The sequence below is a fragment of the Cryptomeria japonica genome, chromosome 4 (genome assembly GCF_030272615.1).
Source record: "Cryptomeria japonica chromosome 4, Sugi_1.0, whole genome shotgun sequence".
Lineage (NCBI taxonomy): Eukaryota > Viridiplantae > Streptophyta > Pinopsida > Cupressales > Cupressaceae > Cryptomeria > Cryptomeria japonica.
In genome coordinates this window covers 759331782-759475960 of record NC_081408.1, presented here as the reverse complement: position 1 = coordinate 759475960, position 144179 = coordinate 759331782, and the positions used below count along the sequence as shown (strand labels likewise).

General features: G+C 36.9%; 1 pseudogene; it reads left to right on the top strand.

Annotated features, from left to right (window-relative positions):
• The first annotated feature begins 29351 nt into the window (after positions 1-29351).
• On the top strand, positions 29352-133405 carry LOC131875369 (U-box domain-containing protein 33-like; annotated as a pseudogene).
• The last annotated feature ends 10774 nt before the right edge of the window (positions 133406-144179 follow it).

Sequence of the window (144179 nt, the reverse complement as noted above, 5' to 3'; positions counted from 1 at the left end):
TACCAATTGATAGTCCTAATACTTAATGTAAAGAGATGATGCCAATAGCTAACAAGATGAGAGGGGGGGGGGGGGGTGAATCATACAAACTTATACTTCCATAAAATCAACAGATTCAACCTTGGTAATATATACTTCAGCAATATAACCAAAAACTGCTAAACATGCAAACTCATAACACCGGATATAACATGGAAACCCAAATAGGGAAAAACCACTATGGGATTTTGGGCCCACTAAGAAATATACTCTTCTAGAGTATGCTCAGTTAAAAGAAAATCCTGTTAAATATTACAAACACATTGCTAGATGTGACCCGGTTAAGGGATTTCCCTCAGACCTGTTAGGATCTTCACTTTGTTAGAAGTGACCTTGTGAAAGGATTTCAAACACTCATTTATAATATTACCTTGCTAGAGGGTTTACAGATAAGACTGTTAAGTCCACTCGGTTAAGAGATTTCTCTATTATTCAGAATAAACAACAATAGTAAATATATATGCAACTTCACATCTAAAATGCTAAAGCAGATTCTTATTTGCTCAAAACAATCTTGTCATAAGACTTATCTAGTCTTCTGCTAGGCTCTTTACTCTATTTTTTCAAAACAGGTCTTCAAGCTTCTGTGCTCAGTATTCACTATGTAGCATCCCTGTGCTTACACTTGCTCGCATACATTATTTACCAAGAATTTATTATTTATAAATGATTCTCACCCCTTAATCTCTTCGATCACATTTCCCATGATCAATCTTAGCCATCAGATCTTCAAGCTTGACTAGGTTCAATGCATCTTTCAATCTGAAAATGTTTTACCTTGCCTTGGGACTTGCAGTCCTTTGTTGGAACTTGCACAAGGTTATTGCAATTCAATCTACACTGTAGATCTTCCTGCCAATCTTTTATTGCCATAGATCCTTTAACAAACTTCATGTATGGCATTCCAATCATTTATACATCTCCAGCTCATCAGTGTCCTTGATTAAATAATGCTTGTATTCATTCAATGCGCTCTGTCATAACTCGGTTGCAACTCGGTAGACATTCTACCTTCAATAACCGACATCGATAACCTTAGGGTTTGCCAACTAGGTTCCTTAGGGTTTACCGATTAGGTTCTTTGCTCGGTGACATAGTATAGTATTAACCTTACAATTAACAACATATGTAGGATATCAAAACAATCTAAACATCATGATCTCATCATTGTCTAACTCGGTAATAGTTTCCCATTGAATAACTTATTTCTCCCCTTCCTTATCACATTCTTTCTGTGTCTTTTACCGACCACTTAATTCTTTTGAAATCAATCTCCTCAAGATATGGCAACATCATACTGAATCAGAAAATCAATTTCTTGACATCAATGATAAAATAATGTTATGAAGATAGTTATCATCCTTTTTCAGTTATATCAAATAGTCTTCAACAACCTTCTCAATATCCTTAATGAATATCAACAATCTGTCTTTCTACTGAAAATTCCAACAGGAACCTTATCCGATAACTAAGGTTTTTTTGCCTTAGGGAGAATTTTCACACAAAACATCCAAAACCCCCTTCCTGAGATTTGTAACCATTTTGGGAAGGTTACAAAATATCTATGTTTGATGTGCAGTTGATATCCAAAATATTTCTTTGTGATCTCAGATTCTAGTGGAAAAGTTCATGAAAATAAAGGTATCCGAAAAGCTTTTAGGGATAATTGTTTATTACAAATGAAAGTTAGGTTCTAGAAGGATAAAAAGGCATTCTACTATTCATTTTTTACATTGCAAACAAAGAGAGAGAGAGAGAGAGAGAGAGAGAGAGAGAGAGAGAGAGAGAGAGAGAGAGAGAGAGAGAGAGAAGATAAGCAAAACGAAAGTGACCCATCAGTGAAATATGAGTTTAAGAGCGATCTGACAATGATTCCTTGCATCTGGTTTGATTGAAAAGATATTTACCCATGTTCATAACAATCTGTTTATACCCTAATTTTCAAATAGAATCATTATTTGGCATTGCAAGTCCTCTTGTTGTTGAGATTACTGAAAGGTCAAAGACCATGTTCAAGAAACATCTATTGCAATCAGTTGAAGATGGTCCAAATGGTGCATTTTGTTCTCTACCATATGGATTTTTACATAACAAAGACATTAGGGCTTACATAAATTGCAATATTGAAGAATTGGGTAATCTAGACATATTATCTATGTATAATGAGCAAATGGTTGATGACTTAGGGAACTTGAAATCAGATTTCAAGGTATTGGAAGATAAGGGTTTTATTAAGGTTGCACGCTTCCTAGTATTTGATGAGCCCTAATGGGTGAGACATGTATTAAGAAGAATTCATGATGAACTTATATGGATGGATAGACCTCACAAGATCACAAAGCCAGCAATTCAAGCAATAACCTGTTTGAATGCAATTAGTGTGGTACCTAGACTCTGACATGTGAAGACCACCACTATTATGGAGGTAACTAGTTCTAAGCATGACAATCAGTCTATGAATATCAGTGATATTGTTGAATTTGATGTAAGATTTTCTTGTATGCTCATTGGTAAAAAAAATTATCCGCTGAGCATGCAGAACTCAATATCTTGTACTGCTATCTATGCAACCTATCTGATGTTGAAAGAAGACAAGAAGTATGATCTATGTGAAGTGCTTCTCAGTGAGTTGATGATCAACATAAATAAAATCAAACAAGATAAGAAGCCTATGTTTAAATTTGGTTCTTTGATTGTCTATTTGGCACTTCATATTCTGAATGAGATTCCTAGTGTTGGAAAGGTTTAATGGGCTTATGATAAACCGGTGGCAACTCGAATCAAGGAAGGTTTTCAAGGTTTGGGTGATACAGTTGCTTAGAAATATACCTTATGGGGTTATTTCAAGAAATTTCAGGAAATGATGCCATGCAGAGAAAGAATTACCAAGGCTATTGTGAAAAAATATGAAGATACAATATGCTTTATAGTAGACAAGGATCAATGTCCCATGGAAGTAGTTGAACTGAGGATAGTTTGGATACTGCCTATGGGATATGAGGTGGATGAAATCACACTTGATGCATATTATCAACACCTCCACAGTAAACTAGTAGATGAAAAGGAGGAAAGGTTTGGCACTTATACATAAAAGACTATGGACTTGCATACAAAATTCACTGAGCCCAGTAGAAAGAGAAAGATTATAAAAGAAGTTGAATAGCTTGCAGCCAATAGATGGGTATAACCAGAGAAGTTGTGGAGGACTAGGGAGAAAAACATATTGAAGGAGAAAGACATGGTGAATCCTAAGCAGATTAAACCGATTTCCACTCCTTTGAAGTAGACGAAGCCCAGATAGAGCATGTCTACACCTACCTCTTGTGTGAAAAAGCCTATCTTTCCACCTAAGCCCCACTCATCATCAATCGGTGGATCACAAAATAGGAAGAAGCAGAAGCCCCAAAGAGAATATGTTGTAGCCACTGCAGAGGAGGAAATTGAATCAGATGAGGTAGTGTGCAAGGTGAGGAAGACTAGTACCTATGCCAAGGTAGTCAAGAATCCCCCATCCAGTGAAGCTCATCTTGCAAAGAAGGATAAAATAGAAGGTGAGCCATCTGATAGATCTAAATCAAGTAGTAATCATAAATATGAACTTGATGAAGCTCTTAAATTGTGAAGGTTAAAGGTACTTACACTATCATGCCCTTGAAATCATTGAGTGAGATAATTGATGAAGTTGTAAAGGAAGGAAATCTTAGGAAATTTTTGTATCCTATGAACATTTTGATGATAAACATACGATGAAAATTTTAATGATAAGGATCAAAGAGAAATTGAGGAAGTTGTTGTACAATATATGAATATTTATAGCAAAGCTTTATTAGAGTTGTCATCCATGATTCCAAATGAATTATATGATATTTTGGATGCTAGGAGAAACACAGCTAGACAAAAGGATGAGAAAATAAAGAAATATATGTATTAGTTAATGTATGTTATGTCATCTCTAAGGAGGAAATTAATAGATTGTGTAAGTTGGTCAAGGACAAATTCTAGAGTAAAAAGAAAGTCAACAAGATTATGCTCAGTAAAATGGATGAAGTTGCAAAAGAAACTGAAGCAATTTTGAAAGAATTTTTGATAGAGAAAAGATATGAAGTCAATCAAGAAAAGGATGCCACCCAACCAGAAAGAAAACACTCGAAGATACTTCCATTCTAGAAGTACCAATAGAAGTTTCTGGTGGGAAGAGGGCTTAGTCATCTGTGCAGATTGATCCGATTGAGCAAGTAGTTGCAGATGATACCACTGTTAACCAAGCAGTTGGAGACTCCAGTGAAGTTGTGCAAGATCCTTCGGTATTAGAAGTTAATTCTAAGATTGTAGTAGAGGAGATTGGAGATGCAAGTGTTGAGATGGAGAAAGGAGAAGAGAAGATTGATGAGGCTTTGGTAACCATGGAAAGAGACACTATGACTGATAAAGGGAAGCACATTGCCATAGATGAAGATGACTTCTCTCATGGGCCGATTGATTTGAGCTCTCTGTCTCTCATCCAAGCACTAAATTTAGCTACCCTTGCACAAACCAAAGCAAGTGAGGAGTTACTCAAGTCCCACTCAAAAGACAAGGATCTTATATCTCTAGCAACTGGTATTTTGAAGAAACATTTGCTCACCTTTAAGCAGAGATTCCAGTGATACACCCTCTGGTAAGCTAAACTGTATGCTACATGCAGTTGAATCTTATTTTGAGTCCTTAGAAAAAGCAACTAATGTAGAAGTTGTGAAAAGATTCAATGAAATGAGATTGCAATCAATTTTGAAAGTAGCTGAGGATTATAGGGTTGTTTTGAAAACTACGGTGAAGAGTGTTGAGGATGCATTAGATGTAGGTGGTCAAATTTACAAGCCATGTCTTATTTTGAAAAAGTTCATCATAGACATTGACAAGAAGATTAAGGATCATGAAGGACAGTTGGCTAGTATTTCACAATATTTTACCCCTCATTTTGTTTTTCCTAGTACTCTTGAATCTTAGATTATGGATTTGATTGATAAAATCAAGATCTTGAAAAAATCGAAGGAGCGGATAATAACAAGAGTGGATGAATTGAGGACTCTTATGACTCCCCGGTTAGACACTTTGCTCAGTAGCTATCAGGATGTAGTAATTGCTCTAGGTAAGGTTGTACCCTCAGATCTTAAAGGAGTAAAAATTCATGGTTACATGTTTAGTGCCTTGATTAATGTTTTGGAATATTTTCTGAGAGGATGGAATGATTATTTGAAGTCCGTGAAGGTAACCTATGTTGACATTTTCAAATTTATGTAAATTGTTGTATATGCTTTCTTTTGTACATAAGTTTTGGCAGATTCCTACCTTTTCCATTGATATCAAAGGGGGAGAGACCAGTTAAAAAAGATGCACATCCTTAGGGGGAGGTAGTTGAGTGTACAAATTTTAGGATTGATTGTATTTTTTGAGTATTGGTCACACTTGTCATTTTTCACAGTGTTGCCATCAATGCAAAGGGGAAGATTGTTGGCAAGAGACACTCTACCAATGGAGATTAATGTATAGAGATTTATTAGGGGTTTTCATTGATGGAAACTCAACCTAGTATATGTAAATTAGAGTTACCAGAAGACTTAAGGATTTTTGGTTATTCATTTATGCTTAAGTCTAGACGATGGACCATAGTGTGAAAATTCATTGAGCATAACTCACTTCTGGGTGTATACTTTTGGTTGCAGTGATTGGAGTAGTTGATTCATGTTTAGAGGCAGATCACTTTGAATTCTTATCTTCTAGTATAGATTCATGAGCAAGACTAAAGGTCTATTATCTAGTGATTCCAGATTAACAAAGCTAATGTATTGATCGGTTGGGTAACTGTGATCCGGAATACTTGAGTTGATTTTGGTGGTTAGTATTGAGTTCAAGTTAATTGTGCCATTGTGTGTGAATATTTTCATCATCTATTTTGGGTCCACATACATATTTATAGACGGGTTGAGTCAACATGTCAGTACACGTTTCATACTTTACAGCTTTGTGAAGCCAACCTGTTTGAGATCTATTTTGTTATTGAGGATATATAATGTTGATCCAGATGACCATTTTGATGTATGTATGGATGTGTGTGTATGTGAATGTTGATGTGTGAAGTGTGAATGAGTATCAGAATGTGGATTTGATTCTCTAGTAGATGACTGTGTAGGAGAACAAAGTAGAAAGATAGAGCAATATAAGACAGCCAGATTGTGCTTAACCAGAACTGATCTTTGGCATTTGTAGATGCTATATTCTAGTTCAAACATTGTAATCATTCTTGTAGTTCATTTATACGATAGTGAGTCCTCTAGGGTTGTTGACCTCTTATGTAATTGAGCAGTGAGATCTAGGCAGTGTGTTTGAATGCAAGTGCATTACCAATTTGTAATATTATCATACTCCTGATTAAATAATAATAATATTGTGGGTACTCAATCCCATCATGGTTTTTCCCTTTCTGGGTTTGCATGTAAAAATTCTGGTCTTATGGTTTTGTGGTTGATTGGTTTATGTTTTTTTACTTTTGTTTTAATTACTCTCATCTTGTGGTCTAAGAATCAGTTTAATAAGTTTGTTAATTGAAGAACACTGATTCACCCCCCCTCTCAGTGTTCATTGATTCCAACACACGACTCTTAGAATCGTATAAAAAATAAGTTTGTTAATTGAAGAACACTAATTCACCCCCCCCTCTCAGTGTTCATTGATTCCAACACACGACTCTTAGAATCGTATAAAAATGGCATCATGATGATGTTAGAATATAAGCTTAGCCACACAACCCTAATATATAATGACATTAATATTAATTAATATGATGTTATCATTAGAGTTTATTGTAAGTCACTATTGAAAAGAAAAGTCCAAAAATTATGAAAATAAATAGTAATTAAGGAAAATAATTTAGACTCCAAAGTTTTATAAAGTAAAGAGAATGGCATTATAGTTAAGAGATTATTAAAACTCAAGCACCAAAAGAATCATAACTTTTTTAATTATAAATAAATATCAAGAGCTTAAGGTTTGTATCATAGGTATGGTATTTCCAATAAGTTTAATAGGCCAAGAAATCTAATACCTAGATAAATTTGATAATGTTTGAGAGTAGACCATCAATATTAGGTGGAATGGTATGAGACAATAATAATATTTGACAAACCAACAAATTCACTAATTAGATTTTATTTTGGAACTCTTTAGTGAGACTAAAGTATCACGAACACATAAGGGGCCTTATATAACAAGTTTGAGAAAAATAATATCAACAAGAAATTTTAGTTATACTTTGTCACATTTTGTATAAATAGCATATTTACACAAAGTAATTGTAGTTGATGGCATAAATAGTCAATTTTATAAAGGTTCTACATACACATGCTTGTGTTCTCACAAAAACCATTTTTTTATAATAATTCAAGAGATCTCAAGTTTGAATCCTAAGAATGTCTATATGTCATTATTGAACCCTCCAAGTTGTATAAAATATTTTTCAACTTTAAAGAAACATGTCGTTCACAATCTAACTTCCCATATTGCAAAAAATACCTTATCCTTTTCCTTATAAATGGTAAGAATTCGTGATGAAATATTTTGCAAAATAGTAGTATGCACTATTAAATATACAAATAACTAGCAATAATAAGCCATTTTGAGAAGACCACCAATTATAGTCTTAAATTAGAATAGAATACATAATGCAATAGTAATATACTAATTATTTTTTTTCATAGTTATGTTGTTGATACCACCTAGGATGACCTAACTAGCTATATGAAACTATATAAATGATCATAAAACCTAATCAAATATTATTCTTGTAGTCACATAAATCTGTCCACTTAATTAAATGAATACTTAGTATTTATTTGATTATTAAACCATCAATTAATAATTAATTAAATTAATATTTAATTAATTCATCTTAACCCTATTCTCCTATTAATTAAATAAATTATTCAATTTATTTGATTTAATTCACTTAACCAAATTCAGACCATTAATTAAATAAATAAATCATATTTATTTAATTAAATCTTCTCTCACATTTAAATAAATTAATATTTATTTAAAACCCCCAAAATCCCACCTCTCACATTTAAATAAATAAATCATTTATTTAAAATCACCTTTATCCTCCACCCACTTGCATTTTCCTACAAAAGCAAGTTGCACAATTATTTTAAATAAATAATTTATTTAAATCACCTTTATCCTCCACCCACTTGTATTTTCCTACAAAAGCAAGTTGCACAACTATTTTAAATAAATTATTTATTTAAAATCCTATTTATCCTCACCCACTTGAAACCTTTAATGGTTTCCCTTAAAGTAGTCAAACTTGATGGCTTTAAAGTCTTCAAACTTGATGGCTTCCTTCTATAGTCTTCTTAAGACTTTAATGGTTTTCTTTAAAGTCTTCAAGCCTTTAATGGTTTCCCTCAAAGTCTTCAAGCATTTTAATGCTTTATCTTCATTTTTCTCATTTAAATAAATTAATATTTATTTGAATATTTATCCAAATGCAAATTACACCATTTAATTGAAATAAATGATTTTATTTTAATTGAAAATACCAAAATTTCTCCCACTTGCATTTTCCTACAAAATCCACTTGTATGCCTAAACCCCTTCTAGATTCTTCTAAACCCTTCCTAATTAGCCTAATCCATCCCCTAAATATTGTCACATTCCTAAGCAAATTGGAGTCACTTCTCAAAGACTCCAAAGTCTTTGAAAAGCAATTAATGCTTTGTGTGTTCAACAAATTAACCCTCAAAGTCTTGGATAACCTTTGAAAGCTTCCAACCTTCAACCACTAAATGGCTCAAAGTCTTTGATAACCATTGAAGGCTTTCAACCTTCAACCACTTAATCCCCAAAGTCTCCAATAACCATTAATGGTTAATTCAACCCTCCCACATGGTTAAAACATTTGTTTTGACTCAACCTCTACCCAACCCAAAGGTCTCATCAGGCCATTAATGCTTTGACCATGATTATCTCTTAAACATTTGCACAAAGGTTTATCCTTGGATTAACTCTTAATCCAGTGGGTAATCTTAATTTAGACTTGACCCTTACCTTCTAGATAACCATGAGGTCTTCTCAGGCCTTTAATGCCTCCAACCTCTTCTCTCAACCCAATCCTATGTTGAAACTTGTCACCATTTTATTGGTGCCAATTGTGCACATGGATCCCCAACTTTCAATCCTAACCCTTGTTAAGATTGCTCAATCTTAACCCTTCATTTCCCTATTTCTTCTATAAATAGAACCCTTCTCCTCAAGCAAAAGAGAAGCATTTTAGAGTATTGTTGTTATACTGGCATTAGCATAGAGCTTTTTCATAGCATCACTATCTACTCTTGCATAGTATTTGCTTATCATATTCAACCATCTTGAATCTCCATATGGCATCCATGGCTAGTGCTAAAAGCTGAGAGCTACACTCATTTGGGACTTGGAGAGGAGAGGAACAAGGGAGGAGCAACTATGAGCATCTTGATTAGCTATTTCATTCTATGTTTATATGCTTTCTATTTCATGCTTAATATCTCTCTTGATATGCCTGTTTAGGATAATCTTTTGTTGCTAACACTAACGTTTGTTTCTTGTGCTCTTGTGTGTGTTGCCATCAAACAGATTTTCTAATCCTTTTTGCAGAGCATCATTTGGTGAACCCGACGTGAATCCAAACACCAAAAGGATCATTTTTTTTTTTAACCAATAACATGTTTGAATGTTGAAAATGTCACACAGGTTGCGATTTTGACACTGTTTTGGTGCGTTTGGCATTATTTTGGCGCTATTCCCCCTGTTTCAGTGTTTTTCCCTTCTCTGTCTTTCCCTTTCTTTTAATACGTTTGTGTTAAATAGTGCCTCTGTTCAAACGCAGACTAGCGATATTGTAACAAAACGTTGTACAAATCACCTTGTAACCAAAAAAAAAAAAAAAATTAGGCTTGTAGAAGCCCACCAAATAGGCGGATTTTACTAACTATTTTTCTGTTTTGTGCAGATTTAAATTAGATTAAAAAGTAGATTTATATTTTTTACTAACTTGTTTTTTGAAGTTGGTTTTAAAAATGAATTCACTTTTTATTTTGGTTTAAAATTAACTTCACATTTCAAATTTGGGCTTTTAAAAAAGAATCACACATTTGTTTGGGGCTCTTAAAAAGAATTTCATTGTTCAAAGGTAAAAAGAACCACAAACTTATACAAAAACAACTTTATTTTTTTTGCAAGTTAGGAAACAAACTTCGTTTTGGTGCTTAAAATCAACAAGGCAAATTTTATTTCTTGCATCAAGATAAAACTCACAATCCACACTTCCATTTTTGGTGCAAATAAAATTCACAATCAACTTGTCTCATTTTCAAAGCAATTTTCCTTCAAAGCAAAACGTGTTTTTCATTAAGTTGACCAGGATTTTCAAAAATCTAGATTGCAAAACACATTGCCTTTGAAGTTAAAAAGAACACCATGACTGTTGGAGCAACATCTCCAAATAGTTAGATCATATTGCCATGATGGATTAAAAAGAACAAGTGAATTTCATGTTTGGCACGCTTGTGCACAAAAGTCAGTCGAGTGGACCTACTTCTAAAACACACTATCCTCTCCCTTGGCTCTCGTGGTCCTAGGTGCAAGAGAAAAGTGTTAGTAACACTCAAAATTTTATTTTTTTAAGAGAGGCCTGCCAAGGGATCGATACTCTTGGGAACGACCTCGAGCGGTAAATCCTTCGAGCCGCTATAGAAATCAGGTGTGAGCGAAAGCTGTAGCCTTGGGTATAGCTGTTCCTACAGTGTAACTGGCCGAAAGGACAAATGGGCCCCACCACCAGTTACAAGGCTCTTAAGTGAGTCACTGCAGAATGAACTTATGTCCAAAAACATCGAACATGACTAAACACCTTTAAGTAGTAGCCCACCCGTTCTATTGATTGAGGATATTTGAGGTATAATTTAGTGCAAGAGCATAGATGGTTTTGCTCCCAAGATACTCACCATACATATTTCCTTGAGTAGAAACATAGCTTTTTGAAAGGTCACTTGTGGCTTGATAAAAGTGGTGACTCCCCCATCATAGGGATCATCTATTTGTTATGCTCGTGCAAGACTTAGTATATCACATCCTTACCTGCCACGGCGGGATTGATAAGGTATGTAGTACCAAAGTCGAAGAAATATCAAGATGTGGGCTAAATTTATCACAACTGGCCATTTGACCTTAGGGATAAAAAGTGTTTGAAGTGTGTTCGTTTTACAGACCTAGTGCAAATTGAGCCGACTTCAGGCTTTGGAATTACACCTTAAAATAAATCTAAAGGAAGGGTCAAAAACAAGTCCAAGGATTGGGTTGATCTAGACCCATACTCATTTGTGCCTTTTGAGGCAACATTCTTGTGTTTGTGTGCTTGCTTTGTTTTCTTGTCAAAGAAAAATCAGAAAATCAATCCCAAAAACAAAGTATTCATCCAACATCTGTCAACACAACCAAAAACATCAAAAACAAGGTACAAACAAACAAAGAATCAAAAATTTATGACCATTCTTCACATCTTGCGAAAGAAGAAGTGTCATCAGAATATCACCTTGAAAAGGAGACCACTAAGCTCAAAGGCTTTGATCAAAAGGAGGAAATTCTTCTATATCAATCGACAAATCTTTGTCTCCCATAGAGTCTTTCTACATCGCATGCGTCTATACCTTCAAGGTAAAACAAACGAGTTTGATTCAGAATCATTGAACCGCAGAGCTTTTATGCAATATAGAGCTCTGAGTTATCACAAAAATCAAGGAGGAAAGATTAATCCCAATTTCTTCCCAAACATCTGTATCACCTACAACACAACTCGAGAAATGCCACCAACGCCTGAAAGGGAAGAAGTAGAGTTTGTTCCATTTGTAACACAAAGTTTTTATTAAAGTTGAAAACAAAACATCCATCATCTCATTCATACATCATTTTTCCATCATCAATTCATCCCAAAACTCTCAAAACATTAAGAGGTTCTTGTCCCAAGATTCCTTTTTTAGATATTGCTTAAAATCAAACACATCACATCACTTTTTAGATTGTTTCTACATCTAGGATAAGCTCATCCTAAGAGACACATCTACGCAGGTTAAAACTAGTTCATGAGTGAATCCTCTCATTGCTAGGTAGTCAAAATCTGTAACACATCTCAGATTTCTCTACACCTTATCACATCCAAACTCATCAAAACAAACAAGCAATTCAAAGAAAGAATTCTGGTTACATTTACCTTTAGAGTGCTAGAGATCTACAATCCACTAATCATCCATCTTTCATCGAACAACTCATCATCATCTTCAATCAACTTCAACACAAACTTGCAAACAAAATGGCTCAAACCCGATCGCGATCAAGGCAACGAGAAATAGAAATTGAGGAAGAAGAGGACAACCTCAATGAATTTCAAGAAGCACTTGGAGGAAATGTAAATGATGAAAACCCAAGTAGTCCCACTCCTGCAACAATAGAGAGGGCCCAACATAACCCTCACTTTAACAGATTATTTGATGAAATTCTCAGGAGCAATGCGGATGCTCACTTCTTAAGACTTGCTCAAGAAGGAGCCAAACTCCCCTCAGACTTTGATCTTGCCCAATTAAGACAAGCATCAGAAAGACAAAGTCGCCATGAGGAGGAAAGAGGTAGAGATCACATCAGATATAACATTCCTCGAGGTAACCCACCACCTCCTCCTCCAAATGAAATGGAGATGTTGCGGCAACAAGTCGAGAATCTCGCCCAACAACTTCATAGTGGTGTTAAGACCAATCAATTCTCACTTAACGACATCTGTCCCTATCCGTTTGATAGGAATCTTTATATGCCACCCTTTCCACGCGGGTTCGAAACACCAAAATTCGAAAAATATAGAGGAAAGGGAGATCCCCGTGATCATGTCCGAGAATTTCATTCCGCTTGTCTCGAAGTCGCTTATGAGGACACATACCTAATGCGCCTTTTTCCCCAAAGCTTGGGAGGAACAACCACATCATGGTTTTCCCGACTTCCAGGTGGCATTAGAACATTTGAGGAACTCATCCAGAAGTTCCTATCTCATTACTCTTATAATATTGAACGCGACATCACCATGGCTGATCTATGCAACACCAAACAAAAACCAGGTGAATTATTCTCAGTATTCCTGCAACGATGGCGCCAAATGTCTAGCAGACGTTCTCTTCAGTTACCTGAACGAGAACTAGTGGAAATTTTCATTTCCAACTTAAACGAAGAAATGGAATTTCACCTGGATGTCAAAGACACAGACTCTTTTAACGATATGATCACCAAGGGTATAAAATGTGAACGGGCACTCATCAAAAAAGGACTCATCAAAATCTTTAATGAACCCAAAGATGGTCCTCGCCCGCGCTTCAATAGCGATAAACCGAACTTCTGGAACAAGAACAAAAATATCGTCAATGATGGGGTTGTGGATGCTCGAACTATCCAAAATGCACAACCTGTGGTTCGATTTGCAAGACAAAATCCTCCACCTCAAAATAACACAAATGTTCCTCTTAATCAAGGTCGCATCACATCTCATGATGAACCAAGACCTCGTCCACAAAAACAAAAACGCACATACACTCCCTTAGGGGAACCCATTGAAACAGTGTTACGACAACTCATTTCTCAGAATTTGATCACTTTACCTAAGTTATCAAATTATGAGCCTCAAGTCAAACCGGCATGGTGGAGAGATACTGAACATTGTGAGTTCCATCAAGGAAGAGGACATAAGACAAGTAATTGTCATCGATTGAAAGATCTCATTCAGGATCTTATTGATCGAGGAGAAATTGAAATTGAAGGACATGACCCAAAAACAACCAATAATGATCATCAGATGTTCAAGAATCCACTTCCATCACAAGATCAAAGGAGTCCTTCCACTTCCAGACGAGGTCCTGATACCACTGATTATACGCAGGCTGCGTATAATTACACTGTCAATCACCTGTATGATGCCAGTGAACAAATTGCAACTATCACCTTCAAAAATCCCACCTCAAATTGCAATGTTGTTACGCGTCGCGGCAAAGTTACCATCAAGGCAGCTCCACAAGGCACCACCTCCATCCCAAAGCAATACAATCTTGTGGAACAATTAGACAAAACGCCTGCGCTTATATCCATTTTAGAGCTATTGCGTCTGTCACCCTCTCATAAAACAATCTTGGATCAAGCACTCCAAGAGGCGTCAGTCCCTGCAAACCTGAACACGGACCAATTTCAAGCCATGGTTGGAAGTCTAAAGTCATCACCTTGTCTCACTTTTTCTGAAAGCGACAACTCTTCTTTCCAACAACCTCATAACGCCTCACTCCACATTGAAGGCTTTGTCAACCAACACAAGATCAAGCGAGTCTTGATCGATAATGGAGCAGGCCTAAACATTTGCACACTTCAGTTGGTCACAGCATTGGGATATGCAATAGAATCAGTGGATCCTCGTAAGAAGATCACCATCAAGGCCTATGATGATGCAGAGCGTTCATCCAAAGGAGCGGTGGTGCTACCAATCCGAGTGGGCCCTGTGGTAAAACACATAATTTGTCAGGTTCTGGACCTTCCTCTGCCATATAATCTATTATTAGGAAGACCTTGGATACATGCCATGCAAGCCGTTCCATCTACCTACCATCAATGTATCAAGTTCCCACATAATGGTGCAGAGATCACAATCCTGGGCGATGCAAATCCCTTTGCATTTTGCCATAATATCAGCCATCAACCAGAAATTACTGTTCCTAATAATAGGGAAGCCATTTCCTCCACATCATATGTAAATCCCGCCTCTCTTGCTAGTTCAAACACCCCTATACCCAAGCAAGAAAAGCTTAAGATGAAAATCGCAGAGGAAGGTCCCGGGGAATATAACTTAAGTCAACTCTTTTGTGTGGGACAAATGCCCACTTCTCCTAGAACACATGGTAAACCACAGCAGTTGCTCCAGCAACCACTAATCACGCCAGCATGTGCCTTAACGCCTTTCATCCTTGGAAAGAGTCAAGAGGAAGAAACACAAGATGAGGACCTAGCGGACTGGATCTATAAAGATCCCATCACCACTGACAAACCGCAAGTTACACTTCCTACGGAACAATATGGCAAAGGCCTCCTCATTATGCAAAGAATGGGATATGATGGTCAGAGTGCTTTGGGATACTGCAAACAAGGACGACACGAACCTCTACTACCAGAATTCAAGCCCAAAGGTAATACAGGCCTTGGCTTTGAAAAAGAGATCCTTCCTAAACTCAGATTCAAAGGAAAACCCAGCAAACCATTTTGCCCACCTACTGCAAAGAGGATACCTTTCATAATCAAAGCACCATCAAGCACTATCCCCACTGCCCCCTCAAGGCTCACAACTCCACCATCACCAATGTCACTCATCCCATCAAACGAACCAGTAATCCTATCAGCAACACCATTTGTAGCAGCAACTATATTGGAACCCGCAGCAACATCTATGGCACCAGTAGTTCCAGCAGAAGCCACTGAGTCACCATTACCGATACTTCCAGTGACAAATCCATTAAACCCCATCACAATTCCTGCAGCACCGATCACTACAAGGATACATAAACCAATCACACCTGCCGTGTTTAACTCCAAAGACATCCCAGTATGGTATAGCAATCGGATGCTGGAGAGTGATTTAGAGACCGACTCACATGAGTGGGAATTCGATTCAGTGCAACTTAACACTTCAGATGAGGAAGACACGTCACCACCTCCACCAGGCAAAGACATCCCTGTTTACGTAGAAGCACAGATAAAGACCACTTGGGTACCTGAGCTGGAAACATCTTCCACAGACCCTACGTCTCATCCTACGCCTGATTCTGACAGGGAGAGTACCATCAACGACCTTCACCACACTGTCTTAACCCTCACTGATACATCTCCCGCACTTAACTTAATCGATGAAGTAATGCCCATTATCCAACCTGAACTCATTGAATGGAACCAACCAAATCCCCCATGTCTTGACCTCTTCCAGAACGATGAGGCTATCATTGACTTTTTGGAATTAAGGGATAATCTACCAAGCGGGGATCACAAAGCTGGATTCACCATTGAACTTAATAGCGCAGCATACTTCGGGGCGGATGCCAAACCCTTCAGCTGCAAAAATATAACAATAAAACATGGATCTTCTAGTGAAAACCACACTGTGGCACTATTTGATCCGACAAAAGTAAAAAGAAAGAGCGTATCCAATGGTGAAAACCTCTCTGAGGCGCCTGAGGATGAAGGGTTTGACATCCTCCCTGCTAGTACACAACAGGAACGATCAATGATTCTCATTGAGGAAACCAAAGAATACAATGTGGGGACTCCTGAAAATCCTCATATCATACATCTGGCATCCCTTCTCACTCCAGAGGAACAGCCTAAATTTATAGAGTTCTTCCAGAAGCGTCAGATCAACTTTGCATGGTCATATGCAGACATGCCTGGGCTTGATCCTGATTTAGTCATGCATCATCTCACAGTAGCAAAAGGAGCCAAACCTGTCAAGCAGAAGCTTCGTAAGATGCATCCTCAGATTGCCATGCTAGTCAAAACAGAACTCAAGAAACTCCTGGATGTTGGTTTCATTAGACCAATTGATTATGCAGAATGGATCTCCAACATTGTACCAGTTGGCAAACCAAAAGGGGGCATCCGCATTTGTACTGACTTCAGAGATCTAAATAAGGCATGTCCTAAGGATGATTTCCCTCTACCAAATATCGACATCATAGTGGATCTAACAGCAGGACATGCCATGCTTTCACTCATGGATGGCTTTTCAGGATACAATCAAATAAAGATCGCACCAGAGGACCAACATAAGACAGCCTTCACATGTCCATGGGGCACATACTGCTGGAATGTAATGCCTTTTGGTCTAAAGAATGTAGGAGCAACCTATCAAAGAGCAATGACCACCATCTTCCATGACATGATGCATACCATGATGGAAGATTATGTGGATGACTTACTAGCAAAATCACTTACTAGAGATGGACATCTCCACATCTTAGATAAAATCTTTGATAGACTGGAACAATATCATGTTCGACTCAACCCAAAGAAATGTGTCTTCGGAGTGACCTCCGGGAAGCTTCTAGGATACATTGTCTCAAGCAAAGGTATTGAGGTCGATCCAGCAAAGGTTAAAGCAATCATGGACATGCCACCTCCAAAGAATATCAGTCAGCTAAGAACACTACAAGGACGGCTTCAATCTATCCGCAGATTCATTGCACAATTGGCTGATAAGTGTCACCCATTCACACACCTGCTACACAAGAACATCCGCTTTCAGTGGGATGACAGATGCCAGCAAGCATTTCAGGCGCTTAAAGACTATCTCATGAATCCACCATTGCTGATGCCACCAGATCCAAGTAGACCATTATTGCTCTATATCTCAGCAACAAGTACAGCATTGGGTGTACTACTAGCACAACATAATGCAGAAGGAAAAGAGTGTGCTATTTACTACATCTCTCGTACACTGGTTGGCTATGAACTCAATTATACACCTATTGAGCGAGCTTGCCTAGCAATAATCCTGGCAGCCACTAAACTGAGGCACTATCTGTTAACACACAAGGTGCAACTCATTGCAAAGATTGATCCACTCAAGTATTTACTCAGCAAAGCAGCATTGACAGGCCGCTTGGCCAAATGGGTGATGATTCTAAGTGAATTTGACATCGAGTATGTGGACCGTAAAGCTATCAAAGGTCAAGTTATTGCAGATCAATTGGCCGATGCACCACTCATAGGCGATCATCCTCTCATTTCCAATTTTCCAGACGAAGAGATATTCATGATCACAGAAGTACAACCATGGAAACTATATTTTGATGGTTCATACACTAGGCACGGCTCGGGGGCAGGCATTCTGTTTATCACACCTCAAGGTGATAGCATCCCGAAGTCTTACAGGCTCACATTTCCATGCACAAACAACATAGCAGAGTATGAGGCCTTGATCACAGGACTTAGACTAGCCATACAATGGAAATTAAAAGAACTACAAGTATATGGCGACTCACAACTAGTCATTCGACAAGCAATAGATGAATATCAGACCAAAGATGATAAACTCATGCCATATAAGAAAATGGTGGACACTCTAAAGACATCATTTACTACTATCACTTTTGAGCAGATACCAAGAGATCAGAATCGAGCTGCTGACGCTATGGCTACCATCGCATCTCTACTAGATCTTCCACAGAATTCAACACGCTACGAGTTCTTGGTAGAACAACTTTGGATCCCCGCTTATGATATCCCCGAATCCGAAATGATATGTCGCCTTGTCGGTTCTGAATCCCCATGGTATGGTGAGTTCTACACCTATCTCCGTGATCACACCCTTCCTCCCAACCAATCAAATAACCAACGTAAAACCTTCATTCGCCAAACTGCTCGATATACCATTATTGCCGAAACCCTATACCGACGCAGTCTTGATGGTACTCTCCTTCGATGTCTAGAACAAGGTGAGATAACAAAGGCTTTGGAAGAGGTACATGAAGGAATTTGCGGGACTCACTCAAGTGGTCCATCACTAGCCAAGAAACTCTTGCGAGCTAGATACTATTGGCCATCTATGGAAAAGGATTCCTACTACTTTGTCAAGAAATGCAAGAAATGTCAAGTTCACGGCGACCTGATACATGCACCGGCCCAGGAACTACAACCAATCACGACACCATGGCCTTTCTGTCAATGGGGCCTTGACCTTGTGGGTAAAATCCATCCATCTTCATCCAATGGCCATAAATTCATTATTACCGCCACCGAATATTTCACCAAGTGGATCGAAGCTGTTCCACTTACCCAAGTCACCGGCAAGCAGATTGCCTCATTCATCCTCAATTACATCATCTGCCGGTATGGTGTGCCCATGTCCATTGTCACAGATAACGGTCTTCCTTTCAAAAATCAGGATGTTCGTGAGCTTTGTGAGAAATTTCATATCCAACACCGCTTTTCCACTCCCTATTACCCACAAGGCAATGGTCAGGCCGAAGCATCCAATAAAAACATATTGAGGATCCTAAAGAAGACAGTCAATGATGCCGGTCGTGATTGGCATGTTCAATTGAATCCAGCGCTATGGGCATATCGAACTAGCATTCGAACCCCTACAGGTGCAACTCCTTATTCATTGGTCTATGGTGCAGAAGCTATCTTGCCTATTGAGGTCGAGATACCATCATTAAGGGTTTCCTTGCACAATCTCATTGATGATGACGCATACAGAGTCTCACGCCTTCAGGACTTGGAGCTACTTGATGAGAAGCGACAAGCTGCATACAATCACCTCAAAGCCTATCAGCAGCGCATGAGTAGAAGCTACAATCACCGAGTTAGATCTCGTACATTTGAGGTAGGTGATCTTGTTCTACGAGAGAATCCTCACAACCAACCAAATAGAGAACATCAAGGCAAGTTTGAATCAAACTGGTTGGGCCCATATGTTGTCACTGCTGTATTTGGGTCCGGGGCATATCAGTTGGCTACATCAGACGGAGAACCGCTCGTAGATCCAATCAACAGCATGCACCTCAAACGGTTTTACACATAAGCTGTACAGAGCATCAGGCTCCCCTGCCTATCAGAAAATACCAAAAAACATTCAGAAAAATGTCCTGAAGAAAATATAAAAACATTCAAAAAAGTAAAGAAAAATCATGCATCCAAACGGTGAACAACCACTCCGGTGGCACCTTGGGTAAGAACGATGGTGAAAACCTGGCAAACAGGTGCCACTCGTAAAGGCTATGGCTCCATTATCTTTCAGACTTGTGGTGATCACATCTACTTCATACATACATCCATCCATCCATCAACCATGGCTTGTTATTCCTCTGCAATTATGATAGTACTCCATACATCTTGCATCCCGCTTTTTCATAGTCATGTCTAAAACTGGGGGCAATGCCCTTAACCTATTGATGGAAGTGGATTCTACATTGTCTTATGTGTCATTACGCTCTTCATTCAGGCAATCATCAAAAATATCAAAAACATTCAAAAATGTCCCAAAAAATCCAAAAACATTCAAAAATATCTCGCAAAAATACCAAAAACATTCAAAACAATTCAAAATCCAAAAACATCGACAAAACCATTGAAAAATCACACAAAAACATGGCAACACCTTGTACATACTCATCCATGTAGATACCAAAACAAACATTGCGACAAACTACTCACACAATGACCATTTACCAAACAACCACACAATCCACATCAACAATCCAAAACTGTCTTTAAAACAAGGATGCATCCTTCCTTACCAAAACAAAGACAAGATGATGTTTTCTTTGACAAGAAAATTCTGTTAGGCTGTCAAATACTTGGTTGATTTGTGAGTAATTCATTTGTTTATCTGTATCGGGATCTTTCAGCATTGTTTTGTATCGTTTGCGCATTATTTCCGATGAAGTTCTGGGGCATGTACTAATGGTGTCTACGTGGGAAGTTCACTAAGCTATGTGATCATAGGCAAAAATATAGTCATAGATCACTACGGCTTGCTGACTACAGCGTATACCTCGACCATATGAGCATGAACCATTACCAAGGATCCTTATTCTTTATTCTTTATGTATATACTATTTGTTTGCAGGTACAATGCTCTTCCTTTGGTTCCTCCTACCTCGTCCAAACTGGATAAAGGTTTTATTTCTTTGTACGGTATGCACTTGTCTCAGGATATGATCAGCCTAAGATCAAGGAGGACGATCCAAGTCATGCATGAACGGAGATAATCCTTGTCTGTTCCGCAAGCAATACTCAGGTCAACTTGATCCATTATATCAAGTTGCTTGTATTAACTTGCTATATCAAATCCATGTAAGAAATACTCTGGTCATCTTGAATCTTTATGTCAAGTTGCTTGTATTTTCTTACAACATTTAAAAGCTCAATGATGAAAAATAAAGCACTATGGATCGTCATTTCATCTCATCTGTATATATTGCATTTCGTTGCATTCCACCCATCCATACATTCATAATAGCTGCATATCATGCATACGTAGTCATAATAATGCATACTCTATTTTACTCATCTTCTTCCATAGGACTCGGTCCTAGTCCTCCATATCTTCTATCTAACATTGAACCCCCCCCACCCTCCCCATCTCGATAATCACCATCACATACCCTACATCATGTCCCAATCAACCTAATCAAGCCACGTTCATCACCATACATCTCTAATAGGAGGGATTGTGTTTCCCATCCTCATTCATCCACACAATCAAGCCAGTTACTCTGTCTACACAGATACATCGACTCCCACACACCTAGACTATCAACAGATTCTCTGATCAAGTATCTTCGGGTCTCAACAGGTAATCGATTATGGTAATCCTAGACTACATCAGGCATTTATCATAATGACCTAGTCTCAACGGGGCTGCCATGATTCCCCACAGCCATCCATCACATGCACACACTATCAATTGATCAACCAATCAAACACAATCCAACGGACAATTACATCAATTGTCTACGTCTCAACGAGTATTTTGCTTCATATACCTTGACTTCATCGGGCAATTACATCAATTGTCTAAGTCACCATCAGGTCACTTTGATTCACTTACTCAGACTTTATCATGTCCAAGCGACCAACTGACATCAACTGTCACGCTTTGACTTGACCGGGGCAATTCAACCGATTGCACCAGATTGTCCAACCAATTTTGATCAATTGTATAGCATCAATCAAAACCCCACACTACATCTGCTATGTATCTCTTGGATGACCTCAGGGTACTCGCTGGCTTGTTGTTTCTTCATATTCACTCCATTTTCTCCCATTCTTTCATCATTAGTTCTAATTTCTTCTATTCTACCTCCCCTCCGCTTTTCATTCTTTTTCGAGAGATCGCCCGATTTTTCAAAAAAATTCGGCCCATCCCTCGAGGGGGCATACCACCCATTAAATTTACATTTTATGGGGCATTTCTTCACACCTATTTTTCTTTCTTTGAAACGACGCGATAAACCGCACCGTCTCAAAGAGGGGCAAATGTAGTCACATAAATCTGTCCACTTAATTAAATGAATACTTAGTATTTATTTGATTATTAAACCATCAATTAATAATTAATTAAATTAATATTTAATTAATTCATCTTAACCCTATTCTCCTATTAATTAAATAAATTATTCAATTTATTTGATTTAATTCACTTAACCAAATTCAGACCATTAATTAAATAAATAAATCATATTTATTTAATTAAATCTTCTCTCACATTTAAATAAATTAATATTTATTTAAAACCCCCAAAATCCCACCTCTCACATTTAAATAAATAAATCATTTATTTAAAATCACCTTTATCCTCCACCCACTTGCATTTTCCTACAAAAGCAAGTTGCACAATTATTTTAAATAAATAATTTATTTAAATCACCTTTATCCTCCACCCACTTGTATTTTCCTACAAAAGCAAGTTGCACAACTATTTTAAATAAATTATTTATTTAAAATCCTATTTATCCTCACCCACTTGAAACCTTTAATGGTTTCCCTTAAAGTAGTCAAACTTGATGGCTTTAAAGTCTTCAAACTTGATGGCTTCCTTCTATAGTCTTCTTAAGACTTTAATGGTTTTCTTTAAAGTCTTCAAGCCTTTAATGGTTTCCCTCAAAGTCTTCAAGCATTTTAATGCTTTATCTTCATTTTTCTCATTTAAATAAATTAATATTTATTAGAATATTTATCCAAATGCAAATTACACCATTTAATTGAAATAAATGATTTTATTTTAATTGAAAATACCAAAATTTCTCCCACTTGCATTTTCCTACAAAATCCACTTGTATGCCTAAACCCCTTCTAGATTCTTCTAAACCCTTCCTAATTAGCCTAATCCATCCCCTAAATATTGTCACATTCCTAAGCAAATTGGAGTCACTTCTCAAAGACTCCAAAGTCTTTGAAAAGCAATTAATGCTTTGTGTGTTCAACAAATTAACCCTCAAAGTCTTGGATAACCTTTGAAAGCTTCCAACCTTCAACCACTAAATGGCTCAAAGTCTTTGATAACCATTGAAGGCTTTCAACCTTCAACCACTTAATCCCCAAAGTCTCCAATAACCATTAATGGTTAATTCAACCCTCCCACATGGTTAAAACATTTGTTTTGACTCAACCTCTACCCAACCCAAAGGTCTCATCAGGCCATTAATGCTTTGACCATGATTATCTCTTAAACATTTGCACAAAGGTTTATCCTTGGATTAACTCTTAATCCAGTGGGTAATCTTAATTTAGACTTGACCCTTACCTTCTAGATAACCATGAGGTCTTCTCAGGCCTTTAATGCCTCCAACCTCTTCTCTCAACCCAATCCTATGTTGAAACTTGTCACCATTTTATTGGTGCCAATTGTGCACATGGATCCCCAACTTTCAATCCTAACCCTTGTTAAGATTGCTCAATCTTAACCCTTCATTTCCCTATTTCTTCTATAAATAGAACCCTTCTCCTCAAGCAAAAGAGAAGCATTTTAGAGTATTGTTGTTATACTGGCATTAGCATAGAGCTTTTTCATAGCATCACTATCTACTCTTGCATAGTATTTGCTTATCATATTCAACCATCTTGAATCTCCATATGGCATCCATGGCTAGTGCTAAAAGCTGAGAGCTACACTCATTTGGGACTTGGAGAGGAGAGGAACAAGGGAGGAGCAACTATGAGCATCTTGATTAGCTATTTCATTCTATGTTTATATGCTTTCTATTTCATGCTTAATATCTCTCTTGATATGCCTGTTTAGGATAATCTTTTGTTGCTAACACTAACGTTTGTTTCTTGTGCTCTTGTGTGTGTTGCCATCAAACAGATTTTCTAATCCTTTTTGCAGAGCATCAATTCTATTATAATCAAACATTATATACACATTCTAAAGTGATTATTATTAATTTTAATCATATATCCACATAATGAATATATCAAATGTATTGACACAAGATAAAGAATTGAAACACGTCCTAAAAATCAATATGAATATGGACTCCCACTGTGGCCTCCCACTCTCTATTTTCAAATTCCTATCTCATAGCCAAGACTACAGGGGTTAATGAATCTCTATCCTGTAACTTAGTGATGAACATCTCTAACATATCTTTTGTTTCCCCTTCTATAAAAATATTACTAGTTGTTGTTGTTGCTCAACATTCCCTAAGGCCTTGATGAACCATCCACTCAAGAATTCCTTTGGTGAAAGCCTTGAGGAGCTCTTATCTTATGGCTCTAAAATGCCTCCCCATGCCTCCTTTGTTTAGAATGTAGTAATTGGTTAAGAGGTGTTGAAAAATATTTCTTTCTTTGAAAGGAAGGGTTTGATTTGTAGGCTCAACTACTAATGGACCTTTCTTCCAAAGCTGCATTCTTGGATTTCAGAGGATCAAAACTCAGTGGTATATACTAAGGTTGAGATACACCCATATGATTGTATCTTATTTTTTATATATTTTGACTCTAGTTACAATAAGAGAGTGAAATATATGTTTTAAATTTTGAAATGATGTAAACTAATAAAATGTATATTCTTTTATGTATTTTATGTTTGTAATTTTTATAAAAATTAAAAAAATTATTTGAATATAGTTTGGTATAAAGTAAACACTATAATTTAGCTGCTGATAAAATGCTGAAATTGAACTTACACAAGCCACCACACTTCATAATATATTTTACCCATTTAAATTTTTTTTTTTGTGTATATTGATAACCTGAAAGTTTAGTGCATGGATATATTTTTTACATTTTTAATAAATTTATATTTTTCAATAAATTTGAAAATTTGTGCATACTAAAATATAACTCTTTCGATTTGATGTCACCTTTTTAAATCATTATTTATCTAAATAAGAAAATAATTATATCATCTTGATATAGATTATTTTCTCTACTGTATCATATTTTTAAATAAATTAGTAATTTTTGTTGTCCAGGTAATCATTCTTATATTTAAGTGTTGATGACCTACTTTCAATAAAAAATAAAATGTAAAATATAAAAAATAATTAAAATATAAAAAGAGATATATTTTTTAATATTCACTTGTAGCTCTATAAAATAATAATTTTACATTTCAAAAAAATATGGATGTGTGTGTATGTGAATGTATGATGGATGTGTGTATCGATGTGTGTGTATGTGAATGTTGATGTGTGAATTGTGAATGAGTATCAGAATGTAGATTTGATGCTCTGGTAGATGACTGTGTGGCAAAACATAGCAGTATAAGACAGTCAGATTGTGCTTTACTGGAACTGATCTTTGGCATTTGTAGATGATGTATTCTAGTTCAAACATTGTAATCATTCCTGTATTTCATTTGTACGATAGTGAGTCCTCTATGGTTGTTGACATCTTATGTAATTGAGCAGTGAGCTCTAGGCAATGTGCCTGAATGCAAGTGCATTACCATTTTGTAATATTATCATACTCCTGATCAAAGTATAATAATATTGCGGGTACTCAATCCCACCATGGTTTTTCCCTTTCCGGGTTTGCATGTAAAAATTCCGGTGTTATGGTTGATTAGTTTATGTTTCTGCACTTTTGTTTTAATTACTTTCATCTCATGGTTTTAGAATCAGTTTAATAAGTTTGTTAATTGCAGAACACTGATTCAACCCCCCTCTCAGTGTTCATTGATTCCAACACATGGCTCTTAGTATCGTATGAAAATGACATCATGATGATGCTATCATATAAGATATGCCAAACAACCCTAATATATAATGACATTAGTATTAATTAATATGACATTATCATTAATGGTCATTGTAAGTCATTTTTGAAAAGAAATTCTAAAAATTGTTCTAAAAAGGAATTAAGGAAAATAATTTAGACTCCAAAGTTTTATAAAATAAAGAGAATGACATTCTAGTTAAGATATTCTTAAAACTCAATTAGCAAAAGAATCATAGCCTTTTTAACTATAAATAAATACCAAGATCTTAAGATTTTGTATCATAGGTATGGTATTTACAATAACTTTAATAGGACAACAAATCTAATACGTAGATAAATTTGATAATGTTTGAGAGTAGACCATCAAGTTTAGGTGGGATGGTATGGGACAAGAATAATATTTGACAAACCAATAAATTAAAGGAGGATAGAAGTGGCAAGAATGGCATATCACGGTGAAAATCTTCCAAATTTAAAAAAAAAACACTCTCAAAACGTAAGAAAATGACACGAAGTATAATTTCACTAATTAGATTTTTTTGGGGACTCTTTAGTGACACTAAAGTATGACGAGCACATAAGGGGCCTTATATAACAAGTTTGGCAAAAATATTGGCAAAGAGAAATGTAAGTTATACTTTAACACATTTTGTATAAATAGCATATTTACACAAAGTCATTGTAGTTGATGGCATAAATAGTCAACTTTGTATTGGTTCTACATACACATGCTTGGGTTCTAACAAAAAATAATTTGTTATAATAATTCATTCAAAACTAGTTCAAGAGATCTCAAGTTTGAATCCTAAGAATGTCAATATATCATTATTGAACCCCCCAAAGTGTAAAAAATATTTTTCAACTTTAAAGAAACATGTGGTTCACAATCTAACCTCCCATATTGCAAAAAACACCTTATCCTTTTCCTTATAGATGGTAAGAATTTGTGATGAAATATTTTACAAAAGAGAAGTATGTACTATTAAATATACAAATAACTAGCAATAATAAGCCATTTTCAAGAGACCACAGCTTATAGTGTTAAATTAGAATATAATACATAATGAAATAGTAATAAACTAAGTATTATTTTTTCATAGTTATGTTGTTGATACCACCTACGTTGACCTAACTAGCTATATGAAATTATATAAATGATTACAAAACCTACTCCAATATTTTTCCATTCTAATCAAACATTATATGTGCTTATTCTAAATTGATTATTATTAATTTTAATCATATATCCACACAATGAATATGTCAAATGTATTGACACGAGATAAATCATTGAAACACATCATAAAAATAAACATGAATATGGACTTTGAATATGGCCTCCCACTCTCTATTTTGAAATTCCCATCTCCCACCCAAGACTACAAGGATTAATGACTGTCTATCCTAGAACTCAATGATCAACATCTCCAACATATCTTTTGTTTCCCCTTCTGTAAAATATTACTATTTGTTGTTGTTGTTTCTCAACTTTCCCTAAAGGCTTGATGAACCACCCACTCGAGAATTTCTTTGGTGAAACCCTTGAGGAGTTGTTCTGTTATGACTCTAAAATGTCTCATCCTACCTCCTTTGTTTAGAATGTAGTACTTGGCTAAGAGGTGTTGGACAACATTTCTTTATTTGAAAGGAAGGGTTTCATTTGTAGGTTCAACTACTTATGGACCTTTCTTCCAAAGTTGCGTTCTTGGATTTTAGAGGATCATAACTCAGTGGTATATGCTAAGGTTGAGATACATCAATATGCTCATATCTTCTTTGTTATTTATTTTGACTCTAGTGAGGATTGGGATGTTGTTACATCTATGGGTATCTAGAAATGGGGGCCTCATGCCTTTTTCTTATGCCCCTTGATGCCCTCTTTCAACCTCTTGGTTGAATAGATTACATTCTCTCCTACCTAGGTTTAATATTGTCTTACATCCCCCTCCACTTCTTGTGCAACTCAACCTATGAGTCTATTGGTAATGCGCTACTTCAAATTCTCAAAGTGGACCCTATTACTAGGTTCCTCTCCCATACCTCATACACTAGGATATTGGTGGATTCAGATCTTTCCAAACCATTTGCTACTAAGATCTGCCTAAGGGTGGGTGAGCTACCATGGAAATAAATTCTAGATGGCATAGGGGTTTCATTTTAGTTCAAATCTTGCTTTGTTATGAGACATTTGTCCACATTTTGGCCTCATGGTTCTCATCAACATTCTTCTTCCACCTAGTGGAAGGAAGCTAACCACTACCATCTCATGATTTTTCTAGCTACTTCTAATTTTGGGTAGGAGTCCTTAGTAAATTTGGTGTCTCCTTCTACTAGTTTCTCTCTCTCGATGGTCAAGTCCCCTATTCCTGATTATTTAACCACTCTTGTGGCTCTGTCTTTTTCTTTCTCTAGTTTTAGACTCATCTTACGTGTGGTTCTTGATTCCCTTTCTCGAGACTATTAGATTCCTTCTCCAAATTTGGTGTCTCATCTTCTACCTCAAATGGTTCCTCCAACACTATTATGTTAGCTTCTCCTGGCAATGATGCCTCCTCGTAGACTAGTATTCGCTACAACAAGAAGAGGTCATTTCTTATTGTTTAGTATAGTCAAGTTGTTCCATTGGGCCCACTGTTAGGTCCCAATTCAATTTTTTACTAAGCTTTGTTTTTTTGTTGTTGTTTCGATTGGTGTGTAATAATCCCTCTTTTGGTGGTTGTACTCTGAATGATACCAACTTTTTTGGTTGCCCCGTTCTTTTTGTCTGATTGTTTGGCTTATTAGCTTGTGCCTAAACCTCCTAGTTTGAAATATAATGGGTTGGAGTTGTTCACCACATACTTTTATCAAAAACATAAATATGAATTAAACAATACATATTCAATAAATGATCAAATGATATACATTTCAGCCCTAATATTTTAACTAAAAATATAATAAAAGAAATACAAAATAGATAATTACATTACATATTAGTAAATCCTCAATCAACTATCATAGATAAATATTATCAAAATAATAAAACATTAAAAAATATCGAATTAAATTATAAAATAATATAACGTGTATCGGAATATACGAATCAAATATCAAATTCTCAACAATCTTCAAAATGAATCGAACAGCTTGCGCATAGTCTCTTCAATGTGGCTGAACGTACCACAGGCATATACCACTCACGAAATTGGATATTATCTGATTAACATGTATTTTAGCGGAGCGGATCAAAACGGCCTTTTCGTTTAGTTGTTTTTTTCCCGACGATGTCAACATATATTATGATTTTTTAATAAATCCGTCAATAGATGTTCGTGGGAGTAGTCGTTTGTCTATATCTTCAAAGTATGCAGAATGCTATAGATGGGCATGGATCTAGCTGTTGTGGGTGTCGACGAGTACGCAAAAATCTATAAGCATTTTACAGACTACTTTAAAATCTCCATACGATTTGTGAGGGGTAAAGAAAGGAATGTACGTACAGATCATTGCCTTTACAGCCATTAATAATGGGAAGCCGATGCGAGGAAGTTTATGTGGCTGTAGGAAAAGACCCGTTAGAAACCGTCTCTATTCTACAATGGGCTCTGCACTACAAACCAGCTGAGTCTCTGGTTTTACTTCATGTTCAGCTTCCGATTACCACCATTCTATCGCCGTGTAAGTGTTTCACTCAATTTGAATTGAAGGCTTTGTTTCTTTCTTTCGCTTAAAAATTCCATGTCTTTTAATTGCAGTTGGGAAAATTCCAGTTAACCAAGTATGTAAGAGTGTGCTGGACGCGCATGAGGAGGATAAAAGGCAGAAGATAAACGATTTCATGGAAATTTACTTGCAGATTTGCTCCGAAGCCAAGGTATGAATCTCAACCCTTTAATAAATAAAATGACACCTGACCTGGTACTTTGAATTTTGAAAATAAAGGCTTTCCGAGATGAAGTGTCTGAAATACTTTGATGTACAACAGGTGCAAGTAAAGGCTTTGGTAGTTAAGAAGGCGGATATTTGCAGTGAAATTATCGAGATGGTTAAAGAACTGGGTATCAGAAAGCTTATTATGGGGACATCGTCAGCTTTTAATTCTACTCTGTACAGGAAATCGAAGATGCAACGACCAGGCAAAGCGGGTTACGTCCTAAAGCAAGCGTGCAGCTCATGCGACATATCGGTCGTGTGTAAAGGAAAACTTCTCGTAGTGAGGGAAGGATCTGTCGTGGATAATGGTCAGTTATTTATCCGATTTTGGGGAAACTTATTTGCTCTTATTACAGCTGAAATTTAAAGCACCATCATTGCTTGCTAATGTGAATTTCGACACTACCTGGAACAGCTTCAGAGGATTTTGGTCGATCATTTTCATTCCAGACAAATTTCGAACCAGATTTGGCCGCCTCCATTGAAACTCCTCATTTTGGAAAAGTTTCAGTTCCGAGAGGGTTTACGCTGAAAGTTGTGGGAGATTTTACGCCCGATTTCCCCGATGAAGTGAAGCAATCATGTTTTGAAGCATCGTCGGAAATAACGACCGCGATCAGTGAACATTCTTCTGATATACAACTGGCAGAAAGTCGACAGATTTATAGCGATGAAACTCAACTATCTCCAGTATGTTCTCACTTTAAGCATTACTTCTTAAGACTTCTTTCTTCTAAAAAAAGTCGCAATTTTTACAAATTACAACTATTCAAAATGAAATGCAGAAGGAGCTGACAGATACTGAAACCCTGAAATTTCTGCTCACGGAGGCGTTGGAAGTGGCGGAGAATGCAAGGCGAGCAATGCAAAGAGAGACTGTAAGGCGTAACAATGCAGAGGCGGCTGCCATTAAATCAGCTCGCAAGGTACGGCCCTACTTTTTCTATTGTACTATTTTAGACGCAATTGTTAGGGTCGGGGTGAAAATGCTTGAATTTTCGTGTATTTATCAGTTTACAACCATTGAAGCTGCCTTAGAAGACGCGATCTTGGTCTCAAAAATGAAAGAAGAGTATTGCCAAGAGTTAACGAGGCGGCTAAAAGAAGTGCAAGAGGAGCTTCAAGCAGTGGTTGACAACAGAAGATCGTTGGCCACACAGGTTGCCAAATTCTCACAAGAACGTGACCAAGCTGTCCAGGAGCTCCACGCCGCAGAGCAGAAGCTCGCCGCGATGCGGATACAAAACAGTCGCATTTTGAAACAGAAAGAGGAAGAAACTAAACAGCTTCAAGACTTGTTGCATTCTAGATCTCGCCTGGAAACTCCCTCGTCCTCTTCTACCGTGGAATTCAGCAAATATTCCCCGGAGGACATCAAAGGCCCAAGCAGAAATTTCTCCGACCATTCGAAACCTGCAGGCGGTGGCTACGGAACCGTTTACAAAGCTCAAATAGGAGAGGCAACGGTTTCCGTCAAAATAGTCTGTGATGACAGTTTGCAGAGCCCACAGGAATTCCAACGGGAGGTATACACATAAATGTACTCATAAAGCACATCACTTATTTCTTTCATTCTGTTTTCAATCGCATATGATTTATAATCTTCTCTTGGCAGATCGAATTTTGTAGAGAAATTCGGCATCCGAATTTAGTGACGGTAGTAGGAGCGTGTTTCGAGCAGGGATGTATACTTTATGAATATATGACCAATGGAACCCTAGCAGATCGTCTGAGATGCAAAGACTCCACTCCGCCCCTCCCTTGGCACACTAGAATTCGCATTGCCGCAGATGTTTGCTCCGCCTTACAATACTTACACAGTTTAAAGCCAGATCCAATAGTCCACCGCGATCTTAAGCCCGAAAGTATTTTTCTCGACAAGAATTATGTAGGCAAAATCAGTGACATCCGTCTTGCTCGTCGTCAGCGACGAGATGCACACAAAGATTCCGAGATAAAAGGTACATTTTTGTACATGGATCCAGAATACCTGAGAAGCGGTGAATTCTCTACCAAATCCGATGTTTACAGCCTGGGAATGATTTGCCTTCAGCTTCTCACAGGGAAACCAGCCTTAGGACTTGTAAAGGACGTTGAAAGTGCGCTAGAAAATTCAAAACTGGATGAGGTTTTGGATCCTTCAGCTGGTAAATGGCCATTCGCGCTGGCCACTCAACTGGCTTATCTTGCTTTACATTGCACGGAACCAGTAAGAAATAATAGACCAGACATTCAGCCAAGTGTGATGCAAATGCTGGAGAAGCTTCGAAAATTTACTGTCGTTGCCCCTGAGATCGGCATAGCTGGCGACCCTGAAGAAGCACATGTTCCGGGCCTCTTTCTCTGTCCAATACTAATGGCGAGCATCATTTTCTACACTTTTGTTTTGATTTCTTCATGCTACAAATACCTAAATTTTTAAGAGTATTTCTAACATTACTTGCTTTTGTTTTGAAATTTGCAGACTGTTATGCGAGATCCTCACATTGCTGCAGATGGGTTTACATACGAGAGGGATGCGATCCAAGAGTGGTTTTATCGTGGAAACCTCACATCACCCATGACAAATAAAAAACTTAAGCGAAAGGATCTGGTCGCTAACTATTCTTTGTGATCAGCCATTCGACAGTGGCAAGAAAGAGGCAACCTCTTGTTTTGATTTCACAGATTTTGTTGCTTTCCTCCGCTACCTTCTCGTCGTGGTCCATCTATTTTTTATATTTAAATTTTATAATTGCACATATTTCTCTCAAACATACTAAGTACAAATAAATATAAAGAACTGTTTAGAGTTTTCAAGGTGTTTTTTTTTTAATAATCAATTTATAGTTTTGATAAAATAAAGGAAGAAAATAGATCCTCACTCAATTATAAAGAGATAAACATGAAGTGTGAGGCGAAAAATTTTAAAAAATAGAAAAGCAAGTTTGAAGTGTTTATTTTTTGTATATTTCATGAGGATAAATTTTGTAGAAAGGAAAGGCATAATCCTTATTGCAAGTTGAGGTCATTCTTTGAGATGGAGACAGATTCAGTTTGGGATTGATTATTTCAAGGTGTGAAGATTAAAGAGTTACAGCTATGTTGCATTGGAGGGTGTAATCATTTTTGTGTATGCTATGTAAACCTCATTCTTTGAAAGCTAATTGTAGAGTGGGAAAAGTGAATTACTATGAAAGGATATATATTCATCAAGAGAACAAATTCTTACAAAACATTTAAATAAATCAAAAGCAATCAAAACTTTAAGGTTTACCCTATTAATTATGAAGTTGAAGTTTAATTGATGAAATGATATACATTTTTGTATATACCATGAACACATAGTAGATTTAAATTGTAGGGACTTCAGAAACAAAAAGGGCAAGTGACAAAAGTCTTTTGGATACTTTAACTAGCTCTCTATCTATGATATTCATGCAGCACACGGATGACAATGTAACACACTAGCATCCCATATAGACCAAAATAGAATTATCACAACAAAATTATAGTACAACCTTGCACAAAATTTGAGGTTTAAAAATGCAAGAATGTGATGGAATAACAAGTAATGACAAATACAATCATAAACAAATAATGACATGCACACAAACAATTATACTTTTCTCTTTTCATAAAACAAAATGTAATAAATAAAAGAGGGTCAGAATTACCAGATCAGTTACTTTCCAATTTGGAATCTCATACAAGTATTGGCTTAATTTGCAATCTAGGGAGAGCATCATTAGGGTGCTTTACCTCCAACCATAGACCTTGTGATCTCTTGCACAACTTCCTTACAGAAGTGGCCTGACCTTTCATGAGGGTGCAGACATTGGACTCAATCTCATTGCCATTTGAGCATGGTGCTTAAAGCTACACAACTATAGTTGATCACACACTATAGGCACCTCCTCACCAATATGACCTCCTAATTAGGAAGTCCATCTGATTAAGGTGAACTAACTGATTCATGGAGAATTTTAGACCACCTTGGCCAACATTTATAAGTTGCAAAAATATTATACATGTTGTCAATGTTCACCACTCTACTTAACTTGTTCATCTAACTCAAGTTTGGGTTGACCTAACTCAATGAATAGGTAGATTTAACCATCGTGACATGCCAATTGTATTTTGCCTACTACTCAGAGGTGTCTACTCTATACTCAAGGATGGATTAAATCAACCATTAGATTCAATGACAAAATAATTGTTATGTAAATTTAATTCAGTTCTTGGCACTTAGCATTGCTTTGAATTGTTATTGGTGTATGCATGTATTATAGATTGCCTCAATTCATGTGTACGTGTGTGAATCTATGCACATACACATATATGTACACACGTCTCTTTCTAAATTGGCACAATACAAATGTACATGTATGTGCATCCTTGCACATACATGCATACTTGCATTTGCTTCGTAATCTTCATGTTCTTTACACATTTATCAAAATCCATGATTCCTTTTAGTATTCGAACTGTTGATCATTTCCTATCTTAACAGTCTAGTCTTATCCATTGTTATAAATACATGTTACAGATTCTTGCCTTATCAGCTATTATAAATACATGTGACAAATTCTAGCCTTAATAGCTGTAACAATATATGAGATAGATTCTAGCCTTATCAGCTGTAACAATACATGAGATAGATTCTAGCCTTATCGACTGTAACAAAAATAGAGTTCAAGTCAATTCCATATTCAATCCAAGGGTCTATCGACATCCATTAATTTTCTTACGTAGTGTTACTTAGATAGAGATAGAACTATAATAATCTTCTTAATGCAGATCGACCTATCATGGTCTTTCAAGCTAGGCATTCTATTATAAAGCCAAACACAACTATCGATAGCTCAATCATAAAATGGAATTCGATTTGCAAACTCGTACTAGTTTATCCACATGATAGAGGTGAAGCCTCTATTAATTTACTATATCAACAGTTCAATACTACCATTAATACTATATTGAAACAATGACAACATAAGTATCCATGCAGTCATATTTATGGAAAGATTGTTCATCTTTTAAGTCAATCATAGAACTAGCTTCATTTGATATCAATCAATTACTTTACAAGTATTATAATGAAACCTTTTGATGCATTTATTATTATTAACTACAAAAGAAGATGCTCAGCAGAGACTAGAATATGTTCATGAAACATGCCTATTACTAAGCTTGGCAGTGTCGATATGATGATGTTGCTCCCTAGCTGAGGACTCGATCCTCCAGGTAAGATATTCCAACCTCCTTTTCTCTACAAGACTAATCACTGTACTTTTATCAATATGAGCTTATTACGACACATGATCGTAATCCCATCTCAAAATAGGCCATTGTCTTTTATGGTCGAGCCCCAAAACATAATCAAGAATCGGTTATCCTAATTGAGATCCTTTTACAAAATAGCAATTATAAAACAATAACAAGGCTCACTAAAACCACGAGATGGATGTTATGATATCAATACACCGCTAGCTCATGGTAATCTCATCTTATTAATGATTACTATGGAGATTGCGGCTTTGAAGCCATTACCACTATGTCTCCTCATTCAAATTTGATGTTAAAAATCGCAGTGATTATATATATATTTGAATAGGTCAATTTATTCATACTATATATGTATGTGTGTAAACATATGTACATAAATGATGTATATACATATATGTATATGTATATGTATATATATATATGTATATATATGTACATATGGATGTATATACATATATGTATATGTATATGCATATCCATATGCTAATAATGATGAGGGTAAATTTGCTTGAGTATAGATTATTCCTGTTGGAGTAATTAGGGATTTAGCTATTTAAGTTTACTATTTAGTATTTTGTTCATCCGTGTTCCCTTTCTTGCCTTGCTGATTGATTCCTGGGCAAGGTGGAAACGCCTACTTTAACATGGTATCAGATCTTGCTTTCTGCGATCTTCTTCTAATTTGAGAGTTTTCATCATATTGATTTTTGAGGTCCAAGCTGGTGTAGGAGGATGTGGTCTATTGTTCCATGAGTGTACCTTGCAGCCTGTGGTGCTAGTCCAGATTGGTTTCGAGTCCATCTCTGTATTGCATGCCTGTAGATCTATTGTTTTTCTTGCTACATTTGTTTGCTGAGGAGCCATATCAGATTTGTTTGTTGACACCGACAAAGCTTTTTCCTTACTGTGGTGAAACTTGGTAGGCGGTTGGTTTTGTTTCGTGCCCAGCACTCTTTTTGGTCTGGATATCTCCCTCATCGCTTAGCATATTGATGTTATATTTTGGCATAGGTCATGTCTAGGCGTTTGTTCTTCTTTGTCGGCATGTGTGATCTATGGTTGGTGTTTTGGAGTGATTGGGTTTGGTGGATCTATAGATGAACATGGTTTATCTTTGATTAGCATTCTATGGTCGAGGGATTATCGTTATCGAGCAGTTTGGGACTCCCATTTCAACTTTCCAGGCTTGTGGCTTTCCATCGCATATCGACCTTCCATTTTCACCCGGCTTGTTGGCACAGCGAAAACGTGGTTGGAGGCCTAAGTAGTGTGTGGGTGGTCATGGAGAGGGCTTGAGTTGTTGGCACCAGTGCCCAATCCTAAGCTCACTTCCACTTTGTCCTTTGGCTGATAGGTGATGTCCATTCGCAAACTTTTAAAATTGATCAGTTTTTCCTTTGACGGGAACCATCTCGTCCGGTTTGCAGATTTTTGCAAGCAAATATTGATGCAGGTTTAGAGCTTCGTTTGATAACAAGAGATATTTTTTTACTGAGTAGTGGCATACCTCCATGACCTACGAATCTGATTAGGCTTTGCAAAGCGGCAGTTGGTGGCATTTGCTTGTGCAAGGATTTGCAAAGCAATCGCTAAATTCTTGAGGAGCTCTTTATTTATATTTTATTTTAAGATACGAATGATTATTGGAATGAAGAAGATCATGTTTTTTGTTTTTTCTAGCTAATAAAACAGACTGTTACGGAATAAAGCAGCTTTTAATTTTTTTTGTTTTATACTTTGTAAAACTGTTGTCTACGCAATAAGGCAGTGAATGCTTCTGTTTTTTTTAAGAAATTTAGTTTAGTTTCACTGTTTTCTCTCTGATCCCTTTAAGGGATCGGCTGTCTATAAAAACAGTCCTGTGTAATTGTTTTCAAGATCAATATCGATATGAGTTTTATGAAATAGCAGCCTCCTTTTTCTTCTTCTTTAAGCTCTATTTTCTGCATGTTAAATTTATAATCTTTCATTTGGTATCAAAGCAGGTTGCAAGAGTTCAGATTGGGCAAGTTGAAGGTTAGAAAAACAGTTATCTTCAGATGGCTAATGGAAAAGATTTAGCATTTCAGCTTCCGTTATTTACTGGAGAAAACTATGATTTATGGAGTATCAAGATGAAGACCCTATTATTATCCCAAGATCTCCGGGAATTAGTGGAAAGTGGATACCAAGAACCTGCTGATCAGAATACATTAAATACATTTACACTACAACAAAAAAATTGGCTGAAAGAAGATAGAAAGAAGGATAACAAAGCTCTTTTGACCATTCAATCTACCTTAGATGTTTCAATATTTCCTCGAAATGCATACTGAGGTACCAGCAAAATCAAAATAAGACTTCAAACTCATTGAAGAGAATTTAAAAATTTGATGATGAAGGAATATGTGTCCATTCATGAATTTTTTACTAGGACTCAAGTTATTGTGAATCATCTTAGTACTTAAGGAGAAACTATATCAGACTAAAAAATTGTAGAAATTTTTTTGAGGTCTCTTCCTCCTAAATTTGATTGAGTAGTGATTGCTATTGAAGAAAGTAAAGATCTAACTGCTTTCAAAGTTTCAAAGTTAAATGGTTCTTTGCAGTTCCATGAGGAGCATATGTAGCGTTATAAAAAAAGTTTTTTGCAAGCTTTCCAATCTTCTATGAATATTGAGGAAAACTCCAAATCTCTTCCCTCTCACATTGCTCATTTCAAGGCAAATCTTTTGGTAACAACAGAGGAAGAGGACAAAGTTCCTTTAATAGAAGGAGTATACAGTGCAGATATTGTGAAAGCTATGGGCACTGCAAGAAGGAGAAATCTGACTTGAATAAGTTAAGAGCTAGTATGCAGAAAAGTCTTTTGACACAAAGAATTCTACGTCCTTTGCATCCAATTTGGTAAAAGAACACCAAGAGGATGTCTAGTTTTTGGGTAGCATCTGCTCAAATCACATGATAGGTAAATCTGATTTCTTTGTCAAATTAGTTGATTCAATAAGAAGCAAAATTAAATTTTGAGATGATAAGGAATTTGATGTAGTGGGAAAAGGTACCCTTGCAGTCAAAGCTAACCAAGGAGACACTACACATATACATAATACTTTCTTTGTGTCATAATTATAACATAGCCTTTTGAGTATACGATAATTTCTAGGAAAGAACTATAAAGTTGTATTTGACGATAGCTGATGCAAAAAAATTGATAAATCTAATGATCGTCATCTATTCATGTTTATGGCATCAACGATATGGTCATCTAAATTTTAAAGGGATAACTTTGTTAAATAAGAAGAATATGGTGTGAGGGATTCCTCCCAATCAAGGAGAAAGAAGAAGTTTTTTCAGGGTGTGCACTTGGCAAGCATCACCGAGACAATTTTTCGGTGAGCAAATCTTGGAGAGCACAATTTTCTCTAGAGCTTGTACATGATGACATGCAAGAGCCTTCATTAGGTAAGAACTTTTCTTTTTGACCTTCATTGATGATTATTCTCACCACACTCAAGTTTATTTTTAAGCAGAAATTGCATGCTTCAATAATTTTAAAGCAATGGTTGAAAAATAAAGCAGGTATCCTATAAAGATACTCAAAACAAATAGCGGGAGAGAGTTTACTTCTAATGAGTTTGTTGATTTTTGTACTAAGAAGGGCATATAGAGAAAGCTTACTATTGCATATACACCTCAGCAGAATGTTATTGCTGAAAGAAAGAACCATACCATTATGGAAATGGCACAAAAAATCTTCTAAATAATTTTGGAGAGAAGCAATTGCCACTATAGTATATATTTACAACTGTAGTCCCATAAAAGCAGTTCAAAATATCTCTCCAAAGGAGGTATGGAGTGGTCACAAGCCTTCAGTGGCTCATCTACGAGTCTTTGGATGCTTGGCACATGTGCATATTCTAGATCAAAAGTGAAAGAAGTTGGATGCCAAATCCCAACTTTGTATCTATGTGGGCTACTCTACTGCAACTGGAGGCTACATATTCTATAATCTTGAGACATAACAATGGATAGTTAGCTGGGATGTGGTTTTTGATGAAGGGGGAGTATGGTAGTGGAAAGACAATGTGCAAAAAAATCCATCAATAACCATAAATATGGAAGATAATATTGTTGTTGCTCCTCTCCCCACAAGCTCAAGTGGAAGTTCAAGCTCCAGTTCCAGTCTTCCAAACTCACCTAGTTCTTCAAGAAGCACAAACTCAAGTGAAGATTCACCTCCATCATCACCTCGAGCATTTGTTCCAAAAAAGGTATGAAGTTTGGTTGATATTTATCAGAGGAGTACCAATATAAATCCAGTTGTTAATTTTTCTTTGTTTAGTACAATTAAAGTGGAACCCTCTGTGTATGAAGAAGCAGTGAAAGAACCCATATTGGTTAATGCTATGAAAGATGAAATGAATTCCATTCATAAGAATAATACTTGGGAACTAGTTCTACTTCCCAGAGGTAACCAGGTGATTGGTGTGAAATGGTTATACAAAGTGAAATATCATGGAGATGGTTTAGTGGAACAACATAAAGCAAGACTAGTTGGGGTTTGCACAAACTCCTAAAGTGGATTATGCATAAACTTTTGCTCCTATGGCTAGACTTGATACAATCAAGATTATATTGGTTGTTGCGGCATAATACAAGTGGCCAATATTTGAGATGGATGTGAAATCAACATTCCTTAATGGTTACATAGATGAGGAAGTTTATGTGGAACAACCTATGGGTTATGAAGTTCTAGAAAAAGAATACTTAGTGTACAAGTTGAAGAAAGCCCTATATTGGTTGAAGCAAGCTCTTTGTGCCTAGTATGATAGAATTGATAGTTATTTCATGAAAAAATATTCAATAGAAGCCACTTAGAGCTTACCTTTGTTGGACATTGTAATTGCTTGGATATATTATTGTCATTGATGTCAACATATTCCTGTGATTTATTATTCTAGTGATTTCAGATTGGTATGTTGGGTTCATGGTCTGGTGTATGGAGTATGTGTAGTGTCATTATATCTTTCTATATTGGTTTTGGTGATTCGAAGAGCTTAATTAATCATATCATATGATCTAGTTTGCACTTTGTTATTTTCATGAGTTCTTTACAAAGTTCAGTATTTCCTCTGGTATATTTCAGAGTGATTAGATCTGGAGTTACAGATTGGGGAGTTTGTTTGGGATGTTCATGTGTATCTTCATTACAGATGGTTCATGATTTGGTGCTCCACAAGTTATCTTTCTTCGTGACAGTTGTTGCTATTTGAGTGTTCTTGAAGTTCAGATGTTGATCGATGAAAATTTGATAAGTTGTGCTGGTGCAGTTGTTTCTAATTATTCTAAAATGCTTGTTGGTGTTTCCTAATTGTGTCTTATTTGTCTTGATGATCTGTATTGATCATTGTGTGAGTTTTTGGTGATTTTGTTGATCTAGTGATGTTCTTCATGTTGTGAGGTTTTCTTGGTAGTAGAGCATGTTGTGGTTGATCTTGTCATTATTACCGGTGGAGAAGAGAATTTGGAAATTTGGTTTAGGTCCATGTTATGTTATGTACATTATTATATTGGTTCAGTGGTGGATCTTTGTATCGCATGATGTAATTTTATAATTGTGAGTTGAGGGTTTATCCGACCTTGTTGTCAATGTTGATGAACTGTATAAATAGGTGATATTGTCATGTAATTTGTGTATCGAGGTTGTGTCTACAATACTAGAGAGTGGTGTATGTGCGAACAAGGATTTATCTTTTGGTGTTATGTATCGAGCAGAGTTTGGTGTTGCAGAGAAAATATATGTTCTTAACCGGAACTGTCATTAGGCATTTGGAGATGCTATTCTTGTAGTTCATTCGTTCCAGATTGTAATCTGAATATTGTTGTAAGTCAGTGGGAATTCCTTGAGGGTTGTACCCTTCCATCTCATTATCTTTTGAGTAGCAAGCTCTAGGAAGTGTGCTTGAATGTTGGTGTATTCCCCATTGTAATATTTTCACATACTACTACAGAGTATTATCTTATTGTGGGTAGGTTCCTACCATGGTTTTTCCCTTAACTGGGTATTCCACGTCAAAATATTGGTGTTGTGTGTTGTGCTATCTATTTTCTTATCTTTATTGTTACTGTAGTTTATCAGATCTATATTTGTGGTTGAGTTTGTAGATCTAGTAGAAAATTGGTTCACCCCCCTCAATTTTCCTTTATTTTTGTTGCCAATAATTAGTATTAGAGCTAGATCCTCCAGAAGAATCTTAACCACTTGAGGAGATCTGGGATGGCAACTACATGTGTTATCTTTAAGAAGGAGAGTCTGAGATTTGATAGAAGTAACTATGTTATATGGAAGAACCGGATGGAGGTGCATTTCAGATGTCTTATACAAGATTATTGCAAAATCACAAAGAATGTCTATTATGTTCCTCAGAATGGATCAGTTACTACTGATGACATCAAGGAAGTTGAAAATAACATTAGAGAAAAGGAAACATTTCTAAGTGCCCTGACTAATTCAGAAACAACTAATGTAATATGGGACTTTAGACTACACATGAGATCTAGGAGAAGCTTGAAACCTTGTATGAAGGAGATAAACAAGTCAAAGTTGCTACGTTGTAGAGTTTGAAAGGGAAATATGAAATGTTGAAGATGGGAGAAGATGAGAACATAAATTCCTTTATGGCTAACGGGAATGACCTTGTCCTAGGTATCAGATGTGCCAGTGGAACCCTTGAAGAAGATGAAATTGTTGCTACATTTAGAGCATCTGTATCCAGAAAGAAGAAGTATGATCCCAATGAATGCATAATATCTAGATATGAAAGAGACATAAGAGAGATGAAAAAGAAAGAAAGGGAATTAGATGAGATTGAAGCATTTATTGCCCAAAGATTTCCTAAGGGAGTTGGTAAGTATGATGGAAAATTGCCTTTGAAATGTTTCTCTTGCAAAAAGATGGGGCATTTTTCTTCTAGGTGCCTAGAGAGAATGGCTAAATATGATAGACATGATAAATTTGATAAGAGTGATAGGAAAGATAGATATGAAAAGCATCAGAAGTATGATAAGCCGTACAAGTCTAACTAGAAGTATAAGTATTAGAAGAACTGTTACTATGTTGTTGATGAAGGTGTTACAAATGAAGAATCAGAAGGAGATGAGGTTTGGTTTATTGCTATCAAATAAGATGGACCAGTACCTATTCATTTCACAAGATGCACTATTGAGGAGAAAGCTTTAGCTACTAAAGTTAAAGAAAAAGATGAGTGGGTAATTGACAACAGTTGTTCACATCATATAACCATTGATAAAAGTAAATTTGTGAGTATGGAAAGGTATGATGGTGGAATAGTAAGATTTGGAAATGACAAACCCTGTGTAATCCATGGTAGAGGTTATATTTCCTTTGATGGTAAGCATAACACTGATTATGTCTTGTATGTTGAAGGTTTGAAACATAATCTTTTGAGTGTTGGACAGATGATTTACAAAGGTTATGATTTACAATTCAAGAATGATAAATGCAAGACCCTAAATGCCTCTGGTATAGTGATTGCATTTGAAATTAAGACTGAAGGTAATATCTTTCATTCGAATGTTGTTAATAAAAGTTGGTTGTGGCATAAGAGAATATGTCATATTTTTATTTTGATTCCATGATTAAGATCAGTTCTATTCAAGTTGTTAGAGATTTTCCTAAAATTGTTAAGCCTACTAATTGGGTATATAAGGAATGTCAAATGGGTAAGAAAACAAGAATTTATTTCAAGAGAAAACAGTATACATCTGATGGATTTCTAGATCTTGTCCATACTGACCTATGTGGACCTACAACTGTTAGAAGTGTGCAGGATGACAAAGATTTTATGTTACTGATTGATGATTACTTTAGGATGATGTGGGTTGTCTTTTGTAGGAGAAATTAGAAGCATTAGAGATATTCAAAGAAAAGGTTGAGACTGAGATAGGATTGAAGGTGAAATGTCTGAGATCTGACAGAGGAAGATAATTTTGTTCTGGTGAGTTTGATTCATTATGTGAGAAGCATGGGATTAAAAGACAATTATTTTCTCGTAGAACCCCTCAATAGAATGGAGTAGTTGAAAGGAAGAACAAAAATGTCTTTGATGTTGCAAGGACTATCCTGATTGAAGGGAATGTTCCGAAGATCTATTGGAGAGAAGTTGTTAGCATTATTATTTACACATTCAACTAAGTTCATATAAAAGGTGATAGCGGTAAGACTTCTTATGAGCTATGGTTTGGTCATGTTCCTACTGTGAGATATTTCTGAAAGGTTTTGGAAGCAAGTGTTATATCAAGAGAGATGAGGATATAGGATAGATTGATGCAAGAAGTGATGAAGTAATATTCTTGGGCAAAGTCTACTGGTGCTACAATAAAAGAATGAGAAAGATAGTGGAAAGTGCAAATGTGAAGGTTGATGAGAACCATGGAAAAGAAATTAGAGCATGCGGGTATGATGATGGTCAACGTGTTGTTCTAACTCCTATTAAGACTAAGGAATTGAAGTAGACTGACCCAGTAGATACTGTTAATCCAGATGTTGTTGCTACTGATGGAGAGGTGTAGGAACCTGAAAATTGGAATAATCAGAAGACTTTGAGGTATGTGAGATTGAATCACTCTAAAAATATTATTATTGGAGATAAAAATAAAGGTGTGATGACTAGAAGAAGGCCAGTTGTTGAAGAGGTATGTGTGATTTCTAAAATTGAACCTAAAGATGTTGTTGAGGCTTGCAAAGATGAAAATTAGATGAGGGATATGAAAGAAGAATTGAATCAGATTGAAAAGAATAACACATGGGAACTTGTGCCTAGACCTAAGGATAAGAATATGATTGGTACTAAATGGGTATTCAGGAACAAGTTGAATGAAGTCAGTGAAGTTATCAAAAATAAAACAAGATTTGTATGCAAAGGATATTCACAGAAAGAAGGGATTTATTATGAGCAGACTTTTGCTCCACTAGCTAGACTTGAAGCTGTTAGACTATTGCTTGCATATGCTGCCTATAAAGATTTAAAGGTATATCAGATGGATGTCAAATCAACCTTTTTGAATGGTGATCTTGAGAAAGAAGTCTACATTGAGAAACCTGATGGATTTTCATTATCAGATGATGGAGACGTGATATGCAAACTAAAGAAAGCTCTTTATTTATTAAAACAAGCCCGTAGAGCTTGGTATGCTAGATTGGATAAGTACTTGCTGAAATTAGGATTTAATAAAGGTACTTCTGATAATAATCTGTATTTCAAGATTGAGAATGATAATATTTTGATTGTTGAAGTTTTTGTTGATGATATTATTTTTGGAGATGATAACTTCAGTATGAATTTTTCCAATGATATGCAGAAAGAATTTGAGATGTCTATGATAGGAGAGATGAAATTTTTCTTATGTGTGTAGATTTCACAGACTAGAAAGGGTATTTTTATATCTCAAACTAAATATGTGAAGGAATTTCTGAAGAAGTTTGGGTTAGATGACTCCAAACCGGCTGGAACTCCTATGGTGTGTGGCTGCAAATTATCTAAAAATGATGAATCTTTGAAAGCCAATTAGTCTTTATACATATCTATGGTTGGTGGAATTCTATACTTGACTCAGAGTAGACCTGATATTATGCATGTTGTGTGCATGGATACTAGATATCAAGCTGATCTGAAAGAGATATGTCACTGTTGTAAAGAGGATATTCAGATACTTGAAAGGGACTGTGGATTATGGTTTGTAGTATCTGAGGAATGATGGTTTCGTGTTATGTGCTTACACTGATACTGATTGGGTTGGTGATGTTGATGACCAGAAGAGTACCTCTGGTGGTGCATTCTTTTTGGGTAATAAATTGGTTTAATGGGCTAGTAAGAAACAATATTCAGTGTCCTTATCTACTGTTGAGCTTGAGTACATTCCTGCTACTAGTAAATGTACTCAGGTAGTTTGGATGAAGCAAATGTTGAAGAATATCAGAGTTATCTATGATGAGTCTACTGTCATTTATTGTGATAATTCTAGTGCTATTAATATGTCAAAGAATTTGATGCAACATTCAAAGGCTAAACATATATCAATCAAATATCATTTCTTGAGAGAAAAAGTCAGTGTAGAGAAACTGAAGTTGGAATATGTGTCTACAAAGGAACAAATTGATGATATTTTCACTAAGCCTTTGCCTACAAATACATTTGTCTATCTGAGAGAGAACTTAGGGGTATCCACCCCTCCTGATGAGAACTATATGCATGGAGTTGCATCAATCCGATGGAATTCACAGTCTTATCTCTATATCTGAATTAATGCATTTATGTTGCTCCTCTGATAGACTAGTCTGTTTATGGATGGTTATATTTAAGGGGGAGAGAATCATTAGTTATTTATCTAAGTGGGAGAGAAAGATTGTTTTTCTATTTTGAAGATCTTTGGCATTGCTATCAAAGGTGGAGAGAAGCATGTGAAAATTTGTTTTATCTGCTTGATCTTCAGCAGAGTCTATTGGAGATATTTCTTTCTTTGCATTGATTATTTTTCACATTCGTATGTTGTCATGAATGCCAAAGGGGGAGATTGTCAGGCATTGTTGTTGCTAGGATATGTTGTTATCATTGATGTCAATATATTCCTGTGATTTATTGTTTCGGGTATTTCAGATTAATTTGTTGGGTTCATGGTTTGGCGTATAGAGTATTTCTAGTGTCATTATATCTTTTTGTATTGGTTTTAGTGATCCAGAGAGCTTAATTAATCATATCATATAATTCGGTTTGTAGTTTATTTTTTTGATTAGTGCTTTGCAAAGTTCAGTATTTCCTCTGATATATTCCAGTGTGATTCAATCTTGAGTTGTGTATTTGGGTGTTTGTTTGGGATTTTCATGTGTATCTTCATTGCAGATGGTTCATGATTTGGTGCTCTGCAAGTTATCTTTGTTCGTGATAGTTGTTGTTGTTTGAGTGTTCTTGAAATTGAGATGTTGATTGATAAAGATTTGATAAGTGGTGTTGGTGCAGTTGTTGCTAATGATTCTAATGTGCTTGTTGGTGTTTCCTAATTGTGTCCTATTTGTCTTGATGATCCACATTGATCGTTGTGTGATTTTTTGGCGATTTTGCTGATCCGATGATGTTCTTCATGTTATATAGTTGATCTTGTTGGCATAATTGATGGAGATAATGATGTACCAGTAAAGGTTGATATGAGGATATTGATGGACTATTGGTGATGATATATTTATGGATTGTTGGTGATGATATAACTATGATATGATGCTTTATGATCAATTATTTGTATTTTCATTGATGGCAACCATGTTTGTTTATGTTTTATATATCATCTGAGTTATCTAAGTTTAGTCTAATTGATAATAGATTGAGTTGGATAGCAAAACTGCTAAGTAGCAGTCAACCGGTAAGCAGGAACAGAGAAGGAGATGGTTGCGGTAGAGATCCATGTTGAGATAGGTGTTGTGATTTGGAATGTATACTTATGACATTATAATGACTCTATGACAGGAACCACATCATGTTTGGAGAACAAGAAGTTGTGTTTGTAATTGATTGTTGTATATTTAGTGGAGGGTTTGAGAACCAGTATCAAGATCTTTAACTGGTGATGTTTTATGGTTTGGTGGTAAATCTTATCATTTTCATTACTTAGTGATGATGTGTCAGAAAGAATCTATGATGATAAGATTTCATTTAAGCATGTACAAGGATCAAATTTCTTGGGAAATAAGGAAGTGCTTAGTAGAATGTGATAAGAGTTTGACAACTTATCTAATCGATGTGCAGTGATGTGTTATGATCATTTAATGGTTATAATTGTCTTAAAACTTGTTTTAATGATCTGTATGATGAACTGAAATAATTTTTAATGATTTGATGATATATAATATAAATTCATTGTATGTTAGGGTTTTGTAACTGACCTAATTGTAAAGTGTATTTATATCAAGTTTGAGAAGGTTTAGTGTGTCGGTAATCAGAGAAGAAGTATGTTGAACCCGATTGAGATGTTTGCATGAGTGAAGAAGATTGGAACCAAAATGGATCTGTACTAGCAAGCAAAGAGTGCATTGATCAAATAATTTATCTATTGTTCCCTAACAGTTGCAGCAGTAATAAAATCCCTTAACCAGGTAGGTCCTAACAGGCTTGATATTGTAAATCCCTTCATTGGGTGGCTCATTAACTTGGGTTTAAATCCTTTAGCGAGGTTACTCCTAATAGGGTAGAGCTCCTAACAAGGATGAGGTTAAAATCCCTTCACCAGGGGACTCCTAATAGGGTCTTCTCTTTACCAAGCTAGGCCTTTAACAGGGCGCATTATGAAAGAGAGCAATTTTTGTGGGTACCAATTCCCACTATGGTTTTTCCCATTTGGGTTTCTACATGAAAAACCTCTATGTTTATGTTGTGCATGAACTGTTGAGTTATTCATTTGATGTCTTTACTATATTTTCTTAATGATGACCACTTAAGTTGCTACCAGTAATGTTTTGGTAAATCTGATTTGAAGACTGTTTGATAAGCTACTGGTACTGGTTATGAACCTTTTTTTAGAAGTATTTGCAGAGTGGTAAAAGATTTCAATTTATTGTTATTATTGATTCACCCCCCCTCTTAGTATTAACTGAATCCTCACATAACAATTGGTATCAGAGCATTAGGTTCTCTTTGTGTAGAAGCTTAATCGCTTGAGGTAAAGATCCTTAAGGATAACATGGGGGAAAGTTAAATGATTAAATGAGAGCTTTCACAAAATCTTGGAGAATTTGAAGAAGCCTATGATGAACTAAAGGTCAAGTATAAAGCTTCATTGGCTAAGAGAAGAGAGCTGGATGAGCAGTTGATGGAATTAACTAAAAATAGTTCTTTTGAGGAAGCAAACATTGATGCCTTGGTTAATGAGGTAGAAAAGAGGAATGATGATAAGAAAAATCTAAGGAGAGAGCTGGAAGCCCTTACCATGAAGATGAGACAAGATCTAGAAGCCAAGAGAACAACTAAAGATACTATAAAAGATAAGGATGATGAGATCTTAAAGCTGAACCAGGAGATTAGTACCTTGCATGCAAAACTTCAAGAAGAAAAAGAGGAGAAAGAGGAAATACAAGTTGATCTAGAAATGGCTATGTCTCTTAGAGAAAGTCTTATACGGAAGATGGAAGATCTTACTAAAGTGTTGCCTAATGCTAATGAGATACTTGCTAAATTTAACAAGAGCACTACTATGCTTGATGAGAAGATTCAGTCATAGAGGTAGAATGCAGATACATGTATAGTGTGGGATTCACAATAACTAAACAAGGAGAGTCATCTCATACCAAGGACACCATGCATGAAGCCAAATCTGTACCAAAGAAGAAAAAGAAGAACATTGGTAAGAGAACCTACAAAATAGTATGTTTTAACTATCATAAGGTAGGTCATACTGCAAATGTTTGTAGAAGTAGATCTAGTACTTTTGATGGATATAGATTTAATGCATATGAAGGATATAAGCCTACTACTTTTAATGGATATTGCTTCAATTGCAACAAGTATGTGCATAGAGCTATTGAGTGCAGGTCAATAGTGAACAATTAGAGATCTTACTATGACTAGAGGAACCCTACTTGGCAGTGATCTTACAATGACTAGAGGAACCCTACTTGGCAGAGATCTTACAATGACCAAAGGAACCCTACTTGGCAGAGACCTTATGTGAACTAGTCTAGTCCATATGATATGGAGAATAGATGGAATGTGACATATTCAATCTGTCACAACTTTGGTCATGTAGCTACTCATTGTCAAAGAAGAACTGGTAGAGGCAATGCTAGACCCTAGAGAGCATCTGGAATGGCATGTTTCCATTGTCACAAACCAGGACACCTTGCAAAGTTTTGTAGAGATAGAATGAATAAGTCGATTAATCAGTCTATTGATCAGAAAGGAAAGAAGAAGGTTGATGTGGAGGACACTAGGAGTGAGATGAACATGATATGGAGAAAGAAAACTGAGGAGAAACCATCAGAGGAATCCAATTATTCACCTAGTCTGGAGAATCCTTCACCAGTAAACTAAGCTATAATGAAGCTTAGGGGGACCTTATTATTAGATCCATTTTCAAACCCCCTGAATGATGTGTGGTAAGTCAAATCTGTATATTTTGATGCTATATGATTTTATGAAGTTTATTTTGAACTAGTTACATCTTAAACCGGTAAATTGAATGTGATATGTGAGTCGCTATCAAATTTTAGAGTTGAATAGTGATTAGGGTATGTTCAACCGGTTTAGTAAAAGGAAAAGAAAAAGTGTTTTATAGTTTAATTTTTCACAAGAACATAGAAGAACTTTTGATTGCTACTTTGGTGAAGTCGATAGTGGATTATCGTGATTTGTGGGAAAGTGAATTGGTGGAAGTGCATTTAGACCGAAAAGCCTAGTTGCGAAGAAATATGATGTTACCAGAAAGTCTAATGAAGTTGAGGAAAAGAAGATAGTGATTATTGAGCCAAAGATTCAAATTAGTGCTGAGAAGAATAGTGCAATGGAAGATTCTCAACCGGTAGATGAAGAAGATGAAGAACAAGAAGAGGTTATTGCACCAGAACTGGTTATACCTAGATATGTAAAGTTGAATCACTCAACAGATCAGATAATTGGAGATGGGAATGCTGGAGTACATACAAGAAGAAAAATCAAAGAATGCTCTTGTCTAATTTCCACAATTGAACCAAATACAACTAGAGAAGCTCTTAAGGATGATGATTGGATAAAGGCAATGAATGAAGAGCTTCATCAGATTGAGAAAAACAACACTTGGTCACTTGTTCCTAGACCTGATGATAAAAATGTGATCAGTACAAAGTGGGTATCTAGAAACAAACTGAATGAAGATGGTGAAGTGGTCAGAAACAAGGAAAGACTAGTTTGCAAAGGGTATGCACAAGAAGAAGGAGAATATTATGGAAAGACCTTTGCACCGATTGCTAGACTTGAAGGAGTTAGGATGCTACTTGCATTTGCATAATTTAAAGGTTTTAAATTTTGTCAAATGGATGTAAAAGCATTTTTTAATGGTATTCTTGAAGAAGAGGTGTATATTGAACAACTATATGGGTTTGCATTATCAGAAGATAAGGATATGGTATTCGAACTACATAAAGCATTATATGGATTAAATCAAGCACCAAGGGCATGGTTTGAAAGACTTCATGCACATCTGATAAAGATAGGATTTCAGAGAACGAGTAAGGACAACAATATTTATTTGAAGACTGAAGGAGACAAGATGTTGATTGCAAAAGTATTTGTTGATGACATCATATTTCGGGGAAATGATGACATGTGTATGACTTTTGCAGATGAGATGAAGGAAGAATTTGAGATGTCTATGATAGGTGAGATAAAAAATTTCATTGGTTTGTAGGTCCAATAGCTAGAAGGTAGAATTTTTATCAGTCAGTCTAAGTATGTGAAGGAAGTGTTAAAGACCTTTGGAATGGAAGACTATAAACTAGTTGGAACACCTATGGTTACAGGTTGCAGATTATCAAAACAAGATGATTCACCCTCAATGGATGAGAAGGAATGTAGATCTATGATTGGGAAACTTCATTATGTTGTTCATAGTAGACTAGATATTATCCATGCAGTTGGTTTAGTAGCAAGATTTCAGAAGAGCCCCAAGGAGACACAAATGACAACAGTGAAGACAATATTCAGATATCTTAGAGGGACAATTGATTATAGATTGTGGTATCCATATAGAGGGAATTTTTCTTTGTAGGCATTCACTAATGTTGATTGGGCAGTAAATGTAGATGACCGGAAAAACACAATAGGTGGAGCTTTATTTCTAGGTGGTAGACTACTATGTTGGACCAGTAAGATAGATTTGTATTTCATAGTCTACAACAAAAGCTGAATATGTGGCTGCATCCATGAATTATACACAAGCTATATGGATCAGACATGTATTAGAAGGATTCAAGAAGGATATGAAAGAACCGATGATCATACATTGTGATAACACTACTACTTTAAAAATTTCAAAGAACCCAGTCCTACATGCTAGGACTAAACATATTGAATTGAAGTATCACTTTCAGAGATAAAAAGTACATGAAAAGAAAGTGAGATTGGAGCATGTGTCAAGTAAGGAGCAGTTGGTAGATATATTCACTAAGCTATTACACAAATCTACCTTTGAATGTCTCAGAGGTAAGTTAAGGGTTATACCCCTACCCAAGGTCAACTAAGAAGATGTAGAAGAATCAATCCAATGGACTCATTGGATATCTTTCACTGTGGATTGATGACAAGTAGGATACTCCTCAAGGAAAGCAGCTAAGATGAGGCACACATATATGATGGAGATAGTAGCAGCAAAAATAAAGACAAAAGATGTATTTGGACCTTTGGCATTGTTGTCAAAGGAGGAGGAGAAATGTAACAGTAAGGGGTAGAAGAAATGAAATAGGGAGAAGAACAAAAGAGGTGATCAACAGATCAATACATCATGGCATGATAAGTTCCTAATATTTATCATCAGTTGACGGTTTTAGTTGTTGTATTCTTTTAGTGCTACCATCAATGCCAAAGGGGGAGATTATTGGCATAACTGATGGAGATGATGATGTACCAGTAAAGGTTGATATGAGGATATTGATGGATTGTTGGTGATGATATAACTATGATATGATGCTTTATGATCAGTTATTTGTGTTGTAATTGATGGCAACCATGTGTTTTTTATGTTTGGTATATCATCTAGCTTATCTAAGTTTAGTCTAACCGGTAATAGATTGAGTTGGATAGAAAGCCTGTTAAGTAGCAGTCAACTGGTAAGCAGGAATAGAGAAGAAGATGGTTGCGGTAGAGATGTGTGTTGAGTTAGGTGTTGCAGTTTGGAATGTATGCTTATCGCATTATAATAAGTCTATGACAGGAACCACATCATGTTTGGAGAATTGGAAGTCATGTTTGTAATTGACTATTGTATATTCAGTGCAAGGTTTGAGAACTAGTATCAAGATCTTTAACTAGTGATATTTTATATTTTGGCAGTAAAGCTTATCATGTTCATTACTTAGTGATGATGTGTCAGAAATCATGTGTGATGATAAGATTGCATTTAAGAACATACAAGGATCAAATTTCTTAGGAAATAGTGAAGTGCTTAGGAGAATGTGATAAGGGTTTGACAACTTATCGAATCAATGTGTAGTGATGTGTTTTGATCATTGAATGGTTGTAATTATCTTGAAACTTGTTGTAATGATCTGTATGATGAACTATAATGATTTGTAATGATCTGATATGATATTTGATGTAAATTCATTTTATGTTAGGTTTTTGTAACTGACCTAATTGTAAAATGTATTTAGGTCACAATTCAGAAGGTTTAGTGTGTCGGTGATCAGAGAAGAAGAGTGTGTCGAACCACATTGAGATGTCTACATGAGTGAAGAAAATTGGAGCTGAAATGGATATGTACTAGCAAGCAAAGAGTGCATTGATTAGATAAATTATCTGTTGTTCCCTAATAGTTGTAACAGTATTTAAATCCCTTAACCAAGTAGGTCCTAACAGGCCTGATATTGTAAATCCCTTCAAGCGGGTGGCTCATTAACTTGAGTTTAAATCATTTAGCAAGGTTACTCCTAATAGGGTAGAGATCCTAACATGGCTAAGGTTAAAATCCATTCATCGGGTGACTCCTAACAAGGCCTGCTCTTAACCGGGCATTATTGTAAATCTCCTAACTCGGCTAGGCCTTTAATAGGGTGCATTCTGAAAGAGTGCAAATTTTGTGGGTACCAATTCCCACTGTGGTTTTTCCCATTTGGGTTTCCACATGAAAATCTTTGTGTTCATGTTTTGGATGGATTTTAGAGTTATTCATTCGATGTCATGAGTAATATTCTGGTAAATTTGATTTAAAGACTGTTTGATCAGCTATCGGTACTAGTTATGAACTATTTTTGAGAAGTATTTGCAGAGTGGTAAAAGATTTATGTTTATTGTTCTTACTTATTCATTCACCCCCCTCTCTCAGTATTAACCAGATCCTCACAATAACAGATCTTTCCATGGTTACTAGTGGAGAAGAGCATTTGGAATTTGGTTTAAGTCCATGTTATGTCATGTACATTATTATATTGGTCTGGTGGTTGATCTTTGTATCATGTCACGTAATTTTGTAATTATGAGTTGAGGGTTTAGCTAACGTTGTTGTCAAGGTTGATGAATTATATAAATAGGTGATATTGTCATGTAATTTGTGTATCGAGGTTATGTCTACATTATTAGAGAGTGGTGTATGTGCAAATAGGGATTCATCTATTTCGGTGTAATGTATTGAGCAGATTTTGGTGTTGCAAAGAAAAAATATGTGCTTAACTGAAACTATCATTAACATTTGGAGATGCTATTCTTGTAGTTCATTCCTTATAGATTGTATTCTGAATCTTGTTGTAAGTCAGTGAGACTTCCCTAAGGGTTGTACCTTGTCGTCTTATTATCTTTTGAGTAGTGAGCTCTAGGCAGTGTGCCTGAATGCTGGTGCATTCCCCATTGTAATATTTTCACATACTACTGTAGAGTGTCATCTTATTATGGGTAGGTTCCCACCACAGTCTTTCCCTTAACCGGGTTTTCCACATCAAAATCTTGGTGTTGTATGTTGTGATATCTATTTCCTTATCTTTGTTGTTACTGTAGTTTATCAAATTTGTATTTGTGGTTGAGTTTGTAGATCTGGTAGAAAACTTATTCACCCAACTCAGTTTTCCTTCATTGTTGTTGCCAACAACCTTGTATGTCCAACATATTGGTAATGATATTCTCATTTTTTGTCTCTATGTTCATGATCTTACTTATATAGGTGATTGCAAAGCTCTCATGGAGAAGTTTCAAGTAGAAATGAAAAAAGAGTTTGAAATGTCAGATTTGGGACTCATGCACTATTTTATTGGTGTGGAAGTACAACAAACATCATAAGGTATATTTATTTCCTAAACTGAGTATGTAAGTGATTTATTGAATAAATTTAAAATGGTGGCATGCAAAGAACTTGCAACCCCCATAGACCTTGGTGAAAAAATAACCAAGGAAGATACTAGTCTGAAGGTTGATGCTTCTCGGTATAGGAGTTTGGTTGGTAGCCTCATTTACCTCACAACCACTAGGCCTGATATTATTTATGTCATGATCCTCGTCTCTTGATTCATGCAAGATCCACATGAGTCACATTGGCGGGGTACTAAAAGAGTCATGAGGTATGTGAGTGGTACACAAAATATTTGCATTCAGTATTCTCCCACTAAAAAGTTTGAGCTAGTTGGTTACATAGATTCTAATTGGGTTGGTTAAGTGGATGATAGAAAATCAACATATAGGTATGTTTTTTCATTTGGCTCTCGAGTTATATCTTGGAGTAGTAAGAAACAGACAATCGTGGCTCTTTCTTCAGTAGAAGTGGAATACATGACAACTTCATTAGCAAGTTCTCAAGCAATATGGATTAGAAGGATATTGACATATCTATATTTGGTTCCTGAGAATCCAACCACAATATGTTGTGAGAACACGAGCACTATTGCCATGACATAGAATCTAGTGTTTCATGCAAGAACAAAGAACATAGAGATCTAATATCATTACATTCGTGACTTGGTTCAAGATGGACAAGTGGAGTTGCAATTCTATCCTTCATTTGAACAAGTTGTTGATATCTTCACCAAAGCTCTTCCAGTATCGACTTGTGTTACTTTCATAATTCAATTGGGACTCACCTTCATTCATCATTTAGGGGGAGATTGAAGATACAAATGATGCGTTGGAATGAAGAAGATCATGTTTTTTGTTTTTTCTAGCTAATAAAACAAACTACTACATAATAAAGAATCTTTTAGTTTTTTGTTTGGTTTTATGATTTGTAAACTACTATCTACACAATAAACTTCTTCTTCTAATTTCTCCCCATTCAACTTCTAGTTTGTAGTCTCACCGTCATTCAACTAAATGTTACCATCATGCAACATTGGCGTGCATTGTCAGTTGTAATCCTTTGAATAATGTAGAGAACATGCATAGGTTATGAGATAGTTAGCATGCATGCATAGGTTAGTAGATAGTTATCTCTAGTTAGCCATCTGTTTTAATCACTAATCTACAATAAAAACTAGTATGTTGAACAGTTAGTTTTGTTTTATTTAATCCCCTAATCAATGGTGTCAAGTTTCTTATTAAAAGACAATGTAATATAATTTTTGTAATCAATGAAAAGTTAAAATAATTTTCTGCTATAGCAGTATATTTCTATGTATGCTCTATTTTTATCTTTTCTTTCAGATCGGTATTAGAGTGGAAAGATCATGGAAGGTTTGGAAATTAAATAAAAGATTAAAGTTGCAGTAAGCTGTTAAATTGAAGTTTTGCAGAATGATCAAAGATGCTAAAAATATGTTGTTTGGTTTCTAAGAGGCCATAGCCAAGAGAATGAAAGACTACTAGTGCTAGTCAACGAAGTTGTGGGCTATTTGGAAAAGGATGATTGTAGAACCTTGTAAGAGAATATCACAACAGATAGAGAGGAATCATTGTTGTGTAGAAGATTGCCAAAGATGGTATCAAGATTATTGTCCAATAGTTTGAAAATATGAAATCGATAATGACTATAGAAAATTAAAGAAAATCTACATGCCTAGAAAAGAGTCAACCACTAAGTGTAAGGAATTTAAGTTTCAGTTGTGAATAGCTACCTATGCTTTGCAAATCGTTGTGTGATGCAGATTGTGTTGCCATCTAAAGAAAGAAGACCCAATCATAAAGACCATCAAAACACAGGGATAACCAGTCAAAGTGAAGTTACTAAGAAAGTTGCAACTTTAGAAAACAGAAAACAATTACAAGAGGAAGGATTGTTGTAAGTTTTGTTCTGAAGATGATGATGGTGAAGAACTTGAGGAGTAAATCATAGTTTGCAGTCTCAAAGACAAATTTTGTAGATTTGGTAAAAGGTGAAGAGTTTCTTGACTCGCAATCAAGCATACAAGGTGAGTTAAATTTATTTGTGTCAATGGGAAAGATGGAAAAAAAGTAAGGAAAGAAAATGCAAATCTAATTTGTGAAAAAGATCTTTTAAAGGAAGAATTAACCTAGAAATTAAGAAGTGTAATTCACAGTTGATAGAAAATTTAAAGGAGTTTAGAAAATAAAGATGCAAGTATTTGTTTGAAATTCAAAAGCATGAAAAATAAATGGAGATTATAATATTAAAGTAAGAAATAGAGAATTAGAAGCAGAATTAAAATTGTTTCATGAAGTCGAGAAAGAGAATGAATATTTGGAAAACAAGTTGAAATTGTTGGAAAAAGAAAATAAGATTTTGAAATAAAAGCCATTAGTTATGATGTATCATGTGGCATAGAAGATTTGCTTTGTTCACTTGATCAATTAGTTGATATGGATGATGACCCTAAAGTTTGTTCAAGTGAAGATGGTCAAGTTGAAGGTAAGGATATGCATAAATCCTCAAATATGATTTGTGATGTTGATGACAAAAGCTATTTTAAAAATAATGGTAGTTGGAAGATGATGCAGAAAATGGGTTATGAAGGAAAAGGATTAGGAAAACATGGACAAGGAATTTAGGAGCCCATTCAGTCGGTTATGAGGCCTAAGAATGAAGGTCTCTGATATGATAAGAAAGATAGATTTGAAGTTCCTAGTATTTCAAGTTCATGAATAGAAGCTAAAAGTATTCAATGTTTGCATTGTCATGAGAAGGACATAAAGAAAATAATTGTTGGGATCTACATCTGTGTACCCTATGTGGATTTTGAAGAATCATTTTGAAAAGACATGTTGGAATAAAAAATCTATGATAGGTTTGCATGAAAATAGATTATGGATGGAATTATGGATCAAGCTGGCAAACAGTTACAAATATGATCAAAATTTGTTCAGATATAAAAGTTCATTTGTGAATGAGAGAAATCATCAAAGATTAAATTTAGGTCAAAGGAAAATATTGTCTAGCAAGATGTCTACAAATAGTGAGTTTGCAAGAAGATTCAAATTGAAGTTTTTAAGGTTTGAAGGAATGCCATGGCAATTGGAGGAAGCCAAAAGAAAGGAAAGATTTGAAGATCAAGAGATGGTTAGATAAAAGTTATCAAGAAAAGAAAATATCGAAGAAACTCTAAAGATTTGGTTATCGATATCAAAAAGAGACAAAAGAAAAGACTATAGTCACTAGCAAGGGAATTTTAAATGTAGTAGCATATGGTCGAAATTAAGGAGAAAGGACCAATGAGTCCAATTGCAGTTTCAATAAGAGAGGGCATGGTAGAAACCAATCTTAAGAACAATCATCAAGGTTTGACAAATCCAATATTCAATGCTATTATTGTAAGAAATGTGATCATTTTCTAAATGAATGTAGGAAGAAAAAAGTAGAATTTGAAAAACTTGGTGCAAATTATTCAGATGTATCTCATAATAATTTAGGTAGTTTATTCATAACTTGCAATGTCACAAAAGAAATCTTTAATGATGTATGGTTTCTAGATAGTGTCTATATTAACCACATGACTAGAAATAGAGAACTATTTTCTAGTTTGGATGATTTTGTGAAATCTAAAATAAAAATACGAAATGATATTGTAGTATCTGTAATGGGGAAAGGTGTTATGCATGTATTCACTAAAAATGGAGAAAAAATGTTTATTCTTGATGTTTATTATATGTCTAGATTAAAACATAATCTAATAAGTGTTGGCCAATTAATTGAGAAAGGGTATAGAGTTACCTTTAATAATGATGTTTGCACAATCTTGGATAGAAATCCTAGTGATAGGTTGATTGCCACGGTTAAGATAACCAAGAACTGGATGTTTCTCCTTTAGACCAGACATGGCTCTGGCATTTGAGGTATGGACACCTTAATTTTGATGGATTGAGTTTATTGCAGAGGAAGAATATGGTAAAAGGTTTTCCACCTATCATGCAACCTACAAATTCTTGTGAAAGTTGTATAATGGTAAAACAACATAGAGAAATATTTCCAATAGGAAGTTCAACTAGAGAAAAAGTACCTTTGGATCTAGTTCATACTAACATTTGTGGTCCAATGCAAACCCCATCCTTAGGAGGAAATCTATATTTTTTGGCATTAATTGATGATTTCAGCAAGAAAACTTGGACATACTTTCTCAAGGAGAAGTATGGTGCTTTCAATAGGTTTAATGAGTTCAAATGAATGGTGGAAAAGAAAAGTGGTCTCTTCATAAAGGTACTCAAATTTGATAGAGGTGGTGAATATAATTCTAAGGAATTTTTGGATTTTTGTAGAAATTAGGGCATCAAGAACCAATTTACAACTAGGTACATACCACAATAGAATAGTGTAGCAGAGAGAAAAAATAGAACCATAATGGAGATGACAAGAATTTGTAAGGAAGTTAAGTAGCGGAAACAACTTCCTACACTAACCTTGAGAGGAGGGTAATGCAAAACTTTTTCAGATCATTACAACAGTTACAGAAAATAGAAATAGATATAATAGCAATCATACCACAACACAATGATTTACGTGGGGAAAACCCTTTCGGGAGAAAAACCCCACCCTCCAAAAGAAGCTCAATATTTTATTCAGCAATCAAAAACAGATTACAAAATACTTGCAGAGCAAGCTCTTCGCAGGAGTAGCACTAATCAGAGATTCAGAGGCAACTCAATAGCCATAAGACTCTTACACACAACCTCTATCTCACACACCTCATAAATAGGAGATACAATACAAGAAACCGTCAAACGGTATTACAAAACCATGGGCTAAAACCACCCAATAAGGTGTAGCCGACCTTATCTCCCTTCTATGACATGTTAAAGCACACATCAACACGTGTCGCTCCCTTTTACAGCTCATTTATGTATTCGATACAAATTATTTTTCTTATTTCAGGAGTACAAACTTCCGGAGGCCATAACTTGAGAACCGGGTGTCCGATTGACGAACCGTTTGAAGTGCCGGAAAGCTCGCGAAGTGCTCTATCACCTCGTAACCAGCTTCACCAGTTACGGCCACTTTTCAGGGCGTTTCGGAGCCTCTAAAGTCCCCAAAATTAAGTTTAAACATTTTATTGCACCCCTCCAAGACGAAAACTTTAATATCTTCAAAACTAGCTGTGACCTTGCAACGAAACTTTACCGGAATGCTTATCTAGCCAACCAGAAGCTTCAGGGAGAGTTTCGCACCATTTCGTGCTCAAATAAAAACTTACTATAAATAGTAACCTCACATAAATGCAAGGTTGAGACACCATTTTTCCCAACAAATCTCCCACTTGTCGAACACCTTGCATGAGCGAAAGGGAATGTCAACACAATGAATCAATTGCTAGGGGCCATAAGGCCCATAGACTCTGAACACCATCTGAACTTATCTGTGCTCACTGCCTTAGTTAAAGCATCTGCAACATTCATCAAAGTTTCCACCTTAACCAGCTTCACCCTACCATCTTCGACCATATCTCTAACAAAATGATACTGAATATCAATATGTTTGGTCCGGGCATGAAATGTCGGGTTCTTAGCTAGGCTAATTGCACTCTGACTATCACAGTAAACTGTCACTATACCTTGTTTTATTCCAATATCCAAACACAGTCTCTTAAGCCAAATGGCCTCTTTACAAGCATGAGTAGCTGCCATATACTCCGCTTCAGTAGTGGATAAAGCAACCACAGCCTGTCGCTTACTCATCCAACTAATTGCACCACCAAACAAAGTAAACACATAAGCACTGGTGGATCTTCTGCTATCAATATCACCTGCCCAATCTGAATCTACATAACCATGGATATCAAGGGAAGTCATGTCTCCAACTGAATTACCATGATAACACAAAGAATACTCTGAAGTACCCTTCAAATATCTGAAGACTCTTTTGACTGCATCCCAATGAACTCTACCAGGATTAGACATATATCTAGAAAGTACTCCCACTGCTTGGGCAATATCTGGTCTAGTACAGACCATAGCATACATCAAGCTTCCAACTGCACTTTGGTAAGGCACTCTGCTCATGTCTTCCATCTCCAATGGGGATGTAGGACAATCTGAAACAGATAGTTTCGTTCCAACTGTAAAAGGAACACTCAATGGTCTACAATTCTGCATGTTGAACCTCTGTAACACTGAATTCACATACTTACTCTGGCCTAGCCATAACTTTTTGTTTACCCTATCTCTTCTAATTTCCATCCCAAGAATGTGCTTTGCTGCACCAAGATCTTTCATTTCAAATTTAGCAGCGAGCTGAGACTTCAGTTCTGAAATCATACCTTTCCGTTTACCAATGAATAACATATCATCAACATACAATGCAATGAATAAGAAATGATCACCATAAGATTTATAATAAACACAGTGATCTGATTTAGAACGTTCAAATCCCAAACTCAACACATATGTATCAAATTTCTGGTACCACATCCTAGGACTTTGTTTGAGGCCATACAAAGATTTCTTCAATTTACAGACCAAATTACTTTTGCCTTTCACCACATAGTGCTCCGGCTGTGTCATATAAATATCTTCCTCCAAATCACCATGAAGGAAAGCAGTTTTCACATCCATTTGCTCAACCTCTAAATCATAAGCAGTAGCAATAGAAAGCAAAAATCTAATGGACGTCATTTTTGCAACAGGAGAAAATATCTCACCGTAATCAACACCCTCAACCTGAGAGTAGCCTTTTGCAACCAACCTTGCTTTATACTTCTCAATGCTTCCATCTGAACCAATCTTTTTCTTGAACACCCATTTACAACCAACAGGTTTTCGTCCTTCAGGCAATGGTACAAGATCCCATGTATCATTCTTTTTCAAAGCTGCCATTTCTTCCTCCATAGCAATCTTCCAGGATTCTGCATCATTCATACCTAATGCCTCTTCTACAGATTTTGGTTCATCCACACTAGTATTCAGAGCAAAAATACATCTCCAATCATCAGGTGAATACCTTTCAGGTGGTTGTCTATGTCTTGTAGACCTTCGAACAAGCTGAGTTGGAGGTTCTTCCTCCTCTTCTGAAGATTCAGAGCTAGACGAGCTCTCCTCAAATTCTTGCCTATCTAGGGGTCTCGATTCAACTCTTTCAGGTGTAGAAGGAAGTTGAATCACATCTTCTTTTTTAGTCTGTTCTGGCTGCAATGTAACAGAAGGAGACTTAATTTCTCTAAAAATAACACTTCTACTGTGAATTACCTTTTGTGCAACAGGGTCCCAAAGCTTGTATCCTTTCACACCATAACCATACCCGATGAAGATACATTTCACAGCCTTGTTCTCCAACTTTGTTCGCTTCTCCTTTGGCACATGTGCATATGCCTCGCAACCAAAAACTCTAAGATGTCTCAATGAAGGTTTGTGACCTGACCATGCTTCCATAGGCGTTTTATCAACAAGAGCTGATGTAGGAGACCTGTTAATCAGGTAGCAAGCAGTGGCAACAGCTTCAGCCCAAAACTTTTGTTCAAGACCAGCACCACTCAACATACTCCTAGCCTTTTCCATCAGTGTCCTGTTCATTCTTTCTACAACTCCATTCTGCTGTGGAGAATACGGAGTTGTCTTCTGCCTGTTAATTCCACAGTCTTTACAGAATCTATCAAAATCATTAGAGCAAAACTCACCGCCATTATCAGTTCTCAAACATTTTATTTTCTTTCCAGTCTGCAACTCAACCATTGCTTTAAATTCTTTAAAACGACTAAAAACTTCAGATTTACTCTTTAGAAAATAAACCCATGTCCTTCTACTAAAATCATCAATAAATGAAACATAATATGTGGATTTTCCAATCGAAGAGACATCTACTGGACCAAACACATCAGAATGGATAAGATCCAAAACACCACAAGTTTTATGAGAACTCGAGTAAAACTGAACGCGGTTTTGTTTTCCATAAATGCAATGCTCACAGAAATCAAAGTCAAGGTTACAGTCATTCAAACCTTCAACAAGGTTTTTATTTTTCAAGGTCCTTAGACCCTTTTCTCCAATGTGGCCAAGTCTCTGGTGCCATAACATAGTCTTCTCTGCAGGTAACTTTGCTTCAGATGAAAGAGCACCCTTAGGTACCCAAAAACCATTTCCATCTGCTGAAGGTGAAACCTTCAAATCTTCCAGTGAAGTATCCGTAGATTTACTTTTTACAGAAGTGCTATTACACTCAACAGTGTATGCTTCAAGCTTATACAAAGTGCCAAACCTGACACCTCTAGCAACTACCATAGCACCCTTAATCATCTTACATCCTGCTTCAGAAAAGACTACCTGCACACCTGTATCTATCAGTTTGCTCACAGATAACAAGTTTCGTTTTAATCCAGGGATATGCAGCACACCATTAATCCTTTTTATTCTACCATCAGAAAACCTGATTCTAACTTTACCTCGACCAACAATGTCTAGTTGTGAATCATCACCCAAGTACACCTTACCTCCATTAAATCCTTCATATTCAGAAAACCAATCTCTATTGGAAGTCATATGAAAAGATGCACCTGAGTCAATTAGCCAGGCATCATTACCTGCATGAGTCACCAAAGCCGCAATAAATGCATCGCCATCTTCCTTGTCGGACTCAGAATCAGAATCGAACTTTTTCTTTTTCTTCTTCTTTTCTTCTTTGCAGTCCTTACGGATGTGACCCGATTTGCCGCAATTCCAGCAAATGACTTTGGACTTTCCAGGAGATTTCGATCTCCCTTTGGATTTGGACTTGCCGCGCTTCTCATTCTTCTTGCCTTTCTCCTTAGGTCTTCCACGAACGGTTAGGGCTTCCTTTGAACTGATGGATACCTTCCTTCGCATCTCTTCACCGAGTAGGGCACCCACCACGTCTTCAGATTTCAAAACAACAGAAGTACTACCGATAGCCATAACAAGAGAATCCCACGAATCAGGCAAAGAACAAAGCAAGATCTGACATTTCTCCTCCTCGTCCATCTTAACACCGACGGATACTAATTGAGCCACAATCATATTGAATGCTTCTAGGTGGTCTGCAATTCGTCCACCCTCTTCCATCTTCAAGGAATACAATTTCTTTCTTAAGAAAATTTGATTTAATAAAGATTTCACTTGATACATCTCACCAAGCTTAGTCCATAGCTTCTTTGCAGAGTTCTCTTCATGGACATTGATTAGAACAGAGTCTGCCAGGCACAGTCTGATTAGACCCTTGGCTTTTCGGTCCATAACATCATACTGAGCTGCCGCAGTAGGATCTGAGGGCCTTTGGACATTCGCATCAACAACATCCCAAAGATCTCGATCTATTAGCAGATCTTCCATCTTCAGCTTCCACATCTCAAAATTACTTCCATTAAATTTCTCCACCTCTATTCTCCCTGACGAACTCGCCATCTGAATATTCCTGCAACAGGATCAAAAAGTGTCTTCTGCACAAGCTCCCACTCAAATCTGGATTAGTTCAAAAAACCCAACTGCCCACAATTGAAACCAAAGGTGATCAGGCTCTGATACCACTTGTAAGGAAGTTAAGTAGCGGAAACAACTTCCTACACTAACCTTGAGAGGAGGGTAATGCAAAACTTTTTCAGATCATTACAACAGTTACAGAAAATAGAAATAGATATAATAGCAATCATACCACAACACAATGATTTACGTGGGGAAAACCCTTTCGGGAGAAAAACCCCACCCTCCAAAAGCAGCTCAATATTTTATTCAGCAATCAAAAATAGATTACAAAATACTTGCAGAGCAAGCTCTTCGCAGGAGTAGCACTAATCAGAGATTCAGAGGCAACTCAATAGCCATAAGACTCTTACACACAACCTCTATCTCACACACCTCATAAATAGGAGATACAATACAAGAAACCGTCAAACGGTATTACAAAACCATGGGCTAAAACCACCCAATAAGGTGTAGCCGACCTTATCTCCCTTCTATGACATGTTAAAGCACACATCAACACGTGTCGCTCCCTTTTACAGCTCATTTATGTATTCGATACAAATTATTTTTCTTATTTCAGGAGTACAAACTTTCGGAGGCCATAACTTGAGAACCGGGTGTCCGATTGACGAACCGTTTGAAGCGCCGGAAAGCTCGTGAAGTGCTCTATCACCTCATAACCGGCTTCACCGGTTACGGCCACTTTTCAGGGCGTTTCGGAGCCTCTAAAGTCCCCAAAATTAAGTTTAAACATTTTATTGCACCCCTCCAAGACGAAAACTTTAATATCTTCAAAACTAGCTGTGACCTTGCAACGAAACTTTACCGGAATGCTTATCTAGCCAACCAGAAGCTTCAGGGAGAGTTTCGCACCATTTCGTGCTCAAATAAAAACTTACTATAAATAGTAACCTCACATAAATGCAAGGTTGAGACACCATTTTTCCCAACAGAATTATGCTAAAGGCTAAAAACTTATCTAATGATTTTTGGGTTGAAGTAGTAGCATGTGCACTATACATTCTGAATATAAGTCCCACGAAGAGTGTTAAAGACAAAATCCCTTGAGAAAGAAACATGGAGTGGTAAGAAACATCCTATATCTCATTTTAAAATCTTTGGATGTGTTGCATATGTTTTAGTTCCAGCTGAAATAAGAAGAAAATTGGATGATAAGAGTGAAAAATGTATTTTCATTGGTTATAGGGAGCAATTAAAAGTTTACAGACTATATAACCCCATTTCAAAGAAAATGATTACTAGCAAGGATATAATATTTAGGGAGGAAGAAGCATGGAATGGAAATGTTGACAATGTAGTCACAATTGGAGCACCAATTATACCAAATAATGAAGAAGAACAAGAACGACAAGTTGATCACCCAAATCAAATAGGACCAAGAACTCCACCAAGAAATCTTGTGCAATGTCAATCAACAAGACATGTAGAGCATCCCACTCCAAAAGTAGGCAATGAGACAACTCCTACATTTGCTACATCAAAAGGTAAGAAAATGAGAAGCGTGAAAGATATATATGAACAAGGTGAAGAATGCTTGGATTTTTGTTCAATTTTTTCTTTATTCTCTTGTCATCTTATGTGTTTTGAAGCAGTTAAGGAGGAACATTGGGTCAAAGCCATGTATGAATAAATTGATTCCATTGAAAGAAATCAGACATGGAAGCTTGTTGATTTACCTGAAGGTAAAGATTGCATTGGTGTCAAATGGGTTTATAAAACCAAATTTAATGGAGAAGGTTAAATTGATAAACATAAGGCTAGATTAGTAGCAAAAGGTTTTCCACAACAACTTGGAATTGATTATAATGAAAGATTTTCTCCACTTGATAGGCTTGATACTATTAGAATGGTTTTAGCAATAGCTAAACAAAATAATTGGAAAGTTTTTCAAATGGATGTGAAATCAGCTTTCTTAAATGGTTTTCTAGAAGAAGTGTATGTGAAACAGCCACCAGGATATGAAGTGCACAGACATGAAGACAAGGTCTATAGACTGAATAAGGTGATCTATGGTCTCAAACAAACACCTAGAGCATGGTATAGCGGGATTGATTCATACATAACAAGAAATGGTTTTAGTAAAAGTAGTAATGAACCCACTTTATACACAAATATTAATAAAGAAGTTCAGATTTTGATTGTGTGCTTATATGTTGATGATTTAATTTGTACTAGGAATTTGTTTATAGATACTTTTAAATCAGCAAGGATGAAGGAATTTGAAATGAAAGATTTGGGTTTGATGAGATACTTTTTAGGCATTTAGGTAGTTCAATCTAATAAAGGAATTTTTATTTATCAATCTAAGTATATCAAGGATGTATTGAGAAAATTCATAATGTTGAATAGTAAATCAACACCAACTACAGTTTCAATAGGAACAAAACTAAGCAGAGAGGACAAGGGGTCAAATGTTGATCCAACTTTGTTTAAGAGACTTGTTGGAAGTCTCATGTATCTCAAAGCTATAAGGTCGAACATCATGTATGGTGTTAGTTTAATCTCAAGATTCATGGAGTCACCAAAAGACTCACATTGGCAGGTCAGAAAAAAGATATTGAGATATGTTGTAGGATCCAAGGGAAATGGAATTTTTTATATTCCGCCACTAATGAGTTTGATTTGGTTGGTTATACTAATAGTGATTTTGCAGGTAATATTGATGATAGGAAGAGCACTTTTGGATATGTTTTTCATTGTGGTACAGGTGCAATCTCATCAGAATCAAAGAAGCAAGCCATAGTGACGCTCTCATTAGTTGAAGCTGAGTATGTAGCAATCACATCAACAACCAGCCAAGGAATCTAGATGAGAAGAATATTGAAGGATCTACTGCAAGTACAAGAGGAGCCTACACCAATATTTTGTGATAACAAATCAGCAATTGCACTATCAAAAATCATGCTTTTCACCGAAAGAGCATGTATATTGATACAAGATATCATTTCATTAGAGAATTTGTCAATAATGGAGAAATCTATCTCAAATTTTGGAGATCTGAAAATCAGTTAGCTGATATTTTCACTAAAGAATTGCCTAGAGAAAACTTTGAGTATTTATGATTAAATTTAGGAATAATAGATGTTGAAATTGTTAGTAGAATAAATTAAGGAGGAATGTATAGCTTAAGTTAATTTCTTCAGATCCAAATTGCATGCAGTCACATTTTGTAATAAAATAGAGACCACAAGAAATAAAAGGAAATAGTCAGTTCTCTCTAACTGAACTCTACAGTTGGCTTTGTTCTCGTATCTCTATCCACCGTTATGCAAACAGTTAGTTCAAACATGTTCCCCATGATTTCCAATGATTTGGGCGATATTTGTTCATGCATAGTTATTAGACAGTTAGTTTTCTGATTTCATATTCTATCCACCGTATAAACTGTTATGATCGGTGTATTATTCGTCCATGTTTGGAGAAGACAGATTGTCTTATCTTCTAGTTATGTAGGATGAAATTCTCTATAAATAATAGACAAGTGTAATGAATTTCGATGAGAGTTAATAAAAGAAAAATTCTCTTTATTTTTTCTATGTTGTAGCATGTCATTCAATAAAATTATATTTTTATATTGTAGTAGTAATATGTTTCTGTGTTTTATATCTTTTCCTCTGCTTACAGGTTGGTTGCGCTTTGTTTGACAGTGATCAAACTTTATTTATGGAAGGATCAACCTATGTGTTTGCTTTGGTGCCACAATAAGTTTTGTAGATCACCATGAGCTTTCTATTTACTATTAGTGCCTCTTTGGCGAATTAAAGGATTTTACAGATCACATATGCTATGCAACAGTCTCATCATATTCGTTAGTTCCAAATCGGCTCAATTGTTGGAAGGTTTACAAAGTAAGTTGTGTGTTCCTTATCTTTGATTGTTGGAAGGTTTACAAAGTAGGTCGTGTGTTCCTTATCATACTATATATCCTTGGTTCGTGGGCTATATAGTATCCACGATTTACGTAGGGTACCAAGGTTGACATTTTGGTGCACCATTCTCATTTGGCGCAAGTGCCATACTCGGTGCTTTCCAATGTCAGTATAAATATTTGTGCCATTAGATTGAAGTGTGTAGGTTTTTCTTTAGCTTGTGACCTTCCTCTTGAAGGCACATGGTGTTTGGCAGTTATTTTTGCCTTGGGTCGCCCTTCATAATCAGTGGCAAGATGACTAGTGAGGATTGTTCGCCTTAAGCTGTGGCCATACACTTTGCAAAGTGTGCATCCTTACATTGATCAGATCATTTGTGGCACATTATATAGGCCAAAGGTAGTCATTTTTTCCAAAGTTAGCAATCAACTACATTATTACTGATTTGCATTTTAAGCTTGCTCGAGTGGTGTTGTGAGCTTGTGTGAAGTTGACTCCAATGGTGCTATTTGTGGGATTTCACCTTTGTGTCAGGTTCCATGGTATTAGTGGACTTAATGCGTTGGTGTTAGTCATTCTCAAGCATGTGTGGAAGCTAATTGACTTTTGGATTAGCTCTCATGGTTGAGTATGGGGTGGCACGCGACATTTTTTCACCTTTGGGCACTAATTGGGAGTTTTGCCTTCAAATGACCATTACTTGGGTGTGCAGTTTCAATTTTTGGCAAACGAGGTATCATAGAAAAGGTGGTTCCATGCATTATGTATTGATCCAAGTATTTTCTTGAGCGTTTTTTTCCTTTTTGATCAATTGAGCATCTTTTGTAAGCACTTTCTTGTAGACGCATTGAGATGCAGTGTCACATTCATGTCTTTTGGAGTTTTTTGCACACGTGTCATATTATTGTACTCACATTGTATTATAAAGTGGCATGGGGGATTGTATAGTGACTTTATTGTTTACCAATCACAACATTTTCAAGTGAGCATCCCTCCATGACAACAAAAGGATCTTCAGTATTCTTGCCTCAAGCATGTGTGTAGTTTAGTGCATACCCTTTGTTTAGTTGCAAGTACTATTTTTGTCACTTATGATGTTATATCTTCTCCTTCATCTATTGCTCGGTGACACATAGTTTCAGTGGATTTGTCATGGCTCTCCCTAGTTATCATTATGGGGGTATTCTACTGTTCATGCTAATTCTTCCTTGGTTTTGATTTGAGTGAGTTGAGGCACTCTTGCATTCATATTTTATGGAGGGAACCTTCCTCAATTGATAATAGTTCTTTAGACTATTGAACCTATATTTTCAACATGAATTAGTTTAGCACTGATGGTGAGATCATTCATGCAACTTCATTGGTTGACTAGTGTCATTCGGTCTCTCATGCAGATTCATGTGCCATCTATATTCTCAATTGATAGATGTTATTGTAGTTTTTTTTATCTAATCATTGTTGGAGTAGTTTTATTTGGAGCACTCATATAGATTTTTATCTTCTGGATCTTGATCCTCATTTGGGAGGTACTTTAGTTACAACACCATATCAGTCTTCCTTTAGCGATTGTCTGCATCCTCATGCTTCAGTGACATTCTACATGTTCTTATTTTGGGATATTAATTTGGAGGCTTTTTAGTCCTTCATGTTCTCTCTTTTGGAGAGGAGTTTTCTCCCAGAAGGTTTTTCTCCTTTTCTCTATCTATGAGAGAGTTCATTGCATGGTAGTTGTACATGGGTACCTAATATGATGATGTGGCTAGGACCCATAATACATTTCATATTGCATGTTGTACTCCCTAAGTTACACTTCAAGTTGGGTGTTGGAGTACATAGTGGTTTAGCTATTTAGGTTTACTTAAGTTTCACTTAAGATAACCAACATTTAATATTTATATGTGGTTAGGTAGAGTTTAATATTATTTTATTACCTACATCTAGTATTTTGTGTCAGGTGGTTGTACCTACCCTTGTACCTCATTGGTTCTCCTCTCTTTCCTTTTCCTTTCTATGAAAGGCTCTTGTACATTTGTATTCAGCTCTAATCAATACATCTTGTATATTGGTGAAAAAATATATGCTCGGGTTGCTTCTCTTATGTGTGAAGCAAGACTTGCAAATTGGTTTCTGGATTAGGTGGAAACACTTACTTTAAGAAAACCCAAAATTGAGTTCATTACTCAATTATCATTATAAGTTCTCCTCAAAGTCTTATTGACATTTTACAATAAAATGGATTAACATGAGAAGGCAACTTTGATTAGACCAACTAGATAACTGGAAACTCACAATAGTGACATGACTCTAATTTGATCCTACAACTCTAGGCTAACTAATCAAACCCTAAAACATTACTTATGTCAAGGATCTTGGAAATGGTAGAAAATTTTCCCTCTTCCCATGTATTTGTCCCTCTCCTCGATGATACTTTCCCTCCCTTCTCTGAGAGTGACTAGATCTCCTGCATCCACTTAGACATACGAAGGAAGTTAGGCATTCTTTTTTACCATATAGTGTATCCATATAACCAAGCATTAATTGCTATAATTTATATCATTTATTTTATTAATCCATCAACAAAGTTTTCAATGACTTCAAATAAAATCACCACATCTCTATTTATCAACACAATTAATAATAAAATATTACTGCAATTAATATCACATAACATCAATAGCTATTTAAAATATTAAAAGGATGAGGAATTTTTTGAAGGATTTCATCATAATCCTCCCAAGTTGCTTTGATTTTTTCATAATGGTCCCAATTGACCTTACAATATGTGATCTTAAAGTCATGTAAGTGAAGCTTATGTACCTTGAGCACCCTAAGTGGCTCGATTATGACCACTCCTAGATCCTGCACTTGCAAGGAGTTCTAGTCAAGATTGTGGTCAAAGTCTAATATATACTTCTTTAGATAAGATACATGAAAAACATTATGCAACTCGGCGAGAACTAGTGGTAGATAAATCCTATAAGATTGGATTGAAAACTTATATGACTTCAAATGGTCCCACATATCTTGGTACCAGTTTAGAAGAATTTAAAAACTTAAACTAAACTATTTTCTGCTTGGTCTATTAGGAGTACTTTCTCTCCTACCATAAATTATCTTTAAATTCACTTTGCATCTACATAGCTCTTCTATTGAACTATAGATTTTTCTAACATTTATTAGATCAGGTTTTACCTGCTCTTCCATTTCTGAGAGCATCTCAAGGATGAGGCTTATCCTATCTTGTAGCTTATCCCTTCTCATAGGTGTTTGGCACCTCCTTCCATACAATGCTTCAAATGTTGCCATCTTAATGGTAGACTGATATGAATTATTATATGCAAATTCCACAAGAGGTACGTAATCCTCCCACCTACGTTACTAATCCATGCAATACATTCTCAAAATATCTTCTAATGCGTAATTTACCATTTTCATTTCACCATTTGTCTCGGTTTGATAAGCTAAACTAATTTTCAACTGGGTTCCTAATGTAGCAAATAGGATTTACAAAATCTCAATGACATACTAGCATCTTTACAAATATAATCTTTTCTTAAACACCATGTAAAAAAAAAATTCTTGAACAAATTTACGGGCTATTACGAGTGTTCCATCCATTAGGTTACCTAGTATGAAGGGAGCTACCTTGGTGAGTCTATCCACTACCACTATTATAGCATTATGTATATTCTTGGACATAGGTAAACCTTGAATAAAATACATGTTGTACTTGTTGATCTACCATTTCCAATTTGAAACGACATGAGGTTTTAGTAACCTGATTGGGTGTTGGTGTTGTTCCTTCACCTCTGACATTCAAAACAACTTTCCACAAATATTGCGGCATATTTCTTCATTCCCTTTTAGAAATTAATTTGTTTAACATTTGATAATAACTTGGTAAGACCTAGGTGTCTTGAATACAAAAATAAATGTAGCTCCTTCCAAATCCATTTTCTTAATTTCATAGATTGTGGAACATACATGTCACCTTGATATATCTGTTAATTTTTGTGCCAATCTTCACAGGCTTTTACCACTTGGGATAACATCCCACAGGATAAGAAAAGTCAAAGGCAGGTGGGCTTTTCATTTAACCCACAAATTAAAATAGATCCAACAAATACCGCGCTTGATAAGGAATTGTCCAAAGCAAAGAAGAAAACTCTTACCCTGGGAAGTAGAATGAAGGCACAAATGATGTCATGGGATCATAAAGATAAAGGCCCCATCGCATGATCACTCTATCCATTATGAGTCATGTGTGCTTGAATTCTTCACTTAAGTGCCAGCCCCAATATCCCAGTTGTGCAGGATATGCAAGTCATATGGATGTGTGAGTGGGTGTTATCCCACAAGCATCATCACACAGTTTCCTGGCAGCGTGGGATGAGACTAAGAAGAAATGTTATCCCATAGAGCAAAAGGAAACACATCAAAGGAAAAGCTTTTCCTTATATTGTGCATTCCCACATGGATAAGGAATGTTGGCATTTTTTATGATGTTGTGATTGTCATTGATGGACACACACTTGTTTTAAGATCACTTTTTGTATGTATGAGTTATGCTCAACCGGTATTTGTTCCAACCAGTATTATGTATTATAGTCTTTAGACTATCAGTATTTTGCAAAAAGTGTTTACTGATCTCAAGCGGTATGAAGACCCAAGCGGTATGAAGTCCTCAAGCGGTTTGAGGATCTCAAGCGGAATGAAGGAATAAAGCGGCAGTTATCATTTTTCCCCGTCTTCATTTTGACAAACCGGTAATTGGTAAAATGTATGAACCGGTAATTGGTAAATGTATGAACCGGTATTACTCTGGGATGAGTTACCAATTGGTATTTTTGTGATGAGTTATCATCCATCGACACATTGGTGGTGATTATGTGTCATGTTACCAAATGTGTCTAGATGCACTAAACCTAGGAACTTGCAATGTAATCCTATTAGACCGACATGAAATCAGATTCCTTTATAAGGACATCATGTCTAGGGTTTTAGTAGTTGTTAAGGTTTTAGGTGGTTGATGAGGTTTTTTTATGTGCGATCATAGAAGAAGATTAGGTCTATATGAAGAAACATAGTGTGGAGGTATTGAAGACTGAAGTAATGCTAAATGTGCATTAACAATGAGCTATGAAGGATCTAACCAAGCATACTATGCTAGTATCTAGATCACTCATTGATTACTCACATCTTCGACAAGTCTGAAACCATTAACCAGGTAGGCCTGGCAAAGCCTTTGTAAATCCTCTAACAAGGTGGTTAACAACTATGGATATGAAATCTTCTCACAAGGTAGTCTTTAATCAGACTTATCTCCTAACAAAGATCTAGATTCCTAATAGAATTTGTTCTAGTGAAGAACATTGTATGACCTTAACCGGTCTGGTTACTATTCTGTAGATAGTCACTTGTGAGTTTCATCTCATTGTGGTTTTTCCCATTTGGGTTTCCACATCAAAATCTCTTGTGTTATGGTGATTGTGCTCTTGTGGGTGAATGCTTTATTTGCTGTTTGGTTTGCATTTGTCTTAACCGGTTTGTTAGTAAATCTATTATACCAGTTAACTGCTAAATTGTTTAAGTGTTTGAGTTCAGTATTTTTTGGTAAACTAATTCACCCCCCCCCTCTTAGTATTCATCAATTGGTATCAGAGCCAACCTTTCTATAATTCTAACCACTTGGAAGGAGATATGGGGGAATACACTATGAGGGAACTTACTCATCGGCTCACTCAGACTGAGAAAGCCTTTGATGAACTTAAAGTCAAATATAAAGCCTCTCTAGCAAAGAGAAAAGAGCATGCTGAGAAACCGATGGAGCTTACTGAAAATAGTTCATCTGATGAAGCAGACATGGAAGCCCTAGTTGAAGAAGTTGAAAAACTGAATGAATCTAATGCTAACCTGAGAAGGGAACTGGAAGGACCGACTATCAGAATGTGCCAAGAGCTTGAGAACCAAAGGAAAGTTGAAGATCTGGCAAAAGACAAAGATCATGAGATCTCCAAGCTGAAGCAAGAAACCAGTGCCCTTACCGCTCATCTCCAAGAGAGTAAAGTGGAAAAAGAAGAAATGCAAGCTGAACTAAACATGGCTATTTCTGAGAATGCAACCTTGAAGGAATCCAATGCTTCTATTTCCAAGGAACTCACTGAGTCAAAGGAAATACTCGCCAAATTCAATAAGAGTACTGTTAAGCTAGAACAAAAGCTTGAATTAGCAAAATCAGCAAAGAATACCACTGGACTTGGTTTTTCTGGTTATGAGGAAGGTGAGACCTCTGGAACAAAAGATGGAGCATCGGAGAAGAAACCGGCACCAAAGGATAAAGGTAAGCAAAAGTTTAAACCTGTTTTCTTTAATTGTCTCAAGGAAGGACATATTGCTAATGTATGTAGAAATAAAGCTTATAATAATTTTCCTTACTTTCTAAACAATAAGCCTAGATCCAATAGATTCAATGGTAACTGTTATGTATGCAACAAGTTTGTGCATAGAGCATTTGAATGCAGGCTTGTTATGCACAACACCGGGAGATATTCTCAAAGGACTCAAGGAGTTTTTCTTGAATCCTCTGTGAACCAGAATCCAAACTGGTATAATGCCTATAATCATCAATCAGGTAGTGGTGGCTATCAAACTGCACTTGGTTGGAGAGAAACCTGTATGATCTGTCATGGTAGTAGTCACACTGCTACAACATGCAGAAGGAAGAATGGAAATGTGAATAATGGACCATGGAGAGCACCTGGAATGGTATGCTATTGCTGCAACAAACTGGGTCACATAGCTAGAATCTGTAGGATGAGAAAGAACATATCAGATGATATACCGGTCACTTCGGAAGGAAAGATTGATGTTGAAATTATTCAAGAAGATATGAAGACAACATGGAAGAAGAAACCTAAAGAAGTGTCATAGGAAGAACCGGTTTTTGCACCTAGTGTAGAAGTCATTGAATCTACAAACTAAGCTTTAGAAAATCTTAGGGGGAACAAATCGGTGACATGTTTAGAACCCTCAGTTTACAACCAGTAAAAGACCTTAACCGGCATGTGTTACCTATCAATTGGTAGAAGACCAAAAATGGTAAAAGGAAAAATTAGGGTTTATACCCTAATGGTGGAGCATTTATTATGGTAGGTGAAGAATTTGTTTAAAAGGGATTTTCAGGTCATTTTCATTTATCAATTTGTGAGCGAAGAAATTTTCAAGTGCAGAGCGACCAAAGGTGTTTCAACTTGCAATTCAGAGTGAATTGAAATCTAGCAGAAGAATTCTGAGGTACTTGCAACATATCAGTGAAGAACACTAAGCGTTATTCAAACAATCAAAGTGGTGAAGTGTACATGTATTGACAAAACCTAAATTTCAAAATTTTGAAGGTATTTATCGAAATTCTTGTTTATCAGTTAATCATGGCTTCTGCATCGCACTCCAGTCCTAGTGCACCTGTTGATTCAACAGATTTTATGCAACGGAAGATGAAATAGAATGCCCTATCTCAGATACCCACTGGAGTCATAGTGGAAGATGATATTTCAAGGTACATTGATTATAAATTGGAAGACCTAGGATCTCTAGTGATCCATTCCTAGCTAGGTCTATTCTATGGGGATGACAAAAAGATGAAACCAGAATACAACATCTTGGAGAGGAAGAAACTTCACAATATTGTGTACTTTCTTAAAGAATTTATGGAAGATCACATCCGCATCATTCTGAGTAGAGTGCATGGTGACAAGATGTATCTCGAGAGGACACATGATATTACACCTGAAGCCATTCATGTCGTCACTGGTTTCTATAACACTAGTGAGGTGTCAGCCCTAAGAAAAGTCATCAAGACTAAAATGACTAAGCTCACTAGTTCTATGAGTGACCAACGGGAATGATCATCAACACCATCAAGGATAATTTGGTCAAGTATGCTTGCATGGTGATCAGATACCAGACATTCTATGCTAGTAGAATAAACTCTATCTCTATTGTTGCGGTGAATGCCGCGTACGTAATGATCATGGAAGATGCATCATTTGACCTATGCACCTGTATGTAGAAACAACTTCTAATAAACCTGAAGTCTATCAAACAAGACAGTGCCCTAAGATTCAAATTTGGACAACTTTTGGTAGGTCTATTTTTCTACTTTCAAGGCTATTTTCTGGGAGTCAGTGATATTCAATGGTCTATTGATCAACCGGTTACCAAACAAATCAGAGAAAGTCTTCAAGTAGTGGGAACCGTTTATCCTGAAGTCTTGAATAAATACTTTGATGAATTCAAGTGGAAGATGAGCCAACAGATGAGGATATCTAGTGATATTGTTAAGAAGTATGAAGAGGACATCTGCTTTATCATCAAAGTATATGAGTGCATAATGGAGGCGGTGGAGCCCAGAAAAGAAAAAGTTGAACCCATGGGATATGAGGTGATGTATGACATGCTCGATGGGTATGCCTCTACCCTACTTGCCTTTCCTCTTGATCCAAAGAAGAAGAGAACTAGCACCTACTTGGAAAGGATAAAACTGGTTGAAGAACCTTCAGTGAAGAAGGGAAAGGAAGTGCCATCGATATCAGCACCAATTACCTCAACAAGTCCTAAAGTGACCAAGCGGTCACCTGCCAAGAAGAAACCAGAAGTTGCACTCACCAAGGTATTTGAAAGAAAGTGGAAGACCAAGAGAAACTCACCAGATTCTGAGGATACAGAACCTGAAGTGTAGCCTAAGAAAACTAGGCAAACAAGGAAGAAGGAAAAGACAACTAGCAATAAACCGACATCGTCAGTACCGGTAAATATAGACATTTCCTCTTAGAAACCATTGACACATTATCAAAGGACTATCAAGAATGTTAGGAGAAAAGTGCTAAGTGATTTAATAGATCATTTTGATGATTTTAATGATAATGAAAAAGAGGAAGTTGAACAGGAAGTCATCAAATATCTATGTATTAATGACTGGTTGCCATCAAAAACTAGATCTGTGACACTGGATTCTTTATACAATTCTTTAGAAAACAAATGCTGCATTGCCATTGAAAAAGAACAAAAAATAAGAGAGGAAATCTTTGCACAGTACTTTCCTGATGTGTCAAATTTTGAGCTTTATGAAATCATGGATAAGTACAAAGGCCTCTTCTTCATGAGAAGAAGAAGACTCTTGTTAATGGAAGGCAAAGTCTCTAAAGTGGTGAAATATACACACTCACATGCAAAAGCCACTCTGAGGTTGCACCAAGTGTCTGAAGCCAACAAGAAGGCTAAACAAGAACCGGAAACCAAAAAACCGGATGAGGTATATGATAGTGAAGGAGAATCGGTTACTGAACAGATGTACATTATTTATGTTGATGCTCTGGATGGTGAATATGTCACTCCAAATTCAACAAAGGAAAAGGTTGATAAAGAGAGAGTAGACAAGGAAAAATAGGATAAAGAAAAGGCAAAGAAGTAGAAATAGGAGAAAGAAAAGCATGACAACGAGAAAGCAAAGAAAGAGGAAAAGAAAAAGAAAGATGAAGAGAAGAGGAAACAAGTAGAAGAGGAGAAGAAGAAAGAAGAGGAGAAGAAGATAGAAGAGGAGAAGAAGAAACAGGAAGGAGAGAAGAAGAAATAGGAAGAGGAGAAGAGGAAACAGGAAGAGGAGAAGAAGAAGCAGGAAGAGGAGATGAAGAAAGAAGAAGAGAAGCAGAAAGAAGAAGATAGAAAGAAGGAAGAAGAGAAGAAACAGAAAGAAGCAAAGGAGAAAAAGAAGGTAGAAGAGGAAAAGCAAAGAGCCGAAGAGAAGAAGGAAGCAGCAAAGAGCACACAAGTGGAGACCCCAAAGGCAATCAATGGTCAAGCCAAACTGGCTGACATCACCAGTCCTATTGACCTCCAATCTGCAAATGAATCGGAGCTGCACCAAAGTATTAAGCTTGCACAAGAGCGACTGGAAGCATTAAGGAGGAAAAAGGAGCAAGACGTTATTCAAATTGTAGTGGACACTCTTACCAGTTTGATTCCTGGTACTAACCTCCCTAGTACCGATTCCTCTTTGGCCCAACTAAAACTTCTATGTATAGTTGTGGAGGACCAAGTACAATTCCTAGAAGAGGTTGCTAAAGCTAATGTACAGAAGAAGCATCAAAAGGCACTAAACACTGCCTTAGTGAAGAAAATGAACGAGCTGTGGTTTGAACTTCTGAAACAACAGAAGAACATAAGTGATGCTATGGATGAGGGAAAGCTACTATTAAGCAAAATCAACCAATCCCATCTATTTTGTGACGGTGTGCTTGCATAGAAGGAAAAAGTACAATTTGATTTGTAGGCATACTTAAGCACCTCTAAGATTCCCTATGATTCTTTTACTACATATGGGAAAACTATTCATCAGTTTCAGCTCCAGTTAGCCACAATTGAAGTGGAGATTAGCAATAGGACCAGAGATTTGCAAGAACTTCAACTAGTTTTATTACCTAAACTACAAATTCTTCAGAAGTGTTTTCTTAATCTGGAAGCTTTAATGGTCACTCAAGAGATGAGCACAATTGATGCCATGGAAGAACAAGTATCTCAAATGCAGATGGAAAGTGAGGTTGCTACCTCATTAATTGAGTCATGGTCTTTAACCATAAGACTTTTATGTAGGATTTTAAATCAGTTTTTGATAAGTTTCACTAATTATTGTCATGAACATTTATTATTTTAATGATAATGAGGAATAGGGGTTATTCTACTCAATATTTTGTCAGTGTTGGCAAAGGGGGAGTAGTATTTAAAATTTTGATGAATGTTATGTATACTTTTATGTTTATCTCTTTAAGGGAGTAGTATACATTGCTATTTCTGCAAATGGGATAGTGTATATGCTTAGGGGGAGTAATTTTGATTATGGCATATTTTTGTTGAAAAACACTTAGAGGTCAAAATTTTCCTAACTGTTGCCATCAATGCCAAAGGGGGAGATTGTTGGCATTTTTTATGATGTTGTGATTGTCATTGATGGACACACACTTGTTTTGAGATCACTTTTTGTATGTGTGATTTATGCTAAACTAGTATTTGTTCCAACCGGTATTATGTATTATAATCTTTAGACTATTGGTGTTTTGCAGAAAGTGTTTACCGATCTTAAGCAGTATGAAGTCCTCAAGAGGTTTGAGGATCTCAAGCAGAATGACGGAATAAAGTGGCAGTTATCATTTTTCCCAGTCTTCATTTTGACAAACCAGTAATTGGTAAAATGTATGAACTGATAATAGGTAAATGTATGAACCAGTATTACTATGTGATGAGTTATCATCCACCGACACTTTGGTGGTGATTTTGTGTCATGTTACCAAATGTGTCTAGATGCACTAAACCTAGGAACTTGCAATGTAATCCTATTGGACCGACATGAAATCAGATTCCTTTATAAGGACATCATGTCTAGGGTTTTAGTAGTTGTTAAGGTTTTAGGTGGTTGAAGAGGTTTTTGTATGTGCGATCATAGAAGAAGATTAGGTCTGTATGAAGAAACAGAGTGTGGAGATACTAAAGACTGAAGTAATGCTAAATGTGCATTAACAATGAGCTATGAATGATCTAACCAAGCATACTGTGCTAGTATCTAGATCACTCACTTGTTGATTACTCACATCTTTGACAAGTCTGAAACCGTTAACTAGGTAGGCCTAGCGAAGCCTTTGTAAATCCTCTAACAAGGTGGTTCACAACTATGGATTTGAAATCCTCTCACAAGGTAGTCTTTAATCAGACTTATTCCCTAACATAGATCTAGATTCCTAACAGGATCTCTTCTGGTGAATAACATTATATGACCTTAACCGGTCTGGTTACTATTCTATAGATAGTCACTTGTGAGTTTCATCTCACCGTAGTTTTTCCCATTCAGGTTTCCATGTCAAAATCTCTTGTGTTATGGTGATTGTGCTCTTGTGGGTGAATGCTTTATTTGTTGTTTGGTTTGCATTTGTCTTAACCGGTTTGTTAGTAAATTTGTTATACCGGTTAACTGCTAAACTGTTTAAGTGTTTGAGTTCACTATTTTTTGGTATACTAATTCACCCCCTCTCTTAGTATTCATCAAGGAAAAGGTTGTGGGATAAGTAGACAAAGAGGTAACAAGAGGAAGGTTCTTATCTTGCATGGCGATGAAGACCCAAGGTTTTTAGAACATAAAGGAACACGAATGAAGAAGCAGGAATGATGTGGCATAAGGATGGTCAAGGGTTACCAATGAAACGATTATCTTGTGAGGGAAAGCAAGGTCTAGAGGTCGTGGGGTAAGAAAGTGAAGGGGAACAAAGGTGCATTTCCTTATCTTGTGCGTTCTCGTGAGGAAAAGGAAATGACCGTAGGATAAGAAAATAACAGAGAAAACTATAGCAAAGGCTTATCATGCAGGGATAAAAGGAATATATTCAAGGGCCACGAGATAAAGAAAGAAAAAGGCAATAAAGTAAAAGCTTATCTCACGAGGGTAATGAGAATGTCCTTACAGCATGTGAGATAAGGAAATAAGGAAAGACCAAGGAAGGCTTATCCTTTGGAGTAAAAATAGACCCACCGAGATGCCACAAGACATTAACTCAGAGTAGCTCAGCAGTCAAGCACAACTAGGGAAGCGTGGGCCCAGGGTGCCATGTCGAACATTTGTGGTTGTTGTATCTTGATAAAGGCTTGATTCCATGACCATATTTAATCACATATTAGGCCTGCTTAAATCCAATGTGGAGAGATCTCATGCATCCATCTTCATGCAAATATCTCAAATCGATGGTGTAGTTTGAATTTGAGGTGGCCATTGAGTTTTGAATTCTTTGCAGTAGGGTGGTTGTTGAGCCAATGGTTGAGGATGCTTTTTTTTGAGTTTGCGCTCGATTTTGGACATAATATCACTACAACCAGCAGGGATTATCGCCATGACTCCAGAAGTGACCCTACATGCCAATTTTGGATGCCACTCATGCCTCTTCAATGCATTATGAAGACTTTTGGGTCTGACAGAGATTTCTCAGATGCCATCCCATGTGGATTTCTCCTAATTTTTAGGAAATGATTATACTTGATACGCCTCTGTAGCAAATTTCAAATGAAACCCATGCTCAGTTATTGCCTTTGGGAGACTTTTTGGCTCTGTAGGTACACCAAACACATTCAAATGCAAGGATTTCCTTGATTTATGAGGTTTTTTCACTCTTCCAGAGGCAGAGGACGCTCTCAAAGTTAGATGCAACATGCTATCAAATCGTCCTTGATCTGATTTTCTTCTCCCCTCTCAAATTTTTGTAACCTAACTCAGGTTGGTTTAGGGTTTTTATCTTCAATTCAATCTAAGTTATGCCTCCACTATAAAGGCAATTTTTTGTAATTTTCTCAAGATCTTCTCCTCTTTTTCTCTTACAGTAATGTATGATTTCTACAACTGTGACATCACCTTGTCTCTGCATTAATAAAATTTTCTTGCCTTACCTAGTTTTAGTCTATGCAAATTTGTGTATCTCTTTTACCAATTTGTGTGAATGCATCTTTTCTTGTTTTCTCAGCATCTTTGATAGTCTTGACTCCTCTTAGAGTGGCATCTGAGAACATTGTTTGTTCCTTTGCCATTATTAATGATTCCAACCTTGACTCAGTCTTAGAAAGATAGACTTAGAAATTTTTGTATCTTTTAGGTAGTTTTATTGATGTTCTGTGCAATTACAGGTGGGGGTAGATCAACTTTTAGTCTAAGTGAAATCCTTATTTCCCTTCTTTCAAGAAACCCTTCTCTCTCTCCCTTTTCCTTGTCAGACCATAGAATAGTTTTACCACTGTTGGGTTGGTCCAACACCTGCACTCAAATTGAATAGGAAGTCGGCCTTCTCTAGAGATTCAACCTCACAATAGTGCAAGGTCCTACACTTGAGAGGTTGTTTCCATGTTTCACAAGGTTGGTGGTCAAGTCTGATCACCAAGGGTGCAAAATTTTGTGACAACAGTTTTTGGCATGCCCAGTGGGGCAACATTTTTTGGCACACCTAGTGGGACAAGTTTCAACATACTTGCTGAGTATTTAGTGCTTTTCTTAAGCAATGCATCCTTTAGAGGCATTCAATCAAGTACTTGGTGACTCTAAGGAACAAATTTGGACTCTTGGTGAGGACCATATGCCAGTTACATGCCAAGAATACAAACTAGATCATCTTCTAGAGATAATTTCCAATACTCTAAAGTTTGATATTCAAATGCTAGAAGAAGTAGAGGTAGGATTTTGTTGTCACCTATAAGGAGAACTCAAAGAGAATCAACTACACCCTTGTCTCAATCTATCGCTCCTTTTATCAGACCTTCTCAACCTAGGGGCATTGCCATCCATATCAATAGACCCCTATTTTCTATGGTAGTGCCAAGAGCACATACCTTTGTCACCTTCAATGGTGGCAATCTCTTAATCCTAGCCCAAAAGAGTGATATTCCAGTGGCATCCTTGAAGGCTATTCCATATTTCACATGAGAGATATCTACCTCCCTGGAGGAACACATACAAGATGTGTCAAGCATCTGCACTCTATTCGATGTCACTTAAGACAATGTTACAGTGAGGCTTCTTGCCTCCTCATTCAAGGGAAAAGACCTCCAATGGTATAGAGGGCTATCTCCTAACTCCATTTGCAATTGGGATGAGTTAGGAGAAAAGCTATAGAAGCATTTTGAAGATAACAGTGATCATCTGTCACTTATGGAGAAACTAACCACATTAAAAAGAGAACCTCATGAGTTCAAGAGTAATTTCAACTATAGATTTTAAAAGACATGGGATAGAATCCCATCATTAGTAAAGCCTTCATCAAAACATGTTTTTCTATATTTTTTTAAGGCTTTGAACATTGACATAGCTACAACAATTCAATCTATGGGAGGAAATAATCTCCCATTGGCTTATGAGACTGTGATAAGAGCAAAAAATTTCTTAACACAGGTAGGAAAGTTCTCCTGGGCCTCCAATGCCCTTATTTCTAGAGGCTCCTCCACAGCAACCTATTTTGGATCCTATTCTGCTGGCTTCCATAAGCCATCTACTCACACCTACATCCTCTCCCTTATCTTCTGAAATTAAGAAATTGCACACCTCTATTGAGGAATCAATACAAAAAATGATCAATTCATTACAACAACAACTGCAAGAAATTGGGAATGATTTGGTTTTAGTCAAGAGATAGTTGCCACAAGATAACAACCAGCCTTATCAGCCCCAAAACCAAAATTATGAGCAATAGAGACCTAATTTTCAAGGGCAGAAACAAATGGAGCAATGCTAGGCCCTTGAATAGTTTGAATCTCATAGCTGTAAACACCTCAAAGACTATAGTGCCAATTCAGAACACTCTTGCTTAGGAACAACATTGGTGTGTCCCATGCAATCAGCCACACAATCAAACCTCGTGTTAGAATGGTGTGTTTTCTCAGGCCCTAATAGCACAAGAGGATCCAACAACATTAGGGTAGTAAAAGTTTGCTGACTATCCCAGTCATACACAGGGAGATACAACTTTTATGAACTGGCAGGAGGCTAATTTTTTATGTAATGAATCAAACAAGTGGGGATAGTGTGGCCAACAAAACAAGATAAAAAAGGATGGCCATAGATCCTAGTGCTAATTTTGTAGCAGTAGCTTAGAATCCATCTATAGCTAAAGCTTCACAACCTGGCCTACAATATTCAATGCCAAAGTAATTTGATTAGGAAACTACTCCAAACAAAGAGCAAGACTTGACACAAAATGTCAAGGAGGGTGAGCCACCTAGGGTTCCTATCACACCAAAATTAGACCTAGTCGCTACGAAGGTCCCTGCTAAGGCTATCATCCCCTTTAATATTGTTGAATAGATGAAGAGGGCCAACCTCAATGTATCTATGTGGGATTCTCTTTCTATCCCATCTCAAAGAGACCTACTTCACGAAGCCCTAAAGGGGATGAATGTTGGAGAAGGTACCAATCAGGGTTGCAGCTCCTCAACTTCCACAAGCTTGGTGCAACCTTTGGATATAAAGAGTTCAAATAAAATTAATAAGCCTCCCTCTTCTTATCTGTCATTAATCATAGGAGACAAACTTATTCATAATTGCATGATATATAGTGGGGCTAGTAGTTCAGTTATGCCAAAAGGGATAGTTGACCATCTAGGTATCAAGTATGAACCTATAATGAGAGGGGTGGTGTAGCTTGATGGAAAATCAATTTAGACCGTGGGAGTCATTAAATATTTAAATATAGCCTTGCATGCCTACCTAGGTTCTATTGTGTTGCAAGACATCTCAGCGATTGACCTCCCTATTTATTTTTTTATTTGTTTATGTAGGGAATTCCCTGCCAAGATAGGTGGCTACCCATTTTTTGACTGGTCTGACATGTTGTTTAGGATAAGATACATTACCAAAGTAACCATTAGGGTTGATCATGTTGCCAATGATCATATAGAGTGCTATACCCCCAAGTCCTATCAACATTAATTTTACCCTCCATGAGGAGAAGGAAGACATTTTAATAAGAGAGCCTGCAACTCAGTTGGATGAGGTTCCTCAATGCCTACTTGATGACTCAGAAAATGCATTTCAATTTGACCACATTAATAAGGTCAATAATATCGATCTGGGTACATATTGTATATGATGCTCTGCAAAAAGGATTAGAAAACCTGTTTGATGGAAACACACACAAGAGCACAAGAAACAAACGTTAGTGTTAGCAACAAAAGATTATCCTAAACAGGCATATCAAGAGAGATATTAAGCATGAAATAGAAAGCATATAAACATAGAATGAAATAGCTAATCAAGATGCTCATAGTTGGTCCTCCCTTGTTCCTCTCCTCTCCAAGTCCCAAATGAGTGTAGCTCTCAGCTTTTAGCACTAGCCATGGATGCCCTATGGAGATTCAAGATGGTTGAATATGATAAGCAAATACTATGCAAGAGTAGATAGTGATGCTATGAAAAAGCTCTATGCTAATGCCAGTATAACAACAATACTCTAAAATGCTTCTCTTTGCTTGAGGAGAAGGGTTCTATTTATAGAAGAAATGGGGAAATGAAGGGTTAAGATTGAGCAATCTTAACAAGGGTTAGGATTGAAAGTTGGGGATCCATGTGCACAATTGGCACCAATAAAATGGTGACAAGTTTCAACATAGGATTGGGTTGAGAGAAGAGGTTGGAGGCATTAAAGGCCTGAGAAGACCTCATGGTTATCTAGAAGGCAAGGGTCAAGTCTAAATTAAGATTACCCATTGGATTAAGAGTTAATCCAAGGATAAACCTTTGTGCAAATGTTTAAGAGATAATCATGGTCAAAGCATTAATGGCCTGATGAGACCTTTGGGTTGGGTAGAGGTTGAGTCAAAACAAATGTTTTAACCATGTGGGAGGGTTGAATTAACCATTAATGGTTATTGGAGACTTTGGGGATTAAGTGGTTGAAGGTTGGAAGCTTTCAAAGGTTATCCAAGACTTTGAGGGTTAATTTGTTGAACACACAAAGCATTAATTGCTTTTCAAAGACTTTGGAGTCTTTGAGAAGTGACTCCAATTTGCTTAGGAATGTGACAATATTTAGGGGATGGATTAGGCTAATTAGGAAGGGTTTAGAAGAATCTAGAAGGGGTTTAGGCATACAAGTGGATTTTGTAGGAAAATGCAAGTGGGAGAAATTTTGGTATTTTCAATTAAAATAAAATCATTTATTTCAATTAAATGGTGTAATTTGCATTTGGATAAATATTCAAATAAATATTAATTTATTTAAATGAGAAAAATGAAGATAAAGCATTTAAAATGCTTGAAGACTTTGAGGGAAACCATTAAAGGCTTGAAGACTTTAAGGAAAACCATTAAAGTCTTAAGAAGACTATAGAAGGAAGCCATCAAGTTTGAAGACTTTAAAGCCATCAAGTTTGACTACTTTAAGGGAAACCATTAAAGGTTTCAAGTGGGTGAGGATAAATAGGATTTTAAATAAATAATTTATTTAAAATAGTTGTGCAACTTGCTTTTGTAGGAAAATACAAGTGGGTGGAGGATAAAGGTGATTTAAATAAATTATTTATTTAAAATAATTGTGCAACTTGCTTTTGTAGGAAAATACAAGTGGGTGGAGGATAAAGGTGATTTAAATAAATGATTTATTTATTTAAATGTGAGAGGTGGGATTTTGGGGGATTTAAATAAATATTAATTTATTTAAATGTGAGAGGTGGGATTTTGGGGGATTTAAATAAATATTAATTTATTTAAATGTGAGAGAAGATTTAATTAAACAAATATGATTTATTTATTTAATTAATGGTATGAATTTGGTTAAGTGAATTAAATCAAATAAATTGAATAATTTATTTAATTAATAGGAGAAGAGCGTTAAGATGAATTAATTAAATATTAATTTAATTAATTATTAATTGATGGTTAAATAATCAAATAAATACTAAGTATTCATTTAATTAAGTGGACAGATTTATGTGACTACATTTGCCCCTCTTTGAGACGGTGCGGTTTATCGCGTCGTTTCAAAGAAAGAAAAATAGGTGTGAAGAAATGCCCCATAAAATGTAAATTTAATGGGTGGTATGCCCCCTCGAGAGATGGGCCGAATTTTTTTGAAAAATCGGGCGATCTCTCGAAAAAGAATGAAAAGTGGAGGGGAGGTAGAATAGAAGAAATTAGAACTAATGATGAAAGAATGGGAGAAAATGGAGTGAATATGAAGAAACAACAAGCCAGCGAGTACCCTGAGGTCATGCAAGAGATACATAGCAGATGTAGTGTGGGGTTTTGATTGATGCTATACAATTGATCAAAATTGGTTGGACAATCTGGTGCAATCGGTTGAATTGCCCCGGTCAAGTCAAAGCGTGACAGTTGATGTCAGTTGGTCGCTTGGACATGATAAAGTCTGAGTAAGTGAATCAAAGTGACCTGATGTGACTTAGACAATTGATGTAATTGCCCGATGAAGTCAAGGTATATGAAGCAAAATACTCGTTGAGACGTAGACAATTGATGTAATTGTCCATTGGATTGTGTTTGATTGGCTAATCAATTGATAGTATGTGTGTGTGATGGATGGTTGTGGGGAATCATGGTAGCCCCGTTGAGACTAGGTCATTATGATAAATGCCTGATGTAGTCTAGGATTACCATAATCGATTACCTGTTGAGACCCGAAGATACGTGATCAGAGTATCTGTTGATAGTCTAGGTGTGTGGGAGTCGATGTATCTGTGTAGATAGAGTAACTGGCTTGACTTATTGGATGACTTAGGATAGGAAACACAATCCCTCCTATTTAGAGATGGATGGTGATGAACGTGGCTTGATTAGGTTGATTGGGACACGATGTAGGGTATGTGATGCTGATTATTGAGATGGGGAGGGTGGGGGGGGTGCAATGTTAGATAGAAGAAATGGAGGACCTATTACATTCCTATGGAAGAAGAGGAAAATAGAGTATCCATTGTCATTACTATGTATGAATGATATACAGCTATTTATGAATGTATGGATGGATGGAATGCAACGGAATGCAGTATATACAGATGAGATGGAATGACGATCCATAGTGCTCTATTTTCATCATTGAGCTTTAAAATGTTGGAAGAGAATACAAGCATCTTGACATAAAGATTCAAGATGACCAGAGTCTTTCTTACATGGATTTTGATATAGCAAGTTAATACAAGCAACTTGATATAATGGATCAAGTTGACCTGAGTATTGCTTGCGAAACAGACAAGGATTATCTCTATTCATGCATGACTTGGATCGTCCTCCTTGATCTTAGGCTGATCATATCCTGAGACAAGTTCATACCGTACTAAGAGATAAAAAACCTTTATCCAGTTTGGATGAGGTAGGAGGAACCAAAGGAAGAGCATTGCACCTGCAAACAAACAATATATACATAAAGAATAAAGAATAAGGATCCTTGGTAATGGTTCATGCTCATATGGTCGAGGTATACGCTGTAGTCAGCAAGCCGTAGTGATCTATGATTGCATTTGGCATAAGATCACGAAGCCTAGTGAACTTCCCACGTAGACACCATTAGTACATGCCCCAGAACTTCATCGGAAATAATGCGCAAACGATACAAAACAATGTTGAAAGATCCCGATACAGATAAACAAATGAATTACTCACAAATCAACCAAGTATTTGACAGCCTAACAGAATTTTCTTGTCAAAGAAAACATCATCTTGTCTTTGTTTTGGTAAGGAAGGATGCATCCTTGTTTAAGACAGTTTGGATTGTTGATGTTGATTGTGTTGGTCGAGTGATAAGTGGTCATTTGTGTGAGTATTTTGTCGCAATGTTTGTTTTGGTATCTGCATGGATGAGTATGTACAAGGTGTTGCCATGTTTTTGTGTGATTTTTCAATGGTTTTGTCGATGTTTTTGGATTTTGAATTGTTTTGAATGTTTTTGGTATTTTTGCGAGATATTTTTGAATGTTTTTGGATTTTTGATGATTGTTTGAATGAAGAACTTAATGAATCATAAGACAATGTAGAATCCACTTCCATCAATAGGTTAAAGGCATTGCCCCCAGTTTTAGACATGACTATGAAAAAGCGGGATGCAAGATGTATGGAGTACTATCATAATTGCAGAGGAATAACAAGCCATGGTTGATGGATGGATGGATGTATGTATGAAGTAGATGTGATCGCCACAAGTCTGAAAGATAATGGAGCCATAGCCTTTACGAGTGGCGCCTGTTTGCCAGGTTTTCACCATCGTTCTTACCCAAGGTGCCACCGGAGTGGTTGTTCACCGTTTGGATGCATGATTTTTCTTTACTTTTTTGAATGTTTTTATATTTTCTTCAGGACATTTTTCTGAATGTTTTTTGGTATTTTCTGATAGGCAGGGGAGCCTGATGCTCTGTACAGCTTATGTGTAAAACCGTTTGAGGTGCATGCTGTTGATTGGATCTGCGAGCGGTTCTCCGTCTGATGTAGCCAACTGATATGCCCCGGACCCAAATACAGCAGTGACAACATATGGGCCTAGCCAATTTGATTCAAACTTGCCTTGATGTTCTCTGTTTGGTTGGTTGCGAGGATTCTCTCGAAGAACAAGATCACCTACCTCAAATGTACGAGGTCTAACTCGGTGATTGTAGCTTCTACTCATGCGCTGCTGATAGGCTTTGAGATGGTTGTATGCAGCTTGTCGCTTCTCATCAAGTAGCTCCAAGTCCTGAAGGCGTGAGACTTTGTATGCGTCATCATCAATGAGATTGTGCAAGGAAACCCTTAATGATGGTATCTCGACCTCAATAGGCAAGATAGCTTCTGCACCATAGACCAATGAATAAGGAGTTGCACCTGTAGGGGTTCGAATGCTAGTTCGATATGCCCATAGCGCTGGATTCAATTGAACATGCCAATCACGACCGGCATCATTGACTGTCTTCTTTAGGATTCTCAATATGTTTTTATTGGATGCTTCGGCCTGACCATTGCCTTGTGGGTAATAGGGAGTGGAAAAGCGGTGTTGGATATGAAATTTCTCACAAAGTTCACGGACATCCTGATTTTTGAAAGGAAGACCGTTATCTGTGAAAATGGACATGGGCACACCATACCGGCAGATGATGTAATTGAGGATGAATGAGGCGATCTGCTTGCCGGTGACTTGGGTAAGTGGAACAGCTTCGATCCACTTGGTGAAATATTCGGTGGCGGTAATAATGAATTTATGGCCATTGGATGAAGATGGATGGATTTTACCCACAAGATCAAGACCCCATTGACAAAAAGGCCATGGTGTTGTGATTGGTTGCAGTTCCTGGGCCGGTGCATGTATCAGGTCGCCATGAACTTGACATTTCTTGCATTTTTTGACAAAGTAGTAGGAATCCTTTTCCATAGATGGCCAATAATATCCAGCTCGTAGGAGTTTCTTGGCGAGTGATGGACCACTTGAATGAGTCCCGCAAATTCCTTCATGTACCTCTTCCAAAGCCTTTGTTATCTCACCTTGTTCCAGACATCGAAGGAGAGTACCATCAAGACCGCGTCGGTATAGGGTTTCGGCAATAATGGTATATCGAGCAGTTTGGCGAATGAAGGTTTTACGTTGGTTATTTGATTGGTTGGGAGGAAGGGTGTGATCGCGGAGATAGGTGTAGAACTCACCGTACCATGGGGATTCAGAACCAACAAGGCAACATATCATTTCAGATTCGGGGATATCATAAGCCGGGATCCAAAGTTGTTCTACCAAGAACTCGTAGCGTGTTGAATTATGTGGAAGATCTAGTAGAGATGCGATGGTAGCCATAGCGTCAGCAGCTCGATTCTGATCTCTTGGTATCTGCTCGAAAGTGATAGTAGTAAATGATGTCTTTAGATTGTCCACCATTTGCTTGTATGGCATGAGTTTATCATCTTTGGTCTGATACTCATCTGTTGCTTGTCGAATGACTAGTTGGGAATCGCCATATACTTGCAGTTCTTTTAATTTCCATTGTATGGCTAATCTGAGTCCTGTGATCAAGGCCTCATACTCTGCTATGTTGTTTGTGCATGGAAATGTGAGCCTGTAAGACTTCGGGATGCTATCACCTTGAGGTGTGATAAACAAAATGCCTGCCCCCGAGCCGTGCCTAGTGTATGAACCATCAAAGTATAATTTCCATGACTGTGCTTCTGTAATCATGAATATCTCTTCATCTGGAAAATTGGAAATGAGAGGATGATCGCCTATGAGAGGTGCATCAGCCAACTGATCTGCAATAACTTGACCTTTGATAGCTTTACGGTCCACATACTCAATGTCAAATTCACTTAGAATCATTACCCATTTGGCCAAGCGACCTGTCAATGCTGCTTTGCTGAGTAAATACTTGAGTGGATCAATCTTTGCAATGAGTTGTACCTTGTGTGTTAATAGATAGTGCCGCAATTTAGTGGCTGCCAGGATTACTGCTAGGCAAGCTCGCTCAATAGGTGTGTAATTGAGTTCATAGCCAACCAGTGTACGAGAGATGTAGTATACAGCACACTCTTTGCCTTCTGCATTATGTTGTGCCAGTAATACACCTAATGCTGTACTTGTCGCTGAGATATAAAGTAACAACGGTCTACTTGGATCTGGTGGCATCAACAATGGTGGATGCATGAGATAGTCTTTAAGCGCCTGAAATGCTTGCTGGCATCGGGCATCCCACTGAAAGCGGATGTTCTTGTGTAGCAGGTGTGTGAATGGGCGACACTTATCAGCCAATTGTGCAATGAATCTGCGGATGGATTGAAGCCGTCCTTGTAGTGTCCTTAGCTGACTGATATTCCTTGGAGGTGGCATGTCCATGATTGCCTTAACCTTTGCTGGATCGACCTCAATACCTTTGCTTGAGACAATGTATCCTAGAAGCTTCCCGGAGGTCACTCCGAAGACACATTTCTTTGGGTTGAGTCGAACATGGTATTGTTCCAGTCTATCAAAGATTTTATCTAAGATGTGAAGATGTCCTTCTCTAGTAAGTGATTTTGCTAGTAAATCATCCACATAATCTTCCATCATAGTATGCATCATGTCATGGAAGATGGTGGTCATTGCTCTTTGATAGGTCGCTCCTGCATTCTTTAGACCAAAAGGCATTACATTCCAGCAGTATGTGCCCCATGGACATGTGAAGGCTGTCTTATGTTGGTCCTCTGGTGCGATCTTTATTTGATTGTATCCTGAAAAGCCATCCATGAGTGAAAGCATGGCATGTCCTGCTGTCAAATCTACTATGATGTCGATATTTGGTAGAGGGAAGTCATCCTTAGGACATGCCTTATTCAGATCTCTGAAGTCTGTACAAATGCGGATGCCCCCTTTTGGTTTGCCAACTGGTACAATATTGGAGATCCATTCTGCATAATCAATTGGTCTAATGAAACCAACATCCAGGAGTTTCTTGAGTTCTGTTTTGACTAGCACGGCAATCTGAGGATGCATCTTACGAAGCTTCTGCTTGACAGGTTTGGCTCCTTTTGCTACTGTGAGATGATGCATGACTAAATCAGGATCAAGCCCAGGCATGTCTGCATATGACCATGCAAAGTTGATCTGACGCTATTGGAAGAACTCTATAAATTGAGGTTGTTCCTCTGGAGTGAGAAGAGATGCCAGATGTATGATATGAGGGTTTTCAGGAGTCCCCACATTGTATTCTTTGGTCTCCTCAATGAGGATCGTTGATCGTTCCTGTTGTGTATTAGCAGGGAGAATGTCAAACCCTTCATCCTCAGGCGCCTCAGAGAGGTTTTCACCGTTGGATACGCTCTTTCTTTTTACTTTTGTTGGATCAAACAGTGCCACAGTGTGGTTTTCACTAGAAGATCCATGTTTTAATGTTATATTTTTGTAGCTGAAGGGTTTGGCATCCGCCCCGAAGTATGCTGCGCTATTAAGTTCAATGGCGAATCCAGCTTTGTGATCCCCGCTTGGTAGATTATCCCTTAATTCCAAAAAGTCAATGATAGCCTCATCATTTTGGAAGAGGTCAAGACATGGGGGATTTGGTTGGTTCCATTCGATGAGTTCAGGGTGGATAATGGGCATTACTTCATCGATTAAGTTAAGTGCGGGAGATGTATCAGTGAGGGTTAAGACAGTGTGGTGAAGGTCGTTGATGGTACTCTCCCCGTCAGAATCAGGCGTAGGATGAGACGTAGGGTCTGTGGAAGATGTTTCCAGCTCAGGTACCCAAGTGGTCTTTATCTGTGCTTCTCCGTAAACAGGGATGTCTTTGCGGGGTGGAGGTGGTGATGTGTCTTCCTCATCTGAAGTGTTAAGTTGCACTGAATCGAATTCCCACTCATGTGAGTCGGTCTCTGAATCACTCTCCAGCATCCAATTGCTATACCATACTGGGATGTCTTTGGAGTTAAACACGGCAGGTGTGATTGGTTTATGTATCCTTGTAGTGATCGGTGCTGCAGGAATTGTGATGGGGTTTAATGGATTTGTCACTGGAAGTATCGGTAATGGTGACTCAGTGGCTTCTGCTGGAACTACTGGTGCCATAGATGCTGCTGCGGGTTCCAATATAGTTGCTGCTACAAATGGTGTTGCTGATAGGATTACTGGTTCGTTTGATGGGATGAGTGACATTGGTGATGGTGGAGTTGTGAGCCTTGAGGGGGCAGTGGGGATAGTGCTTGATGGTGCTTTGATTATGAAAGGTATCCTCTTTGCAGTAGGTGGGCAAAATGGTTTGCTGGGTTTTCCTTTGAATCTGAGTTTAGGAAGGATCTCTTTTTCAAAGCCAAGGCCTGTATTACCTTTGGGCTTGAATTATGGTAGTAGAGGTTCGTTTCGTCCTTGTTTGCAGTATCCCAAAGCACTCTGACCATCATACCCCATTCTTTGCATAATGAGGAGGCCTTTGCCATATTGTTCCGTAGGAAGTGTAACTCGCGGTATGTCAGTGGTGATGGGATCCTTATAGATCCAGTCCGCTAGGTCCTCATCTTGTGTTTCTTCCTCTTGACTCTTTCCAAGGATGAAAGGCGTTAAGGCACATGCTGGCGTGTTTAGTGGTTGCTGGAGCAACTGCTGTGGTTTACCATGTGTTCTAGGAGAAGTGGGCATTTGTCCCACACAAAAGAGCTGACTCAAGTTGTATTCTCCAGGACCTTCCTCTGCGACTTTCATTTTAAGCTTTTCTTGCTTGGGTATAGGGGTGTTTGAACTGGCAAGAGAGGCGGGATTTACATATGATGTGGAGGAAATGGCTTCCCTATTATTAGGAAAAGTAATCTCTGGTTGATGGCTGATATTATGGCAAAAAGCAAAGGGATTTGCATCGCCCAGGATTGTGATCTCTACACCGTTATGTGGGAACTTGATACATTGATGGTAGGTAGATGGAACGGCTTGCATGGCATGTATCCAAGGTCTTCCTAATAATAGATTATATGGCAGAGGAAGGTCCAGAACCTGACAAATTATGTGTTTTACCACAGGGCCCACTCGGATTGGTAGCACCACCGCTCCTTTGGATGAACGCTCTGCATCATCATAGGCCTTGATGGTGATCTTCTTGCGAGGATCCACTGATTCTATTGCATATCCCAATGCTGTGACCAACTGTAGTGTACAAATTTTTAGGCCTGCTCCATTATCTATCAAGACTCGCTTGATCCTGTGTTGGTTGATAAAGCCTTCAATGTGTAGTGAAGCGTTATGAGGTTGTTGGAAGGAAGAGTTGTCACTTTCAGAAAAAGTGAGACAAGGTGATGACTTTAGATTTCCAACCATGGCTTGAAATTGGTCCGTATTCAGGTTTGCAGGGACTGACGCTTCTTGGAGTGCTTGATCCAAGATAGTTTTATGAGATGGCGATAGGCGCAATAGCTCTAAAATGGATATAAGCGCAGGCATTTTATCTAAGTGTTCCACAAGATTGTACTGCTTTGGGATGGAGGTGGTGCCTTGTGGAGCTGCCTTGATGGTGACCTTGCCACGACGTGTAACAACATTGCAATTTGAGGTGGGATTTTTGAAGGTTATAGTTGCAATTTGTTCACTGGCATCATACAGGTGATTGACAGTGTAATTATACGCAGCTTGCGTATAATCAGTGGTATCAGGACCTCGTCTGGACGTCGAAGGACCCCTTTGATCTTGCGATGGAAGTGGATTCTTGAACATCTGATGATCATTATTGGTTGTTTTTGGGTCATGTCCTTCAATTTCAATTTCTCCTCGGTCAATAAGATCCTGAATGAGATCTTTCAATCGATGACAATTACTTGTCTTATGTCCTCTTCCTTGATGGAACTCACAATGTTCGGTATCTCTCCACCATGCTGGTTTGACTTGAGGCTCATAATTTGATAACTTAGGTAAAGTGATCAAATTCTGAGAAATGAGTTGTCGCATCACTGTTTCAATGGGTTCCCCTAAGGGAGTGTATGTGCGTTTTTGTTTTTGTGGACGAGGTCTTGGTTCATCATGAGATGTGATGCGACCTTGATTAAGAGGAACATTTGTGTTATTTTGAGGTGGAGGATTTTGTCCTGCAAACCGAACCACAGGTTGTGCATTTTGGACAGTCCGAGCATCCACAACCCCATCGTTGATGATATTTTTATTCTTGTTCCAGAAGTTTGGTTTATCACTATTGAATCGCGGGCGAGGACCATCTTTTGGTTCATTAAAGATTTTGATGAGTCCTTTCTTGATGAGTGCCCTTTCACATTTTATACCCTTGGTGATCATATCGTTAAAGGAGTCTGTGTCTTTGACATCCAGGTGAAATTCCATTTCTTCGTTTAAGTTGGAAATGAAAATTTCCACTAGTTCTCGTTCAGGTAACTGAAGAGAACGTCTGCTAGACATTTGGCGCCATCGTTGCAGGAATACTGCGAATAATTCACCTGGTTTTTGTTTGGTGTTGCATAGATCAGCCATGGTGATGTCGCGTTCAATATTATAAGAGTAATGAGATAGGAACTTCTGGATGAGTTCCTCAAATGTTCTAATGCCACCTGGAAGTCGGGAAAACCATGATGTGGTTGTTCCTCCCAAGCTTTGGGGAAAAAGGCGCATTAGGTATGTGTCCTCATAAGCCACTTCAAGACAAGCGGAATGAAATTCTCGGACATGATCATGGGGATCCCCCTTTCCTCTATATTTTTCAAATTTGGGTGTTTCGAACCCGCGTGGAAAGGGTGGCATATAAATATTCCTATCAAAAGGATAGGGACAAATGTCGTTAAGTGAAAATTGATTGGTCTTAACACCACTATGAAGTTGTTGGGCGAGATTCGCGACTTGTTGCCGCAACATCTCCATTTCATTTGGAGGAGGAGGTGGTGGGTTATCTCGAGGGATGTTATATCTGATGGGATCTCTACGTCTTTCCTCCTCATGGCGACTTTGTCTTTCTGATGCTTGTCTTAATTGGGCAAGATCAAAGTCTGAGGGGAGTTTGGCTCCTTCTTGAGCAAGTCTTAAGAAGTGAGCATCTGCGTTGCTCCTTAGTATTTCATCAAATAATCTGTTAAAATGAGGGTTATGCTGAACCCTTTCGATTGTTGAAGGAGTGGGAGTACTTGGGTTTTCATCAGTTACAGTTCCTCCAAGTGCTTCTTGAAATTCATTGAGGTTGTCTTCTTCTTCCTCAATTTCTATTTCTCGTTGCCTTGATCGCGATCGGGTTTGAGCCATTTTGTTTGTAAGTTTGTGTTGAAGTTGATTGAACATGATGATGAGTTATTGATGAAAGATTGATGATTGGTGATTTGTATTGTATGGGGATCTCTAGCACTTTAAGGTAGATGTAACCAAAATTCCTTCTTTGAATTGCTTGTTTGTTTTGAGGAGTTTGGATGTGATAAGGTGTAGAGAAATCTGAGATGTGTTATAGATTTTGACTACCTAGCAATGAGAGGATTCACTCATGAACTAGTTTTAACCTGCGTAGATGTGTCTCTTAGGATGAGCTTATCCTAGATGTAGAAACAATCTAAAAGTGATGTGATGTGTTTGATTTCAAGCAATATCTAAAAAGGAATCTTGGGACAAGAACCTCTTAATGTTTTGAGAGTTGGGATGGATTGATGATGAAGTGATGATGTATGAGTGGGATGATGGATGAAAATGTTTTCAACTTTCAATAAAAACTTTGTGTCACAAATGGGACAAACTCTTCTTCTTCCCTTTCAGACGTTGGTGGCACTTCTCGAGCTGTGTTGTAGGTGATACAGATGTTTGGGAAGAAATTGGGATTAATCTTTCCTCCTTGATTTTTGTGATAACTCAGAGCTCTATATTGCATAAAAGCTCTGTGGTTCAATGATTCTGAATCAAACTCGTTTGTTTTACCTTGAAGGTATAGACGCATGCGATGTAGAAAGACTCTATGGGAGACAAAGATTTGTCGATTGATATAGAAGAATTTCCTCCTTTTGATTAAAGCCTTTGAGCTTAGTGGTCTCCTTTTCAAGGTGATATTCTGATGACACTTCTTCTTTCGCAAGATGTGAAGAATGGTCATAAAATTTGTCTCTTTGTTGTTTTGCACTTTGTTTTTGGTACTTTTGGTTGTTTTTGAGAAATGTTGGATGAATACTTTGTTTTTGGGATTGATTTTCTGATTTTTCTTTGACAAGAAAACAAAGCAAGCACACAAACACAAAATTGTAGCCTCAAAGGCACAAATGAGTATGGGTCTAGATCAACCCAATCCTTGGACTTGTTTTTGACCCTTCCTTTAGATTTATTTTAAGGTGTATTTCCAAAGCCTGAAGTCGGCTCAATTTGCACTAGGTCTGTAAAACGAACACACTTCAAACATTTTTTATCCCTAAGGTCAAGTGGCCAGTTGTGATAAATTTAGCCCACATCTTGATATTTCTTCGACTTTGGTACTACATACCTTATGAATCCCGCCGTGGCAGGTAAGGATGTGATATACTAAGTCTTGCATGAGCATAACAAATAGATGATCCCTATGATGGGGGAGTCACCACTTTTATCAAGTCACAAGTGACTTTTCAAAAAGCTATGTTTCTACTCAAGGAAATATGTATGGTGAGTATCTTGGGAGCAAAACCTTCTATGCTCTTGCACTAAATTGTATCTCAAATATCCTCAATCAATAGAACGGGTGAGCTACTACTTAAAGGTGTTTAGTCATGTTCGATGGCTTTGGACATAAGTTCATTCTGCAGTGACTCACTTAAGAGCCTTGTAACTGGTGGTGGGGCCCATTTGTCCTTTCGGCCAGTTACACTGTAGGAACAGCTATACCCAAGGCTACAGCTTTCGCTCTCACCTGATTTCTATAGCGGCTCGAAGGATTTACCGCTCGAGGTCGTTCCCAAGAGTATCGATCCCTTGGCAGGCCTCTCTTAAAAAAATAAAATTTTGAGTGTTACTAACACTTTTCTCTTGCACCTAGGACCACGAGAGCCAAGGGAGAGGATAGTGTGTGTTAGAAGTAGGTCCACTCGACTGACTTTTGTGCACAAGCGTGCCAAACATGAAATTCACTTGTTCTTTTTAATCCATCATGGCAATATGATCTAACTATTTGGAGATGTTGCTCCAACAGTCATGGTGTTCTTTTTAACTTCAAAGGCAATGTGTTTTGTAATCTAGAATTTTGAAAATCCTGGTCAACTTAATGAAAAACACGTTTTGCTTTGAAGGAAAATTGCTTTGAAAATGAGACAAGTTGATTGTGAATTTTATTTGCACCAAAAATGGAAGTGTGGATTGTGAGTTTTATCTTGATGCAAGAAATAAAATTTTCCTTGTTGATTTTAAGCACCAAAACGAAGTTTGTTTCCTAACTTGCAAAAAAAATAAAGTTGTTTTTGTATAAGTTTGTGGTTCTTTTTACCTTTGAACAATGAAATTCTTTTTAAGAGCCCCAAACAAATGTGTGATTCTTTTTTAAAAGCCCAAATTTGAAATGTGAAGTTAATTTTAAACCAAAATAAAAAGTGAATTCATTTTTAAAACCAACTTCAAAAAACAAGTTAGTAAAAAATATAAATCTACTTTTTAATCTAATTTAAATCTGCACAAAAGAGAAAAATAGTTAGTAAAATCCGCCTATTTGGTGGGCTTCTACAAGCCTAATATTTTTTTTTTTGGTTTTTTTTTTTTTTTTTGGTTACAAGGTGATTTGTACAACGTTTTGTTACAATAGCGCTAGTCTGCGTTTGAACAGAGGCACTATTTAACACAAACGCACTAAAAGAAAGGGAAAGACAGAGAAGGGAAAAGCACTGAAACAGAGTGAATAGCGCCAAAATAATGTCAAACGCACCAAAACAGTGTCAAAAGCGCAACCTGTGTGACATTTTCAACATTCAAACATGTTATTGGTTAAAAAAAAAAGTTGCTCTTTTTGCGTGTTTGATTCACGTCGGGTTCACCAAATGATGCTCTGCAAAAAGGATTAGAAAACCTGTTTGATGGAAACACACACAAGAGCACAAGAAACAAACGTTAGTGTTAGCAACAAAAGATTATCCTAAACAGGCATATCAAGAGAGATATTAAGCATGAAATAGAAAGCATATAAACATAGAATGAAATAGCTAATCAAGATGCTCATAGTTGGTCCTCCCTTGTTCCTCTCCTCTCCAAGTCCCAAATGAGTGTAGCTCTCAGCTTTTAGCACTAGCCATGGATGCCATATGGAGATTCAAGATGGTTGAATATGATAAGCAAATACTATGCAAGAGTAGATAGTGATGCTATGAAAAAGCTCTATGCTAATGCCAGTATAACAACAATACTCTAAAATGCTTCTCTTTGCTTGAGGAGAAGGGTTCTATTTATAGAAGAAATGGGGAAATGAAGGGTTAAGATTGAGCAATCTTAACAAGGGTTAGGATTGAAAGTTGGGGATCCATGTGCACAATTGGCACCAATAAAATGGTGACAAGTTTCAACATAGGATTGGGTTGAGAGAAGAGGTTGGAGGCATTAAAGGCCTGAGAAGACCTCATGGTTATCTAGAAGGCAAGGGTCAAGTCTAAATTAAGATTACCCATTGGATTAAGAGTTAATCCAAGGATAAACCTTTGTGCAAATGTTTAAGAGATAATCATGGTCAAAGCATTAATGGCCTGATGAGACCTTTGGGTTGGGTAGAGGTTGAGTCAAAACAAATGTTTTAACCATGTGGGAGGGTTGAATTAACCATTAATGGTTATTGGAGACTTTGGGGATTAAGTGGTTGAAGGTTGGAAGCTTTCAAAGGTTATCCAAGACTTTGAGGGTTAATTTGTTGAACACACAAAGCATTAATTGCTTTTCAAAGACTTTGGAGTCTTTGAGAAGTGACTCCAATTTGCTTAGGAATGTGACAATATTTAGGGGATGGATTAGGCTAATTAGGAAGGGTTTAGAAGAATCTAGAAGGGGTTTAGGCATACAAGTGGATTTTGTAGGAAAATGCAAGTGGGAGAAATTTTGGTATTTTCAATTAAAATAAAATCATTTATTTCAATTAAATGGTGTAATTTGCATTTGGATAAATATTCAAATAAATATTAATTTATTTAAATGAGAAAAATGAAGATAAAGCATTTAAAATGCTTGAAGACTTTGAGGGAAACCATTAAAGGCTTGAAGACTTTAAGGAAAACCATTAAAGTCTTAAGAAGACTATAGAAGGAAGCCATCAAGTTTGAAGACTTTAAAGCCATCAAGTTTGACTACTTTAAGGGAAACCATTAAAGGTTTCAAGTGGGTGAGGATAAATAGGATTTTAAATAAATAATTTATTTAAAATAGTTGTGCAACTTGCTTTTGTAGGAAAATACAAGTGGGTGGAGGATAAAGGTGATTTAAATAAATTATTTATTTAAAATAATTGTGCAACTTGCTTTTGTAGGAAAATACAAGTGGGTGGAGGATAAAGGTGATTTAAATAAATGATTTATTTATTTAAATGTGAGAGGTGGGATTTTGGGGGATTTAAATAAATATTAATTTATTTAAATGTGAGAGGTGGGATTTTGGGGGATTTAAATAAATATTAATTTATTTAAATGTGAGAGAAGATTTAATTAAACAAATATGATTTATTTATTTAATTAATGGTATGAATTTGGTTAAGTGAATTAAATCAAATAAATTGAATAATTTATTTAATTAATAGGAGAAGAGCGTTAAGATGAATTAATTAAATATTAATTTAATTAATTATTAATTGATGGTTAAATAATCAAATAAATGCTAAGTATTCATTTAATTAAGTGGACAGATTTATGTGACTACAGTATATATGAAGAAGACACCCCTATTCCCAATCTTTCAAACAAAGACAATGATATGTAGGGGATATGGGACATGTTCTTTGATGGTTCAAGAAACAAAAATAGTGTGGGTGCTGGTGTATTGTTCATCTCTCTTAAGTGGGAGAAAAAAAATTCTTTAGACTTCAGTTTAGTTTCACTAACAATGTAGCTAAGTACGAAGCTTTAATTTTGGGTCTCCAAACAGCATAGGGGAGAGGGATCAAATATTTGAAGGTGCATGGAGATAGCGAGTTGGTTGTTAATCAAATTATAACTCAGAGCACAACCAAGAACAACCTTCTCAAACCCTACAAACATAGAGCATGGGACCTAATTGAAGGATTTGAGGCCTTCAATATTTCTAGTGTCCCTAGAAATCAGAATAAACATGTTGACCGATTAGCAGCAATTGGTGCTCAACATGACATTCCATCTCATATTGCAGTAGAGAAAGAACAATAGACCAAACTTGTGGTGAGACCAGCAGTGCTTGATAATCAAGTGAAATGGTAGGTCTTTCATTTTGATCAACGGATTGTAAACTTCCTATAAGATGAAGGAGAGTTCTCCATAGGAAGTGGGACATGTTATAGGACCAGTATGGAGATCAAATCATGCAGCTTGGTTCTAACAAGCCGCCCAGTAGGCCGATCACCTTGGAAGGGATCTTCAACCATGATGATCAAATGAAAGGGAGAGAAACGAACCTGACCACGAAGAAATGAGACTACAAATAAATAGCCATGGCGGAAGGAAAAGTTCTCCATTTGGGGAAGGTATGTTCCCTATCAGATCAAAATACTTTTGTCAATCTCTGTCAAGAGTATAATGATATTTTTTCTTTTACCTATGAGGATCTAAAAGGGTTTGATCCTAATCTAGCTCAACATACCACGGAGTTAGTTCCTAATGCTAAACCACTCAGACAAAAGCAAAGGCCTATAAATCCCAAAATTGAAACTTTGATGAGGAGAGAACTATCCAAGCTTATAGAATCTAGCATTATTTTTCCAATTAAGAATTCTTCTTGGGTAGCCAATATTGTTCCAGTTAGGAAGAAAAACGAGGAAATCAGACTGTGTAGACTTTAGGGACCTCAACAAAGCCTCCCTTAAAGACCATTATTCCCTTCCTTCCATGGAACAAATTTTAATAATGGTTAGTCGCTCTAAAATATTTTCAATCTTGGATGGGTACTTAGGGTATAACCAAATTTTAGTCCAAGGATCTGACCAATACAAGACTGTATTCACTACTAAATGGGGCACTTATGCCTATTGTAAGATGCCTTTTGGACTACCAAATGCAAGTGCAACTTTTCAAAGAGCCATGGATATGGATTTTAAGGAAGTAATAGCAGAATGTGTACTAATATATCTTGATGATATTACTATATACTCCAAGCATGTAGCAGACCACTTTTCTCATCTTGAGAAAGTTTTCAAAAAATGCAGGGAGTAGGGTGTGTCCTTGAACCCCAGCAAGTGCGTATTTGCCACTGATGAGGGAAAACTACTTGGAGACATTGTATCTAAAGATGGTCTGGCCATAAGCTCAGAGAGTGTGGGAGCCATTGTGTCTCTTCCACTTCCACATCATAAGAAGGCACTCCAGAGATTTTTGGGTAGAATCAACTTTGTCAGGAGGTTTATCCCAAACCTTGCAGTCTTGGTCAAGCCTCTCATAGCCATGCTAAAGAAGGATTTTCCCTTCAAATGGACTAATTATGGGAAGGAGGGCTTTGATCTTCTCAAATAGGCCATTGCTCAGGCTCCTACCCTAGTAAATCCAAACTATGAGAAAGATTTCATCCTTTACACCTTGGGAGGAGAATCAAGTATATTTTCTTTCCTAACACAGTTAAATAAGGATAATTTGGAGCAATCCATAGATTTTTTCAATGAAGGCCTAAAGGATTATGAACTCAGGTACAACTATGTGGAAAAATAAGTCATCATAGCTGTGAGAGCACTAAAAAAGTTCAGACACATGCTCTCAAACAATAGGATTCAGCTCCTAGTCCCATATGCCAGCGTTAAGGGTTTCCTCCTCAACAAGGATATAGGTGAGAAGAGAGATGGATGGATCACTAAGGTCATGGAGTATGACCTTGACATCAAAATTACTAGGATGGTGAGGGGAAGAGGACTCTGTGAGAAGTTCAATTCATCTTTTGGGAAAGAGTCAGAGACCTCCCTCTTACTGCAGGAAGAAGAACAGGTTGACAACTAGTGAGATGCACAAACCAGTTGGTTGGAATTTATGTCTACCTTCTTAAAGGATGGTAGCTATCCTTCTCACTTTGATAGAACCAAGAGAAGGCATCTCAGATTGCATTCCATCCCCTATGCCTTAGTGGATGTTATATTATTCAAAAGAAGCCTAGATGGTGTCTTGCTAAGGTGCATCCATAGAGATCAGACCAGCAAGCTATTAGAGGAATTCCATAATGGGCCCTCTGGTGGCCATTTCTCAACAAAAACTACATCTATGGAGAGCTTGAGAGAAGTCTATTATTGGCCTTCTCTATTCAATAATTCTCACAAATGGGTTGGACATTGCAAAGAATGTGAACTCTTTGCATAAAGCAAAGGTTACCTAGCCTTCCTCTTCTTCCCATTTCAACTAACCAACCCTTTGCACAATGGGGGCTTGATTTCATTGGCCATATCAAACCAATGTCAAGTGTAGGAGACAAGTGGATTTTGGTTGCCACACACTATCTCACAAGTTGGACAGTGGTTGTTTCTTTAAAGGATGCAACTGAGAATTCAGCGATTCAATTTTTTGAGGGGATTGCAACCAGATTTGGAGCCCCTTCCACCATCATATCAGATAATGCCAAGGCCTTTGTGGGCTCTCAAATCAGCTTATGGGAAGTCCAATATGATATTTTTCTAAAAACATCATCAAATTATTATCCTCAAGGCAATGGCTTTGCTGAGTCCTCCAACAAGAATCTAATCAGGATCTTCAAAAAGACTCTTGAGGACAATTAGAGAGCATTGCACTTAAAGTTGGGGACAGCCCTATGGGATGATATAATTACTCCAAAGAGAGCTTTGGGTAATTCTCTTTTCATTCTAGTATATGGAAGAGAAGAAAGGCTCCCCTTATCCCTTGAGTTTCTATCTCTAGACCTAGCACATCAGTTGGAGCTCCTAGAAAATGATGCCTTGTTAGTAAGGTATGCTAAACTTACAAAGATTGAAGAGGTCAGAGAGAAGGCCAAGGAGACTTTAAATATCCATCAAAGATAGGTAAAGAGATACTTTGACAAGAAATCCATTTTGATGACCTTCTAAGTCAGAGATTTTGCCCTAAAATGGAATGTTGATAGAGCGAAACCTGGGAGGCACTCAAAATTTGATGCATTATGGAGTGGTCCCTATGTGATTACCACCTGTAAGGAGGATAATGCTTTCAAGTTGGCCAGGTTGAATGGGGAAGATCTCCCCATTGTGGTGAATGGGGTTCACCTTAAAGAATGCACTTAAAGGTTTGTTGTTGTAGCTTCGTTTATAAGTATTGTAATTTATGTTCTTCTTTTTTCTAGCAAGTGCGCGTGCACAGGCTATTCTCCAGAATGGTGAATTTTTGAATTTTTGTAGGGGAAGAGATTTATTTTTGTTTTAGGTCTTGACTTTATGCCCAATGGACTTCAGGGCTACTAAATAATGTGCCAAGAAGGCATGTCAACCCCTCCAAGTTGTAAAAATGTTGGCAGATTTTGTGCCAACCTTAGCAGGTTTTGACCATGTGGGATAAGAAAAGTCAAAGGTGGGTGGGCTTTTCCCTTACCTTGCAAAGTAAAATAGATGCAAGAAAGACCGTGCAGGATAAGGAATTGTCCAAAGAAAATAAGAAAACCCTTATCACACGGAGTAGAATGAAGGCACAAATGATGTTGTGGGATAAGAAAGATAAAGGCCCCTTCGCACAATCACTTTATCCATTGTGAGTCCCATGTTCTTTAAATCTTCACTTAAGTGTCGGTCCCAATATATTAGTTGTGCGGGATAAGCAAGTCATATTGATGTGTGAGCGGGTGTTATCCCACAAGCATCATCATACAGTTTCCTAACAACGTGGATTAAGACTAAGAAGAAATGTTATCCTGCAGAGCAAAAAGGAAACATAGTGAAAGAAAATATTTTCCTTATACCACGTGTTCCCGTGTGAATAAGGAAAAGGCCGTAGGATAAGGATACAAAGAGATAACAAGAGGAAGGTGCTTATCCTACATGGTGACGAAGACCCAAGGGTTTTAGCACATAAAGAAACAAGAACGAAGAAGCAGGACCGACGCGGGATAAGGATGGTTGACGGTTACCAATGCAAGGCTTATCCCGCAAGGGCAAGCAAGGTGTAGCTAAAGGTCATCAAGTAAGAAAGTGAAGGGGAACAATGGTGCATTTCCTTATCCCTTGCGTTCATGTGGGGATAAGGAAATGACCATGGGATAAGGAAACAATAGAGAAAAGTGTAGTGGAGGCTTATCCCACGAGGATAAAAGGAATATCTTCAAGGGCTGCAGGATAAGGAAAGAAAAAGGTGATAAAGGAAAAGCGTATCCTGCGAGAGTAATGAGAGTGTCCTCATAGTGTGTGGGATAAGGAAACAAGGAAAAACCAAGAAAGGGTTATCCCACGGAGTAAAAATAGACCCACCAAGATGCCACGAGGTAAGAACTCAAACCAGCTCAGTGGTCAAGCATAGCTAAGGAAGCATGGACCTGGGATGCCATGTCGGACATCTACTACCATTGGATCTTCATAAAGGCCTGATCTGATGACCATGTTTTAATCACAGATTGGGCCTACTAGATGCCTATGTGGAGAGATCTCATGCATCCATCTTCATGAAAATCTCTCAGATCGATGGTGGAGGTTTGAATTTGCGATGGCCATTGAGTTTTGAATGCTCTACAGGAGGGTGGTTGTTGACCCGATGGTCAAGGATGTTGTTTTCTCAGTCAGCACTCAATTTTGGACCTAATCTCACTCCAACCACCTGTAGGGATTATTGTCATTACTCCAGAAGTGACCTTACAGATTGATTTTGGATACCCCTCATGCCTCTTCAATGCATTATGAAGACTTTTGGGTTTGACAGAGATTTCTCAGATGCCATCCCATGTGGATTTCTCCTAATTTTTAGGATATGATTGTCCCTCATATGCCTCTGCATCCCATTTCAGACGAAACCCATGGTCATTATTCCAATTCAGATTCTTTTTGCCTCTGCAAGCACCCCCAAATGCATTCAGATGCAGGGTTTTCCCTGATTTGCGAGGTTTTTTCACTCTTTCAAAGGTACACGACACTCTCAGAGCTAGATGCAGCACACTATTAGATCATCATTGATCTTATTTTCTTCCCCCCTCATAGATTTTTGTAACCTAACCCGAGTGGGGTTAGGGTTTTTATCTTCAGTTCAATCTAAGTTATTCCTCAACTATAAAGGCATTTTTTTGTAATTTTCTCAGGATCTTCTCCTCTTTTCTTCTTATAATAATTTATAATCTCTGCAACTATAAAATCACATTGTCTCTGCATTAATAAAATTTTCTTGCCTTACCTAGTATCAGTTTATGCAAATTTGTGTATCTCCTTTACTGGTTTGTGTGAATGCATCTTTTCTTTCTTTCTCAGCATCTATGATAATCTTGACTCCTCTTAGAGTGACATCTAAGAACATTGTTCATTCCTCTGCCATTGTTAAGAATTCCAACCTTGACTCAGTCTTAGAAAGCTAGACTTAGATATAAATTTGTGTATCTTTTAGCTAGTTTTATTAATGTTTTATGCAATTATAGGTGGGGGTATATCAAATTTCCATCTAGGTGCAAGCCTTATTTCCCTTCTTTCATGCAACCCTTCTCTCTCCCCTTTTTCTTTGTCAGACCAAAGAATAGTTTTATCAGTGTTGGGTTGGTCCAACACGTGCACTCAAATTGAATAGGAAGCCTTCCTTCTCCAGAGACAACCTCACAACAATGCAAGGTCGCACACCTGAGAGGTTGTTTCCATGTTTCATAAGGTTGGTGGTCAAGATTGGTCACCAAGGGTGCAAACTTTTGTGACAATATCATAAGACCATTAGATTTGAAACTACATCCGTCATACCTCAAATCTTCAAGATTACTTTGCAGAGGTTCTCTTACCTACTTATAGTACTCATCCCCTTCCAGTTGTTATAAAACTTGTGCCTAAAATTTGTACAAATAGAAACCATGGAGGATACATGTCTTTAGTGGCTTAAGGTATATACTGTGTAGGAAAAAAAGTGACACTAAGCAAACATGCCCAAATCTCACTTTCAACCACACACTTGTGGAATACGAAAGAGCCTAGAGGTATCACACAATTAGCTACTTCTTTTTGTGGAAGAGAGAGCCACGGGATACCTATTAGGATTTATATTCCCTTGTTGTAATTGAAAGATAAAATGATGCAAGTTCAATCCCTAACCCCAAAATGCAAGTAGGAACTAATGACAAGATTGCAGAATTGAACTTAAACAATGGAAAGCTGTAAATACAAGGATAAGAAAAGAATGTAAATGCGTACCCAGAGTTAAAATATGAATGAAAATGTTCGGGACGGGGGCGCGGGCGCCACTGTCCTGATTCTACCCCTGAAACTGCTCCAAAAACTACTGTTTTGCACTTTGGAAAAAGCTGTCAAAAATGCTGAAAATGTTGTCTGTCAGGAGGACCAGGGCGCCTAACGGCCCTGTCCTGGGGACCAGGGCACCCCGCGCCCCTGTCCTAGAAGGACCAGGGTGCCCCACGCCCCTATCCTGGTCTTTTGCTCTAAAATTTGGTGGGAAGGTCGGTCTCAGTCTGCTTCTCCCGGATCTGCAACCTGCGGCATCGTCCGAGTCCCGAAACCTGCACTTATATCTGAAAAGGTGTTTGGGTGGCTATATAGGGTTTTGCCTTAGTCAAACCCCCACTTTGGTGATTTCCACCTCCACGAATAGCCAAGTTGTATTGTAAAATGTATTGTGCGTGCAGACCTAGTGTGTGTGCAAGGTCCTAAAATGCAAGAAAGCAAACTAGAGCAACCTAGAAAGTAAACCCTAATTGCTTGTAAATGATAATGTAAATGTTGTCAATCAAGATGCAAAGTGATCTAAAGCATGAATAAAGGATATATTGAAGCTTATGCAAAGACATGAAAACAACATGAAATCATACCCAACCCCAAGGGAGGGGTACAAGCCAATCTTCAGTCGGTGATTCCCTATTGCTCTTCAATGTCTTCAAAGCCCTAAGTGGATGAATGAAATTGATGAATGCTTGATGGATGAATGTTGAATGTTGTTGAAGCCTTCAAAGATCTACTCTTTCGCTACATATGAGGTTCCTGAAAACAAAAATTGGATCCTTTCAAATGAAGAAAGAGAGCTCTTATATATGAAACCCTAGGTCTTAATTTCAACTTTTGGCCAACCTAGAGATTGAATATCCCACCAATTTCTTGGGGTTAAGCTTTATTTTATGATTGGATCGCGCTCCTAAAATTTTGGGAAAAATGTTCGGGACCATGTGCACTCCAGGCGCCATGGTCCCGACAACTTTTCACCAAATTTTCAGGGCCGTCAGATATGATGATTTTAGAGAGAATCCCAAAGTTACAAGTGATTTCGAGATGTTTTGACCGCCGAAATCAAGCCCCCAAGTTCAAAATAGGACCTAATTAGGGTTTTTGATTAAATGATGTATAGGAGGAATAAAATGAAAAGGGCACACTTTAATGAAAGGGCCCAACTTTATGATGTGGGAGATGATAAAATAGAACCTTAGACCTAATTAATTTGATTAATTAAGTGCTAAAGGAGAAATGCAATGCAAAATGCAAAATGACCAAGGCGGGTGCTAAACTAGGTGCGAAATTGTACCACCCTAGCAAGTGCGTACAATTTACGATGCTACATTTAGCCACCACTTTAGTGGTCATATGAACACTACGTGCATATGCAAGCTAAAGTATAGAAAAGTAAACATTATTTGAAAAAGGATATATCCATAAGTCTGTCGAACGAAGCCCCCAGCGGTATCTGCAGTACACAGTTAGGAACCGCACCCTACAAAACACACGTTAGATCACAAAATCACCTAATGCTTACTAAGGAAGGTGATGAAAATTCGAGGGTAGCTATATGCCCCCCCCTATTTCGGCTTGCTAATTTTAGTGAGTTGAAACAGGGTATCATGTTTACCACTTCGAATTGTTAAAGAATATTGATGACAAATGCTCACAAGAAGATTTGATATGAGATCAAAAACTAATGGAGAATCATTTGGTAAGAAAGAGGACTAAATCTCAATTCCAACACAACAAAGAGTGTGAGGATTTGAGAGTTCTCTAACACAAGATGAAGGATGTAGATGGAAACAAAATGCAAAGAGAAGAAAAGAAAGGAAAAAAAAGGCATGAATACACACATTGGTGATCCATGAGAAGAATAGTGAGAGAGAAAAAACATGGACTTCTCACCCCTAGATCTTGTCTAGGTGATCCATGGGAAAAAGGACATGGAAAACTAGCCCCTAGAGTCTGTCTAGGTGATCCATGTAAGGGAGGAGAGTGAGAAAGTCTAGCCTTATGCCGCTAGTTCCACTCAACCTCGTGCATGTGTGTGTAAGTGAGGTTAGAAGAATCTCATAGGAGTCTATGCCCGAGTATGCTACAACCTGTATATGTATAGTACAAAAGCATGACATCTCACTCTAAGAGTCTGTGCTCTGGTTCCGAGAATAATCATCTTGCATAAAAGAAAAATGGAGACATCTCGCTCTAAGAGTCTGTGCTCTGGTTCCGAGAATAATCCATTGCTCAAAAGGTGTAATGTTTATGTCATAAGCAAAGTAGAACAAGGATACCTACCTTTATCACAAAAGAAGATACCCCAAAAATGCAACAATGTCATAGATCCAAGCAAGAGAGTTTTGCACTCTTTAAGCAAGGATAAGATAGTTGAAAAGGGATATCTTGTAGTATGTGTAAAGGAGATCCTTAGAGGAGAAGAGATCTTTGTACAAAAGACACCTATCCCCGAGAGGAACTGTCTTAGACAAATATAACATCTTCTAGAATAAGACAAAGAAGAGAATAAGAATGCAATACTTCCTTCTTTTGCGAGGTGAAAGTGATTCTTAATGAAGGATGACACTCCTTTTAACCCAATTGGGAGAGTGAATTCATTATGGATGTATTTTACCAAGTGCAAAAGAGGTTGTAGTCAAGGACTTACACCTCTTGTAAGAGAGAATCCTTGAACAAACAACAACAAATGCATACAAGGAATAACATCAAGTAATAAAGTTCACACCATCCACGAAATAGGAAAAAGTGGATCCTTAGATAAAAATAAGGAAAGATCATTGCCTTCCAAGGATAAGGATAATGAGAAGGACTTACACAATCTTCTAAGGAGAGATTTGGACATAAGCAAAAGAAGAGATGTATGAAATCACTCTTGTCCCCATAGGAACAAGAAAATTAGGCTATTATGTTGCTTCAAAAAATATGATTGCACTTGAAATTGTACCATCATGAATGACAATGAGCCCCCAGTAAATGAGCTACCAATGTCACATAATGATGAGCAACATAATAGCCATTAATGTTATTTAAAGACATGATAGACTGAATGAGGTATTTGAATATAACATGCTAAATGCTCAACTATAAGTGAGATCAAAAACATGTATAAAGTGATAAAAATTGAAGAAGAAAAGTCACAAGAAATCTTAGAAGAGAGGTGAGTGTAATTTATTAGAGCCTTATCCCTGGAGGAAAGGACTTTATGATGAATAGGAGATAAAGATTCATAAGTGGATTTAGAAATTTGAGGGGAGTCATAAAGAGATTTGTTCATCGCCAAGATTTCCTTATGAGGGGAATGAGAGTTGATAGAAGTAGAAGATGATTCATCACTACTAAATATAGCATTCACATTAAGAGATGGTCTTTTAGATGCTTTGGTACGTTTGCAAGGATTATAGCCGAGTCCAAAGGCATAATTGTGAAAATTAGTCTCTAGAGGAACTTTTATCCCTTGTTCATGAGTGCCACAACCATTTCCATGATACCCATGCTTAGCAGAAATGCGAAAACCACGACCATAACGATCAGCCATTTCAGGAAGAGAAGGTGGTTTTTCATAAGACAAAGAATCAAATTCTTCAGAATTAGAGGTGTGAGGAGAAGAAGTTTGAGAAGCGGCCACAAAATTATTGCTCATAGGTTCAAGTAAGACTGATTGTTCTCTAGTTTCTTCCTTCTCTTTAACTTTAAGCACTCTAGGAGGAACCCTATACTCACCTACAAAGGTGGGATTAAAATCAAGAGATCCCCAATCGTCTTCTGCGAGAACCTTCTTAGGATCAAAAGCCTTTTCATATGTAGATTCAAGTCGATAAGGATCTTATTCAGGAGCTTTGGACTTATCCAAAGAATTTTGATCATTAGAGAGTGAGGATTCATCCATAGGTGTCTTGTTCAAAGAGTCATCACTAGAGGAGGAAGGCTTAGATGTTTGCAAACAAGCTTGGAGATTAGTGTCACCTGTCAAGGTATATGTCTTATTGTTATAAATAAATTTAACTTGTCTATGCAATGTAGAGGGGACAGCTTGCATACTGTGAATCCAAGGTCTCCCCAATAACAAGTTGTATGTTAAATTTCCCGACATAACATGGATAGGAGTAGGCAAAGTAATAGGTCCCACTGTGATTGGTAAGGTGATAATACCTAATGAAGACTTAGCCACATTATCAAAGCCTCGAATGGGACGAGAGTCAGGCTCAATAAGGAATGTATCCACATTCATCTTATGCATTAGATTGATGCTACACACATTAAGGCCAGAGCCATTATCTACTAGTGTTCATCTTATAGTCGTGTCATTTATGATAACCACAATCATCAAGGGATCATATTGATGTTGAATTTCACTAGTAGGCAACTCATTTCGGGTAAACACAATTTGAGCTTTAGGATTCATCACAGAGTTAACCAAAGACACTATATTACTAGATGTATTAGGTGGAGGAACATTCAAATCTTTCAAGGCATCTTGTAATATTCCATGATGAACAGAAGAAGTTTGGATCAAATCCCAAAGGGATATCTTAGCAGGGGTAGCTTTAAGTTGTTCTATGAGATCATAGTCCTTACTAAGCATTTGTGAAATACGAGGAGCTTGAGGAAGAATTGGTTGAGAAGGAGGAAGTGAAGTTGGGCTAACTAGAGGAGGATTAGGTTGCATATTGTTTCTTGTGTTATAGGTATGGGCAACCGCATGATAACTCTCTCTAGTTAATTGCTTAGCATACTCATAAGGGCTCTTAGTAGAATAACCTCCTTGCACAATAATAATAGGTTTCTTAGGAGTGCAAAAAGAATCATTAGCATAACCACCTTGAACCACTAAGATAGGCTTATTTAAAGGTTGAGAATTTTGAGAAGGACAAGCACCTTGGACAGTGAAAAGAGGTTTGTTAGGTGTCTCCTTCACATGTATCAAATTGATTGAGGATGGTTTAGAGGAATGAACAGAAGTGTTGGAAGAATTATTGATAGTCTTCTCTTGCACTAAAATCTCATCACGAATTAAATCAATTTTAGGAGAGAGACAAGGGGTAGGCATTAATGTTCTAGTAGGAAAAGTAATACTAGGAAAGGTCATATCATCCTTTATCATCAAAGGATATACATGGGGAATAAAGTCTCTAGGAGAAGGATAAACATTACTCTCTAAAGTCTCACTTTTGAGAGGGAGATATTTGAAAGAGATGTTAACCAACTTGCTTTGAACTAGGGTCTCCTTATGAGTAGAACCAAGTTGAGGAGAGGGAGATACTTTATTTTCAGAGGGAGAATAATTGATATTCAGGGAAGGTGAGAAACTATCAAGGAAGTTTTCAATCTTGATTTCATCCCCTTTGGCTAGGGGTAGAGAATAATCTATACCTTCTTCTAATGGTTCATCCCAAATAGTGAGGTTATTGAAAGGAATGTTTGAAGTATTGTCAATTTCAGGAGAGGAGATAACATTGCTTATTAATTCCTCATCCTTAGGAGGGAGAGCATCAATAGATGTGTTAAAATCATCCTCTTTCCTCAAAATATGTTCAATATGATCTTTAGGGGAGAGAGAATTAAGGAAATTGCTTATTATTTCATCTTCTTTCTCTAAGGGATGCTTATGGGTAAGACAAACTTTAGGAGAAGGGTAAGCATTTATCATTAATTCATCATCTCTAGTGGGAATTTTGTTGGAAAAGGAAATGCCATCACTAGGAAATGTAGGGATAATGTCATCTTCTTGCACAAAAGGATCCTCATGAAGGGAGTGTTTTTTAGGAGGAACATGAACATATTTCTCCAAAGATTCATGCTTAGGAAGGAGATCTTTGAAAGAAGTGTTCATAACCTCTTGTTGCACTAACATGCCCCCATTGGAAGGACCAACTTTAGGAGAAAATAAGTCAATGTCCCTCAATACCTTTTCACTTAGAGAGGCATCATGTAGGGAAGGTGAAATAGCATTAAGAAAGGTGTTTATGATATCATTCTCTTCCTCTAGGATAGCTAAATAGGAAGGGCACATTTTAGGAGAATTGTCAATATCACTCTTAAAGTCTTCATCCTTAGAGAATGGGAGAGTCTCAAAGGGATTGGTAGCAACTCTTTTAGACACTAAAATGTTTTTATAGATGGGGGGAGGTTCTTTAGGAGGAGGAAAAATTGAAACAAGGGAAGCTAACCCACTATCACATCTATGAAATGAATGCATCATGACAACAATTTTCCTCTTTCAAATGATAACACATGCAAAATAGAAGGAAATGTTTAATTCTAACCAATTTAAGCACTTAGAATGTAGATTTAGAAAATGAAATTTATGATTCAAATGAGTTCCTAAATCAGATTTGAAATTATTGATCCAATTAAGCTATCCACAAGTTCAACTTTGAATTGAAAAATTAGGGTTTTAGCAAAAATTTCCTATAAATTTTTTTGAATCTTACAAGAAATTAAAACTTGTAAATAGCATAAACACTCAAATTTGAAAACATAAATCAGAATTAGAGAAGATTGGAGTTCACGTCGGGTTCACCAAAAATGTGTAGGAGAAAAAGTGACACTAAGCAAACATGCCCAAATCTCACTTTCAACCACACACTTGTGGAATACGAAAGAGCCTAGAGGTATCACACAATTGGCTACTTCTTTTTGTGGAAGAGAGAGCCACGGGATACCTATTAGGATTTCTATTCCCTTGTTGTAATTGAAAGATAAAATGATGCAAGTTCAATCCCTAACCCCAAAATGCAAGTTGGAACTAATGACAAGATTGCAGAATTGAACTTAAACAATGGAAAGCTATAAATACAAGGATAAGACAAGAATGTAAATGTGTACCTAGAGTTAAAATATGAATGAAAATGTTTGGGACGGGGGCGCGGGCGCCACTGTCCTGATTCTGCCCCTGAAACTGTTGTTTTGCACTTTGGAAAAAGCTGTCAAAAATGCTGAAAATGCTGTCTATCAGGAGGACCAGGGCGCCCAGCGCCCCTGTCCTGGTAGGACCAGGGCACCCCACACCCCTGTCCTGGTCTTTTGCTCTAAAATTTGGTGGGAAGGTCGGTCTCAATCTGCTTCTCCCAGATCTGCAACCTGCGGCGTCGTCCGAGTCCCGAAACCTGCACTTATACCTGAAAAGGTGTTTGGGCGGCTATATAGGGTTTTGCCTTAGTCAAACCCCTGCTTTGGTGATTTCCACCTCCACGAATAGCCAAGTTGTATTGTAAAATGTATTGTGCATGCAGACCTACTGTGTGTGCAAGGTCCTAAAATGCAAGAAAGCAAACTAGAGCAACCTAGAAAGTAAACCCTAATTGCTTGTAAATGATAATGTAAATGTTCTCAATCAAGATGCAAAGTGATCTAAAGAATGAATAAAGGATATATTGAAGCTTATGCAAAGACATGAAAACAACATGAAATCATACCCAACCCCAAGGGAGGGGTACAAGCCAATCTTCAGTCGGTGATTCCCTATTGCTCTTCAATGTCTTCAAAGCCCTAAGTGGATGAATGTTGAATGTTGTTGAAGCCTTCAAAGATCTGCTCTTTCACTGCATATGAGGTTCCTGAAAACAAAAATCGGATCCTTTCAAATGAAGAAAGAGAGCTCTTATATATGAAACCCTAGGTCTTAATTTCAACTTTTGGCCGACCTAGAGATTGAATATCCCGCCAATTTCTTGGGGTTAAGCTTTATTTTATGATTGGATCGCGCTCCTAAAATTTCGGGAAAAATGTCCGGGACCATGTGCACTCCGGGCGCCATGGTCTTGACAACTTTTCACCAAATTTTCAGGGCCGTCGGATATGATGATTTTAAAGAGAATCCCAAAGTTACATGTGATTTCGAGATGTTTTGACCACCGAAATCAAGCCCCCAAGTTAAAAATAGGACCTAATTAGGGTTTTTGATTAAATGATGTATAGGAGGAATAAAATGAAAAGGGCACACTTTAATGAAAGGGCCCAACTTTATGATGTGGGAGATGATAAAATAGAACCTTAGACCTAATTAATTTGATTAATTAAGTGCTAAAGGAGAAATGCAATGCAAAACGCAAAATGACCAAGGCGGGTGCTAAACTAGGTGCGAAATTGTACCACCCTAGCAAGTGCGTACAATTTACGACGCTACATATACCACCAAATTTTATTTTCCCTTGATGTAGCTAATTTAAATATCATCATCAAAAATCAATTCCAACCACCTCCTTTGACAAGGATTCAAATTGAATTGAGTAAATATGTACTTTAATCTTTGTTGATCTAATCCAAGCTCAAACTGCTTGCCTAATAAGTAATTTTTACATATTTTAAGAGTGTGTACAATTGTTATGAACTCGAGGTCATGGGATGCATATTTATATTCTTAGTTCTTCAACTTGGACTTAACTCATAAGAAATTACTTGCCCATTCTATATGAGAACTCCTCCTAGTCCTTCTAGTGATGCATCTGTAACAACCATGAAATACCCTTCTAGATCTGTAACAAATCATTAATAATAATAAACCACTTTTAGGAGGTGAAATGATCAGAAATAAATTCCTCACCTAGAGACATAAACTAAGATCCTAGGCAAATAGCATTTCACTAGATGAAATAGCCAACAAGATCCAAGTTTAATCCTAAAGGAGAAATGGATACTTTGTTTTCTTATTTCCCCTCTTCATGCTTGATATTATTTGAAGTGAATATGTATTGAATAGGTAAAATGATTGAAAATTGACAATAATCAACATAAACAAAAAGATACAAAACTAAAATTCAACTCAAAAGTACAGATCTAGTAATGGCATGTAGAGAGGGACCTATAGCTGAAATCTGAGCTTGAAAAAACCAAACTATGAAGTTAGGATCCTTAGTCAAAACATTTGTCCTATTAGTTGAGGCTTCAAATATTATTACAGGAGGTTCTATAGATCATCCCCTTTCCAAAATTAACCCAAAAAGTATCAAACATTGTAACTAATAAGATTAACCATAGGGTTTTTTCTTGCTCAAAATATAGAATTGTGTCTCAGTTTGATTGGCACAAATTTGCATCTTTCTGGTATTGGATCTATAACCTACACATAAAGAGGGAAAACATTTTGTTTTATAGGGGCTTACCTAAGTAAAACTCAATTTTGGTATTACCACGTCCACAAGAGCTATGATGATGAGAAAGAGATATTACCCCATGTAGGGTAGAGATAAAATCTAAAATTAAATATTGAATTGAGAAGATTATATCTTTGGATTGGTAATGTAATGCTATTTAGACATGCCTTCAAAGTGTTGGTGCAATAACATGATAAATCATAACAAAATCCATCATAAAACATACTTGAAGACAAGTTGTTGTAGCTTGATGCTCCTTGTACTTAGACATACTCTTGAATGAAGGAATTGAATGCTTGAATAAAACTTTTGGATTATGAAAATGACCAAATAAATTAGATATGATGCCTTTATGTCAAGATGTGATCATAAATGGCAGGAATATACACTCTAAAACATATTCTTATTTGGGCCCCTTTTGGATTGACTATGGTGCTAGGAGCTATAGTCCACACAAAAGAGGACAAACTAAAGGTAGTTGTAGAGTGCAAAAGCTCAGACATAAGAGCAAGTTACCTTGTGAGTATATGATGAGAATTTGGATAAGGCCAAAATAGGGTCAAAATAACCTAGGAGAAGGCACACTAAAGCAAGGTCCCAAAGAGAAGTGTGAAATTGTAAAGGGGTTACAATTTATCACACTACATGAGGCTACCTCTTATTGTCTTCAATTACAATAGAATTGAGAATACAATTACAATAAACTAACCAAAACTTTACCATACTTATGTTGTGGATGCCACCTAGGTTGACCTAACTACCTATAATAAACTATATAAATGATCATAAAACTAAATTAAATTTTTTCCTATGCTAACCATAGATTACCTACACATGTTCCCCAATCGTGTAGTACTAGTTTTAATCATACATTTACGCACTAAATTGACAAGTAAAATAGATTGACACAATATAAATAGTTAGTTGAACCCCAACATAATTATAAACCAATCACTACATATTTAATAAATGATCAAATCATATATATCTCAACACTAATCTTTTAATTAGTGGTGGTGCTCCTAATGGGTACCCAGAATAATCACCTAGCTAAAGCGGTGGTAGCCTACCATGGGCTACTATTAGGATCTAAAATAAACTTTTAAAAAGTTTGGTTAGAAGGAGACTTGGAGATTATTATTAATTTCCTCAAGAAGAATTTGGTCAATTGAGAATTGTTTTAAGGGCTTGTTGGATATTATCGATTATTTTGATAATTGTTACATCTTTCATAAATTTCTAGGGAGGCTAATGGGGTCATCGACCTATTGGCCAATTTGGAAGTGTCTAGTAATCATAAACTTGAATAGGGGCAACGTGATGACTTGCTAGCTAATCTAAAAGATTTGGTGGACCATGGCAGGGTCCATGAGAGAATTATTAATCCCTTGCTATTCCATGATGGCTAGAAAAATGTTTTTATGTTTTGCCTTATTGCTAGCACGTTTTATGGGCATTTTTTTGGTCCTCATTAAAAGTGAAGGAGGTATTTTTTCTAGAGACATGGATCTTAGAGCATCCTTTTGTATTTTGTAGTGTAATTGTGCTAAGGGGGGAGATAGGAACAAGCTAAAACCCCTAAAATGTGAAAAAATAAGAAAAATAGCACTATTTGGAGAATTTTGGAGAGAGGATGGGTTATACCTTACCTTGAAAAGCTTCATGGCTACAATCAAAGAGTTTCTAGGGCCTTTGATAAAGGGTGAAAGAAAGGGCAAGTCATAGTTCAGGTGCATAATTTAAAACTTACTAACGAGCTTATCGTTGAAGTTACTGGGTTAAGCATGGAAGGGAAGAAGTTATTCAAAGATAGAAAGACGACGGATGAAGAGGTCTATGGTGTAGGAGCACCTAGTACTTAGGCTCATAGTCCTTCCATAATTTTGGCTTGTACTGACCTTAGCCAAGTCAGGTTTCTAATAAGGACTCTAGGAGGGTCCAAGGTGTGTGTGTGATGTTTGATTTGAGTCAAATGTAGGCCTAATTGAGTTGATTTTCTTTCTAGGTTTGCATTTTGTGAGTAGGTGGTAATTTGAGTAGGTAAATGGGCTTCTTGTTGGTCAAAAGAGGCATAACCTGGTATGAGAATTAGAGAGGTTTAGAATAGTCTAAGGAATGTTTAAAAAGTCATGAGTAATGACTTGAAATAGGTTGCTTAGGTTGGAAGTACAAAATATGGAAAGTTATAAAAGTTGTCATGACAACTTTGGTCCTAAAGAGCTTAGCGGTGGAGTTAGGGATAGAAAAATTCCCTAGGGTGCCTCCACACATGGGGAATACTATTTAAACCTCCTCTTGCATGGTTACCAAGGTTGGAATTTTGATTTTGTATGATTGACAATCTAAAACTACTCATTTTCGGACCATTATCACTGTTTTGGTCTTCTTTTGCATAAAATGTGAACATTAATGGATTGAATCCATTGATCCAGTTTTGAATTGTAGTTCTTTGGTGTGTTACAGTACTATTTGGTTCATTTCATGCTTTGTAGATAGGGTGTGTTATTACTTTCATTGTTTTGTTTCCAAACAACCAGTTTTGGCTTGTAAATATTATTTTTTTATAAAATGGTTGCCCCATAAAATCCCTTCGTGCTACCATCACAGCCTGTTGGAACATGGAAGGAAACCCTATGTATAGTGTAAATATGCAGGGAGGAGTTCTAGAAGTGGATTTCATCATGGTTACCACCTTGTTCTAGGTGAGCCCAGGAGCAACCCGGCTAGAGAAGACAGGGTGAAAATTGAATGCATAGTGCAGAGGTTAACACAAAACCTTAGCCAAATCATTTGGAGAGGTTCATGAGGTCCATGCAGAGTTTCAACAACAAGGAGAAGCCTTGACAAGACCTTTAGATGCCCATTCCACAAAATTGAATAGTCACTACTAGTTAAAGGCCTAAAAACCCTACCAAACCCTCATTTTTGGGTTAGGGTACTGTACAGAAAGTTGGGAAGCCAAAACCACCAAAATATCTTGGGGATAGGTGAATTATTGAAGAAAACTAAAAAATCTTTCCAAGGTCTTTTGGACCATAAAACTAGACAATTTCAAGGTCTTTTCATGGCAAATATCATGGACCAAAAATATCCTTGTAGCCCTATTAGCAATATTAGGCAATTTCAAGGTCTTTTCATGGACCAGAAATATCCTTGTAGCCCTATTTCTAGGCAATTTCATGAAATTGATAAGGGAGATGAAGATTGCACAACCTCAAATGGACCTAGTTGGATTGATTCCATGGTAAACACCACCTCCACACCTTTATAATGACTCACAACAACATGGGGGTGAGAAGTGAGAAATTGACAAGTTGTTGTCAAGATAACAAGATTGAGAATATGGGAAACACATTGAAATGGTAGGGTTCTTAGTCAAAAACTTGTTGCAAACACCTTGAGATTGGTAAGGAGCAAGTCCTAGCAGAGATTGGAAAGGACTTGGAGGTCTTGGAGCATAGGTAGACCTGGTGAGGTTAATGTAATTGAGCAACACCAACTAGGTGAAGTGTGAGAAAGCTAAAGAAACTCTATCAGTCTAGAATTTCATCAATGGTAAGGAGGGCAAGTGGTTGGTTAAGTACAAAGGCAAGTACAAGATAAAGTCCATCAAACCCTTATTGGCTGAACTTCTAAAGGTAATTCTGCAAGTTTTCACTCTTGATGGTCATTATTTTCTTGTGTATAGTTATCATTTTGTCCTTCTCAATCACTTTAGGTATAATTATCACTTTAGGAAAGTTTTCTTCTTTAGAATCCGCTATTAGGGAACATAAAAAGGATCAAAAGAACCCTATTTTGTGTGAAGATTTGATCTTACCTTTAATGGAGCATTTTAAAAAATTCATGGGGAAAGGTAAACATGTTAAGGATAGGGAATGTTCTGATTTGGAAGGTTATGATTCCCCTTCCTTTGAGGGTAGAGGGTTAAATACTAAGGGGGTAGATGATTCTAATGAGGATAAGGAGAAGAAAGCTAGTGGTAAAAACACTAAAGGAAGAAAAGCTTCCCTTGTTTTGATTTCACAAGATAGTTTTTCTAAAAGTGGAGAGGGGATAGGCATTAAGAAAGGGAAAAATAATGATGGGGATTGTAGAGATTCCCCATTGGGTTTGTCCCTTAATGAAGGTAATCAGGAAGGTTTGAGGGTTTCATAAGATTCTCATCTGGAGACTGGCTATGATGGGAGTCCCCCTTTCCCCCGTGACCTTAACCTCGACTCCCCCATGTTAAATCTTGATAGGGAGCACCCTTCGGACCTCCTTGTAGTGCTAAGGAATATTGTTATCGATAATTTAAGAATGTAGAAGTTTTTCTTTCTTGAAATTAATGAGATTAACATTTCTATCTGTGGGGTCAAGAATAAACTGGATAACTTGAAGGACCCAAATTTGAACTGGTTGGAGAAGGAAGGTGGTAATATGGTTGTTTCCCTACATAAAGCTATTAAGGATATAAAACATATGAAGGAAAATTTTGAAGAGAGAATTGTGATATTAAAAATGAATTACAAGAAGATTAATGAAATTTAATTACCCTGGTCACCTTTAGCTACAAGGTTATCAAGTCCAGTGTTGAGAGCGTTAGAGTTATAATAGAGAAGTTTGAAAGGGCTCAGGAAGCCAAATCATTCTTCATTGATATTGATGTTGTTGAGAAAGGTAAGTAGGCTACTCATGAGGAGGGTAGAGGCCCTTGTACCCGTACTAGGACAAGAAGCAAGAAGATGGTGAACCAAGCTATGCAAGATGTGAGAGATATGGAGAAGTTTTCCATGAACCTATGTCGGCTTGAAGTGGAAGCTGATAAAGCTCTAAAGTATTTGAATTAGTTGTATTTTTTTGTCCTGCTATTTTGTGTTTTATTTTGTTCTTTTTGTGTGTCTTGGTTGCCTATTTTCTAATTGTTTACTTATGGAATTCTGATAGTAGCTTTTTGTAAAAGGGCTTTTGGGTCCCTTCAAAACTTGTTTGACCCCTTTAATTAAAAAAAACAGTAATCTTTTAATTTAAAAACTATGCAAAAATGCAAATTACATATGAAAAAATTACATCCACTAGGTTACCTTGTATGAAGGGAGCTACCATGGTGAGTCTACCCACTACCATGCTAGTATATAATTATTTCTATTGTTGGACATAGGTAAACCTTGAATGAAATACATGCTATTGATCTACCATTTTCAATATAGAAGGACATGAGGTTGTAGTAACTCGATTGGGTATTGGTTTTCTACCTCCACCTTCTCGCTTTCAAAACAATTTTCCATAAATATTGCAGCATTGTTCTTCATTCTTTCTAAAAATCAAGTGGTTTGACATTTTCTAATAGCTTGCTAATGTCTACGTGTCCCAAATATGGTGTTGAATGCACCTCCTTCCAAACCCATTTTCTCAATTTCACAAACTCAACCACATTTAGATTTAAAACTAAATCCTTCATACCTCAGATCTTGAGGATTAGTTCACAAAGCTTCTCTTATGTGCTTATAGTACTCATCCCCTTCTAGTTGTTGTAAAACTTATGCCCTAAAATCTATGGAAATAGAAACCATGGAGGATATGTTCCTTCAATAGTTGAAGGAGAATACCACCTGATTTTCTTTTCCCTTGAAGTAGCTAATTTTAATATCATAGTCAAAAATCAATTTCAACCACCTCCTTTAATAAGCATTCAAATTCAGTTGAGTAAATATGTACTATAATCCTTAATGATCTAATCCAAGCTCAAACAACTTGACTAATAAGTAATGTTGCCACATTTGAAGAGCATGCACGATTGATGCAAGCTTGAGGTGATAGGATGCATAGTTTTGTTTGTATTTCTTTAACTTCCTTGACTCATAGGTTATTACCTACTCATTCTACATGTGAAGTCCTCCAAGTCCTTCTCTTGATGCATTTGTAACAACCACAAGATGCCCTTCTAGATTTGTAACAACTAACTAATAATAATAAGCCACTTTAAGGAGGTAAAATGATGAGAAATAAATTCCTAGCCCAAAAACATAAACCAAGATACTAGATCAATATCATTTCATTAGATGAAATAGTGAAAAAGATCCAAATTTAATCCTAAAGGAGAGATGGATACTTTGTTTGATTATTTCCCCTCTTTGTGTTTGATATGTTTTGATGTGAATATGAAATGACTAGGTAAAATGATGCAAAATTGCAATAATGAGCATAAACAAAAAAATATAAAACTAAAAGTCAACTCAAAAGTATAGATCTAGAAATGGAATGGAGAGAAAGACTTGTAGTTGAAATCTGAGCCTAAAACAACCAAACTATGAAGTTAGTATTCTATGTCCAAACATTTGTCTTGTTAGTTGAGGGTTCAGATCTTAAATCGGGAGGTTCTAAAGATCACTCTCTTTCCAAAATTTATCCAAAAAGTATCAAACTATGAAACTAATAAGATTATTTATAGGGTTTTTGCATGCTCAAAATTGAGAATTGTGTCTTAATCTAATTTGCACAAATTTGTATATTTCTACTATTGGATCTATAACCTACACATAAAGAGGGAAAATGTTTTGTTGTACGAGAACTTACCTAAGTTAAACCCCATTATGGTATTTCCAACTCTACAACAACTATGATGATGAGAAAGAGAGATTACCCCTAGTAGGGGAGATGTTAAATCTAAAATAAAATTTTGAATTGAAAAAGACCATACCTTTGGACTGCTAATGGTGGTAATCCAATGTTCTTTAGATAGGCTGATGCAAAGATTCTTGGAGTTGCTCCTAATCACCTAGTTGTCTTGGTTTCTATCACCAACCCTCTAACTCCTCAAGCCCATCCAATGATACTTGGTAGGGGTTTTTCTATTTAATCCTCCAAGTTCTAATCCACTTTGGCTTTCCTCCAAGGTACAACCACTGATCTTTAACAACCAACTCTTCCTATTGAGAATTCCACCTCAATCTCTAACACACTCCCAAGGCTCCAACAACCTTTGCAAAGGATCTTACTTCTCCAACATGTTCTATCTGAGTAACATTAAATTAGATAGTGTCTTTGATATCTTTTATGGGTTTGAGCACCTTCAAACCCATCGCCAAGCTTTCTCAACCTTGCTTGGTCTCTACCGGCTTCAAATAGGCCTAATACAATTATCCCTCCTATGGCAGTTTTCAAGACTTAGTTGCAAATATTCCCACACAAGGCCACAAATAAATTAGAGTTTGGAGTACCCTTTTCAAAGTTACAAACAATATTTCAAAATTCCATCTGAGTTCTCCATACACATGGGGTTTCCAATACTGCCCTATTTTTAAGGGTTTTAGGCCTACCGGGTGACTCACAAATTTGTTCTTGAAAAGGTTCACCAATTAGAACATCTACCAAAGCTAATCATGGATTATTGAAGGCCACTCACAGGGGTCTCGAACCATGTGTCAAATTTTCTTCTACCAATCCACTTGTGCTTTGAAATCACACATCTTTTGTTGTCCTAAACTCACCAATTCCTAGTTGTGAGCCTAGGAGATCATTATAGAAGTACCGCAAAGGCCTGCAAAACCAAAAAAACTACTCTAAACATATGTACAAACCCTAACCTATCATTCCACATGATTTCAACTAGTGCCATCAATGGATGCTTAGGTTAGAGCTATTTTCCCTTAAACCCAACTTTGGAAGGGGTTTTACACCTAGTCACAGAGAATGGATTAGATAGCTGCAACCAAATACAATTAGACTTGCTAATCTACCTTGCTAGGAAGATTATTCAACAAACTCTCATGCCCTTCAATGAGATTCTTCTGACAAGTTTGTACTGGACCGTACAATGCAACAAGACAAAGAAAAATAGTTAAAACAGTGTCAAAACAAGATTTCTTCTTGCAACAAAAACTTGCTTTTGCATTTCAGATCCTCTAATGCATACAATTAAGTTGTTTTTAGCTTATATGCTCATTATTTAGCTGGTTGAACCAACTCTTCAATTCCAATAAAAAAAAATCCAACTTTTTGCAAATGTTGCTTAGCAACTTTTGCATCTTTTCATCCTGAGAATGCAACTTTACACTCAAGTGCATTCTAAGGCTCAAAAAGGCCCTCAATGCATTCTAGGAGACTTAAAAAAAACAATATATTGCACCCTGTTACATGATGACTTTGTTCTAGAGTAGTGCACCTATGACCATCATCAACATTACATCTTCTAGGATATCAGCATCCTGAACACAACAAAAGCTTGACAAAAGCTAGGACAACTGAACCATGACTTCCTAGAGTCCCAAATGGTTGGTCCATTATTACAACTTGAAAGACAACACAAAAACTTAGAAAAAACCAAAATTGGTTGCTTGGAGTGATGTGTATATCTAATTCTGACATCCACATAGCATCTGATTCAGGTAACCCTTCCCACTTGACAAGATAATGCTTGTATACTCATTTCCTTGTCTTCTTTACTATCTTGGTGCCCAAGATACTTTCCAACTTGACCGGTTGGCATGGTGGCAAATTTCTCACCCAATCTTCATTAGCCCATGATGAAATGTCCAACTGATGTGTTTGTGATTCTCCCTTGAATGGATAGAGATCACATACATTAAAGATATGAGAAATACCCAAGGTGGGAGGGAGTTCAACTTCATATGCATTATGTCCATATTTGTGCACCACCTTGAGAGGCCCAGTCTTTTTCATCAATAGCTTAGTAGGTTGCCATTTTTGAAGAATCTCCTCCCTTAGGTATGCTTGAACCAAATCTTCAATCTTAAAATGCACATTCCTTCTTGTTTTATCAACATTCATCTTATACTACTCAAGTTTTTGTTGTAAGGTTTGCCTTACCTTATCATGCACTTCTTTGATACCTTCTACAAAATTCGCACCTTGTACACTCTTAGGTGCCATAGAATTGAGATCTGTGAGCTCTATTATGCCCCTAGTATGAAAACCATACACTATCTCAAAGGGACTTTTACCTGTACTTCGGTTAACTGAGTCATTGTATGAATATTCTGCCTGACCGAGTACCAATCCCAAGTCTGCCCATGTTGTTTGGTAAGGCATCTTTGCAAATTACCCAATAATCTGTTAACTACCTCTATCTGACCATCTGATTGAGGATGATAGGTAGAAGAAAAGGATAATTTGGTGCCCAACTTTCTCCAAAGTGTCCTCCAAAAGTGTCTTAATAACTTCACATCCCTATCACTAACTATGTTGATTGGAAGGCCACGAATTCTGACTATCTCCTTGAAGAAGAGTCCTGCAATATAGGTGGCATCATTGGTTCTCTTGCAAGGTATAAAATATGCCATTTTGATTAACCTATCAACCACTACATACACACTATCAAATCCCCTTGGAGTTCTTGGTAATCCTAACACAAAATCCATGCTCAAATATTTCCAAGGCCTCTGAGGTATGACCAAAGGTTGGTATAGACCTGCATTACTTGATGAACTCTTTGCTCTTTGATAGATTGCACATTGTTATACAAACCTTCTCACTTCTGATTTTAACTTGGGCCAATGGTAAAACCTACTAACCTACTCCAAAGTTTTATCTATGCCAAAATGACCTCCTAGACCTCCTTGAAGCTTTTCTTGGATAATTTTTTGTTTCATAGAACATTGGGGAATGCAAAGAAGGTGTCCTTTGAACAAAAAACCCTCTTGTATCATATATTTTGAATAAGAGACATGTGAGGTGTTAGAAAAATTAGAACAAATAGTATATATCTCTGCAAAATCTTTATCATCCTTGTAGAGGTCTTTTAACTCATTCAATCCCACACTTTGCAATTGTATCTCCTACATAGTCATGGCTCTCCTACTTAATGCATCAGCTACCTTGTTTGTAGTGCCCTTTTTGTGCTTGATAGTGAAGGTGTATGATTGTAGGTATTCAACCCACTTTAGGTGTCTTTGATTCAACTTCTCTTGTCCATTAAGGAAACTAAGGGCATGTTTGTTAGTGTAAACTACAAACTCCTTGGGTAGCAAGTAATGATGCCTCTTCTTCAATGCTTGCACCATAGCATACAATTTAAAATCATATGTGGAGTATCTTTTCTTGGCTTCATTCAATTTCTCTGAGAAGAATGCTATAGGATGACCTTCTTGGCTCAAAACAGCCCCTATTGCCCTCTGGCTTGCATCACACTACTTTAAACAACTGACTAAAATCAAGCAATCTAAGGGTTGGCAACTCTTCTATGTTAGCTTTCAACAATTCAAACCCCTTGTTGGCCTCCTCCATCCACTTAAATTGACATTTAATCCCTCCTTTAATGGTGATGAGTATAGGACCACAAACATGGCTAAAGTTTCTCACAAACTTCCTATAGAAAAATGCCACTCCATGAAAACTCCTAACATCACTTATGCCCCTAGGTATAGGCTAGTTAAGTATTTCTTCTACTTTACTTGGATCCATTTTTTAAAAACCTTGTGAAATGACAAAACCAAGGTAAACTAACTTTGTTTTCAAAAACTCACATTTTTCAAGGTTGATTTTTAGTTGAGCCTCCTTCAACTTCTTCAAGACCATCTCCACATGCTTAAGGTGTTCCTCCTTGGACCTGCTGAAGACCAAAATGCCATCAAGATACACTATAACAAATTTACCAATAAACTCAACTAAGACTTCATTCATGAGCCTTTGAAATGTGCTAGGTGCATTGGTGAGGCCAAAACGAATCACTAACCATTCATATAGGCCTGCATTGGTTCTAAAGGATGTCTTCCATTCATCACCAGGTCTGATTCTTATTTGATGATAACCAGACTTCATGTCCACCTTTGTGAAGTATCATGCTCCACCTAGATTGTCCAATAGGTCCTCTATCCTTGGCATGGGAAACCGATATCTTATAGTGATCTTATTAATTGCCCCTAAGTCAGTGCACATTCTCCATTTTTCTCCTTTTTTAGGCACTAGAACTGTGGGAACAACACAAGGACTCAAGATCTTTTTGATAAACCCTTTGTCTAAGAGTTCTTACACTTGTTTGGCTATCTCTTCATTTTGACTAGGTGTCATTTTATAAGCAGCTTTGTTAGGGAGATTTGCCCCTGGTATCAAATCTATTTGATGATTTAAATCCCTCATTAGAGGCAAAGAATTAGGCATATCTTCTCCTATAACTTCTGCATATTTCTTTAGTATACCTTGCACTTCTTGCGGCACTTCACTCATTAGATCTACCTTAGCTTCATCTTTAGGCTTTAGCACTATATCATTGCCCTGATTACCTTCTTGTTCTAATACTTTAAGTAACTCTTTACCACTCAGCCACATAACACTTGACCCTACTTGGTTTTCCTCTTTTGGTTCAAGTAATGGATCTATTTGATACTTATTTCCATTCTTGGTGATGAGACAATTGTTCTTTTCTCCATCATGACTAGCTTTCACATCATATTGCCATGGATGGCCCAAAAGCATATGGCAAGCATCCATAGGCAATATGTCACATAGTAGTTTGACTTTGTACTCACCAATTTCAATGTCCACCCATGGTTGTTCATCAACTAAGACATGTTTACCCCTGTTGAGCCATGACACCTTATAGGGAGTAAGATGAGGTAATATTTTTAGTTTGAGCTTATCCACCATTTCAACTGAGACAATATTCTCTATGGAACTTGAATCCACAATCACCTTACAAATTTTCTCATGTGACTTACAAGTGGTTGTAAATAAACCTTTCCTCTGTGGTGGCTCTTGAGCTTGGGGTATGCATTGTTCTTCTCATCATTAAATTTTCTCCATATGTCAGTGGCCCAGCCTTGGTGATTGGAGAGGTCTCACTTTGAGTATCCTCCTCTTGCACTAACTGAGGCTTTTCCCTAGCACCTACTTATGGTATGTCCAACTTGATTGCAGTGATAACACCTACTGGTGAAGACTATATTTCCTCTTCCTGAGTTTCCAAACTTGCCCCTAAAATTGCTTCTCCCTCTAAAGGATCCCCTATATGTTCCTCTTTGAGAGTCCCCACTTCCTTCTTGGTTTTTATGCTCTTCATTTCTTGTAGCATTCTGCCCTCTGCCAAAGGTTCCTCTACCTCTAAAATTTTTACCACCTCTATGCTTCTGATATTGCTCACTTCTCCTTTTGATCTTTTCCTCTGCCCTTAATCCCAAATAAAAATGCTTATGAACAATGTTTGGTGTGAGGATGCTTATTTCATCTTGTATGTTTTGCCTAAGTCCATTCATGTATCTTGCCAATTTCTCCACTTCATTCTCATGCTTCCTAGCCCTCAAACTTAGTTTGTGGAATTCCTCGGTGTATACATTGACATCTAGTTCCCTTTGTTTCAAATTTTGTAGTCTCTTGTGAATTTGAACTTCCTAATCCCCTGGTAGGAATTGAGCCTTAAGCCTTATCTTCATACGCTCCCGTGAAGTTATCTTTCTCTTACCTACTTGCACCCTTTCTTCTTGCATCATGTTCCACCAAACTAATGGTGATCCCCTCAATCTTGACTTGTCCACATTTACTCTTTTCTCCTCTGCTACCTTCTTAAAATCAAAATGATTATTTAATGTTTCTATCCAATCTAATAGCTCCTCTTCATTGAGATTTCCTCCATAGGTGGGTAATCCATCCAAGTTATCCTTGGAGATGGATTTGATTGCATCCAAGAATAGTTCTTGGTCTTGGGGCATTGCTACTGCTGTTTGGTCCTCCTAATCTTCCACTTCTTCATCTATCTCATCTCCCCATTCTGTCTTAACCTTCCCCTTCTCCTTCTTAACTTTGTAGGTTCGTTTACTTCCTTCTTGATCCTTCAATACTTCTAGCATCTCTATCACCATTTGTCAGATGGCTTCTAGATTCATTACCTTTGGAGACATTGAACTTGCTTTTGATTCCTCACAGCCTGACATACACCAATGTTTCAAATGGTGGCTCTGGTACCACTCTGATGCAGAGATTCTTGGAGCTGCTCCTAATCACCTAGTTATCTTGGTTGCTCTCATCAACCCTGTAACTCCTCAAGCCCATCCAATGGTACTTGGTAGGGGTTTTTCTATTTATTCCTCTAAGCTCTAATCCACTTTGGCTTGCCTTCAAGGTATAGCCACTAATATTTAACAACCAACTCTACCTATTGAGGATTCCACCTCAATCTCTGACACACTCCCAAGGCTCCAACAACCTCTGCAAAGGATCTTACTTCTCCAACTTGTTCTATGTGAGTAACATGAACTTAGATAGTAACTTTGATATCTTTTAGGGTTTGAGCACCTTCAAACCCATCACCAAGCTTTCTCAACCTTGCTTGGTCTCTACCGGCTCCAAATAGGCTTAATACAATTAGCCCTCCTATGGCAATTTTCAAGACTTAGTTGGAAATCTTCCCACACAAGGCCACAAATAAATTACAGATTCAAGTACCCTTTTCAGAGTTACAGATAATATTAAAAAATTCTATATGGGTTCTCTGTACACATGAGGTTTCCAATACTGCCCTATTTTTAAGGGTTCTAGGCCTACCGGGTGACTCACAAATTTGTTCTTGAAAAGGTTCACCAGTCAGAACATCTACCAAAGATAATCATGGATTATTTAAGGGAACTCACAAGGGTCTCCAACCATGTGTCAACTTGTCTTCTACCAATCCACTTGTGCTTTGAAATCGCACATCTTCTGTTGTCCTAAACTCACCAACTCCTAGCTATGAGCCTAGGGTATCATTGTAGAAGCACCACAAAGGCTTGCAAAACCAAAACACCTACTCTAAACATATGTACATACCCTAACGTAGCATTCCACGTGATTTCAACTGGTGCGATCAATGGATGCTCAGGTTAGAGCCATTTTCCCTTAAACCCAAGTTTGCAAGTGTTTTAGACCTAGTCACAGAGAATGGATTAGATCTCTGCAACCAAACACAATCAGACTTTCTAGTCTACCTTGCTAGGAAGATTATTCAACAAACTCTCATGCCCTACAATGAGATTCTTCTGACAAGTCCATATTGGACCGTACAATGCAACAAAACAAAGGAAAACAGTTAAAATGGTGTCAAAACAAGATTTCTTCTTGCAACAAAAACTTTCTTTTGCATTCCAAATCCTCTAATGCATACAATGAAGTTGTTTTTGTCTTATATGCTCATGATTTAGTTGGTTGAATGAACTTTTCAATGCCAATCAACAAAAATACAACTTTTTGCAAATGTTGCAAAATGTTGCTCAACAACTTTTACATTTTTTCATCCCGAGAATGCAACTTTGCACTCAAGTGCATTCCAATGCTCAAAAAGGCCCTCAATGCATTCTAGGAGACTTTAGAAAAACAATATATTGCACCTTATTACATAATGACTATGTTCTAGAGTAGTGCACCTATGACCATCATCAATGTTACATCTTCTAGGATATCAGCATCCTGAACACAACAAAAGCTTGACAAAAGCTTGGACAACTCAACCATGACTTCCTAGAGTCCCAAATGGTTGGTCCATTATTATAACTTGAAAGAAAACACAAAAACTTAGAACAAACCAAAATTGCTTGCTTGGAGTAATGTGTGCCTTGCACCACATGCCCTCCAAATGGGTGGAATAACATGATAAATTATAACAAAATTCATCATGAAAACATACTTGAAGATAAGCCGTTGTAGCTTGATGCTTCTTGTACTCAAATCTACTCTTGAATAAAGGAATTGAATGCTTGAATGAAACTTTTAGATTGTGAGAGATGATCAAATGGATTAGAGATGATGCCTTTATATAGGGTTTTCAAGGTATTTTCAAATTTAAGCTAACTTCCAATAGTCATATCAAAATATTAGGATTAGATCATAAATGGTGTGAATCTACACTTTAGAACATGTTCTAATTTGGGCTCCTTTTGGCTTCACTGTGGCACTAGTTGGCATAGTCCATTAGGACCATGTTGTTAGGATCCATAGCCCACACAAAAAGAGACAAACTAAAGCTGGTTACAAAGTGCACAAGCCTAGGACATAATATTAGGTTACCTTGTGAGCATATGGCAATAGTTTGGATAAGGCCAAAATGGGCTCAAAATGACCTAAGAGAAGTTGTACTAAAGAAAGGGCCCAAAAGGGATTGTGAATTGTAAAGGGGTTACAATCTACGACACTACATGAAGTTTCCTCTTATAGTCTTCACTAAAAATAGAATACATAATACAATTATAATACACTAACCAATAATTTACTATACTTATGTTGTAGATGCCACCCAGGTTGACCTAACTACCTATAATAAACTAGATAAATGATTACAAAGCTGAATTAAAGGTTTTGCCATGCTAACTGCATATTGCCTGCACCTATTCACCAATTGTTTACTATTAGTTTTAATCATGTATTTACACACTGAATTAACATGTCAAGTGTACTAATATAATATAGATAATTAGTTGAACTACAACATAATTATAAATCAATTCCATGGGGTCCTCTACCAGGACCAAGAGCAAAAAAAAGAAAGAGGCAGTTCGAGATTTATCATGGAAGAACTTCAAGAGATCATCAATAGGACGATCCAGAAGAATACCGAGCTCATGAAAGATCTCAATTAGTTGTTTTTGGCTTGTGTTGTGTTTTTTGTTGTTAAACTCTTTGGGGTGCTTCCCCTATTTCTGTTGTTGCTTAGTGGTTGTTTAGACTCTGGTTTAACTCTGTTTATGTTTTGATGGATTTGATTTTCGAGCCCCTATAAAACCCGTTTATCTTAATCAAAAACATAATTATCAATAAATCAATACATATTCAACAAATGATCAAATCATATATATCTCAACACTAATCTTTCAATTTAAAAATTATTAAAAAATACAAATTACATATGATAAATCACTAACTCCTCTTAAATTAAGTATCATCACAAACATTATTATTAAAATACTAAAGCATATTCAAATTAAATAATAAAATAATATAACACATCTGAATATACGAATCGAATATCCAATTCACAACAATCTTTGAAACGAATCGAACACTCATGCCCCTATACCACTGCTGAGATTTCAGCCGGAAAGAAACCAAGGCGCGCCATACCCGGCTGAGTGCTCCATACGAATATGCGATTCACGAAATTGAATATTATCTGCTTAACTTGTATCGGAGTGGACCTAATCGGCCATTTCGTTCTTATTCAATAAGTATGATTTTTTAATAAATGCACCCAATCTGCCGTTTAGTTTAGTTATTCTTTTTCAGATCTTGGGAACAGATATTATGATTTTTTAATAAGAAACATCTGCAAATGGTCGTTGTCTATATTTTCAAGTACGCAAAAACCTATGGATGGGCTTGGGCGTTGTCGTTCTAGATGTCTTTAAGCACAAAAGATTCTATAATAATCTATTCGGCTGCACTTTACAGACTGCTTTTAAATGTCCAAACTATTTGTGAGTAGTAATAATAAAGTGATGTATGTACGAGCCATTAAGCGTTGGTGAGGACTCTATAATGGGAAGCCGATGTGAGGAAGTTTATGTGGCCGTAGGAAAAGACCTGCTACAAACCGTCCCTACTCTCCAATGGACTATCCATAACAAACCAGCTGACACATTAGTTTTACTTCTTGTTCAGCTTCCCCTTAGAACCATTCCATCGCCGTGTAAGTGTTTTACTAAATTTGAATTGAAGTTTGTGTCTTTTTCATTCGCTCATAAATTGTGTGTTTTTTAATTGCAGTTGGGAAAATTCCTGTTAACCAAGTATGTAAGAGTGTGGTGGAGGCGCATGAGAAGGATGAAAAGCGAAAGTTAAATGAATGCATGGCATTTTACTTGCAGATTTGCTCCCAAGCCAAGGTATGAACTTCAGCCCTCTGATAAATAAAATGACATTCCACCCAGTACTTATTACTTTCGAGAGTAAAGACTTTCCAGAAATTGAAGTGTCTGAAATACTTTGATATACAACAGGTTAAAGCAAAGGCTTCGATAGTTAAGAAGGCCGATGTTTCCAGAGGAATTGTCGAAATGGTTAAAGAGTTGGGTATCAAGAAGCTTATCATGGGCGCATCGTCATCAGGCTGTGCAAAATCAAAGTATGTGGAACAATATTGTAGTTTACATCATCAACACGTTTTTCCAACACAAATCAAGTCAAATTATAATATTGTTATTAGGATTCAACTATGTATTTTTTGATTCAAATTTATTGACCCATCATTCATGAATAGTGGTTAAGAACCAATCACTCATGAGAATGAATGGTTTCCTTAGCACTCATTGTATCTAGATGATGTTCACAGAGATGAAACATTAGACCTTCCCAAAACTTACCCATCTCAATTTTACTCCAATTCAAACACACTTAACTACAAAATTTCCTTCAACATTAAACCCACTTAACTTACAACCCAGTACTTGTTGGGATGTGAAGCCCAACGGTCAGATGACCTTTCACCCTTCTCCCAACTTTTCATTCCACAACTGAATATGATTCTATAAATGCATGTATGTGCAGTCATGTATCATGTAGTATTGGAGATATTGATTAATATAAGTGTTCCCTACTTTCTAGTGGATGTAGCCAGTAATGGTGAACCATGTTAAAACCTTGCGTCATGCATTGTCATGTATATTTTTCTGTTTATTTCCATTTTAGTTTAATTGTTGAATGTTTTCTCCGTTCGTTTTAATCTTCACAATTGGTATCAGAGCCATTGTGAAATATTGAGCAGAGATGGGATCTGATTGGGTAGTTGATCCTGGATATGGGTGCCCTTACTTTGTATTTCATCCCGGAGATGGGTGCTTTTATGTTATCGACAAACAGGCTGAAGTTCCAGATGATGAGGCCGAATCAGATGATGAAGCTGAATCAGTCATCGAGAAATTTCTTGGCAGTCTAGATTCAGTAGAGAGTGATGTCCAAGTGCAGGTTGAAACCAAACGTCATTGGTGGGATGGCTCGAAAAAGGAGGAGGCTTCGGTTGAAGAAGAAGAGGGTTTGTTGTATTCGTTGTTTGAAGAAGAAAATACTAGTTTATTTGCCTTCCAAGATGAGGAAGATGCCTCTCGGGGTGAGGAGGATGTAGTCTCGGAACTGGCGAATGAAGATGACCATGAAGAAGGTGAGGCCTACAGCTCGAAAGATTACCTATACGAATTAATTGAGAAACTGTAGGAGGAAAGTTTTATTCTTGCAGAGCAAATATGTCGTATGGAAGATGAAATGACAAAACTGAGAGAGCAATTTACGAAAGAGTGGGAGTTCTCTATAGAAAAAAGAAATGAAGAGCTGAATAAGGAATTGGCTTCCCTCAATACAATTTTTACCACATTAGACAAAAGTCATGTGGAAGTGCCAGTAGAAATGAATCCATCAAGGGCAGGTTCAAGTTTTGATGAGGCTGCAATGCAAGATGCTTATGTGGATGACGAGTGTGTTGGTGAGAAAGAATCACAGACGATTGTGAATATGGGGGAGAATCGATCCTCTGACATTTGTGTTTCTGGTTCTCTAAGCATTTCTCGTGGTGTGAGCTCTAGTGCCAGTGGATACGACAAATTGGGTGCAGATGAGGAGCCAAACGGGGTTGAATATGATAACCTCCATTTTTCCAATATTATTGTTCATCCTCAGAGACACGAGTATGAGGATAGTGCAGATGAAATTCTAACATAGTCTAGAATTCCAGTGCAAGGTCGAAGTCATGAAAACCAAAAAGGTCCACTTGTTTCCCTATCATCTGGAATAGCTGAAGCGATTTCTTTTATTGTTGGTTTACAAAGGAAATTCGCGGAAGGGAGTCGAAACGATGATGTCGCAGATGTCATGTTGGGCTATGTGAAGCGTCTCCAGATTAGTGACGTAGATGATTTTTTGATCAGGATTTGAATCAGACAATAGAGCTTCAAGAGCGAGTGAATAAGAAGATGAGAACAGAAATTGACGCCCAAGTACATAGCTCAGGTCATTTGTTAGGTTTGAATACCAATTTGCTGACAAAATCAAGCAAAACTCACGAGAACTTAGATGGCGAGGTTCTAATAATTGATTACTATCCTAGCAATGAGGGTGAAGCTTCATTGTTTAATGCAGACCACATTAGAAATAAGAATAGCTACAGATGTGCAAGTTCACTAGGGAAAAGACCTTCAATGGAAGACTTCTATGAGACACAAATTTACGATGTTGATAATAAAGATTTTGATTATAAAGACTGTGCACGGGACCTTTTGGACACACTGTTTGTATAGGGTGACGAGCGTGTGGAGTGGTCAGTGGGGTTGGGCGGGCAGTATCCATTAAAATCCATTTCGTCTGGTAGCAGTATGGACGATGTTTATCGGTTGGAGAAACTGCTTGGAGGGCTTGTGGCAGCCGGTGGATGGGAGAATGTTGATATGATTGTGCCCCATATTTTTACAAATTATTATGAGTATGAGAATTCAACGGTTATTAGAACATCAAGACTTACTCTAGCAAGCAAGAGTAACCTGGAAGTGCAGTCGGAATTATTTATTAGCAGTAATCCTGAAAAGGCCAACAAAACCTTGAGTATAGTTGATAGCGAAATTGGAATGACCAAAGCTGATCTTGTGAACAATTTGGGGACAATTGCGACATTTGGAACGAAGGAATTCTCGGAGGCCCTGCAACTAGAGAAGACTGAGAATGGTGAAAAATCAACTTGTTCATCTGGTGAATCTTCAAGGCTCATAACAGAGCCTCTACCTTCTCTCCATGATGGCTATCAAGCAGAGCCTAGCGTTGAAGACATCAGCCCTGGTGATGAACAAATCTGTCCTGGTGTGGCACACAGAGCACACCCCACGACATCCCCCATTTCTGAAACAGGGCAACCGCGACTTGCAGAAGGCATATTTATTGATGTGCGACCTGTCTTGAAGCATATCCCACGGCTTGCATCCTAGTCTATGCTTCTTGGCTTAAAGCAGCCTTCACGGTTAGCGGGACAACTAACATGACTGCCCCTAAACTTCCCCTCCACGGGCTCACAACAGGGGCAATATCCACAGGCCGTGAATGATGACTTTGTTGCAGACCACTCACGTGGTCTCGATGAAGAAAATTGCATCGTTTCTACGTTAGGTTTGTTAGATTGCACAAGTGTTGATGAGAGCATACTCGGGAGTGTTAGGTTACTCAAGTATTTGTCTGTGGCTGGAACCGAGAATATCAAATGGAAATTAAGTGTGGAAATAGAGAGGGTGTTGACAACAGTGTTGTTGTACATTGACGAGGACAAGGATCAGAAGCTTTCCATGAGCCAGGTGGTTGTGATGTTAAATCCGGCAGAAGGAGGTGATGCAAAAGAGTTTGAAATGTCTCAAATATTCAGGTCTAACATGTTTGAGCGGCTTGTGCAGAAGTAGACCAAGCTGTAGAAATTTTTTTTGACGTGTAGAACAGATGAGGCTGTAGAGAATGAGCACGATTATGGAAATATGGAGAATTCATTTCTGGATGAAGGTTTCAGATTATACAATGATGTTATTGATTTTAGCATAATCGGTGAATTTGTGCCGAAAAGCATTTATGACTCTGGTTTGAGTTGGAGAAGGCTCATTCAAAGTTTTCATGAGTAGAGTTTAACCAAGTTAAAATCTTCCATGGGCCTGGTAAAGTAAGAATCGAAATTGAGACTAGGGGATGTTTTTTGTGCATGGCTGTACCGGTTGGCCTTCACGGCAGAGATTGTTGGGATGTGAAGCCCAACAGTCAGATGACCTTTTGCCTTCTCCCAACTTTTTGTTCCACAACTGAATATGATTCTATAAATGCCTGTATGTGCAGTCATGTATCATGTAGTATTGGAGATATTGATTAATATAAATGTTCCCTGCTTTCTAACGGATGAAGCCAGTAACGATGAACCACGTTAAAACCTTGCGTCATACGTTGTCATGTATATTTTTCTGTTTATTTCCATTTTAGTTTAATTGTTGAATGTTTTCTCTGTTCGTTTTAGTCTTCAGAGTACTGAGAGTTGTTTTGTTTTTGTTCTACTCTGTACAGGAAATCGAAGATGCGACGAGCAGGAAAGGCGGGTTACGTTCTAAGGAACGCGAGCATCTCCTGCGACATATTGATCTTGCGTAAAGGAAAACTTGTAGTAGTAAGGAAAGGGTATGTCTTGGATAATGGTCAGTAATTTCATCGATTTTGCAAAATTTTATTTGCTTTCATTAGAGCTGCAATCTATAAGCGCCATCGTTGCTTGCTAATGTAAATTTCGAAATTACTTGAAACATCATCAGAAGATTTCCGTCCGTCATTTTCCTTCCAGCTAGACTTCCAACATGATTTGGCCGCATCCATTGCAACTCCCGCTTTTGGAAAATTTTCAGTTGCGGAAGGGTTTGCACTGAACGTTGTGGGTGATTGTACTTCTGATTTGCCCGAGGTAAAAACGACCTGGATAAGTGAACAATCTTCTGATTTACAAGTGGCAGAAAGTCGAGAAATGGATAGCGATGAAACTCAATTATCTCCAGTAGATTCCCACTTTAAGCATTACTTACTTCTTAACTTTTTTCTTCTGAAAAGGTCACAATTCTTACGAATTACAAATAAAATGCAGGAGGAGAGGACAGATACCGATTCCCTGAAATTTAAGCTGAGGGAGGCATTGGAAATGGCGGAGAATGCAAGGAGAGAAATACAAAGAGAGACCGTAAGGCGTAAGAATGCAGAGGCTGCTGCCATGGAATCAGCTCGCAAGGTACGGCACTACTTTGTCTTTTATTCCTTTTTAAGATGCAATTGTTGGGACCCAGATAAGAATGCTTGAATTTTCGTGTATCTATCAGTTTAAGGCTATTGAAGATGCCTCAAAAATGAAAGAAGAGAATTGCCAAGAGTTAGCAAGGCGGCTAAAAGAAGTAGAAGAGGAGCTAAAAGAAATGGTCGAGAACGGAATATCAGTGGCCACACAAGTGACGAAAGTCTCACATGAACGTCACCAAGCTCTCTACGAGCTCCAAGCCCTACAGGAGAAGGTCGCCGCGGTGGTGATGCAAAACTGTAGCATTTTGAAACAGAAGGAGGAAGAAATTAAACAGCTTCAAGACTTGTTGCCTTGTAGGTCTCGCCTGGAAACTCCCTCCTCCTCTTCTAATGTAGAATTACACCATTCGAAACATGGAGGCGGTGGCGATGGAACCGTTTACAAAGGCCAAATTAGAAAAGCGAGTGGTGAAAATGGTCCTTGAGGACAGTTTGCAGAGCCCACAGGAATTCAAAAGCAAGGTATACACATAAAAGAAAGAGATCAGCAATTAGACAGTGACAGCAAAGAGGCAGCCTCTCGTTTTGATAATTTTCTTTACAAAATTTCTCTCTCTCAAAAATCTTGTTGCTTTCCTCCGCTATCTTCCCACCCCGGTTCTTCTATTTTTTTATATATTAAGAATTTATAAATTACACATATATTTCTTTCTAACTTATCGTTTTTGTGTGTATATATTTTTATTTTCATTTAATAGGGATTTATATGTGAAGAGCAGTTTTATTTTTCTAGGTTTTTTCTATTTTTAAATTTTCTGTGTTAAATAGATGTATTTCTTTTTATCTAATAAATCAATATTTTTTATAAAATAATAGACGAAAATGGATATAGACTAAAAGGCTACCACCAAACATTAAAATGTAAAAAATGAACAACCCGACACCACTAAGAAACTATTGTTATAATATAGTGTAGAATAAAGCATAAATGAATTTCACATCCCAAAGAGAGGACATCAATTATTGATAGTGTGAAATATAGTAACGGGTTAAGAGGTTAGCTAAGTCATCTTACTAAATGCGATTTTGAGATATAGAATTCTCCCTATTAGGTAAGTGCTTCACACTAGAGTTGCGAAGAAGATCAACATAATAGCTTATTTCCTTATAACAATAATTGGAAGTACTAGACTAGAAGTCCAACATATTAGAGTATAAATTTCCTTATCTAAGTTTTTAACATTATAGTTGACATGGTAAAACTTCTTTATTAGATGATAATCTCTCAAGAGTTTCCAATGATCTCTAATTTCTTGATATTAAGAAACTTTTGTTCTCTTAATGAGAACCTAAATTTCTACTATATTATCTACAAGACTACAAATATTGATAGTATATCACTTAAAGAAGTTCCCAAAATAGCTCTAAATGAAATCTTCACCATTTGCAATAACTTTATTACCATTATAATTCCCTTTAAAGTTGAGTTTAAACAAGTCTACATTAGTACAAACCTTTTACTCAAAGTTGTGTTTCTTATATTCTATGATTAGGTCTTTGGCTTTGAAGATCTCTTAACAATTAAGCTCAAGATGTTCAAGGAAAACCTCCAACAAAAAATAGGCATTCCTCGAAATATATTATGAGCATAATAAGAATCATCTTTTAATATCTCAGATAAGAGATTTCTACTTGATTTGATGCTAATCAATACAAACTCTAGATTTATTACAATATAACATATAAAATAGGAAGTATTATTTGATAAGGATCCCATTTGAATATGAATATTTAACCCATTAGCCACAAGCTAACTACTCTTTATAAATTTGATTGTTTTTTTAACTAACATCCAAGTTTACTTTAATAGATTTTCTAGAATGACACCAATAGTTATTATTATCGGTGTAACTTAGAACATTTCTTAACTAGTTTATAGTTAGCACCTATTCAAATTGTTAAGTTTATTTAGGATAGCTTAGTCGTCACATGGAACACTGATTTAATATTGTTCATTTTAGTTATATTAGGTGTGTTTCTAGATAGAGATTAGTCACCATCATGCATTTAATTTTGTATAACCTGGTCATCTCTTACCTATTTAAGCAAAGCTCATTTGTATAATGTTATTTATCTCAATACATTTATTTCTTTTGGTTAAATATTATTTTCTTTCATGTGAAAACTATTGCACTGAAAATCTTGACTTGGGAGGGTCGCTCCAACATGGTATGTACTCGATCTACATCTCTTTCTAGTTGAAACCCTTCGCCAAATTTGTTGAGAACCTAAGAATATTCAGATTGGTGACACATATTTTTTTTAATTTGTTTCGCACCACCCAATTGTTGAAAGTGGATTGATTCTGAGAGGGGGGTGGTGAATCAGAGTCAATAGAATTTTTTATTCAACTTGGATAATTTAAAACTTTAACAAACTTGAGCTAGAAGATGATTTGATCTTATTAAAGCATATAAATTTAATCATTCAATATGAACAAAATTGAATAAATCTTTTATGCTTTATAACTTAGACTTTAACAAGTGAACAGATTTGAACAATAGATGTAATGCAACATAGAAGTTTATAAGCCTGAACAACTTTGAACCTTGAATGAAACAATCAACATGACATGCTTTGAATCAAGATGACAACTGAAGTGCAGATTTTAAAACACATAACTATGACAGATGAAGAGTATCAGAGCATTCTAATGAGACAATGTAAAAACATGTAACACATGACACAAAGATTTTCATGAGTGGAAAACCCTCTTGGGGTAGAAAAACCACTCGGCAAAATTGTCTTTTAATTAATCCCAAGAGAACCAACTCTGTACACTAAATTTAGAAATCTTAATACTTCAAGGAGCACCACCCTATGCTTCTTACAATGGAAAATATCAACTCAAGTTATAGTCAAATTTTAGTATGTTTGCAATCACAAGATTATCATTGATTGGAATGAATATAATGAAGCAGTATATATTATGATTCCAACTACAAAGAGTATTTCAACATATCCTTCATATCTTTGTATAACAAATAGAGAGTGACAATTTTCTTTGTCAAACCAATTTTAGTCACAATAAGAAAGAGTAAACTCAATCTCTGTAATACAAAACAAAAAACAATATCTCAATCTCTGTAATACAATCAGAGAGAGTAATCTCAGATGTATTTTAGTCCAAGAAAACAAAAAAAAAAAAAAAAAACCCTTTTAAAAACTGAAACTAATGTATGCTCTGTTTTTTTTGGTCAAAATGTTGAACGGTTTTTGCACAACAAATGTGTCTTAAATAACAATACAGTAACCCAAATGTCTTCAAATTGTAACCCTCATATAGGGTTACTAAACCCTAGTTAGGTTTGTTAAATAACTGTACCAAAAACTGTTCTTTGCAACAGAAAACAAACTGAAACAATAATCTTTTGAATCAATCTCCCTCTGTTATTTACTTTTCAAAATCTCATAGCATAAAACAACAGACAAACAATGAAGAAGTCCGTTTTTCTGAAAGAAGAAGCCATCTTTATTAACAAAACGATAATCTCTTGTAACTTTCATTTATCCTTTCTCTTTTTGAATTTCAAAAATAAAATAGAAAGGAAAAAATAAAACCCTTTTTATATTTTCAAAACAACACACTAAAACTTTTTAATTTTTAATTTTCGATTCTCTATATTTCTCAGATATAACCTTCTGAAACTGTAAGAACAAGAATGTTTGGAACAATATTACCTGTTTGTCGAGGATATGCACCTGGGAAAGTAGACCCTAAAAATCTGCACATAAACCCAACAATATCCGCCATAAAAAGCATCATTTGAATCACCATTTCTTGTAGATTGATAAAAAACAATCGACCAAAAATCTCCCTGTAACTGCTTGAGAAATGTAAACATTTGTTTCCTTGTTTATCTTGCCCTTACGAATCCTGTGTCAAAATGAAAAGCAATTTGAAGTCACAATGCCAAATCATATTTACCAAGACGCCCCACAAGACAGTTCATGGTATGTCGATGATAGCACTTTGTAAAGTGCTTTACACATTATATTAACATTAACCTTGTTATCATCGGCAACATTATATTAAAGTGCTAAGTCAAAAACAATAATGTCGATAGCACATTAACGTGCGAAACAATATAGTGACCGGCTAAACATGATAGAAGCACTAAACAATGTGCTAAAACAAACACTCCAAAGTGCTAATGAATAATCTTGAAACCATGTGTAAATACCAAAATCTATAACCCTTGTATAATGTTCAAAGCAATTGGTATCAAGTGCTATCTAAATAACCAATATGATTGCCAATGCACTATGCGCCATTCAATCTGGGAAAAACATATAGGCCTGAGTCAAGTACCCCATTATCATTAACCTGAAATCATGTGAATACCTGAACCAGTGAATTCTTTGCTCATGTCCATGTCAATGGTAACATGAATGAACCTCTTTTTGTTATCAAGCACAACTAAGGGGCAACACCAATCTGGTTCATATTTTATACTCTCGATTAAGATCAGTATTTCACAAATCCATTAATAGACATTCAGTATCATTTCCCTGTGATATTTCAAATTGCATATATTATCATCTAAATGCCCCTCCCACATGCCAATTCGCAGACCCAGCATCATTTTGGCATTGAAAATTGTCACAATTAGGGCTACCAATTTTTTCCGGTCATGTTGTTGTGGTGACTGTGATATTCATTTTTCATATTATTGGCTAATTCGAGCACCGTCATCGCTATTTTCATTGATGTTGTATATTAGTTCAAGGTGTTAGTTTTCATGAGTGATCACTGTTTCGATTTATATGAGGCCCCTTCATCGTTCTTCCCAATGAAAGGTTTGATATTTTTGCTGAAGCCGATATCGTATAATTTGCAGGTTGGTTTGTTATTTGCGGCCAGGATACATTCAATCTCTACAGCCATGTTAGATCACCAGGATCCTATCCATTTGTTTCCCATTGCAAACCATTGAGAGTAGTATATTGCATCGAATATATTTCACAGTGCTGCATCGGGTTTCACTTCCATCGACTAGGAACCTTGTGTCGGAAACTCACCCACCGGGTTTCATACTTCGTACTTCCAATTCGAGCAATTCATCATATTTGATGGTCATATGGCTGCATGAATATCAATATTATAGGAGGAGTTGGTTCATTTCTTAGTGGTTATATTCACTTCTGCATTCATTTAATTCTTGGTTGAGGACTGATATTATTGGTCCCTAAGATTTATTAATCGTAGCTCAAATCTACTTGAATGGGTAGTTTGAGATGTTTTTCATCCACATTATGGCTATGAATTCAATTATTTTGTAAGGTTCGTATTATAGTTGTAGTCGCACATATTAAATGGTTGGTGGTTTGTTAAGTCGAGGCTCCTTTAAACAATTCATTATTGGACCAGCGATATAGTAAGTTGACAGTGATAAGTCCTGATCTATCATTTTGGAGACATTACCCGACGTGTTTTTAGTATATGACGTTGGTTTCTTTATTGGATCAAGGGTTCTTTATTTTCATCAAGGACGCGATTTATTGTATCATCAGCGATATTCATATGACCAAGGTGATAAGTTGTCGGTTATTGGTAGGTGGTATTTGTTTGAGCCTTAATTTCCTATAGGCTGCTAAGTTTATTTCTTCCTCCGATAATGTCATTTCATTAATGTTCATTTTGTAAGGACCTTTTTTTTATTTGGTGGTGTATTTGTTTTCTATCACATGGCGCATTCAATTGCCACCATCTCACTACCAACTCATCGAGTAACCATGCCCTTGCTAGGCCCCTTAATCTTTTGCTCATTTCCCTGCATTTACATATGGTTTTGTTTTTTCTTAAGAGAAGACAAGTGGTTTGTAAGAATTGGATCATGTTTTGTCTTTAAACACTTACCATTCTTGCAAGCAACTATTCATTATGAGATGACTACATATTATCTCACTTACTCTCTTATGGGAGACATCAATTGGATTCTCATGATGAATGTAGTTCTTGGGGGTATTGATGTTGAGACCTCCATACATCACTTCATTCCTTACTTATCATCATTTTCATCTCTTTTTGGAGAGGAGTTTTGTCCCATGAGGTTTTCTCCTTTTCTCTATTTGTAGGAGATTAGTTGCACGATTAGTTCTACAAAAATATCTAGCATGGCCTAGTTTTGGGGATACATATATTGCATCTGCATAATTAGTCATGCATTTTGCATAATAATTTAGCTCCCTAAGTTGCACTTATAGGGGCTATTGGTGTGAATAAAGAAATTTTCTAACTAGTTTATAGTTAGCAACTATTCACATTGTTATGTTTACTTAGGATAGCATGTTATCACATGGAAAATTCATTTAATATTCTTCATGTTAGTTATCTTAGGTGTCATTCTAGATATAGATGAGTTAACATTATGAATTTAACTTTGTATCAAGAGTAGTTGTAACTACCTCATCATCTCTTGTCTATATAAGAAAATCTCATTTGTACATTATTATTTATCTCAATAAATTTCATTGTTTTGGAGAATTATTATCACGTCTACTATGAAAGTTGT